At 40.7% G+C, this 117,478-nt stretch overlaps 3 protein-coding genes across 6 annotated transcripts; all 3 read left to right on the top strand.

Moving 5' to 3' along the window:
• The first annotated feature begins 18,042 nt into the window (after positions 1 to 18,042).
• On the top strand, positions 18,043 to 20,514 carry LOC141279032 (uncharacterized). Its single transcript, XM_073806938.1, has 3 exons — positions 18,043 to 18,131; positions 18,904 to 19,067; positions 19,379 to 20,514. The coding sequence occupies exons 1-3, from the start codon at positions 18,043 to 18,045 to the stop codon at positions 19,774 to 19,776; spliced, it is 651 nt and encodes a 216-aa protein (XP_073663039.1). The 3' UTR covers positions 19,777 to 20,514.
• Positions 20,515 to 24,530: 4,016 nt separating this feature from the next.
• ZFP37 (ZFP37 zinc finger protein) lies at positions 24,531 to 107,735 on the top strand. The gene is given in 14 exon segments (XM_073806428.1): positions 24,531 to 24,850; positions 29,050 to 29,176; positions 29,486 to 29,617; positions 36,350 to 37,856; positions 62,792 to 63,251; positions 63,253 to 63,586; positions 85,184 to 85,189; positions 95,139 to 103,559; positions 103,922 to 104,069; positions 104,434 to 104,529; positions 104,793 to 104,866; positions 105,561 to 105,671; positions 106,474 to 106,519; positions 107,397 to 107,735. Coding segments are annotated over 8 exon segments (3,735 nt in total). The 5' UTR covers positions 24,531 to 24,637; the 3' UTR covers positions 96,095 to 103,559; positions 103,922 to 104,069; positions 104,434 to 104,529; positions 104,793 to 104,866; positions 105,561 to 105,671; positions 106,474 to 106,519; positions 107,397 to 107,735.
• Positions 50,280 to 95,269, top strand: LOC101328718 (zinc finger protein 300-like). 4 transcript variants are annotated; one of them, XM_073806427.1, is made up of 5 exons: positions 50,280 to 52,227; positions 57,402 to 57,528; positions 60,119 to 60,211; positions 82,284 to 82,369; positions 83,592 to 84,432. In XM_073806427.1, the coding sequence occupies exons 1-4, from the start codon at positions 52,096 to 52,098 to the stop codon at positions 82,295 to 82,297; spliced, it is 366 nt and encodes a 121-aa protein (XP_073662528.1). In that variant the 5' UTR covers positions 50,280 to 52,095; the 3' UTR covers positions 82,298 to 82,369; positions 83,592 to 84,432. The 4 variants fall into 4 exon arrangements, with proteins under 4 accessions (XP_073662528.1, XP_033714300.1, XP_073662527.1 ...); XM_073806426.1 differs by lacking the exon at positions 83,592 to 84,432 and adding an exon at positions 94,591 to 95,269 and having other exon boundaries at positions 50,281 to 52,227; XM_019946523.3 differs by lacking the exon at positions 83,592 to 84,432 and adding an exon at positions 92,525 to 92,873 and having other exon boundaries at positions 50,281 to 52,227.
• Positions 107,736 to 117,478: the final 9,743 nt, after the last annotated feature.

The raw sequence follows: 117,478 nt of genomic DNA, 5'->3' as shown, positions 1-117,478 counted from the left end.
CTCTAGTTGTGGCGAGCAAGGGCTACTCTTTGGTGCAGTGCACCGGCTTCTCGTTGCAGTGGCTTCTCTTGTTGCGGAGCACGGGCTCTAGGTGTGCAGGCTTAGTAGTTGTGGCTCGCAAGCTCTAGAGCGCAGGCTCAGTAGTTGTGGCTCACGGGCTTAGTTGCTCCACGGCACGTGGAATCTTCCTGGACCAGGGCTCTAACCCGTGTCCCCTGCATTGGCAGGCGGATTCTTAACCACTGTGCCACCAGGGAAGCCCAACTGTTGTATTTTTAAAAATTTTTATAAGACATCGAAAGGCAAGGCTTCATATAGTTGATGAAAATAAACACTAAGATTTAAAATAAATGGGCTATATAATTTACAAAGGAAAAAACACACTAAAAACTAGTTAACACACACGGATAAAATCATTCCGGGTAACTTAAAGATATGTCATTCAAAACAAAAGGCTTTATGTTCTGCTTCTTACATCAGGAGTTAAAAAAAAAAATCTCACTGTCAACAGTAGGATTTATAATCTTATCATCACTGAGGGAAATCACTGATGATAGGATTGTAAATTGGACACAGATCTAGGAGACAGCGTGGTGCAGTGGCAGGGTCAGAGAGAGCTGCATTCCAGTCTTGGTTCTGCCACTTACTATCTCTATGATCCTGGAAGTTTCTTTGGGTCTGTGTCTTTCACATCATCTTGAAAATGGGGATAATACTATCCACTACATATACTCTTTTTTTTTTAATCTGTAGTTTTACTTTATTTATTTTTTTAACATCTTTATTGGAATATAATTGCTTTACCATGGTGTGTTAGTTTCTGCTGTATAACAAAGTGAATCAGCTATACATAAACATATATCCCTGTATCTCCTCCCTCTTGCATCTCATATACATATACTCTTCAATGAGTAACTGATGTAAACTGTTTAACAGAGAACCTGACATGGATAATTAATGATGGTTGATCTCCCTACTCCCACGGAAGGGAAGAGGTGACAATTCTCAATGGAAGCAGCATGGATATTCGCTATATTATTCTTCTGTTCTTGAATATGTTATACCGTTATTCTATTCTTGAAAAGAGAGATAGAGAAAGATCTTTAAAACTGGAGAAAAAAAAAGTCTAGTAACTGTCTGTCCCCATACAAAGTTACTACAATATTATTGACCATAGTCCTTATGCTGTAGATTACATCCCCATGGCTAATTTATTTTTTAACTGGAGGTTTGTACCTCTCAATGCCCTTCACCTATTTCAGCTCCTCCCACCCCCTTTCCTCTGGCAACTACCCATGTTTTTTCTGTATCTATGAGAGACACCATTTCTGTGTTGTTGGATAGTTAGGTTGGTTCCAGTTTGTCAAGACCTTAAATAACACTACAATGAACATCTAGTATAACAAGCATTATGTTTAAATTAGGAAAAATATATTGTTAATTTTTAAAAAGAATTAAGAGCAATTACTGAGAACCCTGATGAAAAGTTGTTATACTCACAGTTATGGTTTATTACAGTGAAAGGATAAGAAGGAAGAGAAGCATGGGGAATGGTCCAGGAGAGTTCCAGGTATGAGCTTCCAGTTGTCCATTCCCAGTGGGATTGTGTGGATTGTGCTTACTTCTCCCAGCAATAGGGTCTGGCAATATGCATGGAATATTTCCAACTAGGAAAGCTCACCTAAACCTTGGTGTCAAAGGTTTTTATTGGAAATCAGTCATGTAAACATGAATGATCACCAGTGTGGCTGATCTAGAATTTCTATTTGGATCTTTTTTTTAAATGTAATTTCTGGGCTTCCCTGGTGGCACAGTGGTTGAGAGTCCACCGCTGATGCAGGGGACATGGGTTCGTGCCCCAGTCTGGGAAGATCCCACATGCTGCGGAGAGGCTGGGCCCATGAGCCATGGCCACTGAGCCTGCGCGTCCGGAGCCTGTGCTCCACAACGGGAGAGACCACAGCAGTGAGAGGCCCGCTTACCGCGGAAAAAAAAAAAAAAGTAATTTCTATCTCTTTATTGATATTTTCTATTTTATGAGATAGTATTCTCATACTTTCCTTTAGTTAGTTATTCACGGTTTTCCTGAGTTCTTAATCATATAAAATAGCTGATTTAAAGTCTTTGTCTAATAAGTCCAATGTGTGGGCTTCCTTAGGGCTAGTTCTTCGACTGCTTTTTTTTTCTTTTCTTTTTTTTAGTATTTATTTATTTATTTTTGGCTGTGCTGGGTCTTAGTTGCGGCATGAGGGATCTTCGTTGCGGCATGTGGGATCTTTCATTGTGGGGCGTGGGCTTCTCTCTAGTTCTGGTGCACAGGCTCCAGAGCGTGTGGGCTCAGTAGCTGTGGCGTGCGGGCTCCAGAGTGTGTGGCAGCATGTGGGCTCTCTAGTTGTGGCTCGCATGCTCAGTAGTTGTGGCATGCGGGCTTAGTTGCCCCGCAGCATGTGGGATCTTAATTCCCCGACAAGGGATCGAACCCGTGTCCCCTGCATTGGAAGGTGGATTCTTAACCACTGGACCACCAGGGAAGTCCCTTGACTGCTTTTTTCTTCTGTATGGGTCATACTTTCCTGGTTTTTTGCATGTCTTTTGCTATTCTGTTGAAAACTGAGCATTTTAAACAATAAAATGTGACAAGTCTCGAAATCAGAACTTGATCTCCTTAGGGTTTGTTATTGATGCTGTTGTTGTTAGATTTGTGACTTTCTGGGACTACTGCTGAACATTCGTATTTTATATCATGTTGGCTATTGAAGTGTGTACTCAGTTAGCCTAGTAGTCTGCCAATGATTAGATAGAGATTTCCTTAAATTAACTGAACCAATAAGTCTCATAGTCTTTGCTGAGGGTCTGTTGTGTGTTTCTGGGCGTGTCTTCAATACTCCAGCAATTTATAATTCTCTCTTAGCCTTTGCTCTTTGTGCACAGTCTTAAGGTTAGCCAGAGGTGAGTGATTAGGCCTTCCTAGGTCTTCCCTGGGTGTGTGCACAGTCCTGCACGCACACGTAACCTTTTAGATCCCCAAGAATATGTGAGAGCCTTTCAACCCTCCTATGGGCATCTCATTCCTTAGGTTTTCCTTATGTTTTTGGCTGGCCTCTGTTTGCCCCAAGCAGTATCAGTGCTTCAGGCAGCTGTGGTGTTAACTGCCACTGACTGTTTTAGATCCTCTCTCTGGGGACAGGGGCTTCTCCCATGGAGTGAGTTCCAAGTTGGATCAAATAAAGACAAGCCTGTGAATGAGGCCCTTTTGGGGAGCTGAAAAATAGTTCAGATAGTGACAGTTCTCTGGAGATGGGGCTCTGGGGAGCTCCTGAACCAGTTGTCCCTTCCTGTGGCTGGTAGGCTGCTGCTTTTTACAGCTACCTTGATTGTGAACCTGCTGATTTTCAAGCTACCATGGAACTGGGAAGAGAAGGATGGAAGAGGGCAATTTAAAATGCCACAAAGCTCACTGTTCTTACTGATACTGACTTTTTTTAAAAAAAATATATCCCTTTGGCATGCCTTGTAATTTTTTTTGTTGAAAGCCAGACATGTTGTATTGAATCATATGAACTGAGGTAAATAGGCCTTTTGTGTGAAGATATATGTTAACTGGGCTAGGAGTTGAGCTGTTCTTAATGTTTACTGTAACTCTAGGTTCTAGAGCCTTCAAACACCTCTAGTGTCCTTGTTTTCATTCCCTTGGGACTCTGGGCTTCCATAAATTCTCCTCCTCAGAGAGAGTTTGTGTCTTGTAGCTCTTTCAGCTGTTATCCACTCTTGTTATACTGAATTCCTTTTAGTATGGTGGTAAACTGTGGGGGAGGGGGAGCATTCTATAATCCTTTGATTAAATCTCAGTCTTAGAATGAGCCTGTTTCGGGAGGCTATGACCATTACATGTGTTTCTCCATTAGTATTGCTTTCTTTCCCCCACCTTATTTGTATAATAAAATTCCAAACGAATTTATAATGCTAAGAAATCACGTTTGATCTGAAATACCATGGAGAAAGTAAGACGCAAAATATTATACTTAACTTTTTAATTGTATGACAAATGCACTCCTTGCTGCAGAAATGTCAGATTATAAGGCATGTTCACATTAAGAATACCGTCATAACAACAGAAGAAAGATTTATTAACTTTATTGAAATGAAAGAGAAATTTAGATATTATTTAGCTTAGGAAATGATTGATACTACGGAAAAAGATGATATTGACATAATGCTAGTGGTCAGCTATATAAGGAACAGTGGTGACAGGTACACACAAGGTTCTAAAATCCATTATTTCCACCAAAAAAGTGATTATGTCACGTGACTCTGCGGGCACTGGCCCCAGCTTTTTCAACTGGAAGCCCCAGTATTTGTATATTTTGCCCCTATCATGGATATGTTTTCCCTTTCTCTGGATTTGTGTCGGGATCTCTCCTAAGAAACAACCCTGAATATGGAAAAATTAGTACAGCACGTGATGATTTCCAGCCTCTAAATGCCTCAACAAATGGATACTCCAAATGCCTCAATAAATGGATACTTTTGTAAAATAAGTCTCGCTAAAATGTTATACGAGAAAGTTGAGAGTAAAGAGATGGGGAGAGCGCGGAAAACGGGAGGGTCTGTGCTCATTTTTTCAGAAAATAGTCTCGAGAGATCTCCGTGGCCAAGCTCCTCCTGGCAGTCAGGGCCTGGGAAAAGCAACTTTTTATTCAGTATTTCCGCAGCCCCCAGGGGTCACGCAGGCGGACCTGTGATAAATGTAAGTGGGTTTCTCGTCCGAGAAAAGGCGCCACATCTCTCGGACTCAGGACGTGGATCCCGGACCCAGGACGTGGATCCCGCACCCACTAAGGAGCCTATCGGTCCCGGGGCGAGTCGGACGCCCTCTGCAGGCCGTTGATGAGTGGCGAACAAAGCCAAGCGCCTCCTCGCGGCCATCTCGGAGAATCACGGAAATTTTCGAGGCCCTGCTTTTCGTTAATGGCCCTGGAGATGCTCTGCTCTAGCCATACCTGTTCTCTTTCCTGGGACAAGCCTTCGTGCCATAGCTTGGAGAGCAAGGAAATATTCATGGCTTTAAGATATCTGGAAAGGATCTCTTCTAAGTCATGCCATGATGTCAGGACCGACTTCAAGTTTCAGGAGAAGAACAGGGGATATCAAAACCCCAAAGGCACTGAAGCACCTATTTTGACCATCCGCCGCTTTTCAACCTGCTTGACAGAGGACTACAGTGAAGCCTGAGATAAGAGCCCCCTTGATAAATCTCTCTCTAACTTTGATCACAATCAGGAACAACTGGAGCAGAAGATAAAGGTAGAATCTCTTCAGACTTGTACCTGTTTTGGAATTGTTCAGAGGAACTTCCAAGAACTCAGTAGCTCTCTGAAGCAGGGGTCATTCAGCCAGTGTGCCTTGGAGCTTATTAGAGGGGAGACTGAAGTGAGATTTTCCCCCCATTTAACAAATCCCTATGAAAAATCAGAAAATAAAGAAAAAAGTGAAATTGGAACACTCTTAATTTTATTATTGTTTGCTAAGTACAAGAAGGCAATCTACCCTTGTATTTCTGTATCAGATTAAAATACCAGAAACCAAAATCATGCTTGTACATCTTCAATTTCCACAAAAAAAAAAGTGTAGAGAGAAGAACATGATCTATATTCCTTAAATAATTACCTTTATGATTTACATTTATCATTTAGTTTTGCAAATTTTCAGGGAGTCTTTGATATTTCCCCAATTTGAAATATATATATATATATATATATATATATTTATGGAAAACTTTCTTTGGTGTACAGACTTCTGTCAGTTAAGGTGAAGTTAGCTTCTGCAACAGAAAAACACGTGAATGTTGTTTGAACACCATACAAGCTTATCTTTGCTTCATATAACACCTAAATATAGGCTTTCAAATCAAGGGACTTTGCTTATGGCTTTTCTCCCAACAATGATCCAGGACCCCAGGACCATCTTTATTATGAATTTGCCATTGTCAACATGTGGCTTCAAATCTGGCTCCAGTGCTTGGGTCTACCCCACTCATTGTAGAGGGTGAAAGAGCGTGTTACCTCTCTTGGGGGAGTGTTTTCATAGGCCAGGCCTGTGTGGGCCAAATATCACCTCTAGCCACGTAACTTGGCCAGGACTCAGTCTCATGGCCGCACCTCAGAATAAAGAGGCTGTGAGACAGTCTTAATTTTGTGACTGAGGAGAAGGGGATGTAATAGGGAAGAACCTTTGTATTTTATTACAAGTTAATTACTAAAGGGGTGTTGCCTGTAAACTTAAATTTTACATTATGGCCCATCTTTGGGAACTCTGCCTCCCGGGTAATGAGCATTAAGCCAAAACACCTTAGTTTAGCTCACCAGAGACATCCTGACCACGTCCACCTGTGAATGACTGTAGGAAGGAAGAAATTAACACATCCCCTCTGGAGGCTGACCAGAACCAGGAAATGTTTGATTTTACTCCCTCCACTTTTAGTATAAAGGAAGCCTGAATTCTAACTCAGGCAAGATTGTTCTTTGGGACACGAGTCCACCATCTTCTTGGTCTGCCGGCTTTCTGAATAAATTTGCTATTCCTTGCCCCAGCAACTTGTCTCTTGATTTATTGGCCAGGCATGGGGCAAGCAGTGTGAGCCTGGACTCTGTAACTGAGAGACGAGATTGGTGAATAAGTGCACTGTTGATTTTTACATTATAAACACTAATTCGGTTTTTAGAATTAACATCCACTTTTCTTGCTTGAACACAATTTACCCAATAAAACTGTGACTCACAATCTAATTCCATATATTAAACCCAGGAAATACACTCAGGGATGTCAATCATAAGGTTCACAGAATCATCAGCTGTTTTTAAAAAGGGAGATTCACACTGTTTCAAGAGCATAGATTAAAGTTGAAAAAGAGCCTAGACTATTGTTTTCTCAAAATAAGAAAGAAGGTAGTTAATATACTTAGTAATACTTAGATAGAGATTGACACTGGGGCCATCAGTCAGTGACTATGACAGATACTCCCATGTCCAGGATGATGTATGTGGTCTTTCACTCAGCATACAGAGAGGTTGGCAATGGGACTCACTCTTTCATGTGCTTTCATTTGCTTTCATTTTACTGTCCTTCAGTTCACATGTGATCAGTTAAGTGAACATCTCAGGAGTTATTCTTTCTTTATTCAGGTCCTTGACAGTTTCTAGAAGCCCTTATTATGCAGTTTGTGGTGCACCAGGGTGGGGCCCACTCTTTAATGTCCTTGAACATGAAACACAGTTGAGGATGAGTGAGACCCAATCCCAGCCTCTTCCCCAGTACACCTTTATTCCTCATCCACACATGTTTTGAGGACTGACTGACTCCACGGAGACATCTCAGGGAAGGCAGCCATGGTGAGGGCTCCCTGGAGCTGGCTCCCAGAGCTGGTCCCTGCATCTTGGGGAGCCTGAAGTCAGGTCTGTCCTCCCGGATTGGCAGACATAAAACACTCACTTTTTGGTGGAGGAACATGAAGATGTCCCCTTTGCCCAGATAATGGCCTGAGCCAGATCACAACCCATAAAAAAGATGGGGCTGGAAAATGGATGTTCCTTCAATTGAAAAACTTTTTCCTTTAAATATTTTTGACAGATTTGATTTGTTTGGAGACACTTCACCAAAAAAGATGTGTGGATGGCAGATAAAAACATGAAAAGATGCTTAGTCATTAGGGAAGTACAGATTAAAACCACAGTTGAGGGCTTCCCTGGTGGCGCAGTGGTTGAGAGTCCGCCTGCCGATGCAGGGGACACAGGTTCGTGCCCCGGTCCGGGAAGATCCCACATGCCGCGGAGCGGCTGGGCCCGTGAGCCATGGCCGCTGAGCCTGCGCATCTGGAGCCTGTGCTCCGCAACGGGAGAGACCACAACAGTGAGAGGCCCGCGTACCGCAAAAAAAAAAAAAAAAAAAAAAAAGAGCCCCACAATTGAATACTACTACATAACTATGAAATGGATACAATTTTAAAATCTGACTCTAGTAAGTGTTAGAGGTTGTGGAGTGAATGGAACTCTCCTTCACTGCTGGTGGGAATGTACAGTGGGGGCATGGCCACTTTGGAAAACACTTTGGTAGTTTCTTAAAAAGTGAAATTTATCGGGCTTCCCTGGTGGCGCAGTGGTTGAGAGTCCGCCTGCCGATGCAGGGGACACGGGTTTGTGCCCCGGTCCAGGAAGATCCCACATGCTGCGGAGCAGCTGGGCCCATGAGCCATGGTCGCTGAGCCTGCGCGTCCGGAGCCTGTGCTCCGCAATGGGAGAGGCCACAACAGTGAGAGACCCGTGCACCGCAAAAATAAAAAAAGTGAAATTTATCTCTTCAGTATGAGTCATCTATTCCACTCTTAGATATTTGCTTAGAGAAATGAGAGTATATGTCCTCACAGGACTTATACAGGAAAACCCGTAGCAGCTTTATTTGTATTGCCAGAAACTGGAAACAACCCAAATGCCTATCATTAGGTGAACAAGTAATGTGCACATCCACGCAGTGGAGTACTATTCACCCACGAAAAGGAACCGAACAGGGGTGCATCTCAAATAATGAAGCTGAATGAAAAAAGCCAGACCCCCCAAAATCATTTATACTGCATGATTCCATTTACATAAAATTCTAGGAAATGTAAACTAATCTATAGGGATAAAAAGTAGTTCAGTAGTTGTCTGGTGGGGAGAGAGTAAGAGACAGGCAGGTAGCAGAAGGAAGGGACTATAACAGGAAAACTTTTGGAGATGAGATGATAGATATCTTCATTACCTTGATTGTGGTGATGGTTTCATGGGTGTATACACTTGTCAATGCTTATCACATTGTATTGTTTAAATATGCCCAGCGTATATTATGTCAATTATAGCTAAGAAAATTTTAAAAAAGAAAAAGAAAAGCCAACTTGGACATGAGGGCAGTCCAGGGCTGCCCAAAGTAAGGCAGCATCTACTAAGAAACAAAATCCAGGCGCTAGTGACTTTGTAGGGAGGTGGAAATCACAGGAGGGAATTCACGCCCTCTACTGGCCACCAGAGACAAAGACCATCCATCGCTGTGGGCAGAAGGCAGACAAGCACATGTGTGACCTAAGTAGAGCTCCTCCGGCTTTCCTAGCAAAGCTGAAAAGAACTCTTTCTAGTCAGGACTTCTCTTATCTCTGTTACAAAGAAATTCGTCTTCAGCGTCAGGTAGCAGAGAAAAACTACAAGTTATTTAATCTCTCTATACCTCATGTTGCTGATATATGGATAATAATAGTGCATGGGTCATAAGGCTCAGTGTGTAACCTATAGTTTTCCAGCTCAATAAGGCATATCTACTGTGATGTAGGATAAATGTAATGTGAATAGATGTGGAAATATATGAAGAAATAATGTAACACACAATAGCAGATACATAAACGTTTTAGTATATTTGGAATCTAAATAAATGCAAATCAAAATGAGATATCATTTTAAAGCCCAAAAAAGCAAATATTAAAAAGACTCTTTAAGATTGTAGGGGAAGGGTGGGACTTCTCTGGCGATGCAGTGGTTAAGAATCCGCCCACCAGCACAGGGAACACCAGTTTGAGCCCTGGTCCGGGAAGGTCCCACATGCCACGGAGCAACTAAGCCCAAGCGCCAGAAGTACTGAGCCTGCGCTCTAGGGCCTGCATGCCACAACTACTGAATCCCACGCACCTAGAGCCTGGGCTCTGCAACAAAGAGAAGCCACTGCAATGACAAGCCCACCACCACAACAAACAGTAGCCTCCGCTCACCGCAACTAAAGAAAGCCTGCCCAGCAATGAAAACCCAACGCAGCCAAAAATAGATAAATAGATAAATAAATAAATAGATAGATAAATAAATACATTTATTTTTTAAAAAACAGAATGTAGGGGAAGGGTAAGATGGATTATCATTGCTATATGTCAAAACCTCCTAAATGTCACAAAAATACACAAGATAATAGTAAATAATCAAAATATCAAAATACACCCCAGGCATCCCCATGCCTGTCACCTGCTCCCCTGAAGGGCACTTTCCAAATACAATGAGGCATTTGTTCAGGGGCTTCACCACTGGAAAGCAGGGGAGGGCCCAGAAGATTCATGTCACAGAGGCAAGGGTGTTCGGCTCTGTGCAGAGAGAGCCCAGGCCCACCAGAAACCAGAGGTGTTTCCAGGACAAGGTGGATGTTAAAACTCTGAAGAACAAGTCAGTCATGGACCAGTTCCTAAATTACAAAGCAGGGGTAGCTTGTGGAGCTAATGCAATGAGAAAAGTCCTCCCAAAGATGTACTCACAGCCCAGGAGGGGACCAGATAGGCAAAGCCCTTAAGATTACAAGGCTCCCTCTTTCCCTATACAGGGAAGGACATCAAATCCACATCTGCAGACTGGAGCGGTCTTGAGGTCACAATGCTCTTAACAAGCAACAGGAAGGTCAAAGTCAGAGTCATGATGCCAGGAACTGTGAGGCTTCAGGATCAGCACCTGTGTCTGAGGGAACCACGTCCTGCTCCCCAGAGGTCTCCTGTCTCTGAGAGAAGAGGCTATGGGACCAGACCCAGAATAAGCAGAGACTCCTGGGGAGAACCACAGGTTCTGTCCAAGGGTAAAATTAAAAAGAAATGAGGTGTTTTTTTCAGGGTCTTCATTTACTGAAAAGAGGGAAAATCGAAAAGAGCCATGGTCCAAACCAAGACATGTCAGGCTGTGTGCAGAGCCCAGACACCGAGAAATCAGAGCTGCCTCTGTGAGCAATGGACCTCAGCCACCAGGTCCCTGGCCACCCCAACTTTGCCTCACGAGTTTGGGAGACTTTCAATCTTCAATCAGATATCACCCTCCCTCCCATCCATCCAGGCATGGATCCCTAGAAGCAACGTTTACTACATGTAGACAAATTCTACTAACTCTCTCCCAACCACTGACATTGATCACAGGACATTGCCAGGGCTCCAGCCTTGCAGCCCATCCCGCGTCATCCATGTATATCGTTCTATATTATTCAGAGACTGCAGAAGGGCCATGCCGTGCAAGTGGACAACTTTATCGATAGGCACTATACGTCAAGGCACAATACGTCAAATCAGTGAGACACAAAGCTCCATATAATGTCCAAGGAATTGTTTTTCAGAAAGACATGAGTTCAGATTTTTAGGTTGGTTGCTATAAAGATTGCACATGATGGAAATATTCTGTGTCTTGTGGGTGAAGTGGTGGTAACATACCACTTCACCCACAAGACACAGAATATGGGTTCGAATACATTTGTGAACATTTGCTTGATGTATGCACTTACATGCTGTGGAATCACGTTTAAAGTGAATACAGTGGAGAAAGGAAACAGGAAAATGAAGGGGAAAGGAAGGATTCAGGACACTACCAGAACACTTGTAAGCACATTCACAAAGTCACACTGACAAAGGACTGTCAGAGTAAAAAATTTATTGCAGTACATGGAAAACACAACGGTCCATAGTAAGTAAAAATGTAATTTTACTTTCAACACCAAAAATCTACAAAGTCCCTCCTAGAACCCAGATTGCTCATCTGATATAAAGGTTTGTTCAAGGCAGGTTTCTAAGCGTAACCTCGAAGAAACCCAATCTTTGGTAAAACGCAAAGACAGACGTCTAATTGTTCTTTGCAGTGGAACCTACCCCGGAATCGATCTATCTCTACCTCTATCATCTAATCTATCGATCTATCGACCTATCTATCTATCCGTCTGTCTCGTCCTCCTCCTCCTTCTCCTCATCCTCCTTTCCCCTTCTCTCTCTCTCCTTTCATTTTCCACATGAAACAGGAAAATATGGAGGGATGAAAAGGCACAAATCACATCACTAAGGTTCGCAGTCTGAACCGCAGAAGAACAGAAGTGTTTTCCTCTGAACGCACATCCTGGCAGCCTGTCTTCTGGACACGGGGACACATCTCCCTGAGCTGGGATGCGGCAGGAGCTGATGTCTGGTGCGTGCTGCACACCGTTCCCGGGACAAGTGGATTTCTGTCCGCTGTGGGGGAAGCTCGTCGCCTCCGGTTGGTTACACGATGCTGCCGCGGAGCCTTGCACGGCGAGGTGGCGGCGCGGAGTCCGGCTGGCTCTTGGGCGGAAGGGACCGGCCCTAGGAGGGGCGGGGAGCAGCTGGGTGCGCCCCTAAGGCGATGGCGCCCAGGGCGGGGAGGGCTGCGGGCCGGCGGGCCCGGAGCGCGCGGCGAGCAGGGAGTCGAGCGCCGCCAGCGCCCAGTGCAGGGCCGCGCCCACGTGCGCCAGCTGCCAGGCGAGCCAGGCGCGCTGCGCGGCCGTGGGCTCCGTGCGGCCGGTGGACAGCGGCAGGAAGGCGCCCCCCGGGGCCCGCAGCTCGCCCAGGACCACCTCCAGGGCGCCCATCTGGTTGTAGAGATTGGACGTGAGCGCCGCCAGGGGCGCGCGGGCTTCGGGCCCCAGGGTTCCGCAACGGCGTTTGCGGGAGGGGGGCCCGGCCTCCGCCGGGCTGTGCTGGCAGCGTCCCCAGCTCCTGACCCACGCTGGCGATCGGGACCGGGTCCTCCTGCCGTGGAGGCGCCAGGGAGTGTGGGCGGAACCTGCGCGGGAGACAGAACGGGAGGGATTCAGGTGATGCGCGCCGCCCCGTGGGTCAAGGTCACCATCGCCCCTCCCCTGTCTCCACTCCCCAACCCTACGCCCCACACCCCACCACGCCTGACTCTGGTGGCCTCTTCCAGGATCTGCTGGCAACCGGGACCAGGTCCTGGATGCCTTGCTCTCAGCCCTTCTGCCTTCAGGGGCATCTCACCGGGGTCAGGGTCTTTCTCGGCACCCTGGGGGCTTGGCTTGCCCCTCAGGTCCTTCCCTCACATCCCCACCTCTGCCGAGGCCCAGCGCAGACACCTACCTCCTCTGCGGTGAAGTCCCGCTCTGGAGGAGTCGGGCTGCTCCTTAGCTCTCCGGGGGGCTGGGGGTTGTCGTCCCCTCACCTTCTTTTCTCCAGGTCTGTTTCCTTGGTGACGACTGTCAGGGGAGCCATCGGGGCTTCTCCCCCGCTTGTGCCTGGTGACCGCTGTGGGTGGAGAGGAGGAGAGGAGTGAGTGTTCCCTGACCTACCTCTGGAACGTGCGGGGAGTGGATTAGAGGAGATTCCAAGTCCCACGGCTCCGCCCACCTCCATTCCACCCCATCCCCCAAGCTCTGGTTTCCTCCTGCTCCCCACAGCCTCCATGGGCAGCTCCCTAGGGCCGGGCCTTTCCTGTCGCTGTGGCAGCTCCTGAGCTGCCTGGCAGGCATGCTCCTGGAAACCCTCCCTCAAGTGCAGCCCCCGAGGATGGCACAGCTGGTAGAGAGCCCCGGGTCACAGGGAATCGGGCCTTCACCTTGGGTTTCTCTCACCGCTTGCAGTGGTGTGAATGTCACGTCTGGCACATGTTCCTTTGCTCCTTAGCCCAATATCTTGTGTCTCCCAAAGCCTCTCAAGCGTCACTCAAAACAAATGTCTGCAAAAAAGAACCTAGAATTTTACCTCCTTTGCTCTGACAGCCCTCTCGGGTCTCAATGCTTCCTATTGCTCTCCGTCTTTCTGAGGGATGTGCATCTCCTCCCTTCTGTTTTAGAGACAGGTTCTCCTTGGAGCAAAGCCTTCCATTTTCCCTGTGGGAAAGACCTTTTCTCTGCTGGCCAGGCCGCCTGCCACTTGCTGCCCCTGCCATTTCATCCAAGCCTCCCAGCTGAGCCACAGGTCTGGAGGCCTGGGGAGTGGGAATGACTAGGCCAGCAGAGGCCCTGGCCTTTTATGGCTTCCCAGCAGCCCACTGCCGGGTCTCAGATTGGTGCGCCGGAGACCACACCCACCAAAGAGAATTGCAATGATGAGGTTAAGGGCTGTCTGGGCGATCCCACTGCCTTCCTTGGTCCTCAGGACGTTGTAGCTTTACATTTCGGAGGATTTCGGCTCTCTGCTGTATGTTAACTTCTCAAAAGGGCACTTGTTTTCTGGTTCGTTTCACGGTGCTTTTTATCTGTTTGTTTCACCAGTTGTGTGTGTGTGTGCATGTGTTAGCATGGGCCACTCTTATGCCAGGGGTCAACAACAAGGTGCTGGTATAAAGGACGAGAAAACCTTTTGGTCTGTTTTACTTGCATTCCCTTTGGCCCCTACTCAGGTCTGCCATCCTGACAGGAATGCCACCATAGACACTACAGGATGAAAGACTGTGGTTAGGCCCCAAAATAATGTTTTTCACAAAATAGGCAGCTGCATACACCCAGCCTTAGGACCTCTGCCCTCCACAACATATCAAATTTTGAATTTATTTATTTTTTTTGCGGTATGCGGGCCTCTCACTGTTGTGGCCTCTCTCATTGTGGAGCACAGGCTCTGGACGCGCAGGCTCAGCGGCCATGGCTCACGGGCCCAGCCGCTGCGCAGCATGTGGGATCCTCCTGGACCGGGGCACGAATCTGTGTCCCCTGCGTCGGCAGGCGGACTCTCAACCACTGCACCACCAGGGAAACCCTGAATTTAATTATTTTTTCACTCCTCTTTCTTCTTTTGTACTGGATATAGACTTTTTTTTTTTCAACTTGGTCCAAAGGGTACAAAAAGACATATTAGGAGAGTGTCAAAAATAACCTAGGACTCAGCCAGTGAAAGCAATGGTCCATGATTTCTTTGAAGCACCTGATGGATATATTTGCTGGCTCTAATGGCAAACAGTGTAGTTGTAGATGGAATAATTTCTGTGAGTGAGCAGGAGGGAGGGTATGGAGACCGATTTGTCTTTTGCACAGCTACTCTTCTATAAAAACAGCCTCCACCACATCAGTGGGGCCTGTAGGTCAGGTTTTTGCTGCCTATGGCTGATAAAACCAGCAAAAGCCAAACAGAATCTATTCTTGTTAGATTCAAGGTACCCAGACCTCAGAGTAAGGAGCTCAGTCCCATTAATGAGAAGGTTCACTCTGCGGTACACCTGAAACTAACAACATTTTTAACTATACTCTAATAGAAAATAAAAAGTTAAAAAAAAAAAAAAGAAAAAAGGAGTGTCCTGTGGTTGCTGGGGCTTATGGAGTCCTTACCTGTTCTGAGGCTTCATGAACTGTTACTTGGATTCGGAGACGTATCATAGTATTTTTTCACCAGTTATCTTGGACCACGTATTGCTATAGGGTGTCACATCTTGCTAGAAAGTGTATGAGTTACGAGAGTGGCAATTAATTCCAAGTGCTCATGTGTCTGGAAGTCCCTGCTCTCCCCTCATTCCGGGGTCACCATTGGGATGGTTTGTATGTCATGTCTGGAAATCCTTCAGCTGTAATCATGGCGACTGGCCACGTGAATGTAGGCTTCTTGAAGTGTTCAAATCCAATGTGGCTCCCCGAGCAGGTTCCCATGGGGGAGTCAGTATTCTTTATAATTTTGCTCAAAATATCCAAATTTCATATATCCCAGAGGTTTGCCTTAAATGGGCACAGAATTTAGATCCGAAGAGATCACAGATAAAACCAGTATAAAGTGGATGATTAAGGGCTACACGTGCACTCAGGGAAGGTGCTGTCCTCCTGGCCTGGATGTTGTGATTCATAATAAGAAATATATATTTGGTGTTTGCCAGGGTTTCTGGCTCAGCCCCTAAACCCACTGGAATTTCCTAAGTGATGAGAGTGATAAATGGGTTTTGTTACGTTAATGAGGCGACCTTTAGAAAGCACCCAGGTCACCAAAGGGTGGGGGCTGCTTTCCAGAAGACCCCACGTGGTGATTAGGGGATTTGCGCTTTGTATCGGAACCCCCAGGTTCCCGGAAGGGGAGACAATCTGGAGGTTGAACCCATCACCAATGTGTAATGAGTTAATCACGTCCCTGTAACGAAGCCTCCTTGAAAAAAACGAAAAGGCTGGGGTTCAGACAGCTTCCAGGTTGGTGAACACATGATCTGGGGAGATACCTTTTGTAAAGGCATGCCCCTTCCCCATGCCTTGCCCTATGCATGTCTTCCATCTGGCTGTTCCTGAGTGACAGCCTTTTATAATACACTGATACTCTAATAAGTAAAATGTTTCTCTGAGTTCTGTAAGCAAATTAATTGAGCCCAAGAGTGGTTGTTGGAACCTCTGAGCTATAGTGGATCCCCCAGAAGCACAGCTGACAACCTAGACTTGCGATTGCACCTGAAGTGGGGCAGGGGCTGTCTTGTAAGACTGAGCCCTGAGCGTGTGGAATCAGAAGCTGTCCCTGAGTAGATAGTGTCAGGATTGTAAGACACCAGACTGGTCTCAGAAATTCCCTGGCGGTGTAGGGAAAACGCACAGACACATTGGAACTTGTACTAGAATCTTCCCACGCTTACCAGGCTACTGTTACCGCCAGCTGCGCCTGCGGGCCCCTGCATTTGTAGGACCCCTCTGGGTTCAGAGCAGCCAAGCCGGGGAGGTCCTGTAGGCTTCAGGGAAACCAAAACAGTAGCAGGCATAGCTCGTGTGAGGCTGACTTCTCTTCATTTACCACATATTTATACTTCCCATAGCAAGTATAAATTGGATTGTTTTCCCATCATTCACTCTGGACTCTCCTGTCTTCAGATGTCTGATTTACTTCGTGTCCACAACATCGGGCCACATCGCCGTTACTAAGGGAGATCTGTTGCTTTCCCTCAGCCACACGCCATGAGCACAGAAGCCCTTCCAGAAAAAAAAAAATTGTTTTTTGATCACTTTCCCTAAGGCAGTTATATCGGAGCATCTGGCATTGGCTGGTTGGTTGGTTGGTTTTAATAGTCTCTACTCACGGCATTTCTAAGTAGAAAAATGACCATCTAATCTATGCTAATGTGAAGAGAGGAAAGGACTCGCCTTGCCCCCCATCCCCATTCTGGAAGGCTCACTTCAGTCCATATCTCACAGGACCATGTGAGATGAGTAACCTCAAGGAGAATGTGCCTTTGTCTTTTAAATTCTACCAAGTAGGTGAGTGGTTCACAAAATGTGATCCCAGGACCAGCAGTATCACCATCACTTGGGAATTTGTTACAGATGTAAATATCAGGCTTCCATCCAGACCTAGAGGGTCAGAGCACTGGGGGCGGGGCCATGTGATCTGTGTTCCAAGGCCCTCCAAGAGATTCTGATGCAGGTTCCAGTTTGAGAAGTACTGAAGGAGGATATTCAGATAGAGATGGGGGAGGAACGTCATTCACTTACAGCCAGTGATCAGGATCCTAAGGGAGCCGCCTGGATCGGGTCATTTTACTCTTTTTTTCTTATGAGGGCAACATACAGTAATTTTTGTGTGTTTATGCCAATATAGGTTTTAGGGAAATAAAAGCCAAATTTCTTGTTGGTACAAGTTGTATCCTAAGCTTATCTTCCCTAAGGTGTAAATTCAAAAACTAAACACAAGGGACGGAACTGAAGAATGCTCAATCATCCTTGTCACTGAAAAACCAAAAGAAAACTCTCGAACTGAAAAATACAATGTCTGAAATTTGAAATTCACAGGATAAATTTGACAAATGTAAATTACAGGGGAAAGAGTCATTGACTTGAAATAGATCAGTAGATATGATCAAACAAGTGAGAGAAAAATGATGAAAAGACATTAACCTGTGACCTGTGGGACAAAAAAAAAATGTCTTACATATATGCAGATGAAGTTCCAAAGGAGAGTGAGGAGAAAATGGGACATACAAAATATTTGAAGATATAATGGCTGATATTGCCCCAAGTTTGGTAAAAACATTATTTTGGGGCCTAACCACAGTCTTTCATCCTGTAGTGTCTATGGTGGCATTCCTGTCAGGATGGCAGACCTGAGTAGGGGCCAAAGGGAATGCAAGTAAAACAGACCAAAAGGTTTTCTCGTCCTTTATACCAACACCTTGTTGACCCCTGGCATAAGAGTGGCCCATGCTAACACATGCAGACACACACACAACTGGTGAAACAAACAGATAAAAAGCACCGTGAAACGAACCAGAAAACAAGTGCCCTTTTGTGAAGTTAACATACAGCAGAGAGCCGAAATGCTCTGAAATGTACAGCTACAACGTCCTGAGGACCAAGGAAGGCAGTGGGATCGCCCAGACAGCCCTTAACCTCATCATTGCAATTCTCTTTGGTGGGTGTGGTCTCCGGCGCACCAATCTGAGACCCGGCAGTGGGCTGCTGGGAAGCCATAAAAGGCCAGGGCCTCTGCTGGCCTAGTCATTCCCACTCCCCAGGCCTCCAGACCTGTGGCTCAGCTGGGAGGCTTGGATGAAATGGCAGGGGCAGCAAGTGGCAGGCGGCCTGGCCAGCAGAGAAAAGGTCTTTCCCACAGGGAAAATGGAAGGCTTTGCTCCAAGGAGAACCTGTCTCTAAAACAGAAGGGAGGAGATGCACATCCCTCAGAAAGACGGAGAGCAATAGGAAGCATTGAGACCCGAGAGGGCTGTCAGAGCAAAGGAAGTAAAATTCTAGGTTCTTTTTTGCAGACATTTGTTTTGAGTGACGCTTGAGAGGCTTTGGGAGACACAAGATATTGGGCTAAGGAGCAAAGGAACATGTGCCAGACGTGACATTCACACCACTGCAAGCGGTGAGAGAAACCCAAGGTGAAGGCCCGATTCCCTGTGACCCGGGGCTCTCTACCAGCTGTGCCATCCTCGGGGGCTGCACTTGAGGGAGGGGCATGCCTGCCAGGCAGCTCAGGAGCTGCCACAGCGACAGGAAAGGCCCGGCCCTAGGGAGCTGCCCATGGAGGCTGTGGGGAGCAGGAGGAAACCAGAGCTTGGGGGATGGGGTGGAATGGAGGTGGGCGGAGCCGTGGGACTTGGAATCTCCTCTAATCCACTCCCCGCACGTTCCAGAGGTAGGTCAGGGAACACTCACTCCTCTCCTCCTCTCCACCCACAGCGGTCACCAGGCACAAGCGGGGGAGAAGCCCCATGGCTCCCCTGACAGTCGTCACCAAGGAAACAGACCTGGAGAAAAGAAGGTGAGGGGACGACAACCCCCAGCCCCCCGGAGAGCTAAGGAGCAGCCCGACTCCTCCAGAGCGGGACTTCACCGCAGAGGAGGTAGGTGTCTGCGCTGGGCCTCGGCAGAGGTGAGGTTGTGAGGGAAGGACCTGAGGGGCAAGCCAAGCCCCCAGGGTGCCGAGAAAGACCCTGACCCCGGTGAGATGCCCCTGAAGGCAGAAGGGCTGAGAGCAAGGCATCCAGGACCTGGTCCCGGTTGCCAGCAGATCCTGGAAGAGGCCACCAGAGTCAGGCGTGGTGGGGTGTGGGGCGTAGGGTTGGGGAGTGGAGACAGGGGAGGGGCGATGGTGACCTTGACCCACGGGGCGGCGCGCATCACCTGAATCCCTCCCGTTCTGTTTCCCGCGCAGGTTCCGCTCACACTCCCTGGCGCCTCCACGGCAGGAGGACCCGGTCCCGATCGCGAGCGTGGGTCAGGAGCTGGGGACGCTGCCAGCACAGCCCGGCGGAGGCCGGGCCCCCCTCCCGCAAACGCCGTTGCGGAACCCTGGGGCCCGAAGCCCGCGCGCCCCTGGCGGCGCTCACGTCCCATCTCTACAACCAGATGGGCGCCCTGGAGGTGGTCCTGGGCGAGCTGCGGGCCCCGGGAGGCGCCTTCCTGCCGCTGTCCACCGGCCGCACGGAGCCCACGGCCGCGCAGCGCGCCTGGCTCGCCTGGCAGCTGGCGCACGTGGGCGCGGCCCTGCACTGGGCGCTGGCGGCGCTCGACTCCCTGCTCGCCGCGCGCTCCGGGCCCGCCGGCTCGTAGCCCTCCCCGCCCTGGGCGCCATCGCCTTAGGGGCGCACCCAGCTGCTCCCCGCCCCTCCTAGGGCCGGTCCCTTCCGCCCAAGAGCCAGCCGGACTCCGCGCCGCCACCTCGCCGTGCAAGGCTCCGCGGCAGCATCGTGTAACCGGAGGCGACGAGCTTCCCCCACAGCGGACAGAAATCCACTTGTTCCGGGAACGGTGTGCAGCACGCACCAGACATCAGCTCCTGCCGCATCCCAGCTCAGGGAGATGTGTCCCCGTGTCCAGAAGACAGGCTGCCAGGATGTGCGTTCAGAGGAAAACACTTCTGTTCTTCTGCGGTTCAGACTGCGAACCTTAGTGATGTGATTTGTGCCTTTTCATCCCTCCATATTTTCCTGTTTCATGTGGAAAATGAAAGGAGAGAGAGAGACGGGGAAAGGAGGATGAGGAGAAGGAGAAGGAGGACGAGACAGACAGAGAGATAGATAGATAAGATAGATTAGATGATAGAGGTAGAGATAGATCGATTCCGGGGTAGGTTCCACTGCAAAGAACAATTGTCTGTCTTTGCGTTTTACCAAAGATTGGGTTTCTTCGAGGTTACGCTTAGAAACCTACCTTGGACAAACCTTTATATCAGATGAGCAATCTGGGTTCTAGGAGGGACTTTGTAGATTTTTGGTGTCGAAAGTAAAATTACATTTTTACTTACTATGGACCGTTGTGTTTTCCATGTACTGCAATAAATTTTTTACTCTGGCAGTCCTTTGTCAGTGTGACTTTGTGAATGTGCTTACAAGTGTTCTGGTAGTGTCCTGAATCCTTCCTTTCCCCTTCATTTTCCTGTTTCCTTTCTCCACTGTATTCACTTTAAACGTGATTCCACAGCATGTAAGTGCATACATCAAGCAAATGTTCACAAATGTATTCGAACCCATGTTACCACCACTTCACCCACAAGACACAGAATATTTCCATCATGTGCAATCTTTATAGCAACCAACCTAAAAATGTGAACTCATGTCTTTCTGAAAAGCAATTCCTTGGACATTATCTGGAGCTTTGTGTCTCACTGATTTGACGTATTGTGCCTTGACGTATAGTGCCTATCGATAAAGTTGTCCACTTGCACGGCATGGCCCTTCTGCAGTCTCTGAATAATATAGAACGATATACATGGATGACGTGGGATGGGCTGCCAGGCAAGAGCCCTGGCAACGCGAACCATGAGAGTCAATGTCCTTTACATGGAAAATAGGCTTTTTCTCCAAGGGAACCTGTCCCTTAAAGAGAAAGGAGAAGAATGAGGACCCAATAATGGATGGAGCAAAGGAGGTTCTTGAGACCCAGGAGGGCTCTAGGGGAGATAAGGAAGGTTCCAGATTCTTCTTTGTGAAGATTAGAGTTGGGAGATGGCACTAGGCTTTGCACATGCAATTATTCAATCTGTAATGCTGTCATAGTTAATTCTTGTTCCTCCTTCAAATGTCAGCTGAAATGTCCTTTCTTCCTGGTAATTTACATAAATCTAAGTCTATAATCCATACTCTCATGGCACCATGTATCTTTTTTGAAGCACTTATCATAGTCCTAATTTTGTGTGTGCTCATTTGAATAATACTCGTCTCCTCCCCTGCATCCTAAGCTCCCTGAATGGGACCCACGTTTCAAGATTTTTCCCATTATTGTATCCACAATACCTGGCCTAGTACCTGGCACATTATAGATGTTCAATAGATATCTACAGGTGGAAAATGAATTATTGAATGCACGCATGAGAAAACACTGATAGGTGGGATCACACAGTTCTCTTAACTTTTCTGGACAAGTCTCACACAAGGTCCGTTGGTAGGACATTTCCTAGAGACTATTGTAAGAAAGTCTTTATAGTCAAGAGCCAGACTACAGGCTAATGGAGGGAACAGAGTTTCTAAGTCAGGCACCTAAAATTGTGCAGATGGTAGAATCTCATGAGACCAGAAGAGGTAGTAGAGATCATGGAAAGCAGAGACAATTTCCTGGGCTTTCTTTGATATGACAATTGTTTTACTCAGTTGAAAATGTCTGCACATACACAAAAGCTCACATGTAAGTGTACAACCCACACACTGATCCTTACCGTCTTGACAAAATGGATTCAAGTGTTAGATTCACTCTTTGGGGACTTCTGTGGCGGTCCAGTGGTTAAGACTCCACGCTTCCACTGCAGGAGACGCAGCTTCCATCCCTGGTCAGGGAACTAAGATCTAGCATGCAGCACAGTGTGGCCAAAAGGAAAAGAAAAAGAAGATTCACTCTTTCACTATTTATCCTGAGCCTGGAAACTGACGGACTCTGCCATGCCAAGAAATGATGGAACTCCTCTGGTAGATTGAAAGTTCCTCGTCACCATTCCATGACTTACTTTCACCAACCACGTTCATCTTCTTCATTTCTCTCCCCTCTTCCTTGCTTCCCTTCCTCCTCTTCAGTGCAGGGAATATCCATACCCTGCCTTTCCTATGCTTTTCCACCCACTTCTGTCTCTGAATACCGCCCCCTAAGGGCCATGTGAGGATGATTAGTTAATTACTAGAATCAAGGGCTTGGAGAGCTGTTACAATAGAGACAGCATTTTGTTTATAGATAGGTTGGAACTTGTTTGGATTGGTGAGGAAACACTGATATTGTTAAAGCAAAGTCTGGAGAAACTGGACTGCCTCTCTTCTCTCACAACTAGCTGGGATCAGATAGAAAGTAGAATTTTTGGGTTTTTTTTTTCGCGGTACACGGGCCTCTCACTGTTGTGGCCTCTTCCGTTGCGGAGCACAGGCTCCGGACACGCAGACTCAGCAACCATGGCTCACGGACCCAGCCACTCCGCGGCATGTGGGATCTTCCCGGACCCAGCCACTCCGCGGCATGTGGGATCTTCCCGGACCGGGGCACGAACCCGTGTCCCCTGCATCGGCAGGCGGACTCTCAACCACTGCACCACCAGGGAAGCCCCTATTTTTTTTTTGCTGTAAGTAATGGACCTCTTTGGACTGTACTGTAAGGACAAAGTCAGGACTTTATCTGAGGAGGATGGGCGTCAACTGCTCACACCAAGAAGGTGAGGCTCAAAGATGCTCTGTCACGGACACAGGGGAGGTGCTGTGTCTCCAGTAGATGAAGAGGAATCTCAATCACAATTATCCTTCAATTTTCGCTGAGTCCTTAGTTTTCTATTGCTGCAGAGCAAATTATCACTAATTACTGGATTAAAACAACACAGATTTATTATATCAGTGTTTCAGGACATCAGAAGTCTGGGCATTGTATGGCTGGGCTCTGTTCAAGGGCACACAAAGTTGAAATCAAGGTGTTGGGTGATTGTGTCCTCATCTCGGGCTCCACTAGAGAAAGATATCCTTCCAAGCTCCCTCAGGTTTTTGTCAGAAACATTTGCTCTGCAGTCGTGGAACTGAGGTCCATGTTGTCTTGCCAGTGGTAGACCAAAAAGCACTCTCAGTCCTCAGCCGCTGCTCTCAGGTCCGTGCCATGTGGCTCCTTCCACAGGCCTTCTCACATTTGGAATTTTGGAATTTCTGACTTCTGGAAGGGTCTAGCCACTTTTAAGGACTCACCGAATTAAATCAGCCCCACCAAGATTATCTCCATTTTTATCAACTCAGAGTCAACTGATTTGGGATCTAATCATGGAAGTAATATTCCACCAAACCACAGGTTCCTCTTGCATTGAAAGTTAGGAGATCTCACAAAGGTATTACGCTAGGGAGCGGAGTTAATGGGGGCCATATTAGGATTCTATGCATCATAATATTTACAACATATTTTGCTAAGCCCTAGAGTTGATGTCAGAAGACTAGGAAAGCATTGCTGGGCCTGGGGACACCCCCCGCCTTTTCCTCAAAGGAAAGTGACCTTGCTTGAAATAATCCTTTGTTTTGTTTTTGACTCCCCTGTCCCAGCCCCTTTCTGCCTTTAAAAGCTCCCCATTTTGTACAACTCCTCAGATGGCCTTTCTGTTTGCCAGATAGGATGCTGCCCCATTGATGAATCGTTTAATAAAGCCAATTAGATCTTCTAATTTACTCCGTTGTATTTTGGGTTTTTTTTTAGCACATAAAAGTTGAAGGTGCAAAACAGGGTATGTTTGGCTCTGGAAAAAAGAACAATATATTTGTGATAACTTTACCAGCCCTCTGCCTCATTGTAAATTCCACAAGGGTGAACAAAGGCTGTGTCTGAATCTCCAGTTTTCTCATTACCTAGCAAACCCAAGCAACCTAGTCTGCATATAGTATAAAAGCTCAACAAATAACTGTTAAATGAACGAAGTTTGTACATGAACTAGCCCATTGAGAAACTATTTCTACTCCAATTGCTTGATTATTTGGGCTTGATTATTTGGCTGAAACATCACCATCAAACTGGTTCTCCCTGAGGATTGATGTATTCACTTAATCTGATGCTTCATGTTTTCTCATTGTTCTTATACCATAAATGAAGAGACATATATTTCAAAGATTAGCGTTCTCTCTCTATAAAACAATGGCGTCTGCCCCATTGGGCTTTTTCTTCTTTTTCCCTCCAATTTCTCTCATCATCCCAGCTTTCTGGAGTCTGCGGTAGGCAGTGCGATTCCCGGTTTCCCCGCAGCTGGCTGCACTGACTGGGAAAAGCAACTCCAAATTCTGTCCTCAAGTGTTGAAACCTTTGAGCGCCGGGGCTGGGTTGTCAGGCACAGTGAAGCACTCTGCAGGGAGCAGTCTCCGAGCCAGGTTTTGCCCGCTTGCACCTCACCACTGCGAGACCATCTCAGCTAGCCGGGCCACCCACCTCTGAGCCCGCCGAGAGCGCCAGGTCCCCACTGTACGGCGGCGACTCGGTCAAGATGGCCGCGCCCGGGCGGATACCCAGGGGCGGCGCCATCGCAGCTGCCGAACTGGCAGAGGCCGCGCTCTGGGGGGCCGCCATGTCGGCCTCCGCTTGCCCCCTGATCCTGACAAAGCCAGACACCGCGGACCGGAGGAGGAGTGTAGGGACGACGGGACAGGCCGGGTGTCCCCCGGAGATGGCTGTGTCGGAGCCCGGGGGCAGCGCCGCGGTGAGCGCGATGATGGGGAGGGGTGGTCTGGTGGTCAGCTGCGGTCGAATCGGGCGTCAGTGACTGGAGGGTTACTGTAGTCTGTGAAGATAGGTGATTCGGGAGTTGGAGTCGGTACTGGAGGGCCTCTTGCAGGGGTGGGGGGATGGTGTTAGCACACTCAGGGATCGATGGAGTAGTGCTTGGGAGGTGTCTGTGGAGTCCGTGACTGCTGCAGTTTGAGGAAATCAGTGTTTGAGGGATATACGGTGACAGTGGTTGGAGGGGAGGGGTCTGTGGCGGCCCCTGGAAAGTCAGAGTTTGGGAGGCCATGGGGATCAGAAATGGGGGCTTTGGGGTGTATCAAAGATTGGGGAGTCTGTGGGGGTCGCAACTGGGAACCTCTAGGGGAGCCAGCGATTACGGTGCCTTTGGTAGTTAGACTGGATTGTCCCGGGCTGCGTGCAGAGGTGCAGGGAGGTCAGTTAGTAGCTTATTGCAGTAGTTAAAGCGAAGAGATGATGATGATGGTTTACAATAGGCCAGGATGTTGAAAGGCTCTTCTGCATCGATATAGAGATAGTGCAGGGCTGTGGTGAAAAGGGATCTGGTGTTAAAGTTTTCAGTGAATGAGGGAGGATGACTGTGCAGAAAAGTTGACATGAAAGACCTGAAACAGCTGTCCTTAGAAAGGTCTGATTGCAAGGTTAACCTTTGGCCAACATCCGAGAACTTAGATTTCAGGAGAGTTCCCGCTATTCCCGGGAATTTTAAAAGTGGCTCACTGTGCCTAAACTATGTAAACAATGTGGTTTATGCTGAATGTCTGATTTCCTTCTGGGAATCTGGGACTTTTGTATATGCTAGGCAGAGAGTGCCTATTTGACCAACCCCTAAAAATGTTGTTTACCAAGCATTGGTAAACAACATTTTTTTAAATTGAAGTATAGTTGATTTACGATGTTGTGTTAGTTTCTGGTGTACAGCAAAGTGAAAAAAAAATATACATATACACATATATTCTTTTTCATATTCTTTTCCATTATGGTTTATTACAAGACATTGAATATAATTCGCTGTGCTATACAGTAGGACCTTGTTGTTTATCTATTTTACATATAGTAGTTTGTATCTGCGAATCCCAAACTCCTAATTTATCCCTCCCCCACCCCCTTTCCCCTTTGGTAATCTAAGTTTGTTTTCAATGTCTGTGAGTCTGTTTCTGTTTTGTAAATAAGTTCATTTGTGTCATATTTTAGATTCCACATATAAGTGATATCATGGTGTTTGTCTGACTTACTTCACTTAGTATGATAATCTCTAGGTCCATCCATGTTGCTGCAAATGGCATTATTTCATTCTTTTATATGGTTGAGTGGTATTCCATTGTATGTGTGTGGGTATATATATATATATACACTACATCTTCTTTATGCATTCATCTGTCAACACACATTTAGGCTGTTTCCATGTCTTGGCCATTGTAAATAGTGCTGCAGTGAACATAGGGGTGCATGTATCTTTTCGAATTAGAGTTTTCATCTTTTCTGAATATATGCCCAAGAGTAGTGGGATTGCTGGATCCTATGACAACTCTATTTTTAGTTTCTTAAGGAACCTCCATACTGTTCTCCATAGTGGCTGCACCAATTTACATTCCTACCAATAGTGTAGGAGGGTTCCCTTTTCTCCACACTCTCTCCAGAATTTATTATTTGTAGACTTTTTAATGATGGTCGTCTGACCAGTATGAGGTAATACCTCATTGTAGTTTTGATTTGCATTTCTCTAATAATTAGCAACGTTGAACATTTTTTCATCTGCCTATTGGCCATCTTTATGTCTTCTTTGGAGAAATGTCCATTTAGGTCTTCTGCCTATTTTTTTTTTTTTTTTTTTTTTGCGGTGCGCGGGCCTCTCACCGCTGTGGCCTCTCCCGCCGCGGAGCACAGGCTCCGGACGCGCAGGCCCAGCGGCCATGGCTCACGGGCCAAGACGCTCCGCGGCACGTGGGATCCTCCCGGACCAGGGCACGAACCCGAGTCCCCTGCATCGGCAGGTGGACTCTCAACCACTGCGCCACCAGGGAAGCCCTGCCTATTTTTTTATTGGGTTTTTTTTTTTTTTTGAGTTCTATGAGCTGTTTGTATATTTTAGAAATTAAGCCCTTGTTAGTAGCATCGTTTGGTAAACAACATTTCACATGTGTTAGCACAACTCATTTCTGAAAGAATTAAGTATGTACTGTGTGACTCTACTGGGAGAGGACTCTTGGAAACTTGTTCCTGGCTTCCTCTGGACTTCACCTCATGCAGCTTTTTCCAGCTGATTTTGCACTGAATTCTTTTGCTGTGCTAAATCATAACTATGAGTACAGCTATATGCTGAACACTGTGAGTCCTTCTAGTGAATCATCGAACCAGACTATTAATGGGTTAAAGTCTGGTGATACTTTAAACGAGTTAGGGATTTTGAAGGATGAGTGAAAAACTGTTGAAAGTATAATTTACTTCATTTTCAGGCCCTGAGGTACATGGGTTGGGGTGGAGGTGGGCAAACAACCTCCACGGGGATCACTGTAAGGGAACAGAGTCCTCAGGAGACAGGTAGGTTTTGGTTAAAGCAAGCAGGCAAAGGGAATGGCTAAAGAGGGTGAGCGTGTAGTGAAGTTTACTGGCAGTGATTAGAGTTTCTGTAAAAGGCACTGTTTGAGAGTTCTGTTGGCATCAGTGACTGGAGATTGATAGGATTTGGGGTGATATCAGAGATGGAGATTGATATGTTCCACTGGTATCAATAGTTGAGGAACCTGTGGGAATATGTAATCAGAGTGTTTGTGCGGCAAGTGACTGGGGAGATCTGTTGCTGTTAGTGATTGGGAGTTTGTTGGGATCAGTAATTTTGGAATTATAGGCTTAGTGATTAGGAAGGGCCATGCTGGCTCAGTGATTGGGAGGCCAGTGACAATTAATGACGGGAGTTATAGGAATCAGTGACGACGTTTGTGAGGTCAGAGATTGGTGACACATGCAGCTAATTTATTGGTGGCTTATGGCGGTCAGGGGTGATCTTTAAATGTTAAACAGACATGTTTGAATGTATACTTATCAGTTTCAGAATTCTCCAGTAGCTGCCTAATAAGAGGAGAAGTTTAACATGCTTTAATTTCTCCCCGTCCCCAACCAGTTATATGCCTGCTTATTTTTCTTACATCATGCCTCTTGATTTTAAGGTTACTTTTATAACAATTGCACAAGAACGTTATCAAGTTACTTGGATGTAACTGGACATTTTACTGGTTTTATTATTCGTAGTTCTCTCTTGTATATGCTCAAGTCTTTCCCAATCTTGAAATCTTTATTCTGATCCAATTTTCCTTCTTTTAAAAATCATTCCTCTTCTTCTTCTCCTCCTGTCTCTCCTCTTCCTACCACATTCCCAGTTTCTCCCTCCCTCCTTCTCTTTATTTCTAAAGTACATAGGTAATATACTTTCTGCATCCTTACATGCCTAAAATACCTTACTTTTGCTTCCAAACATAAATGATTTTTTGACTGGTCATAAAAACCAAGGGTCTCGATTCTTCTACCTCAGAACTCTATAAACACTCCTCCATAGTCTTTAGTTACAGAAGAAAAGATGAAGACTGATTCTGGTTTGTTTGTTGTAATTGTCTCTCTCTGATAATCATAGGATTTTTTTTCAAAGTACCGTAGACTAAGTGGCTTATAAACAACAGAAATTTGTTTCTGACAGTTCTGGAGGCTAGAAGTCCGACATCGGGTCGGGATCTGGCGACAGCCCTCTTCCAGGTTTCAGACTTCTTGTTGGATCCTTACTTGGCAGAAAGAGCAGAGACAGGAAGCAAGCTCTCTCATGACTCTTATAAGGGCACTGATCCCATTCATGAAGTCTCCCCTCTCATGATCTCATTGAATCCTAATTATCTCCCAAAGGCCCTATCTCCTAATATCATCACATTGGAGGGCAAGGTTTCAACAACGAATTGGGGGGACACAAACATTGAGTCCATTATAGGGACATTTCTTAATATGATTTTTGTCTCTCAAAAACAAAAATGCAAAATTGGGTAAAAAAATAAGCCCCGTGTATAACATTATGATCATCAGTGAATGGTCAAGGTAAGAGAAAGTCATTATTGTCTGCATCTTTCACTGATGTGGATAACATTGGACTGAACTAGGAATGTGCTATTACAGGGATCGGTAACATTCAAAGATGTGACTATGGCCTTTACCAAGAAGGAATGGGAGCAACTAGATCCTGCTCAAAAGAGCCTGTACAAGGATGTGATGCTGGAGAATTACAGCAACCTAGCCTCAATGGGTAAGGACAAAGTAATTCAAAGTGTGCCTACTGTGATGCCTTCTCTCTGAAGTCCTTGGATAAGTTTATCCTTAATTTTTATGAATCAAAGAGTTTTAATCCCTTTTGGGTACTAGTCAGAATACTTGTGCTCCTCTGCCTTGAAAATGGAGGATCTACTCAGATGGGGTACATGGACATCTGCACTGTGAAATTTCAGAAGCCGTGTGTTCTTTTATCCTTTAAAAGCTCTGAAGCTTAAATGGTAGGGCTTGATTTCTGGAATGTTTGTTGTTCTAACACTCAATTTCTATCTTTTCTCATGAATAGGATATCAAGCTCTCAAACCAGACATATCCAAGTTGGGAAAAGGAGAAGAGCCATGGCTGGGGAAGGGGAAAAGACCCAGACAAGGTGGTCTGAGTGAAATAGCAAGACCCAAGGGAATAGGAGCCAATGGAAGTAAGTTCCTAGTTTCTTGGTGGTAACTTTGGAATTCTTTTTTTTCACATTTTTATTATTTATTAATTTAAAAAAATATATTTTTCTTTTTATTGAAGTATAGTTGATATACAATATTGTGTTAGTTTGAGGCGTACAGCAAAGTGATTCAGTTATACATACATATATTTTTTAAGATTCTTTTCCCTTATAGGCTATTGCAAAACATTGAGTATATTTCCCTGTGCTATACAATAGGTCCTTGTTGGTTTTCTGTTTCATATACAGTAGTGTGTATATGTTAATCCCAAATTCCTAAATTATCCCTTCCTCCCATCTTTCCCCTTTGGTAACCATAAGTTTGTTTTCTATGTCTGTAGGTCTGCTTCTGTTTTGTACAGTTCATTTGTATCATTTTTTTTTAGATTCCACGTATAAGCGATATCGTATGATATTTGTATTTCTCTGTCTGGTTTACTTCACTTAGAATGATAATCTCTAGGTCCATCCATGTTGCTGCAAATGGCATTATTTCATTCTTTTTTATGGCTGAGTAATATTCCATTGTATAAATATATCACATCTTCTTTATCCATTTATCTGTTGATGGACATTTAGGTTGCTTCCATGTCTTGGCTATTGTAAATAGTGCTGCAATGAACATTGGGGTGCATATATTTTCAAATTATGGTTTTCTCTAGATATATGCCCAGGAGTGGGATTGCAGGATCATGTGGTAGCTCTATTCTTAGTTTTTTAAGAACCCTCCATACTGTCTTCCATAGTGGCTGTACCAATTTACATTCCCACTAACAGTATTGGAGGGTTCCTTTTTCTCCACATCGTCTCCAGCATTTATTATTTGTAGACTTTTTGATGGCCATTCTGACTGGTGTGAGGTGATACCTCATTGTGGTTTTGATTTGAATTTCTCTAATAATTAGCGGTGTTGAGCATCTTTTCATGTGCCTGTTGGCCATCTGTATGTATTCTTTGGAGAAATGTCTGTTTAGATCTTTGGCCCATTTTTTGATTGGGTTGTTTTTTGCTTTTTTTTTTTGATATTGAGCTGTATGAGCTGTTTTTGTATTTTGGAGATTAATCCCTTGTTGGTTGCATAGTTTGCAAATATTTTCTCCCATTCTGTAGATTGTCTTTTCATTTTGTTTATGGTTTCCTGTGCTGTGCAAAAGCTTTTAAGTTTAATTTGGTCCCATTTGTTTATTTTTGCTTTTATTTCTATTACTCTAGGAGAAGGTCCCAAAAGATATTGCTGCAGTTTATGTCAAAGATTGTTCTGCCTGTGTTTTCCTCTAGGAGTTTTATAGTATCTGATCTTATATTTAGGTCTTTAATCCATTTTGAGTTTATTTTTGTGTATGGTGTTAGAGAATGTTCTAATTTCATTCTTTTACATGTAGCTGTCTAGTTTTCCCAGTACCACTTATTGAAGAGAACTGTCTTTTCTCCATTGTATATTCTTGCCTCCTTTGTCATAGATTAATTGACCATAGGTGCATGGGTTTGGAATTCTTCGAATAATTTATTCTTAAATTCGTCTTATAGATCCTAGGAAGTAGCAGTAGAAAAATATCAAAATCTCCTGGGGGAAAAAGAGTTCAAACTACAAAGATTCTCCAACCTTGGAGATTCTAATATCTCTTCCTTCTGTGAACCTGTCCACATGAGAGGTTCTCATAGGAGATTCACTGTAGTTGGGCGCCAATGTGACTTATGGGGATTTGCTTATACCATTTGTATCAGTCAGCTTAGTCTAAGTTACGTCCCATTAAAGAAAGACCCCCAAATCTTAGTGGCCTACAAAAAGAAAGATTTGGGGCTTCCCTGGTGGCACAGTGGTTGGGGGTCCACCTGCTGATGCAGGGGACACGGGTTCATGCCCCGGTCTGGGAAGATCCCACATGCCGCGGAGCGGCAGGGCCCGTGAGCCATGGCCGCTGAGCCTGCGCGTCCGGAGCCTGTGCTCCACGGCGGGAGAGGCCACAGCGGTGAGAGGCCCGTGTGCCGCAAAACAAACAAACAAACAAAAACAACAAAAAAAGAAAGATTTGTTTCTTGCTCAAGCTGCAGCCCTTTTCCACATTGTCTTGTGACCTACACTGAAACAGCAGTCCCTATTTGGCCAATTCTGGTCTCATTACAGAGGCAATGAAGAGGGAGTGGAACCATATGATGACTTAAAATCACTGATTGGATGTGGTAGATATCTCTTTCTGCTTACATTTTATTGGTTCATTAGTCAGAGCAGATCACCTGGCCACTCCCGAGTTCAACTGGGTAGGAACGTATACTCCTTTCACAGGGAGGATTCAAATGGCCATACAGTGGGGCTGGGAGGTGTAATCCACAGGGAACAATAATACAGTCTGCCATACCACTCGGGTTGTGGTAGGAAAAAAGGTGAAAAACAGGGCTCTAAACCTTGGATACCAGACCATCAGATGCCTAACTGACCCTTCCACATAGCCATCTTTCCTCATCCATGCTCTCTGTTGCTCAGTTTTGAGAAAGAGCAGTGAACCCTTTTAGCTGTTTTCTTAAGTAATCCCATTCCTGCTTACCTCTCTAAAGCAATGCTTTTTAAAATTATCCTCCCTTTTCCTAATATCCTCAGCTTTTCTCCCTTCATCCACCCACACTCTTAGACCCCATAGTATCAAATTCCTCTCCTTAGAGATTCAGGCATTCTTAAATCTGTCCTCTATCCAGATCTCTTGGTGTAATCCTCCTGCCCCTCATTACTTTCCATTTCCCCCCTTTCACTGTGAAATGCTCTAGATCTGTGGTCTATACCACCAGCATTATTTCCATTTTCTCCCTAACCCTTGCAGTCAAATTCCATAGGATCCATGCCTCTAACAATTTCTGACTTTAAAGTCAGCAGTGGTAACCTTCCAGTGCATATTTTAATAGTTTTGATCAGCCTGAAATTCTTGCCCACCTAGCTTGAATTATACCACTTGAATCTGATTTTATCGTTTAAGTGTTCCTTTACCAGTTTTTTCACCAGATTCTCTTCTTTCTCACTTTGAAGTGTCCCTAAGGTTTTGTCTTCTACTATCTATTCTTTTTTTAAATTCTGTTTTCCTCAAAGGAATAATCTATTGTGTAAATACAAGCTATTTATCCTATACTGGTGACTTCCAAGATAAATTTATCTTGTCCAGATAAATCTTCAATTCCTTTGTCTTATATTTTACCTCCTTACTGGATAGCTTATTCTCAGATGGTCAGAAATTGAAAGCTTTATCTTTCTTTCTAAATTAGAGCTTCCTTACACCTTCCTTGTTTTTATCAGGGTCAGATTTTAGGCCTGTCTGCCATGGAGTTCCCATGAATCCTTGCTCTCTGCCTTCCCTCTTACTATCCTTTCCTCAGTTCCTGATTCTTTTTCCCCCCTCAGTTCTGACTGACATCACCCAAATTATATTCATATTGTCCCATACCTAAATTGCTCCAATTATTAGGTAGCTTATTAAATCCCCCCCTTAAAAATATTCATCTTAGATGTTGCCACCAAACATTAAAATATTCAGTTATTATATATCACTTCAGTCCCCAAATTAGCAGAATGTCCACAATATCTTTTTAAGTTTCTTCTAACATTGAATTTTTCAAGACTCCATGAATTTCCCAAGACCAGAGGGACCAGTCCTTCAAATGACAAATGAAGAGACTTCATAGAGTTTTCTTTGTTTGTTTGTTTTTGTTTATTTTATTCTATTTATTTATTTTTGGCTGCGTTGTGTCTTCGTTGCTGCGCGCAGGCTTTCTCTAGTTGTGGTGAGCAGGGGCTACTCTTCATTGCTGTGTGCAGGTTTCTCATTGCAGTGGCTTCTCTTGTTGCAGAACACAGGCTCTAGGCTCCCGGGCTTCAGTAGTTGTGGCATGATGGCTCAGTAGTTGTGGCTCACGGGCTCTAGAGCACAGACTCAGTAGTTGCAGTGCACGGGCTTAGTTGTTCCACGGCATGTGGGATCTTCCCGGACCAGGGCTCAAACCCGTGTCCCCTGCATTGGCAGGCGGATTCTCAACCACTGAGCCACCAGAGAAGTCCTTCATAGAATTTTTGATCCGTGCATTAGTGGCTCCAGTTTTGGCTGTCTTCACTTTTCTCGCTGATACTTGGTGTTACAACCAAAAAATAATCCTGAGTCATTTAATACATACATTTTTGTCATTGCTACAGTGACTCTATTCTTGGCTCAGGTTCTTCTATCATCCTTGAAGTTTCTTCAAGGAAGGACTGTTCTATTACCTCCAATGATTTGCTGGGTCTAATGAGCTCCATGCTTCAGTTTCTGAAGTTACAGTCATTTTAGCTTAAAATTCATGTCTTAGTTACTGTCTCAGATTCAGGACAAGCTTATAGCCTTAATTACATGCTCTGCCAGACCCAGCTCTCCCCTAGTATTACCCTATTATTATACCAGTTCACTAGTTCAGAGCCTCCTCCCCTCCCTCATGGTAAATTTCTCTTGTGGTGCTTTATATCTTTTCCAGCTGGCCAATGTCAGTTGGGACCAGCCCAAATCATCATAATAAGAGGTTCTTATAATGTTACACCTCAAGGGGAAAGGTTTGAGTTTTGATCCCTTTCTTCCCAGAAGGAGATTTGCCTCCATCCTCCCCAGCATCCTTGGACATTGGAAGATGCAGCCTTGTCATGCTACGTAAAAGTTCTTGTTGGGCTTCCCTGGTGGTGCAGTGGTTGAGAGTCCGCCTGCCGATGCAGGGGACGCGGGTTCATGCCCCGGTCCAGGAAGATCCCACATGCCGTGGAGCGGCTGGGCCCGTGAGCCATGGCCGCTGAGCCTGCGCATCCGGAGCCTGTGCTCCGCAACGGGAGAGGCCACAACAGTGAGAGGCCCGTGTACTGCCAAAAAAAAAAAAAAAAAAGTTCTTGTTATACTCTTTCTCTCAGGATGCTTGCATCACTTCAAATTTCCTAAATGAAAAAGCAGCTGGCAACTCCAATTCTTATGTATACTTATAAAAATTGATCTACTCCATGGGAACTAATCTCTTACAAGTTCTCCATAAAAGTAATAGTATTTCCTGGCTGTATATTCAAACACCATAACTCTTTTCTGTTTGAACTCAGTTTTCACTTTATCCATGTAATGTTCTTTTACTAGTAAAACAACTATTCACTTTTTATCTCTTTCTTTCTGAGGTCATGGGGACTCTTATATATGCTTCTCTCTTTGAGTCTCTTTGATTCCTATCCTGAAACTTTTTCTGTTTTTCCATGTCCATAGCTGAAAAAGGCCACCCCCAAAATGGTAGTCCTAGCTTCTAAATTGTTTGGTTTTTACATATGTAACATCCATATCTAGCTAACAGAAGTCTTCATGTTTCAATTCTAAGTTCTTAGGAGAATTGTTGAATAGCTGGAGCCTGGTGTTTACCACTGTCTGATCAATTGTTTTCAAGGAGAAGTTAGATCATATACTACTAACATGGCTGCCTACATCTGTCAATGTGGGTGGTGGTCTCAGAGAAGGGAAGCATAGATTGAGAAGATATCTCAAAATGTATAATTGTATAATGTATGGAGGAAAGAATGTGAGCAATCACTTAGAGTTAGGAATTAGCTTAAAATTTATAATTGGCAATTAGAGTGACCTGACAGGAAGGTGTGCTCCATAGCAAACTATTGGAAAACAAGTGTGTGTGTACACTGTAAATCCAAATGGTGTAAAGTTTATTTGCCAATATCAAACTTTATAATATGGTAAAAACATCAGGTAACTCATAGAAACTGTGGGATGTTTCTTACTACAGGAATTGCATTATTATATTAATCATGGGTGGTAGCAGTGGACCATCCTTTCCTGCTTAATCCCTCAGTCATCTATATGCTGTTCAGTACTCTTTGATGGACTTACCTTATTTTCTCTTATTTTGGCTCTTTGGGGAGCAATAACAAAATTTTACTTGAGCTATCCTAAGTAAATGGAGGAATTTATTATAAGGCTTCTTGTAACCTAAGGGGTGATACTTCAGCTGGGGACTAGAACCAGTACTGGGAAGCCATTAGGAACTGGGATTATGCAAATGGTCTCTTTGAGGACACATGATCTTACATCTCTGCTTTTCTGTGGAGGTATGCTTTATTCTTTGTACTGATGAACTTTCTGTTTACATAGGGAAAATGTGGCTTTGTAGTGCTTGTCTTATATCATTTTTAAATTTAGCACCCAGTGGAGACTAAATAGGGTCTAAGTTTTTAGGAGACATACTCTTATTGGACATCTTGGCTTGAGCCAGCTGTCTCCAACCGTGACTATGGAGAGTTGGATGAATATAGATGGGCTGTAAGAGCCAAATACTATTGGTGGATTGGCAGTTATTAAATCTGGGCAGCTTGGGCTGAGGAGAGACTTCAAAAAGTGTCAACAACAATTACAAGCTTTTAACTTCATCTGTTTTTTATTCACTACTCCTTGTGTTTATTTCATCTTTTATCCCAGGTTGCAAGGTCATATTTATAAACAGCCAAAGCCTTTTCTAATCACTATTGTCAGTTTTCTTTTCCTGTTTTTACTACAGCACTTTGTCTCTCCAGTCCAAAAAGACAGGGACATTTGCACTTGATATTTCATTCACTTTAGGATACTAGGCTTGAATAAAGATTCAGCCCCACAACAAGGCATTTCTTTATAAGTTGTATTCCAAAATATGAGAGTGCAAAGATTCACAAGAATGTCTCATTGAATTCCACTTTAGAAGAAGTCCAGCAAGATGATGACCAGCTAGAGAACCACCAGGAATCTCAAAACAAACTCCTTGGGGAAGTTGCTTTCAAGAAAACAACTCTGACTAAGAAAAAGGGCCATGAATGTAGTTCATTGGGGGAAAAAAATGTGAGTACAAAATACGTTCCTTCAAAAAAAAAGCTTCTTAAATTTGATTCACATGGAAAGAATTTAGACTTACCTGGTCATGTAAGAAATTATGTAGAAAAGAAACCTGATGTAGCTAAAGAGCATACGAAATCATTCAGCCATAGCTTACCTGATACAAAGAAAGACAAAAATCAAACTGGAAAAAAATGTGAGAAATTACCCAACCATAGCTCATCTAATAGGCCTGACAAAACTCAAACTGGCAAGAAACATACTGAACGGAACAAAATTCAAACTGGAGAAAAACATAAGGAATCATCCAGCCATAGCTCATCTCCTACTAAGTGTGACAAAACTCAGAATAAAGTGAAACCATATGAATGTAATGAATGTGGGAAGGTTCTCAGCCACAAACAAGGACTCGTTGACCATCAGAGAATTCATACAGGTGAGAAACCATATGAATGTAATGAATGTGGGATAGCCTTTAGCCAAAAATCACACCTTGTTGTACACCAGAGAACTCACACTGGAGAAAAACCATATGAGTGTATTCAGTGTGGCAAAGCCCATGGTCATAAACATGCCCTCACTGACCATCTGAGAGTTCATACTGGTGAAAAGCCCTATGAATGTACTGAATGTGGGAAAACCTTCAGACATAGCTCAAACCTTATTCAACATGTGAGATCTCATACAGGCGAGAAGCCCTATGAATGTAAGGAATGTGGAAAGTCCTTTAGGTATAACTCATCTCTTACAGAACATGTGAGAACTCATACAGGTGAAATACCATACGAATGTAATGAATGTGGAAAAGCCTTTAAGTATAGCTCATCCCTTACTAAACATATGAGAATTCATACAGGTGAGAAACCCTTTCAATGTAGTGAATGTGGGAAAGCTTTCAGCAAGAAGTCACACCTCATTATACATCAAAGAACTCATACTAAAGAGAAACCCTATAAATGTAATGAATGTGGAAAAGCCTTTGGACATAGCTCATCTCTTACTTACCATATGAGAACTCATACCGGTGAAAGTCCTTTTGAATGCAATCAATGTGGGAAGGCTTTCAAGCAAATTGAAGGTCTTACTCAACATCAGAGAGTTCACACTGGGGAGAAGCCCTATGAGTGTAATGAATGTGGGAAAGCCTTTACCCAAAAGTCACACCTCATTGTACATCAGAGAACTCATACTGGGGAGAAACCCTATGAATGTAATGAATGTGGAAAAGCGTTCAATGCAAAGTCACAACTTGTTATACATCAGAGATCCCACACTGGAGAGAAACCTTATGAATGTAATGAATGTGGAAAAGCCTTCAAACAAAATGCATCCCTTACTAAACATATGAAAACTCATTCAGAAGACAAATCTCATGAGTGAAATTAGTGTGGGAAATCTGAACTAAAGGTTTTATTTAACCTTAGAAGTATTCTAACTTTAAAGAATGTTAGAAGGCTTTTAACAAGAAGTTACACCTCGTTACACATGAGAGAATTTGAAAATGAATCACCACATGGAAGAAATGGACGGAGAGTTTAAACCTTTTATGTAAAATATTGTTTTAAAATATTTTAAATGATCTATATATTCAGATTGAATATAAAGCTTTTAAAATTGTTAATAATTGAATAATCAGAGCACTAGAGAAACAAATTACATTTTCTGACAATTCCTGAGTTGCTTGAGGGTTGTGTACTTAAGCACCACATGTGAGAATTGAATTTGCGTATCTGTTTATTGCCATGTATAAATGTGTGTGACCATTGGTATGAGTTTCATCTTTGATGCTATCATGCAGCTCTTTCTTAATGTCTTTGCTAGTACCTGCGTCAGCAAAAAACTTTATAGAAGGGTTATTATCTATGTTAAAAAAAATGTTAATACAAAATTAAGAGAAAATGAAAGAAATCAGCTGAGAACACACAGGTGCTGGTAGGGAATGCTATCCAAGATATATTGTTGAGTGAAAAAAGCAGGTTGCTCAACTGTGTATATAGTTTATTCCCACTTGTGTACAAAAGGGTGTGTGTGTTTTCCTGTCTGTCTGTGTGTATGTATGTATGTATTTGTGTATATATATGTATATTTATATGTGAGTAAATTGGTTTGAAAAAATACAAAAGAAACTTAGCGGTTGCCATTGGGCACAGGACTACAGGAATGGGGTCTGGGATGGGATGGAGACCTCCTTTTTATTGTATACTCTTTACATTTTTAAATCATGTACATATATTATTTTCACAATTAAAATCCTTTTAATATGTATAAATCAGTACTAATGAAAAATTTCACTGAACCCACTCCATGATGTTATTTGACAAAGTAAGAGTTTCTATGCTTATTCATGAATGAGGATATGGTATTAAATTTGATATTGAATTCACAAAGGCTTTTCCTATCAAACATGTTCTTTCATTAAAATAATGAATTATAATGATAACTCAGCACTGTGTTTCTTTTATTCATCACATTTTTAAAGACTGAAGATGAACTGTGATTGCAGCTGAATGAAAGTGATTTTCTGCACAATCACTCCATTTTATCTCATATTCAAAGTGCTTATACACAAATACCTCAATCTGGGATTTCAAATATATTACTGCAAATGGCACTACTTCCTGTTCTTGCCCAATAGCAGACCTTGTTAATGTATCACTGCACTCTTTCTGAGTGAATCTAGACTTGGCCTCAGAATCATTCTTAAGCATGCATTCCAGAAGATACTGTTAATCAATTTGGGTTTGCACAGGAAACCTATTTTCCTATTTTTACTCATGAGTCATAGATTAAAAAATACAGCTGAACTGTTCTAAAATTTAAGTTGTTACACTAAAAACAGTAACATAAGGACAAAAATGGTTTTGTAATATAAGGTAATAATAATATTTGATATGTATGTCACCTTTTACATTTTTCAGAACACATTCACTGCATTACCTGATTTATTCCTCAGAATAAACATATAAGTTGGTAGGAAAGACTTGGCTAGTCATGGTCAATACTTCTCAATAAATATTTCGCCTAGATACTAGCCTAGCATAATTATGGACCCTCAACCATATGTGATTAAATGCCATCTTTGCAAATATTTCCTATTCCAATGCCTGCCTTCTTGAACTCATTTTGGAGAATTAAAAAGTATGAATATTTAGAATGAAACGTGTGCGTGTGTGTGTGCACATGTGCACATACATGTATTGAAAGATTAACTCACGGATATTATGCTCTCATTACCAAGTAACTTATTTACTGTCGGGGAAGAAAATGAAATGTGAAAGCCATTTCCATCAGTAATTTATTACCAGGTGAAAATCTAGCACTATGCACAGAATGAATCATCACTGTCCAGAGCTGTAGAAAATCTGTACTTTGTAGAAGAATAAAACAGTTGCACATATGGCTAGAAATTTCCTACACTTCTTGGAGAACCCATGGTAGTGCCACACCTGGGACAGTCAAGAATATAGGTATACCTGAACAGTAAAAATGAATGCTGAAAGTCATCCTGTGCAGTAAAAAATGAATTAAAATTTAGTATCAATTAATAGGAAATGATGTCTAAAAATAATTAGAAGCAAACAGGGCTTCCCTGGTGGCACAGTGGTTAAGAATCTGCCTGCCAATGCAGGGGCACAGGTTCAAGCCCTGAGCTGGGAAGATCCCACATGCCGTGGAGCAATTAAGCCTGTGCACCACAACTACTGAGCCTGTGCTCTAGAACCCACAAGCCACAACTACTGAGCCCGTGTACCACAACTACTGAGGCCCGTGCTCCTAGAGCCTGTGCTCTGCAACAAGAGAAGCCACCGCAATGAGAAGCCCGTGCACTGCAACGAAGAGTAGCCACCGCTCGCCGCAACTAGAGAAAGCCCGCGTGCAGCAACGAAGACCCAACACAGCCAAAAATAAATAAATTTATTTTTTTAAAAAAATTAGAAGCAAACAATGAAAGAAAATAGACATACAGATGTGAGTCTAAATCAATGATACACCAGCTTGGGCATGCATCACAGTGGCCTGGAGGGCTTGTTAAAACATGGACTTTAGAAATGGGCCCCACCCACAAAATTTCTGACTCAGTAGGTCTGTGATGGGACCTGAGAATTTGAATTTTAAATAAGTTCCCAGAAGATGCTGATGCTACTGGTCTGGGGACAACACTTTGAGAATCACTCATCTGAATAATTGTTTAAGTAAAATTTAAAAATATTTTTAAATGTTCCTGAGACATTTTTTCAATGTAAAGAAGAGGAGGAGGCATATATCCATAAAATTAATTATTAACAGTTTTAAAACATTTCTTTATTCAAGAAATATTGATCATCTACTATATGCTGGGCACTGTTCTAAGTCTTAGAGATATAGCAGTCAACAAAACAAGAAGAAAAGAAATCTTGTCCTCAGAGAGCTTAATTCTAGAGTGGGAGACAGGCAGTAAATCTAAATATAGTTGTCCCTTGGTATCCACAGGGGACTGGTTCCAGGACCAGCCACAGATACCAAGATCTGCAAATGCTTACGTCCCATAGTCGGCCCTCCAAATCTGTGGTTCCATATCCAAGGATTCAACCAACCATGGATGATGTAGCACTATATATATTTATTGAAAAAAATCCATGTATAATTGGGCCCACACAGTTCAACCTGTGTTGTTCAAGAGTCAACTGTAATTAAAATACAGAGTATGACAGAGGGCGACAAGTGGTATGGCAAAAAACAAAACAGGGAAGGGAAATGCAATTGTAAGAGAATGCAGTTTTAAATATGGTGGTAGTGGTGATACAAGCTCAAGCTTACTTAGTGTTGACACAATCTTGACGAATATGAAAACAAGTCATGTATATATGATGGAAGAGTGTTCCAGGCATACATTTTTTAGAATCTGAGGGAGTGGGAAGAGAGAGAAAGATGCTGAACTCCTCTGACATACAGAAGAGGAAAAAGTAAGAAAGTTTTCTATTAAATCAAGATTTGAAAAATAATCAGATGTGCAGGAGAGGTAGAAAGCTCATACACTGCTTTTGGTAGTCAAGTTTGTACAACCTATTTAAATGTAAATCTGACAGTATACATCAAAACCTGAAAATATTTTGCACTCCTACTTCCAGGAATCTATTCTATGAAACACAATCAGGGTGTACTATAATTATCACAGAACACAGAGAAGTTGGATAAAACATAAGTTGCCAATTACTTGATTAAATAAAGTATGACACCCTCATAAGATAGAAGTTGGTGTGGTAGATGGAGATAATTTGAGAGAAAACATGCAGGTTTTTTTAACATGAAAAACCACAAGACTGAGTTCATAGCAACCACAGCTACTGGAAAATGAGGGGAGAATCCCAGAAAAGAGAGACTCAAAGGGAGGGAAACTCAAATTATGTGAATAAAGTCTGCACAAGTCTCTGGCTGACCCCTGAATCATGCAGGTATGGCTCAACTCCTAACCCTTTGTCTTTTGAACTGAGCTTTCATTTGTGCTGCTTCCTCAGGGACAGAATTTAAAGTCTGAGTTCAACGATGTTAATTACTTGATAGAACAAAAACATTAACACTCCTCCAAGAAATATAATGGAATCCAGAATTGCCACAACTTAGCATTCATGATATCCAGGATACAAGACAAACTTACTTGACATTCAAAGAATTAGGAAAATGTGACCCCATTTCAAGAACAGACAACCAACCCAGAAATTGGAATAAGCTGATGAGGATATTAATGTAGCTATTATAACTATGCTTAATGAAATAAAATATGCTCAAAATGAATGTAAAGATTTTTAACTCAGAGAAGAAATAAAAACTACAAAGAAAAACCAAAAGAAAATTCTCAAACTGAAAAATACAATGTCTGAAATTTAAAATTCACAGGATAAGTTTGCCAAATGTAAATTACAGGGGAAAGAGTCATTGACTTGAAATAGATCAGTAGAAATGATCAAACAAGTGAGAGAAAAATGATGAAAAGACATTAACCTGTGACTTGGGGGACAAAAAACCATGTCTTGCATATATGTAGATGAAGTCCCAAAAGGAGAGTGAGGAGAGAATGGGACATACAAAATATTTGAAGATATAATGGCTGATATTTCCCCAAGTTTGGTAATTGACATAAATGTACTGATTTGAAAATCTCAGCAAACTCCAAGCAGGATGAAAATTAAAGCCATGATTAGGTACTTCCTAGACAAGCTCTATAACTTAAAGATAGAAATAAAATCTTGGGACTTCCCTGGTGGTCCCAAGACTCCACGCTCCCAATGCAGGGGGCCCAGATTTGATCCCTGGTCAGGGAACTAGATCTTGCATGCATGCCGCAACTAAAAGTCTGCATGCCACAACTAAGAAGCCCACATGCCACAACTAAGAAGCCTGCATGCTGCAACTAAGACCCAGCACAGCCAAAATAAATATATAAGTAAATATTTTTAAAAAAAGAAGAGCATGTTCCAAATCAATATCTTTAAAAAAAGAAAGAAAGAAAATCTTGAAATCCAGGGGAAAAAATGACACATATTTGATAAAAACAATCTTAATGATTGATGACTTATCAAAAACTGTGGAGGCCAGAAGACAGTGGATTGGTATCCTTAAAAATGCTGTAGAAAAAAAACAAAAGAACCTTCAACCTCAACCTCAAATTCTATATCCAGCAAAACTATCCTTTAAGAATGGAGGTGGAGCAAATGGTGCTAAATAGTTTTTTTTTTAAGCCACAGTTTCATTGTCTTAGTTAAAACAGGATTATTAAGTGGTGATTTTAAATTCTTTTTTTTTATTAGCAACTTCAAGTATAACAACTGGAATAAGTGTTTATTTTCTATTAACAAAAATGAATTTTGATAAAAAAGAAGAAAGAATGGAGGTGAAATAACGACATTTTAGATAAATGAATTAAGAGACCCAATGACCATAAAGTTCTTTGGGTTGAAGGGAAATAATACCAGATGGAAACTCAGCTCTTCAGGAAGCATTAAAGAGTAACAGAAATGGTAAATACATAGGTAAATATAAAAGACTATTCTAACTTGTTAATTTCTTTAAAATACTTAGGATTGTTTAAAACAAAACTTATAACATTGCCTTATGTGGATTGTAAGGTATTTAGATGCAGTACATATAACAACTCTAGCATAAAGAAAGGGGAGTGGACCTATATTATAGAGAGTTTCTAAATTTTATGTGCTATAAATAATGGCAATTGAAAGTAGAATGAAAGTCAAGGTTGTATAGAGCAATATCTAGAGAAACCATTAAAGAGTAAAGCAAAGAAGTATAGCCAGAAACACAACAGATAAACTTAAATGAACCTCTAATAAGTATTTAAAATTCCTAATGGAAGCAGGAAAGGAGGTACAGAGGAAAAAAATCAAAGGGGAAAAACAATACAAATAATATGGTGGATCTAAATCCAACCATAGCAATAATTACATTAAAAGTTAATGGAGGGCTTCCATGGTGGCGCAGTGGTTGAGAGTCCGCCTGCCGATGCAGGGGACATGGGTTCGTGCCCCGGTCCGGGAAGATCCCACATGCTGCGGAGCGGCTAGGGCCGTGAGCCATAGCCACTGAGCCTGCGCGTCCAGAGCCTGTGTGCTCTGCAATGGGAGAGGCCACAACAGTGAGAGGCCCGCGTACCGGGAAAAAAAAAAAAAAAAAGTTAATGGACTATAAATTGGAAGATTGGGATTGACACATACACACTACCATATATAAAATAGATAACTAATAAGGACCTACTGTATAGCACAGGGAACTTACACTGTAATTGCCTATATGGGAAAAGACTAAAAAAGAGTGAATATGTGTATATATATATAACAGATTCATTTTGCTGTACCTCTGAAACTAACACAACATTGTAAATCAATTATACCCCAATAAAAATTTTAAAAAAAAAGTTAATGGACTAAAAGCTCCAATTAAAAGGCAGAGCTTTACATAATGGAGGAAAAAAAGCAAGACCCAGTTTTATGTTCTCTACAAGATCCAAACTTTAAAAAGTCACAGGTAAGTTAAAATTAAATGGATTGAAAATGATATATCATACAAATAGTAAGCATACAAAGGCTGGAATGGCTATATTAATAGCAGACAAAATAGACTTCTCTCTCTTCTTTTTTTTTTTTTAGCTTTTTAACTTTTTAAAATTGAGGTATAGGGAATTCCCTGACGGTCCAATGGTTAGGACTCCCAGCTCTCATGGCCGAGGGCCCAGGTTCGATCCCTGGTCGGGGAACTAAAATCCCATAAGCTGCATGGCACAGCCAAAAAAATAAATAAATAAAATTAATTAAAAAAAATAAATAGGGCTTCCCTGGTGGCGCAGTGGTTGAGAGTCCGCCTGCCGATGCAGGGGACACGGGTTCGTGCCCCGGTCCGGGAAGATCCCACATGCCGCGGAGCGGCTGGGCCCGTGAGCCATGGCCGCTGAGCCTGCGTGTCTGGAGCCTGTGCTCCGCAACGGGAGAGGCCACAACAGTGAGAGGCCCGCGTACCGCAAAAAAATAAATAAAATAAAGTAGAGGTATAGTTGATTTACAATATTACATAAATATTACGTGTACAGCATAGTGATTCAGAATTTTTAAAGATTATACTCCATTTATAGTTATTATAAAATATTGGCTATATTCCCTGTACTGTACAATATATCCTTGTAGCTTATTTATTTTATACATAGTAGTTTGTACCTCTTAATCTCCTACCCCTATCTTTCCCCTTCCTCCTTCCTCCTTCCCCCTCCCCATGGGTAACCAGTGGTTTGTTTTCTGTATCTGTGAATCTGTTTCTTTTTTTTATATTTATTAGTTTTATTGTTTAAATTCTATATGTAAATGATAACATACAGTATTTGTCTTCCTGTCTCTGACTTAATTCACTAAGCATGATACCTTCCAAGTCCATCCATGTTGTTGCAAGTGGCAAAATTTCATTCTTTTTTTATGGCTGAGGAGTATTCCATTGTACATATGTACCACATCTTCTTTATTCATTTATCTGTTGAAGGATACTTAGGTTGCTTCCATATCTTGGCTATTGTAAATAATGCTGCTGTGAACATTGGGGTGTGTGTATCTTTTCAAATTAGTGTTTCTGTTTTCTTCAGATATATACCCAGGAGTGGAATTGCTGGCTTATATGGTAGCTCTATTTTTAGTTTTTTGAGGAACTTCCATACTGTTTTCCACAGTGGCTGCACCAATTTACATTCCCACAAACAGTGCACTAGGGTTGCCTTTTCTCCACATCCTCTCCAATATTTGTTATTTGTGGTATTTTTGATGATAGCCGTTCTGACAGGTGTGAGGTGAAATCTCATTGTGGTTTTGATTTGCATTTCTCTGATTAGCGATGTTGAGCATCTTTTCATGTGTGTGTTGCCCATCTGTATGTCTTCTTTGGAAAAATATCTTCTGCCTATTCAGGTCTTCTGCCCATTTTTTAATCAAAACAGACTTCTTGATAGAGTGTTATCAGACATAAAGAGGGCCAATTAAAAAAGATAAAAGGATCAATTCATCAGGAATACGTAACATACATAAATGTCTATGCACCTAAAAGAGTTCCAAGGTACAGGCATACTTCAGAGTTATTGCAGATTCGGTTCCAGACCACCACAATAAAGTGAGTATCACAATAAAACAAGTCACATGAACTTTGTAGTTTCCCAGTGCATATATAAATCATATTTACACCGTACTGTAGCCTGTGGTGTGCAACAGCATTATGTCTAAAAAAATGTACATACCTTCATTTAAAAAATACTTTATTACTAAAAAATGCTAACCATCATCTGGTCCTTCTGTGAGCTGTAATCTTTTTGCTGGTGGAGGGTCTCGCCTTGATGTTGACGGCTGCTGACTAATCAGGGTGATGGCTGCTGAAGGTTGGGATGGCTGCGGCAGTTTCCGAAAATAAGACAGCAACGTTCGTGGCATCCCCAAACAATTTCAGTGATAACATCGAAGATCACTGATTACAGATCACCACAACAAATGTAATAATAATGACAAAGTTTGACATATTGTGAGAATTACCAAAATGTGACACAGAGACACAAAGTGAGCAAATGCTGTTAGAAAAATGGCACTGAGAGACTAGCTCAATGCAAGGTTGCCACAAACCTTCAATTTTTAAAAGACATTTTTTTCTGCAAAGCGCAATAAAATGAGGTATGCCTGTATATGCAGCAGAAATTGAAAGAATTAAACAGAGATATCAATATTCCACAATCGTAATTGAAGATTTTCACATCCCCCTCTAGGCAATTGATAGAACAAACTAGACAGAAAAAATTAGTGAAGATATAGACTACCTGAAGAGCACTGTGAAAAACCTTGATATTTCTAGAACATTAGCTCTACAACTGTAGAATATACAGTGTTTTCAAGTGCACAGGGTATGTACACCAAGATAGAAAAATGCTGGGCCACACCACCAGTCTTGATACACTTAAAACAATTAAAATCATGCAGAGTTTGTTCTCTGACCACAATACAATTGTGATTGGGATCTCTGGAGACGGATTCTGAGATAGAGTTGAAGTTTCAGATGTTTCTTAAAGATCAATACCCATGAAAGGAAGGGGGAGAAGCAGGATTAGGCAAAGGAAGTTTAAATACATTATAGGCCCAAAAATGTCAACCTGGTGAGGAGCTCTGGGATGAGTGTTTTTCTCTTCCAAGTGTCCTGTATTGGGTCTTCATACCCTGACCCCAACCTTGCTCATTCACCAGATGCAGGCTTCCCTGCAAAGGGCATGACCTTGGGTGAGGCAGCTCTCTGTAGCTGAGGCCCACCTTTAAGTAGCTGACAGCTAGAAATTGTCTTCTAGTTGTACTCCCCACAGCTGAGCAGTAAGACCTTCCTTGCAGAAGAATCTGGATATGCACCTCTATGTCTATCATAATCCATCCCTTGCTCTGCTCAGATATACTTCTCCATACATATCTATATATCTGTGTATATCTCCTATATATCATTATATCTTGGCTGCACCGCTAACAAACTGTGTGACCTTTTGGTGCCTGAAATTCCTCCTCTGTAAAACAGGGATAATAATGGCTTTCCCCCTCAGCATTAAATTAGATCAGAGGTCAGCAAATTTATTCTCTAAAGGGATAGATAATATTGATAAATATTTTAGATTTGGGGGGCCATATGGTTTCTGTCACGACTCCTCAACTCTGCTGTTATAACACAAAAACAATCATAGACAATATGTAAATGAGTGAGCATGGCCAATAAAACTTTTTTTATTAAAACAGACAGCAGGCCAGATTTGCCCACGGGCTGTAGATTGCGGACCCCTGAATTAGATTATACATGTAAAAGAACTATTAATTTAGGGCCTCATAAGGCAAAGGAGATTCCCCTGATCCTTGGCAAGGAACTTCCCCCCAAAACAGGAGTGTGTGGCCATTCCCAATGGAGAGAGTCACCTGAATCAAGATGTGGAGGTACGATCAGTATGTCAGATCCAGGGATGTGAAAAGTGGTTTATTATACCTGCTATTCTGTTGAGAAATCCCTTCTTCACTCTGTTTTCCTGACAAATTCCTGCTCCTCTTCCAAGACTTCATGTCCTAAGCCTTCCTGAGAGCCCTTCCCACACCTCCATCACTACCACCCAGTCCCTGACAGAGTCAGCCCCCTCTTGCTGTGCCCCCGCAGCACACATCATGCCCCTGTCAGAACACTGATCACACTGCACTGGCATTATCAGATTGAGCTCCTCCCTTGCATCATCAAGCATGGCAATAATAAATGTGTGTGACTGAAGGAATGCATGAGCTTTACATTACAGAGAAAAAGTTGGGAGACATAAATATATAGCTAACAAATCAGGGGAGCTAAACTGATTCTGACACAGTCTTGCCCTGAGTAGCTGTCAGACCAAAGGGGAGAAAGACACAAGTATTGGAAATCCCAGTTCCAGACAACAACATGGCTGTGACAGAGGAAGGCATGTTCAGCTGTGCCCATAAAAAGGAACAGATGCCTGGGGGATCTGGAAAAACCTAGAGAGAAGAGGATGTTGGAGCCCAGCTTTGAAGCATGAATAGTAGTTCTCCTGGCATATGGTTGGGAAGGATATTCCAGAAGCATGAAGTACACTGTATCTGATTTTAAAGAGCTGAGTGACCCCTAAGAATTAATCTCCAGTGTCTTTAAGCATTAGTTAGGGCTGGCTATTCTGTAGTAATGTTAAAAGGTAAACTAAGGCATATTAAAATTTTTAAGAGTTTGAGCAAAAAGTGATTTGAATTGGGCAGCACCAAACCAGAGGTGGTTAGAAGTACTCCACTGGCAGGAGCTGGGGGGTAAGACTTTTACAGAGAAGACAGAAGCAAAGCAAGGAAATTATTTGATTGCTGGTAGTTTAAGCAGTTGCCTTATTTGTAGTTCCCCTTATTTGGGAAAGCTTGTTGGCTGTTTGTGATTGGTTGTCCTTAGGTTTTGATTTCTTAACGTCGAGGCATTTGACAGGCTTAGGTTTTGGTTTGCTTATGAAAGCTGCTAAGGCATTAGAATCATCTCAGTCTAATGGCCTCCTTGTTTAATTAATTTAACAGTAATAACATTATATGGTATTTATTATTTTAAAACTAGATTCTGGGACTTCCCTGGCGGACCAGTGGTTAAGACTTCGCCTTCCAGTGCAGGGGGTGCAGGTTCGATCCCTCGTCGGGGAGCTAAGATCCCACATGCCTCGCAGCCAAAAAGCCAAAACATAAAACAGAAGCAATATCATAACAAATTCAATAAAGACTAAAAATGGTCCACATCAAAAATATCTTTAAAAAAAAACCAAACTGTAGATTCTAAAGTGCTTTTCACTGACACTGACGCTGTAGCTTTCTCCCTTAGGTCAGCAAACATTGAAATACCCAAATAAGTATTTCACAACCTTCCGCTACTTTACAACATAGAAAGGACTAAAGGAAAGTGGCTGACCCAAGGCCACAGAGAAAGTTCAAGACCAGATTGAGAGGAGAACCCAGGAGTTCTGAATTATCCTTCAGAGTTTAACCCCAAACACTTTCCCTCTGCTACTATCTGATGTGTCTTTAGCAGGGGCAGAGTCTTCCCATCCCAGTCAGGGAAAGTGCCCCTGGGAGAAGACATCTGAATTTCATTTTTCAGGATGATTATCAGTAGTTTGCTAGATGAAAGGCAACCTGACTTTCCCTCTCCCAGGGCTGTCTCCGGGGGAGAACACTGCACCACTCTGACTTCTCCACCTCAGTTAAAACTCAGTTAAAACCTACTTTAGTAAACATACAATAAGTGCTCAATAAACATTTACTGTTATTATTACCATATCTCAGATTGTCAAAGTGAGGCAATGTTACGTAGATCAAACAACTTAAACCCTCAGAGACTTCTCATCTCCTTAACAGGAGGGGCTTCCCCTGCTTTGCTGTTCCACTTCCCCATCTTTGCTTTGCACCCTCCTGCTGTGTTTCCATTTTCTACACGTCTTAGCTGAATAGGTTCCATCCCCTATACCTGGAATTCTTTCCTAGTTTATGTCTTTGCTCCTTCATTGTTTCCGTACACCTTTTCCGTAGCTCCCGTATTCCAGTTCTCACAGACTTTGCTCTGAGAATTTTCTGCTGTACGGCACCAACACGTACTCGAAATATGGCGCCTCCCAGTCTGTCCCACTTTTCTGTCAACGGGCGCGGCCATGTAAACCCACTGGCTAAGGGAGACTAACAACCGGGGAAGTCTCGCGATAAAGGCAAGTCAGGATCCGTGCCACCTTCCGCGATAGCGCAGAGGGCTCAGTGTCCGCGGCGTTGTAAGGGGCGGATTGTAGCTTTCAGCTAAGGGCCAGGGAGGGGAGGCGGGAAGGTGAGGAGTCCGGTTCTCAGGAAAGGTTTCAGTCACTGACTGCGGTGTTGGGAGTAAGGCCGTCATGTTTGACCAGCGATTGAGCGTTTGTAGCGGTCCGTGTATTCCGGTCCTGTCGTTGTTAGTCATTAAGGCGGCTTGCCTAAGATAGTGATTGCCGCCCAGTGGTGCTGCTGGTATTGGACTCTGAGGAGGGTCAGAGGCTTACTGTGGGGTTTGTGGGGCTAGTGATTGGCCCTGCCTGTGTGAGTGATTCAGAGTCTTTCAAGGTCATGGGTTGAAGTGACAGAAGTCAATGGTTGGGGCCCTGAAGGGGGGGTATCCCTTCCTTAGTGTTATTTAGGGTCAGTGAGTGGAGGCTGTAGTGCACCTGCGGGGCGCCTCTGTGATAGCTTAGGGAGCAGGCGGCTTGTGGTCAGTGACTGGGGCTACAGCTTAAATTTTAACAGCTTGCATCCAGGCTGCGCTCTGCACATATCATTATGTGCTGGGTTTCCTCGTGTGGGTTTATGCCAGCAAGGATGTTGAGGATGGGGGAGAGTTCCCATCCTTCCCCCAGAGGTTCTGTTTCCATCCTTGGATCTATCTCCTAAACAGACTTCAGGCAGTTTATGTTCGCTGCTACTAATCTTGTAACTAGTCAAGTACTTCAAGCCAAAGCCTTTACTCAGAAACACTCTCTCAAACCTCCTTTGCCTTCTCCCTGTCCTTCAATCTGTGTCCCTGGACAATTTTAACCACACTCATTGTATCAGTTTCCACCCTTAAACTCATGACTTTACCGTCTATAACTCCAGCCCAGACTTTTCTAACAAGCTCCAGATTCACAGTAGCCAGCTCTCTCCTACACACCTCTGTGAGGTTTACTCACAGACACTTCAATCTTAGCATGATCAAAATAGTTACCTTCCTTCTTCATACTTTACCTACTCATCCTACTATATTCTACATCATTATAAATGACATCACTCTTCATCCAGATAGGTATAATAAAAATCCAGAAATCCTTAGGCAAACTCCCTCTAGTGAATTGTGCCCTTTAGAACTTCCTTGATATGATCTTGGATTAAGAGGTCAGTAGGACAATAGCTGCTAAAAATAACGATCATTTTTTGTTTCAAAAATAATATAACTTTATTCTAGAAAAATTGGAAACTGAAAATGCTAAACGCAACTTAATAGAAATCACTTCTAATCCTGCCACCCAAAGACAACCATAACATTTTGATGTATGTCATTTTAGTCACTTTTTTCTTTTCAACATGTTTATTGTTTTATGACTTATTTTTCTTGCTTTGTAATTCAACAAGAAAAACTTTTTCCAGTATGTAAATACTTTTATAAGACATTTTTAATGACTGTGTGGTATTCTATTTTTTCGGTAATTGATTTAACCAATCCCTATTGTCAAACATCTAAGTGGTTTCTACTTTTTAGGTGATAAAGCAGCATTGTGATAAATATTCTTGCAGATACATCTTTGTGTATATCCATGCCTATTTTTTTTTAGAATACATATTTAATAGTAGATTTGTAGAGTCAAAGGAGGAAAAACTTTCTAAACATATAATGGAATACAAACATTCACATTCTCAAAGGAAAAACATCATGTCCTGATCCTTTCAGAACTGTAAATTAATAGATTGATGTTATCACGGTGTAATTCTTCGTGGTCTCTCTGAGTATTTGAAAGGAGCAGTCTCTAAAGGGTAGTCTTTTATGTAGTTGATCATAGGATTTCATAGGCTCATGGTTGTGGGAATCACAGAGCAGGCTCAGACTCTCAAAGCTATCTTCTTTTTCCCCTCCCTGCTCATCCCAGCTCTGTCTGTACAGATATCTACTGCTTCTGAAGAGCAACAGAAAATGAGCAAGTCTCAGGTAAGTGAGCTATTTATACCTCATTTTGTTTTCCACTGTATTTGAGGCAGATTAAAAGAATTAATTCAATTAACTGAAAAAATGGGAATAGAGATTGGGGAAAATAAAATAGAAGATCTGACCAAGGAAACTTGGAACATAGACATACAAGTTGTAGGATCTTTCAGAGTTAAAGTTGAGCATACCATCTGCAATTATATGATTTACATTGTACATTAAATTTGATAATTTCTTGAAGATAGTAAAGATTTTTTTTTGCATTTAGGTTTGAAGTTATTCTCCTGATGGGACTTCATGCATATGATGTAGTAGTCAGTGTCCTTAACATTTACCAACACATGATAAATTCCATAGCAGTTTTCTCCCTGGCTGTTTCTTAAACCATTTCTCCAAATAAGTATAGGGCATAATAACAAGGCAGAATTCAATTTCTAGGCAGTAAAATCAGAGGGCCAAGTACACAGCTGTCAAACAGTCTGGCTTGATCCATGAATAAAATCTGTAATTTTGGAAGCAGCATTTCTGGGAGTTTGTAAAATTAGTCCAGGGGATTCATGTCATTAAAGGTAATACTAATTTTAATTTTATTAAATTTAAAATAATTTTAATTTGCAGTTTTTGACCAATAAATAATCAGATATTTTTCCTTTAAAATGCAATAGATTGAGAACCTCGAAGTGTATATCAAGTGAGCATGCTTGGTGGATAGTGGAGATCAAGTGAATTTGCTAATTTCTGTTGGTTTATCACTCAGCTACTAGCCAGCATCTTAGTGGTTGTAATTGTCATACAGTTTTAAATGTTTTTATTTGAAGGTATATATTGTTTGATTTTTACCTATAATGTTCCATTGGTTTATTCCCACTGTGTAGCATATAGCTTCAGCATAGTAGTGTTCAAAGTGGGGAGCATGCATTCCTTAGGAGATGTGCAAGATGATCCCCTGGGAAATGGAGAGAAAAGATGAGAAATTCTACTTATATATCTTTTTATGATCATAATATCTCAGTATTGAGTTACTTATATATAACTTATGTTTTTTTAAGGTGTATATTATTGATGTGTGTGCTCTTTTTTTTTTTTTTTTAACTGAAAAATGTCTCAGCAAGATTCGCCTCTTTAGAACAAAATATGCTCCTGTCAACCAGGAGATTCCAAAAATTTTAGGAGCTCTGTCAAAAAATCAGAGTCAAAGATCAAATATCAGAACAAAAGATGCTCCTGATACCTTTATTGCTTACGAAATTACAAAAGTTTTAGGAGCTATGACCAAGAGCCAGGGAGAAGACTGAAATATTTGCTTATTCCCTATGTTATACAATACATCCTTGTAGCTTATTTTATACCTAATAGTTTGTACCTCTTAGTCCCCTACCCCTATATTGCCCTTCCCCTCTTCCCACTGGTAACCACTAATTTGTTCTCTATATCTGTGAGGACTACTGGGATTTGTACCTATAATTCTGTACCCAGTTTCAATGTGTGGGTTTTTCCATACCACCAAGCAGTCTTCCAACACCAGCTGGGTGTCCTACAATTTAACTTAATTTTGACACTACCTACTTGGAGAAAGCATCAGATCCTACAGGTTACGGGCTTAGTTCCACAAGGCTGCCCTCCACCTCGGATGCTAGTTGCAAGTCCAGATTGTGATCTGTGCTTCTGACCCACTGGCTGTAAATCAGAGGTTCCCACCACCCCCTCCTTTGTTTTGATTTATTTGCTACAGGGGCTCACAGGACCCAGGAAACCAGTTTACTCACTAGATTACCAGTTTGTTATAAAGGGTATTAAAGTATATGAATCAAGAGCCAGATGAAGAGATACATAGGTCCCGAACAAAGGAGCTTGGGGACCAGCATGTGACACATGGAAGCATTCTGGTCCACCACCCTGGAGGTTTTCTGAACCCTTTCCTCTTGGGTCTTTATGGAGGCTTCATTATGTAGGCGTGATTATCATTGGCCATTGGTGATTTGTTCAAACTCTAGCCCTGCTCCGCTCCCTAGAAATCAGGGAGTGAGGCTAAAAAAACATAAGCACCCTCTATTCACAGTTGGCTTCCCTGGCAACTAGCCCCCATACTTAGGTGCTTTCCAAAGATACCTCATTAACATAACAAAAGATACCTTTATCCCACTCCTCACAGAAAATTCAAGGGTTTTTAGGAGCTCTGTGCCAGGAACAGGATAAGGAGCAAATATACTTTATTATAAATCACAATGTCACAGTACCATTGGTACTAGTGCATCTTCTCATTTCCTTTATTCAGCCACCAACTCCCATAGTCATAGTCCAGATTTATAATTACCAATAGCTCCAAGCATTTCACTCTCTGGCCTCTCTTTCTTCCTTTCTTTCTTTCTTTCTTTCTCTCTCTTTCTTTCTTTTCCTTTCTTTCTTTCTTTCTTTCCTTTCTTTCTTTCTTTTCCTTCCTTTCTTTTTCTTTCTTTCTTTCCTTCCTTCCTTCCTTCCTTCCTTCCTTCTTTTCTTTCTTTCCTTTCTTTCATTTTTTGGCTGCGTTGCCCTTCGTTGCTGTGTGCGGGCTTTCTCTAGTTGCAGTGAGCAGGGGCTGCTCTTTGTTGCGGTGCACGGCTTTCTCATTGTTGTTGACCATTATTTCTATTTCTAGCTCATTATCTAGTACCTTGACTCCAGCAATTCTTCAGTTCTGTACAGACCTCTGATCAATTGACCATCCATTTTTTCACTGTTTATTACATTCCTCTCCCCACTTCTTAATTCTCTCTTTTCTCAGCTTGAATTCCATGCTTCTCAGTTTTTGTTAGGTGCAACTGTCACCCCACGGAAGTCCAGTTGCCTACCCATTATTGCCATGTACATGTCAATTATAATAGGTACCTCGAGCTTAATGAGGCAAGTAGATTTTCTTGTGGTAAAAAATATATAACATAAAGTTTGCCATTTTAACCATTTTTATGTGTACAATCAGTTGTATTAGTTATATTCACAACTTGTGCATTCTATCACCACTATTTCCAGAACCTTTTCATCACCCCAAACAGAAACTCTATGCCCAATGAGCGATAACTCCCATTCTTCCCTTCCTCCCACAGCCCCTGGTAACTTAAAACTACTTTCTGACTCTGTAAATTTGCCTATTCGAGGTACTTCATGCAAGTAGAATCATACAATATTTGTCCTTGTGTGTCTAACTTATTTCACTTAGCATGTTTTCAAGGTTTATCTGTGCTGTAGCATGTATCAGAACTTCATTCCTTTTTATGGCTGAATAATATTCCATTCTATGGATATACCACATTTTGTTTATCCGTTCATCTGCTGATGGACACTTGGGTTGTTTGTACCTTTTGGCTTTATTGTAAATAAAGCTGCTATGAACATTTGTATACAAGTATCAGTTTGAGTACCTGTTTTCAAATCTTTTAGGTATATACCTAAGAGTGGAATTTCTGGGTCATATGGTAATTCTATGTTTAACTTTTGTAGGAACTGCACAGCAATTTATGAGGGTTCCAGTTTCTTCACATGATTGCTAACACTTGTATTTTCTGTTTTGTTGTTGATAACCATCCTACTGGGGTAAAGTGGTATCTCATTATGGTTTTGATTTGTTTCTCTAATGACTAATGAGGTTGAGCATCTTTTCATGTGCTTATTGTCAGTTTGCATATCTTCTTTGCAGAAATGTCTATTCATGTTCTTTGCCCATTTTTTCATTGAATCATTTGTCTTTTTATTGTTGAACAAATAGAATTCTTGATTCCACCTCTCCCTCCACCAAGACCAGATCTTTCTTGTCTCCTGGACTTCAGTGGGATGCAGTTGCTTACACCAAAAACCAAGGAGTTTTAGTTGATTCCTCTCCTTTCCTCATACACTGTCTTTCAGAAGTATCTCGGTTGGATTTGATTAAGATCAAATTTTAAAATAGAGTGCTCTTATTGAGGTAGAACTTAATCATGGTTTGAAAAGTAAGGAACAATGAGTTCATTAGTACTTTATTGTTACTAACTGATCAAAAATTATTTCATTTTTCTCATTATGTCCAGATATACATTTTAAAAAATTAAGTAGATTAAATATTACTTACATTTTTTATTTTAATTTAAACTTTAAAAACAATGGTTTCTGCTTTATTTAATTTTTTAAAGTGTTTTAATGGAAAAATTCAAACATATATAAAAATATAGAGAACAGTATAATAAACCCCTTGTACTTCCTCATATATTTTCAACAATTAATATTTTACCAATCTGACATCTTTCCTCTTTCTCTTCTTTTATTTGTTCTCTAGAGTTGCACATTTTAAAGCAAATCTCATACATGGCATTTTGCCAGTATATACTTGCTTTGCAGATTACTGTTGTTGTTATCTTCGTTTTCTGACAAGTGATACTGATTTTCCCTTTAGTGGTTTCCTTTTAAAATACATTTATTTAAGTAAAGAAGTTGTTGAGTTAAAACTATTAAGTCAATAATAGCGCAGGTGACATGCAGATATGGTAAAACCTCTGAAGGCTGTATGTGAATAAATGATGTTTGAGAGCATTATACTGAAGTGCTCACAGGTCCTTGAATTTACCATGTTCTTCACGTTCACATGCCTTTTTCCTACTCCACTCTTCATCTGGAATGATCTTTCTCTCTCCTCCACAGGTTACCAGAGAATACACTATTCATTTTTTATGTTTCAAAAACTTTTTATTTTATCTTTACATTTAAAATTTTTTATTTTTACATTTTTCATTATTCATTTTGTATAACTTTACAAAGCCCAAAATAGAATCACTTTCTTTCCTATTTCTGTCATAACCTATTTAACATCTTATAGCATTTATATACTTACTTGTTTGCCTCCAACTACTAGTCTGTAAACCTGCTGTGTTTTATTCATATTTGCATCCTGAGCACCAAATAGTGCTGGTCACATAGGTGCTTAATACATGCCTGATGGAAAGAGAATGGGTGATTCTCAATGGCAAAGTTTTTCTAATAGGAGTTTGACTTCTCCCACATAGTAGAACCCAAAATTGGCCTCATGGTAAACATTTTCTTAAACATGTTTAAGTTAAAACATTAACTTTTTGTGATGAACCCTGCATGATGAAAACAGCAATTATTTCTCATTCATCTCTTATACATCACTCAGTGTTTTTCACTTTAGATTTAATAGGAATGTTCTGTTACAGGGATTTGTTTCATTCAAAGATGTGACTGTGGACTTTACTCAGGAGGAGTGGCAGCAGCTGGACTCTGCTCAAAGAAACCTGTACAAGGATGTGATGCTGGAGAACTATAGCAACCTTGTTTCAGTGGGTAAGGACATCTTCCCTCAGAGGGTACTGATATTAGTTACCTATTGTTGTATAACAATTACTATAGTGGCTTAAAGTAAACATTTTTTTACAAACAATTTCTGTAGGTCAGGAATATGGAACAACTCAGCTGGGTGGTTCTGGCTTGTGGTCTCCCATGTGGTTGTAGTCAGATGTTAGCAGGGGCTGAATTCATCTGAAAACTTGACTGGGACTGTAGGATCCATTTCTAAGGTAATTCACTCCCATGGCTATTGACAGGAGCCTTAGTTCCTTGCTGTTCATTGGCTGGAGATCTCAATTCCTTGCCATGTGGGCCTGTTCTCACGACCTGGCAAGTAATTTCCCCTAGATAGAGTGAGAGCAAGGAGGAAGTCACAGTGCCTTTTGTGACCAAGTCTCTGAAATCACACATGATCACTTCTACCTTCTTGTGTTCATTAGAAGTGAGTTACTAGATATACAGATTGCCAACAAACACATGAAAGGATGCTCAACATCACTAATCATTAGAGAAATGCAAATCAGAACTACAATGAGGTATCACCTCACACCGGTCAGAATGGCCATCATCAAAAAATCTGCAAACAATAAATGCTGGAAATGGTGTGGAGAAAAGGGAACCCTCTTGCACTGCTGGTGGGAATGGAAATTGATACAGCCACTATGGAGAACAGTATGGAGGTTCCTTAAAAAACTAAAAATAGAACTACCATATGACCCAGCAATCCCACTACTGGGCATATACCCTGAGAAAACCATAATTCAGAAAGAGTCATGTACCACAATGTTCATTGCAGCACTATTTACAATAGCCAGAACATGGAAGCAACCTAAGTGTCCATCGACAGATGAATGGATAAAGAAGATGTGGCACATATATACAATGGAATACTACTCAGCCATAAAAAGAAACAAAACTGAGTTATTTGTAGTGAGGTGGATGGACCTAGAGTTTGTCATACAGAGTGAAGTAAGTCAGAAAGAGAAAAACAAATACCATATGCTAACGCATATATGTGGAATCTAAGAAAAAAATGGCTCTGATGAAGCTAGGGGCAAGACAGGAATAAAGATGCATAGAGAATGGACTTGAGGACATGGGGAGGGGGATGGGTAAGCTGGGAGGAAGTGAGAGAGTAGCACTGACATATATACACTACCAAATGTAAAACAGATTAACTAGTGGGAAGCAACTGCATCACACAGGGAGATCAGCTCGGTGCTTTGTGACCACCTAGAGGCATGGGATAGGGAGGGTGGGAGGGAGACGCAAGAGGGAGGGGATATGGGGATATATGTATACATGTAGCTGATTCACTTTGTTATACAGCAGAAACTAACACAACATTGTAAAGCAGTTATACTCCAATAAAGATGTTAAAAAAAAATGAGTTACTAAGTCCAGCCCACACTCAAGGGGTGCAGAATAAGCTCTACTTCCTGAAGGGAAGCATGTCAAAGAATTTATGGGGATATATTAAACCCACCATAGTACCCAATCGACTGCCTTTCCTTTATATTTTGCTAAAAGCTACTGCGTCTCTGAATGCTTAGAGAGCTTCATTTCAACCTATAAACGTCAAAAGAATATTAATTTTGAGTACCAAATATCGGGCTTCTACCTCTCCAGTGAACTTGGATGGAAAGAAAATGGGTACTGCATCCTGCTCATTCTTCAGAGGCTGAAGACAATGGGCTGGGCCGAAGTTCTTGGTTTTTATAAATTAATTGTCATAATGTATATAATACAGTGTTCAAATATTAATTATACAGCTGATGCATTTTTTCATATGTATACACCTACCTGACCACTACTCAGATCAAGATACTGAATATTTCTAGCACCCCAGCAGGCTCCCTTGAACCACCCCCTTACCATTTACCTACCTCCTCAGAGATAACAACTTGGGGTTCTATCACCATAAATTAATTCTGTTCTTGACCTTCATATAAATGTAATCACACAGTATGTACGGTTTTTTTTTTTTTGTCTAGCATATTTCATTTAACATAATATCTGTGAAATGCATTCATGTTATTGCATGTGACAGTAGTTTGTTGCTCCTTATTGTTGTATTGTATTCTGTTTAATGAGTATATAATAATTCTTCAGTTTATCCAGTCTACTGTTGATCGTCATTTGGGTTGTTTCAGATTTTGGCAATTATGAATAAAGTGCTTATTAACATTTTTATACGTATCTTCTGGTAGAAATAAGCATATCATTTCTATTGGGTATATACAGAGGAGTGGAATTTCTGGGTCATAGGGCATATGTATATTTAGCTTTAGTAGATACTACCAGTTTTCCAAAGAGATTATACCAATTTATATTGTACTAGCAATGTAGTAGAGTTCCATCAACCTTTAGTAATGTCAGTCTTTTAAATTTTAGCCATTCTGGTACCTATGTAATGGATGTGAGTTCTAGGTTGGTTAGTTTATCCACTAACACCCAAGTCCATCAACCTTGAGTAATGTCAGTCTTTTAAATTTTAGCCATTCTGGTACATATGTAATGGATGTGAGTTCTAGGTTGGTTAGTTTATCCACTAACACCCAAGTCCTATATTATTTCCCATAAACAGGGTATCAGTCTCTGAATTCAGATGTAATCTTCTTGTTTAAGCAAGGAGAACCATGGATGGAGGAGGGAGAAATGTCAAATTGGGCCTATTCAGGTAAGTTGAGAACCTGGCAAATGGGAGGCAGGGAAGGAAGATTCATATTGATTAGTGATAAGTTTGTCTTTGAAGTATTTTTTAGGAAATTATTATTGAAGGCCATAGATGTTTACAAATGGCTGAAAATAATTGATGTGGGTTTGTGGAATACCTAAATGACACTGCTACATATCAAACACCCACATAATCCTTTTCCTTTAGTTGACTTTTAGAGAAATAGGTAATCCTCCTACCTATACTCTGAATCTTATCTAGTCCACATATTTAGGACACTTCTTAATTAGTTAGCATCTCTTTGACTAATATATTTAGCACTCCATTCTCCCAAAGTGGGCTTATACTCCTCCCCTCATGCACTCAGGCATTCTTAGGTATGCTCTCTTTCAAAGTAACTTACCGAATGATCTTCATATTCTTTCTAATTACCTTCTGTTTTTCTCACCTTTCAGTGTGAAGTGTCTTGGAGTTACAATCTTTTGTTTGTTTCTTAAAAAAGTTCTTTAGGGTCTCCAGTAATAGAAATATTATTCCTTCTTTTCCTGTCTTCCTTTTCCACTGCATTCTCTATGACCATTTTAATCTGATTCTTTTTTTTTTTTTTTTTTGCGGTACACGGGCCTCTCACTGTTGTGGCCTCTCCCGTTGCAGAGCACAGGCTCCAGACGCATAGGCCCAGTGGCCATAGCTCACGGGCCCAGCCACTCTGCAGCATGTGGAATCCTCCCAGACCAGGGCACGAACCCATGTCCCCTGCATCGGCAGGTGGACTCTCAACTACTGTGCCACCAGGGAAGCCCTAATCTGATTCTTTATGTCATTTTTATTACCTTGGTTGTTTTCTTTCCTTTAGTCAGTGCCACTTATTAAATTTTTATTTCCCTTCTTTTCTTCCTGACCACACCTTGTAATTTAATCTTCCATTTTTTCCCCTGAGTTCAATCAATTCTTTTTCATTTCTCCCTGTTTTTTGTTCATTTTGGTTTTTATCTTTTGAAGTTCTGACTCATGGTGGTTTTCCATGTCCTGATATGCTTGTTTGAGTATATTTAATTCTGCCTGGAGTTCAAACAAAATTTTCTTCTGTTTCATGGCAAGTTTTTGAAGGGGACAATTTCCTCTGTTTATTTCTGCACAAATTCATTTCCTGATTTTATGTAATAGTTCTCTATGGACTTCACTTTTTCTTTTCATTTTATCATATCACAGTATTTTTATGAGATTTCTAACTTTATGGATCCCTTTTCTGTTAATATAGCAAAGTTCAGGGACTTGAGCAGAGTGCTTTCTTCTTCTCTCTCTCCCTCCCTGCCTTCCTTCCTTTCTGTGATTAAGGAGGAGTTTTGAGTTTTCTGGTTTTGTGGTTCTCTTTTGTCTTCCAGGACCCTAAATTTCCTGTTTTTTTTCTCTTCCCCATTGCCACCACCCAGTTACCAGAGGGTACTTTTTCCTTCTTTTTTGCTTTTTGTCTCCCTTTGAAACTGCTATTCTTCTGGGGACTGTCCCCTTTAAATAGAGTCTATCTTATCTTGTGCCTTTTTAATGTCATCTGACCCTTTAAGATGCATGTACTTTGAAATCCTCTCCCTGTAGTTGTGCTCTAATATGCCTGGTTACATATAAAATATATATATATGTATATTTTTGCGGTATGCGGGCTTCTCACTGTTGTGGCCTTTCCCATTGTGGAGCACAGGCTCTGGACGCGCAGGCTCAGCGGCCATGGCTCACGGGCCTAGCCACTCTGCGGCATGTGGGATCTTCCTGGACTGGGGCACAAACCCGTGTCCCCTGCTTTGGCAGGCGGACTCTCAACCACTGCACCACCAGGGAAGCCCACATATAAAACATTTTTATATTTACTGTGAGTTTAATCTTTCTGCTAGTCACATCAACTCACTCTCTGTTCCCTTTGCTAGCATGCTTCCTCTGTCTTCCTGAAGTTATTTTTTGTCTGCCTTCGTTCCTCACAGAGCCTTGTGATGGAGTGGAGATGGGGCAGAAGTGTGTGGGGCTGTGTGAGACCATGACACTGAGCTCATCAACTCTGCTTTTTCCATTGCTCTCCTGCTCACTTCTTTTTATGTCTGTTCCTTCTTCTGTCTTTGGGTTTTAATATCATATTCTTAAATTTCAAAGCTGAACATACTCATTATCAGATTTCTGTCTATTTCCATTAAAATGAAGACCTTTATTTTTTGTATGTGTGTTTTGTGTTTCTCAAAGCTCGGGAGAGAAATAACATTATTTACTCTTGAGTTTTCTCTTTGAGTTTGAAATTAGACCCAAAATGAAAGAATTAGCTCCACAGAAGAGCATTTCTGAAGAAGTAATACTCCATAACATGATAGTATACTCAATTTTTGAAGACTGGAAACTTGAAGATGAGATATTACCAGGAAAACCAAGACAAGCTTTTGAATCAAGTACATTTATTAACAATAAGTCACTGACTGAGGAGATAGACCAAGAATATAATGCACTGTGGAAAGTAGTTCATCTGAACAGAACATCTAATGAACACATCAGAGCCTTCATACATAAGTCTCACCTCTCTGCACAACCAAAATTTCTAACAAGTGAAATATATAAATGTAGTCAGTGTGGGAAAGCCTTCAGCGGAAAGTCAGGACTTATTGTACATCAGAGAATTCATACTGAGGAAAAACCGTACAAATGTAATGACTGTGAAAAAGCCTTTATTCAGAAGTCATAGCTCACTGTACATCAGAGAACTCATACAGGAGAGAAACCCTATGAATGTAGTGAATGTGGAAAAGCATTCATCCAGAAGTCAAACCTCTTTCTTCATCAGAGGATTCACACCGGGGAGAAACCCTATGAATGCAATGAATGTGGGAAGGCTTTCATCAAGAAGTCAACACTTAGTGTTCATCAAACAGCTCATATGGGGGAGAAACCATATGAATGTGATGAATGTGGAAAAGCCTTTTTCTGGCGGTCACAGCTCATTGTACATCAGAGAATTCATACTGGGGAGAAACCCCATAGATGTAATGAGTGTGGAAAAAGCTTTCATTCAGAAGTCAGATCTCATTGTACATCAGAGAACTCACACTGGGGACAAAAGATATCAATGCAATGAATGTGGGAAAGCCTTCATCCGGAGTTCACAGTTCATTGAACATCAGAGAATTCATACTGGGGAGAAACCCTATGAATGTAGTGAATGCAGAAAAGCTTTTATCCAGAAATAACAACTCATTGTGCATCAGAGAATCCATACTGGGACAAAACCATATGAATGCACTGAGTGTGGAAAAGCCTTTAGCAAGAAGTCACACCTTACTGTACATCATAGAATACATACTGGAGAAAAACCCTATGAATGCAATCATTGTAGAAAAGCTTTCAGCAAGAAATCTACTCTCATTGTTCATCAGAGAATTCATATTGAACAGAAACACTTTTAATGGAGTGAGAAAACTTTAATTCAGTGATCAAAATTTCATTACACTTCATAGAATTCATATAGGTTAGAACTCTATAAATGTACTAAACATGGGAAGCTTCAACAGTAGTTCCAGAACTATTAAGCATCAGAAGATTCATACTAAGAAGATCTTTGAAAAATCATGTTTCCCCAAAACAACATATATATTGGACATCTTGGTTGAGAGCTAAAAGTTTTTTTAAGTGTACTAGAAAAATCTCAATTACACATGATTGACTTGTTCACTGTGAAGTACACATTTTTTTAATGAGTAAATTGATTTATCATGACAATAAAGTGACAATGATATGTAGTCATTCTGCAAGTGATCTAAGAATGGCATTTAAACCCAAATTATCTGCTGGTTGGAAGTGAATATGGATATTTACACCTGCCTTGCTTTTTCACACTAAAACAGGGGTCCTCAACTTTTTTGGCCAGTTTTATGGAAGACAATTTTTCCATGGACCTGGGGCAGGGGGATGGTTTCAGGATGATTCAAAAATATTACATTTATTATGTACTTTATTTCTATTATTGTTACATTGTAATATATAATGAAATAACTATAGAACTCACCAGAATGCAGAATCAGTGGGAGTCCTGAGCTTGTTTTCACTTGCCACTCACTGATAGGGTTTTGATATGAGTCTACAAGCAATGGATTTATTATGGTCTGTGTGAAGTCAAACCTCTCTGCTAATGATAATCTGTATTTGCAGCTGCTCCCCAGTGCAAACATCACCACCTCAGCTCCACCTCAGATCATCAGGCATTAGGTTCTCATAAGGAGCACGCAACCTAGATTCCTTGCATGCACAGTTCACAGTAGGGTTGACGCTCCTATGAGAATCTAATGCCGCTGCTGATCTGACAGGAGGCAGAGTTCAGGCAGTAATGCAAGTGATCGAGTGAGGCTGTAATACAGATGAAGCTTCACTCACTCCCCCACCCCTCACCTCCTGCTGTGAGGCCCCCATTCCTAACAGGCCATGGACTGGGTACCTATATCCTGTCCCTCCATTATGTTGACTTAATTAACAAGAAACATGCATTTTAAAGGGATTATTAGATTCCATGTTCTTATATGTAAGAGCTGTCGGAAGATATTATATACTTTTTGAGATATTTGTTCAGGGATATCTGTTTTGCTGCCCTGTAAATTTCCTCATGACCAGCCTAAACATTAGAAATTTTAGTATTATTTTCTAGTTCATTTGAAAAAAATTCTTTGTTTTGTTGAGTTGTCATTTTATTATCACAAATAACTTTTCTTCAAATCCAGTCATTATCCAAGGCATGCTTTCTTTTTAGAAACACAATAACCTAACCTTATATAAATATTCATTGTCAAGTAATATTATGAAAAGAGGGATTGATATCTAAAAACCTTTTAAAACTTTTCTTGAATGAAGGTGAAGCTGATATATGAAGCTGGTATACCACATTGAACTTGATCCTAAATTTTTTTTTCTTTTAAAGAAGATGTTGGGAATAGGAGTTTATTAATTTATTTATTTTATTTTTGCTGTGTTGGGTCTTTGTTTCTGTGCGAGAGCTTTCTCTAGTTGCGGCGAGTGGAAGCCACTCTTCATCGCAGTGCATGGGCCTTTCATTATTGCGGCCTCTCATTGCGGAGCACAGGCTCCAGACGCGCAGGCTCAGCAGTTGTGGCTCACCAGCCTAGTTGCTCCGCGGCATGTGGGATCCTCCCAGACCATGGCTTGAACCCATGTCCCCTGCATTAGCAGGCAGATTCTCAACCACTGCACCACCAGGGAAGTCCCCTAAATTTTTTATATCAAATACTTCTTTCTTATATTTTTAAAGGAAAAGTCATGCTTTAAAATTGAAATTAGTGAATAACAACCATAATTATTAGTTTAAATTTTAAAATATTTAAGCTTTCAAATAATGATTTTAAACTAAAAGAAGTAAATTATAGTCATGCAATTTTTTTATTAGTCATTTTTGAAGATCTGGGATATAAATGTATGCAATTAATTTTCTAAACAAACATATCAGCAACTAAAATATCCATGTGTGTCTTGCCCTTCAGTGTTGTCATCTTGGAACCTATTTAATAATGCAAGTTGTTCAGTCACCAGTAATTTATGGAGTCCCTATCTTTTAGAATTTCCTTCAGGTCCAGCTTACCTGTTAGGCCTCATAGGAAACCAAGTAATATTTTCAGAGTCTCAGTCATTAGAATTCATTGTCTTTCTAGCCCTTCCTTATCCCTCCCCACTATCAACCCATTAATTCTGTGCCTGACTTCAGCAAGGAAAAAGTTCATACCCTTTCTATAGTCATTTCAAGTCTCAGATCCTTAGAAGATTCAATATCTTTATTTTCACATTTTGGCCTTCTACTTCATGGTTTCCTACCTGTAGCTGGTATTGCCATGAACATTGAACAGGCCTGAAATTCCTTTACTTTTTTACTTGCCTTCTAATACTTTTGACGTCTGACCCTAGTTTCTTCTATCCTCTTTAAAAGGATGCTTCATACTGCTTCCTTTCTACTTCATTAGTATTACTATTACTAATAGATATTTATTAGGCACTATGAGTCAGATACTATCTTGTTTTAAACAACTGGAACTTGAGAGATTATACAAGAAACCATGACTCATACCCAAGGACTCGGAAACATTACAATATACATAAATTCTTAGATATTTCAAAGTTTTCAGGCAGAGTTAAAAATGGAAACTACTCTAATAATAATATGGTTTAAAATGGTTTGCAAATTAAATGATTAAAATGTTAATCGTGAATGCCATTCATTGAGATACTCATGTGTATTTAAACTTTTATATGCTGATGGTCACTCAAATGCTTAGGTATTATGTTTATTTCAACTTCAAGTTCTAATCACAGGTGAATACTTCACAGATGAATCTACCCTATTTCAGACATTCTTAGGGGAATAATAGATCAAAGGGGCATTATACAATTGTGTGAGAGGTAAGATGGAAAGGAGTCAAACCATGGATTTTTTTTTTTTTTCTGGGAAGGTGAAGAAAATGGAATTTCAAAGCCCCTTTTCTATTTGGTAGTGTAGGTAGGGGTGAGTCACAAGAGAAATTAGAAAATATTTAGATAATACTGAAATGAAAACACAGTCTATCAGAGTATTGGAGATGCCGCTAGAGCAGAGCTTAAAGAGAAATTTTTTATAGCTTTTAAGTGTTTTATTAGAAAAGAAGAGACGACTAAAATTAATTATCTAAGCTTCCACATTATGAAGTTAGATATGAGCAAATGAAACTCAAATAAGTAGGAGAATAAAGTAATAAATGTAAGAGCACAAATCAATGAACTAGAACTGGGGTCAGATTATAGGCCAAATTTAGCTATATAACCATTATATTTATATTTCCATATAACCCTTAAACTTAGAATCATTTTTCATTTTTAGTGGGTTGTAAAACAAACACCTATAAAACAAAGAGTACAAAACAGATACCATATATGGCCCATAAAACCTAAAATATCTACTATCTGGCCCTTTACAGAAACTGTTTACCAATTCCTGAACTGGAACCTACACTAACAGTAGAAAAAAGTCAATAAAAACAAAAGGTGGTTCATTGAAATGATCAATGTAATTGATAAATCTTTGGATAAGCTGATCAAGAAAAAGGGAAGGCCAGGACTTCCCTGATGGCACAGTGGTTAAGAATCCGCCTGCCAACACAAAGAACACAGGTTCAAGCCGTGGTCTGGGAAGGTCCCACATGCCATGGAGCAACAAAGCCCGTGCGCCACAACTACTGAGACTGTGTGCCACAACAACTGAAGTCCGTGTGCCTAGAGCCCATTCTCCTTAACAAAAGAAGCCACCGCAATGAGAAGCCCATGCACTGCAATGAAGAGTAGCCCCCACTTGCTGCAACTAGAGAAAGCCTGCGCCCAGCAATGAAAACCCAATGTGCCCCAAAAATAAATAAATAAATAAATAAATTTATTTTAAAAAAAAAGAAAAAGAGAAGGCCAAAATTATGAATAGGAAATAAAGGAGATGACACCACTATCCTAGAATCAACAGATAATAAGTAAGTTACTGATAACTTTTTTTCAAATATTTGATGACTTAGATGAAATGGAAGATTTCCTTGAAATACATGTTACCAAAGCTGAGTAAAGAAGAAATAGAATACTTAAATAACCCTATAATAATAAAAGAAATTAAATGTGTTATTTAAAATCTTCCCTGAAAGAAAACTCAAGATCTAGATGGCTTCATTGATAAATTCCATCAGTATTTAAGGAATAAACAATGCTAAACCTACAGAAACTTTCAGAAAGTAGAGGAGGATGAACATTTTCCAGCTCATCATATTGGATCAGTATTTCCCTGAACCAAAACCAGATGAAGACATCATAAGTAAAGTTATAAGCCAGTAAATACCCTGATGACTATAGATGTAAAAATTCTTTTAAAAATTAGTGTATTGAATCCAACAATACATGAAAAATGAAATATGTCCTGATTAATTTCTGGAGATTATTTCAGGAATTCAAGTTTTTATTTAAACATCTGATTATCACTCCATGTAATTCACCATATTAAAATAATGAAGGGAAAGACTCATGTATCATCTCTGTAGATACCAAGAACGCATTTAGCAAAATTCAACATCCATTTGTGATGAAAACTTTCAACAAACGAGCAATAGGTAGTAACTTCTCTATATCTACCAGTTTTATGGTTATTGCTTTCTACATAAGATCAGACACAAAGCAAAAATATCTGTTCTCATCCTTATTCAACAAGGTAATAGAAGTCCTGGCCAGTGCAGTAAGAGAAGAAAAATTAAAAAGGCATACAAATAGGGAAAGAAGAAATAAAACTTTATGAATATTTAACATGATCTCATACATACAAAATCCTAAGGAATCTACAAAGATTCACTAAAACTTACAAATGAATTTTATAAGGTTCCAGGATAAAAGGCCAATATACAAAAAGTGATTGTATTTCTACATATTAATGACCAAAATAAATTTAAGAATCCATGTTCAGTAGCACATAAACCATAAAATAGTTTAAGAAAATTAACCAAGGATAAGCATTGGAAACTACAAAATATTGTTGAGAGACAGTTTAAAGCTAAATAAGTGGAAAGATTGATCATCTTCATGGATTGAAATATGCAATAATGTTAAGATGTCATTTGTCTCCACATTGGTCTATTCTATCCCAATTAAAAGACCAACAAAACACATGAAAGAATGTGCTCAACATCATTAATCATTAGAGAAATGCAAATCAGAACTACAATGAGATATCATCTCACACCAGTCAGAATGGCCATCATTAAAAAATCTACAAACAATAAATGCTGGAGAGGATGTGGAGAAAAGGGAACCCTCTTGCACTGTTGGTGGGAATGTAAATTGATACAGCTACTATGGAGAACAGTATGGAGGTTCGTTAGAAAACTACAAACAGAACTACCATATGACCCAGCAGTCCCACTACTAGGCATATTCCCTGAGAAAACCATAATTCAAAAAGAGTCATGTACCCCAATGTTCATTGCAGCTCTATTTACAATTGCCAGGACATGGAAGCAACCTAAGTGTCCATCAACAGATGAATGGATAAAGAAGATGTGGCACATATATACAATGGAATGTTACTCCATAAAAAGAAACAAAATTGAATTATATGTAGTGAGGTGGATGGACCTAGAGTCTGTCATACAGAGTGAAGTAAGTCAGAGAAAAACAAATACTGTATGCTAACACATATATATGGAATCTAAAAAAAAAAAAAAAGATCATGAAGAACCTAGGGGCAGGACAGGAATAAAGACGCAGACCTACAAGAGAATGGACTTGAGGACATGGGGAGGGGGAAGGGTAAGCTGGGACAAAGTGAGAAGTGGCATGGACATATATACACTACCAAATGTAAAACCGGGGGGCTTCCCTGGTGGCACAGTGGTTGAGAATCTGCCTGCCAATGCAGGGGACACGGGTTTGAGCCCTGGTCTGGGAAGATCCCACATGCCGCGGAGCAACTAGGCCCGTTAGCCACAACTACTGAGCCTTCGCGTCTGGAGCCTGTGCTCCACAACAAGAGAGGCTGCGATAGTGAGAGGCCCGTGCACCGCGATGAAGAGTGGTCCCCTCCTGCTGCAACTAGAGAAAGCCCTCACACAGAAACGAAGACCCAGCACAGCCAAAAATAAAAATAAATAAATTTTACAAAAAAGAGAGAGAATAAAAAAGTAAAACCGATAGCTAGTGGGAAGCAGCCACATAGTACAGGGAGATCAGCTCAGTGCTTTGTGACCACCTAGAGGGGTGGGATAGGGAGGGTGGGAGAGAGGGAGACGCAAGACAGAAGAGATATGTGGATATATGTATATGTATAAAGCAGAAACTAACACACCATTGTAAAGCAATTATACTCCAATAAAGATGTTTAAAAAAAAAAGACCAACAGGTTTTTGTTTTTTGTTTGTTTTTGTTTGGTTTTTAGTGTGAGTCGGGGGAGAAATTGATCAGCTGATTCTAACGTATATAGAAGTGTAAAGACCTAGAAGAGACAAAATAATTTGGAAAACGAACAAAGTTCGAGGACTTAACACTATCTGATTTCAAGTCAGCAAAATATTGGCCTAAGTGGAAGTGTAAAGATAGTGTGGTATTGGCCTAAACATAGACCTAGATCAATGAAATAGATAGAAGAGAATGTCCAGAGGTACTCACGTATACGTGGTCAATTGATTTTTTAAAAAAACTTTTTGTTTGGGAATTATTTTTGATTTATAAAAGTTGCAAAGATAATAGAGTTCCCATATGCCCCTCACCTGGTTTCCTCTAATATTCACGTCTTACATTATTATGGTACATGAGTGAAAACTTAAAAAACAACATATGTCCATTTATATTAACCATATTCCAGGTTTTATTTTAATTTCACTATCCTTTTTCTGTTTCAGATTCCAATCCAGGACATCACATATCATTTAGTTATCATATCTCTTTAGTCTTCTCTGGTCTGTGACAGTGTTGAAAGTTTAGCTAAACTCCTGCATAATATTGCTGCCTTGGCATCCATTTTATGTGGCTAAGTGGCCAGCAGGGCCTTGAACTGACACTAGCCCCTCCCTCAAGTGAATGCCCTAGATAACAGTCCACAGACTCACAAGAAAGTGTTAAGTTCCTGATATGACTCCTCCAATGCCCCTTGTGATAAACTGTCTCTCCTGCCTCCCTGCTCTTTCCCCTTGTGTCTCCTTTAGATAAGAAACCCTCCCCAAAACTTAGCAAAACTCTGCTTTTGTGGTTTGAATTGACTGATCTGGCCTTAGCCTGAGGACCCCAAAGCACTTCACTCTCAGAACCTTATAAAGGCACATGCTCCAGCTCCTGCAGTTTGCTCCCTGCCTTGACCTTGCCAAGTGGCCCTTTGAGGAGTGCCTGCAGGACCTGTGAATAGTAAACTATTTCACTTTCCCCTGTGGTCTTTGTTGAACCTTGGCTTGCCATCCAACACCCAGGATTATATGTAAGATGTTAATTTAACAAAAATCAACACAACAGACAACTTCTTACTTTTCCCTTGTTTTTCATGATCTTGACTGTTTTGAGGGCTACTTTTCAGGAATTTGTAAAATGTCCCTTAATTGAAAAAAAATTTTTTAGCCATTCTATTAGGTGTGTAGTGGTATCTCATTTTGGTTTGAATTTGCACTTTCATAATATCTAACGATGCTGAGCATCTTTACATATGTTTATTGGCAATTTGTTTATCTATTATGGTAAAATTTCCAAATCTTGTGCTCATTTAAAAAAAATTGTTAGTATTTATTTTGGAGTGCTATGTTCTGAATTCAAGTTCTCTATAAGATGTTTTGCAAATGCTTTCTCCCAGTCTATGATTTGTCTTTTCATTTTCTAAGCGGTTTCTTTAGAGGAGAACAGTTTTAATTTTGTTAAGTCCAATTTATCAATTTTTCCTTTTAATGGTTTGTGTTTTTTGTATCCTCTTTAAGAAATCTTTGCCTAAATTGAAGTCACAAAGATTTTTTTCCTGTGGTTTCTTCCAGAGATTTTGTATTTTTAGCTCTTACACTTATGTTTAAGAGCTCCTTTCAGTTAATTTTAATATATTTGTGAATTAAAGTTGAGGTATATATTTTTGTATATGGATACGCAACTGACCAGCACCATTTGTCAGAAAGATTATCCTCTACTGAATTACCTTGACACCTATGTCAGAAATCAAATATATATATTTTAATTTCTTCCTTTTTCCACTTATATTTACATCTATGCTTACCACATTGTATTTTGTAATTTTCTTTTAATTCTTGAAATCAACTTTCTTCTTCTTGTTTTAGAATAATAATAATAATGGAACTATTCTAGTTCCGTTACATTTCCATGTCATTTAAGAATCAGCATGTCGGTTTCTACAAAGAAACTGAGGATTTGATTGAGATTTGATTGAACCTATATGTCAATTTGGAGATAATTGACATCTTAGCAATTTGAATTTTCCTTTCCACAAGGCATGATATAACAATTTATTTAAGTCTTATTTAATTTCTCTCAGCAGTGTTTTGTAGTGTTCAATGTACAGACCTTACACATATTTTGTTAAATTTTCTCCCAAGATTTCATATGTTTAGGGTACTATTGTAAATGCTATTTTATTTTCATTTTAATTCAAATTTTTCATTGTTCATATATTGGGTGGACCAAAGGGTTCATTCGGTTTTTTCATAAGACAGCTCTAGTAGCACTTAGTTGTCTTTAACTTCATTCAAAACAATTTGTGACAGCTGTCATATCAGTGTGCATTTAAAGAAAGACTTATCAAAATTGATGAATTTTTGTGTAGCCATTTTAATATTGAAGAGGAAAAAAAAGCAACATTTTCAGCATATTATGCTTTATTATTTCAAGAAAGGTAAAAACGCAATGGAAATGCATAAAATGATTTGTGCAGTGTATGGAGAAGGTGCTGTGACTGATTGAACATGTCAGAAGTGGTTTGTGAAGTTTTGTGCTGGAGATTTCTCACTGCACGATGCTCCATGGTCAGGTAGACAAGTTGAAATTGATAGGGATCATATTGAAACAATAATTGAGAACAATCAACATTAGACCACGCGGGAGACAGCTGACATACTCAAAATATCCAAATCAAGCATTGAAAATCATTTGCACCAGCTTGGTTATGTGAGTCGCTTTGATGTTTGGGTTCCACAAACGTTAAGTGAAAAAACCTTCTTGACCATATTTCTGCATGTGATTCTCTACTGAAACATAAGGAAAACGTTCTGTTTTTAAAACAAATTGTGACAGGCGACAAAAAGTGGATACTGTACAACAATGTGGAACAGAAGAGACTATAGGGCAAGCGAAATGAACCACCACCAAAGGCTGGTCTTCATCCAAAGAAGGTGATGTTGTGTATATGGTGGGATTGGAAGGGAGTCATCTATTATGAGCTCCTTCCGGAAAACTAAACGATTAATTCCAACAACTACTGATCCCAGTTAGACCAACTGAAAGCAGCACTTGATAAAAAAACATCCAGAATTAGTCAACAGAAAACTCATAATCTTCCATCAGAATAATGCAAGACCACATGTTTTTTTTGATGACCAGGCAAAACTTGTTACAGCTTGGCTGGGAAGTTCTGATTCATCCGCCGTATTCACCAGACACTGCACCTTCGGCTTTCCATTGATTTTGGTCTTTGCAAAATTCTCTTAATGGAAAAAATTTCAATTCCCTGGAAGACTATAAAAGGCACCTGGAACAGTTCTTTGCTCAAAAAGATAAAAAGTTTTGGGAAGATAGAATTATGAAGTTGCCTGAAAAATGGCAGAAGGTAGTGAACAAAAGGGTGAATACATTGTTCAATAAAGTTCTTGGTGAAAATAAAAATGTGTCTTTTATTTTTACTTAAAAACCGAAGACACTTTTTGGCCCACACAATATAAGTATAATTATTTACTGTATTACTTTTATTCTGTTACCTTGTTTAATTATTTACTGGATTTAGTAGTTTTTAAAATAGATTTCTTAGGATTTTGTCTGTGTAAATTTTCTATGTGCAAATAAAAACTAGTTTTATTTTCTCCTTTCCAATTTGTGTATGCCTTTAAAAAGTTTTTATTCTTGTCCTAGCACACTGGCTATTACCTCTAACACAACATTAACTAAATGTGAAAAGAGTAGACTTCATTGCTTTTTTCTCAATCTTAGGAAGAAAGCATTAAGTTTTCACCATAAAAGATAATGTTAGCTGTAAGTTTTTTGTAGATGTCCCATATTAATTTGAAAAAGTCCTTTTCATTCCTAGTCTAAGAGTTTTTGTTTTTGTTTTTTTCCTTTATCCTGAATGGGTACTGAATTCTATCAAATGCTTTTTTCTACATCTATAGAGATGAGCATATGGTTTTTCCTTTTTGTTCTGTTAATAGTTTTATTTCCTGACTTTTAAACTTTAATCCAACCTTACATTCCTGAAGTAAAGCCTACTTGTTCATACGTTATTTTTATATATTTCTGTGCAGCTCACTCCTCTTAAATAGTCTGGTTTGAATATTCTAAACTCTTTGGCCTCCCTGTTGTCTGATCTTTTTCTCCTCAAGTTAGTGAACCCCTGGCCTCTCTTTGAAGTATTCCTCCCTGAGAATTTATCCTGGAGACTTCCTCCGGGATGCAAACTGGGGCAGTCATAGAGCTCACTGGATTCATTTTTCTTAAGTATCACAGTTCTGTGCTGTTATTCAGTGTCTGAAAACCATTGTTTTATATGTTTGTCCAGTTTTCTAGTTGTTTAAGGTAAGAGGGTAAATCTACTTTCTTTTATTCCAACATGGATGGTAGTGAAATTCTTACCTCCGACCCCATTCCCCTAAGAAGTTTTTTAAGAATGGAATGGTCACATGTATTTTCAACTTCATCTGAAATTTAAAATTCAAAAAATAGCCCTAAATTTTTTGTAAAGAACACTCACAGAGGGATTTCTCTACCTGATAAACTTATGTAGAAAACAATAATAATTAAAGTAGTGTAGTACTGGCCCAGGAGTAGCTCAGTAGTAAAAAAGGGGGAGTCCAAAAATTATATATGTATATATAATACATATATATACAAATATATATATGTATCACATATATAACAGCTGATGCTTGAACAATGCAGATTTGAACTGCATGGGTCCACTTATATGTGGATTTTTTTCCAATAGTAAATAGTACATGTTATGTGGTTGTTAAATCTGTGGATGCAAAACCGCAGATATGGTGGAACTGCAACCTTGTATACAGAGGGCTGATTATAAGTTGTTATTTTTTAAAAATAAATTTATTTATTATTTATTTAGTTATTTGGCTGCGTTGGGTCTTTGTTGCTGTGCGTGGGCTTTCTCTGGTTGCGACGAGCGGGAGCTACTCTTCATTGCGGTGCACGGGCTCCTCATTGCAGTGGCTTCTTTTGTTGGGGAGCACGGGCTCTAGGTGTGCAGGTTTCAGTAGTTGTAGTACGTGGGCTCAGTAGTTGTGGCACATGAGCTCTAGCGTGCAGGCTCAGTAGTTGTGGCGCATGGGTTTAGTTGCTCCACGGCATGTGGGATCTTCCAGGGCCAGGGCTCAAACCCGTGTCCCCTGTATTGGCAGGTGGATTCTTAACCACTGCGCCACCAGGGAAGCCCTGATCGTAAATTATACTCAGATTTTTGACTGCGTGGAGAGTCAGTGCCCCTAACCCCCACGTTGTTCAAGGGTCAACAGTGTATATTTATTTATTTACAGGGATATATATTTGGCATTTCAAATGCAAAACCATAAAAGTGGGATTGGTAGATTTGAACAAATAAACCAAAATACTGTATTCAAAGTCAGAAAAATGAGAGACAGATTTGAGAGGAAATATTTGCAATGCATACAAAGGAAAGGTATTAATAGTCAGAATATAGCAAAAGTTTCTATAAATAAAACAGATAAAGGTAACCTATCTGAAATAAAAAGTTTCAAATGATAAAACAGGTACTTGTCCAAAGAAACATATGAATGATACCTAATTTTACTAGTAATCAAAGAAGCACAAATAAAAATGAAAAAAAATCAAATAGGCAAAACTAATTTTAAAAATTGATGTATGAGTTAGGTTCCAGTCAGGAAAATAGAACCTATGCTAGATGGTTCAATAGAGGGACTTCAATACAGGGAAGTTATAGCAAAGGTGTAAGAATACCTTAAAAATGCAAAAAGGGAAAAGTGAGACACACCAAAGATTAGCACCAATAGGAATTTCCATGCTTCCAGAGACTGAATATTTGTGTCCTCCCAAAATTCATATGTTGAAACATAATCCTCATTGTAAAGGTATTTGGAGGTGGGGCCCTTGGGGGTAATTAGGTTTTGAGACTGCAGCCCTAATAAATGGGATTAGTGTCATTATAAAAGAGACCTCAGAGAGCTCTCTTGCCCCTTCCACCAAGTGAGGTCGCAGGATAAGATTGCTGTCTATGAACCAGCAAACCTCATTAGAGTTGTAAATCTACCAGAGCCTTGGTCTTGGACTTCGCAGCCTCCAGAACTGTGAGAAATTTCTATTGTTTGTGAACCATCCAGTCCATGGTATGTATTCTGTTTTAGCAGCCCAAATGGACTAAGACATGCACTGCTGGTAAGAGTATGAATCATCTCAGTCTTTTAGAAAGATAATTAGACAATATCTAAAATTTATTTAATCCTCTGTGATTGTGTCCTAACCAAATAAGGGTGTGGATAAAGATCTGGCTATAAGTGTATTTATTTCACATTTGTCTATGATAGCAAAAATTGGAAATAATATGCTAACTATTGTGGAAGGAAAATAAAAATGGAGTCAGTATGGCTAAGAGGGCTCTCTAAAATGGAGCCAGGATGCCATTAAGGAAGTGTAACAGGCACATCTCAGCCTGGATGGAATATGACCTTTGACCACTTATTGTCCTGATGAAGTCATCCAGAACATCTGCTAGAAACTCAAGATACCTACCCTAAAATGACTCGTGATTTCTTAAGGACAAAGAAAGACACATCAGAGTCAATCACAGTTCTTGCCAGGCAACTTTTAACAACCTCATGGCTTTTTACCTTTATCTTTAAGATATCTTTATCAGAGAGTCTTTATCTGACTCTCTTCGCTAGAATACTCTTTCACGGACACCTGAATCTGTGTCTCCCGAGCTGCAATTCTTAAGGCCCCAAATAAACTCTTCTTATTTGCAGACTCCTGCATTATTTTTTGGTTGACACTATTCAAGTATTTTATTTAGACTCAGTTTGATGGAAAACTATGTTACTGAGATAGGCTGGACCTGGTACCATTTACTGGAGTGCTTGCAAGAAACTATAAAGGACTAAAAATAACTGCATGCATGCTAGTTGGGGCAAATTATGAACAATAAGATACAAAAAGGCCAAAACCCAATTGCCACTTCTGAGGTGCCTGGAGCAAAATCAGAATACTGTGCATGATCCCTGCGTATAGCACCACCAAGGGAGTGGGCAGATAACCTAAGTCATCCCTGCAGCCCGACCCACATATCACACCCTACTCTCACCCTATTTAAGGAACCAGCTCGCCCCTCCTCGGGGAGAAAGGAAGGGCACCTGTTACTTGTTTTCACTCCCTAGTGCTGCAGCACGAGTTCCAATAAAGCCTTGCCTGAATTTCTCGTCTGGCCTCTTACCAATTTCTATTGATTAAAGAGTCCAAGAACTTGGGTCAGTATCATTACCATTAAAATAATACTGTAGAATAATATTTAAAGACATGAAGGAATATTTACCAAAAAACGAAATTTAAAAAGCACTTTTCAATATATCACATTGCTCTATTTTTAATTTTAAAAGCATATATAATGCATATTTAGGCATATGTAATTATATATAATTTGCACATATATGCATAGAAATAGCCTATTATGTAAAAATATAATAGTGGGTATATAGAGTGGGATTTTATCTGATTTTAATTTTGTTCTTTTTTCTTATCTCTCTTTTCTACAGTCTATATATATTCTTTGTATATGAAAAAGTTAAATATGTACATTCCTTTTAAATTAAATCCATTTATTGGACTTATTCTCAAAAATAGATGTGGAGGAGGGCACAAATTAATGTACGAGGATTCACCAAAGAGTACTATTTTTGGTAGTGATAGGGCTAGAGTAGGATAATTAAATAGTTTTAAAAAACCCACTAGGGGATTAAAGATAGGGAATTTTAAGGGAGTTTGGGAGACTGTTGCAAGCTAATGACCTCTCAAGGAAAAATCCAGTAACCTAGCAACAATCTACCTTGAAGGAAGACCAGGTGCATTCAAGCGCCAGGCACACTCAAGCCACAAGTCCTGATAATTAAAATGTAAGACAGTAGATACGGATCTACATCTTGTTACATGAAGTCAGGGAGTTAATGGTTCTTGAAGAGTATCATTTCTGCATGTAGCCACGACAGGAATGTAGGTGAAAGGGGACATTATACTGAAACTTGAGATGAATTACCATATTTTAGTATATATTACCACCCTTTTGCTAATATACATATGATTTAAATAGCACCATGACAGTCTTGGTTAGACCATATAGGGTCAAAGAGGAACTAATGATGTAAGCCTTGATGTCTACCCCAAAATGCGGAAGAAGGTGGTCTTCTCCCCTCCCCACCTTTTCTTTGATTATAAAAATGTAGCCCTTTTTGTTTTCAAGGCAGAGCCCTCTCAACAGGCCAATTGTCTCTCACAAGCATACTATGCTAATAAACTCACTCTTTGTCTCTCTCTCTCTGAATCTTTTCTGCATTGAGACAAAAGAATCTGAGCGTCAGTAAATTCTGACACCAGGTGAGTGGTTTTAATTAAAAGACAGTGGGTTCGAGTCCCCTCCTAAGTATAGGGATCAGTGGGTTCAAGTCCCAATCTGAGGTTTGGCTGGACCTGAGTCCCATCCGAGAAGGAGTGCAAGGAGTGCCGTTTCAGTAGCGTTAAAGTGAACATAACCTAACAGAAAGACCAAAAAAGCTAGAAAAAAAAATTATCACAAAATATGGCCTCATTCTTTTTTTTTTTAAATGAGGGTGTCTTTCTTCCTTCCTTCCTTCCTTCCTTCCTTCCTTCCTTCCTTCCTTCCTTCCTTTCTTTCCTTCTGGCTGCGTTGGGTCTTCGTTGCACGCACGGGCTTTCTCTAGTTTCAGAGAGCAGGGGCTACTCTTCGTTGTGGTGTGCGGGCTTCTCATTGCAGGGACTTCTCTTGTGGAGCACGGGCTCTAGGCACGTGGGCTTCAGTAGTTGTGGCTCATGGGATTAGTTGCTCCATGGCATGTGGGATCTTCCCGGACCACGGCTCAAACCTGTGTCCCCTCCGTTGGCAGGTGGATTCTTAACCACTATCCTACCCCTCTAGGTGGTCACAAAGCACCGAGCTGATCTCCCTGTGAGATGCAGTTTCTTCCCACTAGCTATCTGTTTTACATTTGATAATGTATGTATGTCAATGCTATATATGTCAATGCTACTCTCTCCCTTCCTCCCAGCTTACCCTTCCTCTTCCCCGTGTCCTCAAGTCCATTCTCTACATCTGCGCCTTTATTCCTGTCCTGCCCCTCGGTTCATCAGAACCATTTTTTTTTCTTAGATTCCACATATATGCGTTAGCATACGGTGTTTGTTTTTCTCTTTCTGACTTACTTCACTCTGTATGACAAACTCTAGGTCCATCCACCTCACTACAAATAATTCAATTTCATTTCTTTTTATGGCTGAGTAATATTCCATTGTATATATGTGCCACATCATTTTTTTTAACATCTTTATTGGAGTATACTTGCTTTACAATGGTGTGTTAGTTTCTGCTTTACAACAAAGTGAATCAGTTATACATATACATATGTTCCCTTATCTCTTCCCTCTTGTGTCTCCCTCCCTCCCACCCTCCCCCATCCCACCCCTCTAGGTGGTCACAAACCACCGAGCTTATCTCCCTGTGCTATGTGGCTGCTTCCCACTAGCTATCTATTTTACGTTTGGTAGTGTATATATGTCTATGCCACTCTCTCACTTTGTCACAGCTTACCCTTCCTCCTCCCCATATCCTCAAATCCATTCTCTAGCAGGTCTGCATCCTTATTCCCGTCTTACCCCTAGGTTCTTCATGACCTTTTTTTCCCTTAGATTCCATGTATATGTGTTAGCATACTGTATTTGTTTTTCTTTTTCTGACTTACTTCACTCTGTATGACAGACTCTAGGTCCATCCACCTCACTACAAATAACTCAATTTCGTTTCTTTTTATGGCTGAGTAATATTCCATTGTATATATGTGCCACATCTTCTTTATCCATTCATCTGTTGATGGACACTTAGGTTGCTTCCATGTCCTGGCTATTGTAAATAGAGCTGCAATGAACATTTTGGTACATGACTTTCTGAATTATGGTTTTCTCAGGATATATGCCCAGTAGTGGGATTGCTGGGTCGTATGGTAGTTCTATTTGTAGTTTTTTAAGGAACCTCCATACTGTTCTCCATAGTAGCTGTATCAATTTACATTCCCACCAACAGTGCCAGAGGGTTCCCTTTTCTCCACACCCTTTCCAGCATTTATTGTTTGTAGATTTTTTGATGATGGCCATTCTGACTGGTGTGAGGTGATACCTCCTTGTAGTTTTGCTTTGCACTTCTCTAAAGATTAGTGATGTTGAGCATCCTTTCATGTGTTTGTTGGCAATCTTTATATCTTCTGTGGAGAAATGTCTATTTATGACTTCTGCCCATTTTTTGATTGTTTTTTTTTTTTTTTTTTGATATTGAGCTGCATGAGCTACTTGTAAATTTTGGAGATTAATCCTTTGTCAGTTGCTTCATTTGCAAATATTTTCTCCCATTCTGAGAGTTGTCTTTTTGTTTTGTTTATGGTTTCCTTTGCTGTGCAAACACTTTTAAGTTTCATTAGCCTACCTCCTAGAGAAATGGAAGTAAAACCAAAAATAAACAAATGGCCTCATTCTTGGTTCCAGACAATCTCTGTCTCTCTCTCTATAAGGAAGAATGAGGCTGTCAGATTTATTTTTAGAATGATATATACGCACCACAGGGTTAATAGTGATTATCTCTCTGTTATGGAATTCCATCTAGTTTGGGTGGGTTTGGTTTTTTTTCTGTCCTTTTTTGCCTACCTGTTGAATAAACGGTTATTTATAAATAATCGATTGATATAATGAATAGGCGTTACTTTAAGAGGGAAAAAGTTTGTTAACGAAAAACTTGCATCCTTTTAGACTCCTTTTTTCTTTAGCGAAAAGAAAAGCTTTTTTCCCCTTTTTTCCATTTAAATAACGCAGGAGCAACGCACATTCACAACTTGCAAGGATATGGAAAGGCAACTCCAGAGCCCAATAAGCGACACTGCGCGCAGACGCCCTGCCTTTGCGGAGGGTGCTGGAAAATGTAGTTCTAGGCGGCTGAGGGCGCATGCGCATTTGTTGGTTTGCAGGTTCCGACTGAGTCCTTTGTTTTTCGGTGGAGCTGGTGAGCTCGTTTTTAACCCGACTTGTGCACGCGGGTGGGAGTTAGGGAGGACTCAGCTTCGGAATAACATCCCCACCCCAGGGATGAGGTGGGGCTGGAGGGGCCTGAGAGAATGCTTTGGTCGGGCTTGGTTTGGGGCGGGGTGGGGTGGGGGTGAAAGGCGGAGATTAGGGCGTCGGGGTTGGTGTTTGGTTCTCGTTGGAGTCGAGTGCGGAGTAGTGACCTGTACTCCGAATCGGTGTTATGCGGGTCTAGGGCTGTCTCTGGGTTAGAGGGAGGCAGAGCCCTAGCTGTGCCTCCCCCCCTTAAGGGCCAAGAATTTGGCCTCTCACTTCTGGGTGGGAGGCTAGGGGGTGGGAAATCTCGAGGACAGAGCTGGGGGCTTTGGGGGCTTTGGCAGTAATGGAATCGATCGGGCAGATAAATACCCGGACGGGAGGGGCGGACATCCTGGACTTTGGCAGGAAATTGCAGGAAAACTGATCTAGGAACTAAGTGGCCCTAGAATTTAGGGCTCCGGACATCCAATTCTTTGCTCTTTTAAATGAAATGCACCTCGCCTAGAGGTAGTTTTTTGTTTGTTTTGTTTCGGTGAATTCCTGAAGCCTCTTCTGTAAAGAGCTGTGGGAATGATTCCCTACTTTCTGTGCGCAATGAAGAGCTGTTGATTGTTGTTCATTGAGATGGCATTTGTGTGTGAATGAGCTTTCAACAACTTAAAATGCTTTGCAAATGTTACTATTTTTATTAATAAACGGGAGAGGACTGATGTAGTAGGTATCACCCATCTTGAGAGGGCCAGAGCTTTGGAGTTAACCCTGTGTCTGGATCGCAAGATTGGAGCCATGCCCCTAGGCACTGCTGAGAATATAGTTATGGTGTCAGAGCCCCAGACAGCAATGTCAGTGGCCTTTCCCTTCGTACTCTGCAGGGAAGAAGTTTGTTCCTAGACTCATTCTGACCTTATTTTTAGGGAGGGTTTGGGTTACATCCAGGTGGTTAGATAGGGGTTCCATAAAGCAATCCTGATTTCTGAGGGCCCCTTTTCTTTTGCAGCTCTGTTTTCTTAAGTCTCTACTTGACTGGATAAGATGGAATTAAGAAGGAGGATCTGACCATTGGCCCCTGATTACGTGTCTTTGGTGAGCAAAACTTTTCAAGCCTTTTGTATTTACCTTGCTGGGTTTAATTTCTAAAGTTAACATCTGCAGTTTGAAAAATCACATGTAGTTAAATAGCCCTTGAAATTCTCTTATATTGCTTATAATTTATATGTACATGTTGTGTGTATATAACCATGCAGTAATGTATGTATAAATGTACCCAAATATATCCTTTAAACATTAAGATAACTCTTACCCTGGCAAAATGCTCATTTATGAGAGCATTGTGAGAATCGAGACTGAGGAAACAGCAGAATCTCCCATCTCACACTTAACTCCAGATAGCATATTTTCTTGAGCCTATTTGGCAAATTTGTACACATAAAACATACAAGTGAATCAACTTGGCTTTATTTTTTCTTTCCTGAAATATCTCTGTGCCCAGAGGGAGGAAAGGGTTTTTTTTCATTCATTGAATAAATATTAGTTAAAGGCAAAAGCCAGGTAAGTTTTGAGGCACTGGTGATACCTCCAGTGAGTAAAGCAAAGTCCCCACCTACATGGAACTGACAGTCTAGGATAAGCACACAGACAATACACAATATACAGTGTGTCAGATGGTGGCTGTTGGAGGCAACTGCACTATAGTAGTGATGTTAGGGAGGGCCTGGGACAGCTGCTTTTTCATGTATGGGGTCAGGGAAGGCTTCTCTAATAGTGTGACATTGAATAAAGACTTGAAGAAAATGAGGATGTGAGCCTTGCAGATATCTGGGAGGGGAAAAGTTCCCAGAGAGAGGAAACAGCAAATGCAAAGGCTCTGAGGTGCAAATGTCCTTAGCCTGTGTGGAGAGCATCAAAGAGGCCATTGTGGACAGAGGAGTGAAGACATAGCATAGTAGAGGTTGAGATGACAGAGGTAAGAGGGGTCCAGATCACACAGGGCTGTGCAGGCAACTTGGAGGAGATTGGCTTTTACTCTGAGTGAGAAGGGAAGCCATAGGGAGGTGGTTGTAGTTGTTATTGTTTAGTCAGCTCTACTGAGGTGTAATTTACATACAATTTACTAATTTTCACAGGAGGATTTTGAGGAGAGAAGTGACATCATTTGACTTATATTTTAAAGAAATCATTTTGGATGCTCTGTTGAAAACAGACTGTAGGGGATCAAGAGGAGACTAGGGACACTGGTTAGGAAGCTAAGGCAGTAATCCAGGTGAAAGATGATTTCCTCATTCCCTTCATTCTCCTGCTCTTTAAGGGAACCATCTGACACTTCACTCACATCAGACCTTCAACCCCTCCCCCACCTTCACTCTCAGTGATGATGCTGATTTCTATTTCACTGAGAGAAGAGAACAAGCAGAAAAAAACTTCCAACGTTACCACCACATCCACCAGCCTTCCTGGAAACATTTCCGTAGAGTCTGTCCTCCCTTCTGTTACTATAGAGAAAAGGTCTGTGCTCTAATTTATTTCCAATTAAATGTTACTTGTGCATTAGATTCCACTTCCTCTCACCTACCCAGGACAGTGCCTAGGGTAATCACTGGGCAAAATTCCTGGTCTGTCATTTATATATATTTTTTGTTTATTTGGGTATATGGACAGCATTAATTTTTCCAGAAAAATAGAAAAATTCAAATATGAAGCGCTGATTTTTAAAAATTATAAATGACCTAATATCCATCAACACTAATTTGCTCTGGAAGAAATCTTTACACATATATTATGCCTTTATCATTCTTCTGTTACAAGGGAGCTTCTATTAAACGTTTAACTATAACCTCATTGGAAGAGAATTAAACACACAGGATTTCCTTCCTTTTCATAACTATCTCTTCCTATTGTTCTGTTCCTCACCGCTTTCCAAGATCCTGTCTCATTTTCAGTTTAGTGTACTTCAAGCTTAGAATGTTAAGAAAAGACATCTTAGCCAATTCTCAAAGCTCTGATATGTATATGTTCAACCTGGGTTTAGATCATTTAAATCTATCTTGATCTCACTTCAATTGCAAACATAGTCCAGTGTCATTAGTGAATATGAATTTGCTTTACAGACAATAAATTGCATCTGTCAACCACGAGGCTTTCCATTTTAAATGTTTATAGTTATCTACCTATTTGATTAAAAGCTAATATATTATCATGATAATCATTAGCTAAACATTTATTTATTATTTTTAATAAATAAATAAATTTATTTATTAAATAAATTTTAATTTATTTAAAGTAAATAAAGGGAAGTCCCTAAACATTTACTTTATAATGTATTCATGTCTTTCTAAAGACTCAGTGATTTGAATGGCTCAGTGTTCTTTTAATAAAATCTCTCTACAGAATTCTGAACCAATAACTTAAAAATCATTTGTTTCCCTCTATGAATTTGGTTAATAATTCAAAATTATTCTTTGAGCCATTCTTTTCATTTTCTTTTCAGAAATAGTGTTTGGATTATTTTTAAGTGGAGAGAAATAATATTGAACTCAAGAATAGGGTAGAGGCTGTAGTCCTAGCCCGCCAGTGGCTAACTGTGTGACCTAAGCAAGTCTCTTGTGACTGTTGCCTTGAATTGCACATCTTGGAGAAACTAAGGAAATTAACCTTAATATTTCCTGAGCCTCTTTCTAGCTCAAATACTCTGACATTATGACATCAGTTGTGAGGTTTGGAAAGCAGGAGCCCCTAGCATCTGGTCCTTGTGTTCATCTTCTTGTCTTTACTGCTCTAACAGCATCAGAGTCAGCCTTGAAAAAGCAAAGAATTCACAGTTGGATGGTCTGAAGGATTGGCAAGGATTAGCACAGTCACCCATCTTTGCCTGACTGATTGCTGGGGTGGTTATGAGTTGAGAGCATAGTAACCACAGGGCGTTTTTAATAACAGATGCCAGGTCGCCAGTATATCAGAAAGTAAGAAAGACAGGGTCTAGAATCACATTTTGGTGGGTATTCATGGGTTCTGCCTGGCAACTCAGATCCAGAAGCCGCAGATTCAGCAACAACAGCAGAAATACAGTTTAGAATTCTGATAGGCAGGCTTCCAGAGCCTAAACTGATAAAGGAGTAAATATCAGTTTATAGACTATTCATCAGCGAGTACGCATTAAAACAGCTACTGTGTGAGGGGCACTCTACTAAGTACATGGGGATTAAAAAAAAACGCAAAGAACTGGTCATAGTCCTTGCACAGAACTGTAAGAGCTGACCACAGGAAACATTAACTCGAACTTTGCTTTGCAGTTAGAAGACATTCAAAAATCTTGAATCGAAAAATGTAACTAATAATGGTTTAGCTGGAGATAGGTCTACATAGAGGAAGGGGGACCGATTAAATGATATTTCAGGATCCTAAAGCCTACCCGGTTCTGAACTTTATAGCAATATCTTGAGGCAGTCTGGATACTTTTATACAATGTTGAGACACAGAAAAAAATAGTCTTGAATCCCACTTCTTTAAGATAGCAGGTAACTATCAGCACGCTGTAGTACAAAGACCACTTGATTAGGAATCAAGAGAAAATTTTATACATTCACTAGTTCAAGAAATACTTATTAGTTATGTAATATATGCCAGGTTCTGTGTGTGGCCCTGAGGACAAAAGAGTATATAAGTTAGTCCTATATAACTGTCCTCAAGAAACTTAAAAGTCTAAGGAAGGAAGACAAGACATTGGAAGTAGAACATTGAAGTATAATGACTGTAGTAATTGGGGAAATATAAGGGGCTGTGAGTTAATTTTTGCAGGTAACATAATTATTATTAATATATAATTTAAATAAGAATAAATTATTATCATGAACCTGGTATGATTGTAATGTGACTTTAATACATATAAATAAGTGTCCTTCCTGGGAAAGATCTCCTCCCCTTACAAAGGCTATTTTGGCTTAGCATCTATTTCCCCACATGCTTAAACAGCCTGGATATTATATGCTTTTAACATTTTTGCCAATTTGATGTTTGAAACATAATTTACTTTGCATTTCCATGATTAAAAGTGAGGTTGAAAATTTTGTTATATGTTGGTCATTGGTGTTTCTTTTGTAAATTTCCTGTTCATATCGTTTGCCCATATTTGTATTGCATTATGTTTTCCTAACTGACTTGTAGGAACTCTATATAACTAATGATCTCTTCTGTTTTATTAGTTGCAAATATTTACGCCCAGTATGACTTTTCACTTTTAATTTTGTTGATTGCCTTGTATGTTTGTGTAGTCAAATCTGAGAGCTTTTTCCTATATAATCTCCAGGTTTTATATATTTTTAAGGACTTTCTCATGCAAGATTATAAAAATATTCTGATATTTTTCTGGTTGTTTTATAGATTTATTCCTAATGTCTATTGCAATTATAATTTATTTTTATAAGGTAGCAGTGGTACGTTTATTTTTTTCCCTAGATTGGTAAGCCAGTTGTCCCAAATCATTTGAATTTCCTTCTTTCCCCAAATATTCAAAATGCCCTGTTTAGCATATATTAAGTCCCTATAAATAATGGGCCTATTTCTAGAGTCTGTTCTGTTTTATTATTCCTTCAGTCTATCCTTGTTTCAGTAATACAATGTTTTAATTAACGTAGCTGTATGTTTTGTTACCTAGTATGGACAAATCTCCCCTCATACGCATGTTTTTCCTTTTTCAAAAATATGTGTTATATATATTAAGTTGGGGGCATATTAGTTTCATAGGGCTGCTGTAACAAAGTACCACAAACTGGGTGGCTTAAAACAATGGAAATGTGTTGTCTCACAGTTCTGGGGACTAGAAGTCTGAAATCAAGGTGTTGGCAAGGCCATGCTGCCTCTATAACCTGTAGGGGAATCCTTCCTAGCTTCTGGCGGTTTGCAGGCAGTCTTTGGCATTACTTGGCTTACAGCAGCGTAATTTTATCATCACATGGTACTCTCCCTGTGTGTCTCTGTGTTTTTGCATAATCATCTTCTTATAAGGACACCAGTCATATTAGATTGGGGCCTACCCTACTACAGTGTGACTTCATCTTAACTTGTATCTGCAGTGACCCCCTTTCTAAATAAGGTCACATTCTGAGGTACTAGGGGTAAGGAGATATATATATGTATGTGTGTGTATATATATGTACATGTGTGTACATATATATGTACATGTGTGTATATATATATGTGTGTGTGTGTGTGTGTGTGTATATATATATATATATATATAATTTTTTGGAGTGGGGGACACATTTAACTCATAACAAGAGAGAACTGGCATCTTTAAATTATTGAGTGCTTTTCACCCCAAAACATGGATTTTTCAATTGATTCTCTTCAACTGTTGAGAGTCAGCAGTGTTGCTGCTTTGAAGTTACTGTGCCTGTTTCTTTCTTTTTTTTTTTTTTTTTTTTTTGTTGGTACGCGGGCCTCTGACCGCTGCAGCCTCTCCCGTTGCGGAGCACAGGCTCCGGACGCTCAGGCTCAGCGGCCATGGCTCACGCGCCCAGCCGCTCCGCGGCATGTGGGATCTTCCCGGACCGGGGCACGAACCCTCGTCCCCTACATCGGCAGGCGAACTCCCAACCACTGCGCCACCAGGGAAGCCCTGTGCCTGTTTCTTAAACTGCTTTTAAGATTGTTCTCTGCCTCTGATTTTAGAATTTGGCTATGATATCCTTGGGTGTGCTTTTCTTTAGATTTAGCTTCCTTATGGTTTGGGACTTCTTGAATCTATAACTCATCAGTTGGGAATATCTTCCATCCTATTGCTTCAATTATTGTGTTATTTCTATTCTCTCCTCTTGTTTTGAGACTCCTGTTATACGCATGTTAAACCTCTTGAGTAAATCTCATAGGTCCCTTATGCTCCAATCCTTTTTTTTTTACTGGTGCCTGTGAGATCTTAGTTCCCCTACCAGGGATCAAACCTGGGCCCCATGAGTGAAAGTTGGAGTCCTAATCACTAGACTGCTAGGGAATTCTCTCTAATCCTTTTTTTAAAAGAGATAAGCTTATATGAAAAGATATATGAAAAGAACTATGTAAACTGCATCATCAGGAAATAAAACATAAAATAAGACTAAATAATGGTCAAAAGAAAAACATAAGTTATAGGAAAATTGTGGTGAAACAGGAGATTAACTGAAATACAATGGGATAACTTTTTGTTTTCTTTGATAAACTTTTTATTTTATAATAGTTTTAGATTTGCAAAAAAGTTGCAAAGAGGGTACAGAGTGTTCCCTATATTTCACAGCCAGTTTTCCCAATTAACATCTTACATTAGTTTGGTACATTGTCACAATTAATGAATGAAGGTTGATACATTATTATTAACTAAAGTCTGCACTTTATTCACATTAACTCAGTTTTTAACCTAATGTCTTTTTTTATTTCTAAGATCCTGTCCAAGATACCATGTTATATTTAGTCATCATTTCTTTTTAGACTCCTCTTGGCTATGATATTTTCTAATCCTTTTTAAAATTATCCTTAGTCTTTTTTTTTAAACCTCTGTTCTTCAATTTGCTTATTTTTATTGATCTTTCCCTTAGCCCAATCTGTTGTTTTATCCATCCAATTGAGTTTTTAATTTCAGGTATTCTGTTCTAAATGCTTATTTGATTCCTTTTGGTTGATTCCAAATTGCTGTTAAACTTTTTCATTCTTTTTTCTACTTTGTCTATCCTTCTATTTTGTTTTCTCTTGATATTGGTCAGTGGTACTAACACTTTGTATGTTTACTAAGTGTTGTTGTTTTTTTTAATAGATCCACCTTTGTTTCCTTTTCTTTTTTAAAAAATTAATTAATTAATTAATTTTTGGCTGTGTTGGGTCTTCATTGCTGCACACGGGCTTTTTCTAGTTGCGGTGAGTGGGGGCTACTCTTCGTTGTGGTGTGCGGGCTTCTCACTGCGGTGGCTTCTCTTGTTGCGGAGCGTGGGCTCTAGACATGCGGGCTTCAATAGTTGTGGAGTGCCAGCTCAGTAGTTGTGGCTCGCAGGCTTAGTTGCTCCGCAACATGTGGGATCTTCCTGGGCCAGAGCTTGAACCCGTGTCCCTTGCATTGGCAGGCAGATTCTTAACCACTGCACCACAATGGAAGCCCTGTTTACTAAATTTTGATTATGTGCTTGTTGTCATGATAAAAGCACCATAGAGGTTCAAGCTGATGTCATCTTTCACCAGGAAGAGTTCTCTTTTTTTCTCTTTAAAGTAGATAGGATCATCTCAGCCAAGCTGAGTTAGTGCTGGGTTGCAGTTTTGATATGATTTATTTTACCTCTTGGTTGCTTCCTTTCCTAGGATGTGGCCCTCCTGGGCACTCAACTGAAAATGTGGCAGCTCTTTGTCTCCTCAGTCCTGAAAAATTGTGGGAGATTTACTTCTGACATTCAGAGGTTTTCAGCCTAGCTCTCCAGAGCCCCACTCCATACAGCTTAAAAATTCAGATTCTTTGGGAAGAATCTGGTCATGTCGGGGCTTCCCTGGCTGTCCAGTAGTTAAGACTCTGTGCTTCCACTGAAGGGGTCGTGGGTTTGATCCCTGGTCGGGGAATTAAGATCTCGCATGCCACATGCCGTGGCAAAAAAGAAGAAGAAGAAGAATTTGGTCATGTGTTTGAGGTCCCTTCCATCCTGAACGTTACTTTAGCCAGTTGTAAATGCCAAAATCTATACTGGTTCCTTTGCCCTTCTTGAGTGGCCTTCTGTGCGGCTTCAGTCTTGGATTCTTAGCCAGAATTGGTAAGAATTTAGGTCCTCTAGGTGAAAAGTGGCTGTATATCCTCAGCGTCAGTTTATTACTCCTCTAGAGCTTTCTTTTGCTTGTTTTGTTTTCAAGCTCCTCCCAAGTCTCCATTAAACTTTTCTTTCCAAGTAGAGGACATATCTTTTAATATCAAATCTTGTATCTGTTTTATCTGTCCTATTACCTAAAGAGGGTAGCACAAGGGAAGTTATATTGCAGTGTGAAATATGACAGACAGTGATATCAGCGTTTTCTGGGTAAGTTGATTAGCTGTTTGACATCTGAGGTATCTCACTGTGGCACTTATCTTGGTGAATTACTTATCACCTATGGTCTGATCCTCATATTTGCAGTTTCAGAAACTTGAAGTTAGTGTAGAGATAGATTTAACCATGTAAGTTTACAAGTGACCGATGAGTTAAACGGAAAGTGGATTTATATTACATTAAGATCCAGAACTACCAAGGAATTCATATTTTTATGTTGTCTGGCAAGAAAGAAAAAAAAAGGAAACAAAATTCTAATCCTAATTTTGCTTGGCAAATGTGCAGTTATACCAAAGGGAGTTAATGGTGTGATGCAAATATGTAAAGCTCTTAGATAAAGGTATCATATTAGTTCTAGCCCCACAATAAACTCTACCTGCTTACTGAGATAAACAGATCTAGCTAGTATTTGGTGCTAGTCTCTTTTCTTCCAGGTTTTGTGTGACTAGGAGGAGCCTACCATTTTTTGTATCTCTAACACCTCTTTTTTCTATGTTCTGTTACCATCACTTTACTTTTTTTGTTGTTTGTTTGTTTTTGTTTGTTTTTGCGGTACACGGGCCTCTCACTGCTGCGGCCTCTCGTGTTGTGGAGCACAGGCTCCGGACGCACAGGCTCAGCAGCCATGGCTCACGGACCCAGCCGCTCCAAGGCATGTGGGATCTTCCCAGACCGGGGCACGAACCCATGTCCCCTGCATTGGCAGGTGGACTCTCAACCACTGTGCCACCAGGGAAGCCCCATCACTTTACTTTTGATTGATCTTTTATAGTTGATAGATAGATAGATAATTTCTTATTTTCAGTGTTTTTGTAGGGAAACTTCAGAATTGCTTCTGTATACTCTCAACAGATATATAGTAGGCACCAAATAAGTACTTTTGGCCATTCTTGAATCTAGAACTTTAGAACCCTGAACTCTCTTTGAACAACTTCCTAGCCCTCTACTTTGTCATTTTGAGTTATTAGCTTTACTCTTTCTTTCATAAGTAGTTGCATGAATGATCCCTTAGAAGGTATTTGTTTGCTGTTCTGGGAACCAGTGGCATTGAAGGGTGTGCCAGTGGACTTTACCTTGTGGTAATGAAAAGAATCAAACCACTGTCAGATACTATAAGTGATAACAACTGCAGGAGCCTTGTCTCATGGGTTAAGTATAGCTTTGTAATTACTAGGGACTGCCATGACTTTTTCTTCAAACGTCAAAATGTGTGGGATCATGGGATTTACAAGTGTTTATCTGAGCTGGGCTTTGAGTTTAGGGACCAGAGATCTTAAAATTTTATTTGTGCATGGAGACAAGATATTTCTTTTATTATTAAACAGATGATTGCTCTTTTCTTCAAAATATTGTACATAGATAACTTTATTATGTTGCCTTAGCAGCATCAACATTCCTACATTTCATAGTTCCTGAAGATAATTTAGGATACAATTTTGAGAGCCATCATAAACACCCAAGCCCATATCCTTCACCAAGATTCTGAGCATCAGCTTTTCAAATCAGATATTATCTTCTAAGTAGGAAGAACCATATTAATAGATAACAGAGGAAAAAATGGAGAAATGTCACAAGATACTTAGCCAAGAAAGAATCAGATAACTAACAAGCAAGTCGCAAGAAATCCTTGTAAATAATAGTTCATCTGTCCATTGTGGTGGTGGTACCAATGATACTGGTACTAGGTGGTAGATTTGGAAATGCTGGCTAGTGTCCACTGTGCAGAGCCCCCTCTTATCTGTGTATAAAACAGAGTTCACCCAGTGGGAGCAACATTCAACTTAATTTCTACATATCTTTATTCATCTTCTCACATATCTTTGTGATCTCAGAGGGAGGGATAACCCTCTTTCATTTATTTATTTATTTATTTATTTATTTATTTATTTATTTATTTATTTATTGTGGTACACGGGCCTCTCACTGTTGTGGCCTCTCCCGTCACGGAGCACAGGCTCCGGACGCACAGGCTCAGTGGCCATGGCTCACGGGCCCAGCCGCTCCGCGGCATGTGGGATCTTCCTGGACCAGGGCACAAACCCGTTTCCCCTGCATCGGCAGGTGGACTCTCAACCACTGTGCCATCAGGGAAGCCCCCCTCTTTCACTTATTAATGAATCTCTCTATTTGTACCCCAGACTCCATTATTTTCTACTTGTTTTAGGACCTTGATTTAATGATTATTTCATAATTCAGTGTCTCCCTCTTCGAATTTTAGATATCAAAAGTTTTTCTGGGTTTCCCTGGTGGTGCAGTGGTTGAGAATCCGCCTGCCAATGCAGGGGATTCTGGTTCGATCCCTGGTCCAGGAAGATCCCACATGCCATGGAGCAACTAGGCCCATGCACCGCAACTACTGAGCCTGTGCTCTAGAGCCCGTGAACCACAACTTCTGATCCTGCATGACACAACTACTGAAGCCCGCGCCTAGAGCCCGTACTTCACAACAAGAGAAGCCACCGCAATGAGAAGCCTGCGCACCAGAAAGAAGAGTAGCCCCCACTCACCACAACTAGAGAAAGCCTGCATGCAGCAGCAAAGACCCAACACAGCCAAAAATAAATAAATAAAATAAATAAATTTATTTTAAAAAAAGTTTTCCTTACTTTTGGAAGAACATCTTCTGTAATGATGCTCTTTTATTTACCTTTTAATTTTATTCTCTGCTTTCATTATCAAACTTTTCTACTCATACCTAACAGCCTCAATTCTATTCAACTTTAATCTTTGAAGTTAGACTCTTATCATCTATTTTTCTACTAAAATTATTTGGAAGAGACCCCTGAATCCTGAATTCTTTCTTGATAGAGATCTGTTCTTAGTCCTTTCCATATTCAAACTTTCAGCTGCATTTGATATTTTGTCTTTGCTTGTGTGACATCGCTAGATTATTTTCTGTTTTAATCTCTTTCCAAGTGCTTTTTCATTAGTTTCACTTCCTCCCTAACACAAATGCATGTCTTTAAGGTTTATATTTTACTTGTTTATTTTTTATCCCAAAGAACCATGCATTCTGATATCCTCAAAAATAGTCCTTCCATGTCATTAATTCCCTGATCTATTTTTTCAGCTCACGTATCTCATTTGAATTCCCCATAGTTTCCATGCTTAGAGTATATTGCTACTTGAATGTCCCACTTCACTTTAAATCACTTTAAACTCAATATGGTAAAAAGTGAAATCACCAAATTTCTCTAAGTAGCCTCTTTTTCCTTCTTCAGTATTTCTATAATTTGTACCAGTATTTATTGGTACTATTAGTTCCTCTAAGTACCACTTAGGGGAAGTACCACTATTACTTCCAGCTTTTTTGGCTAGAAACCAAGTATCTTTATGAATCTCATTTTGTAAAAATTCCTCATGATCAATGTTAGTATATTTTTGTTTCTTCCTTCCTTTTTATGTTTTAGATTTACTCCTATACTAAATTCTTTTCTATTATCCTAATCCAGGCCCATGTCATTTATATTATACTTTCTTGCTGAATTTGATAGCCTTATTCTATTATCCATTTTATTTATTTATTTTTGTTTTAATTTATTTTTGGCCACGTTGGGTCTTCGTTGTTGTGTGTGGTCTTTCTCTAGTTGCGGTGAGCAGGGGCTACTCTTTGTTGTGGTGCATGGGCTTCTCACTGCAGTGGCTTCTCTTGTTGTGGAGCATGGGCTTTAGGCGCATGGGCTTCAGTAGTTGTGGCACACAGGCTCAGAAGTTGTGACACATGGGCTTAGTTGGTCTGCGGCACATGGGATCTTCCCGGACCAGAGATTGAACCCGTGTCCCCTGCATTAGCAGATGGATTCTTAACCACTGCGCCACCAGGGAAGTCCCCTATTATCCACTTTATATGAAATTAACAAGCACTTCATCTAAAACATCACACATTTATCGTGTTGCTACTATGACAGAAAACTTCAATTTTTCTCTCTCCTACTACATGACATTTCTCTGTTGGTCAGAATTTGTTATTATATGATTCCATTTCATTTTTCCTCTCTTATTTTTTCCTCTGCTTTCCAAAGACATATATTTGAACTAGTATCATTGACTCTTTGTCATGTCATGTACTTTTTATATCTTTATTTTTAATTATACTATGAATTTTGTCTCAGTGCTATCATTTCTTTTACCACACTTATCTATATTAATCCTTTCCTTCTTTAAACTTCCATATTAATCAGAACCGATACTGTATAATCTTTTGTTTTATCAGCAGTGGTTTATTTTTATTATATATTTTTCTGTAACTGATGAGTGAGCTTTGTTTTCCCCTTTATATTCCAGAGGGAAGAAATGTTGTCTTCTGCTTAATCCTGAATATTATATCCAAAGTCAGAGCATTAATTCCAAAGCAGAAAGCTTCTGAAAAACAAATAGTGTCATGGCATGATGTTAGAACATTTTTCAAATGATGGTTCTACACATTAGAAGAATTGGAATTCAATAACCAATTTGAGAAACACAAATAAAATTAAATTATAAGGGAAAAATAATTCAAGAGGAAAATCATGAATATAACAGTTTGAGAGAAATATTAAATCTCAGCTCAAATCTTTTAAACAACTGAGAGTTTCTAGAAGATAAAGACCTCATAATTATGACACAAGTGGAGCTTAAAACATAATTCTGCTTCAATAGATTTTTTTTTAAAGGCAACTTATAAATGAAAAATAATTTTAAATATAAGAAAGGATGCATTTGTACCTCAAACCTTATTCTGGAAACAATTTAAATGTAAACCCATAATTCAGTACTAATGGAATCTGAGAAAATTTGTATGAGAAAGAAACGTAAATGTAAACTATGTGATAAATCCTTCACTAGTGAATAAGACACTAGTCTTATTCAACATCAAAGAATACATACTGGAGAGAAACCTTATGAATGTAATGAATGTGGAAAAGCTTTTAGTCAGAGCATTAACCTTATTCAACATCAAAGAGTCCATACTGGGGAGAAACCTTATGAGTGTAATGAATGTGAAAAAGCCTTTAGTCATAGGTCATCCCTTAGAAATCATGAGAGAATACATACTGGAGAAAAACCCTATCCTTGTAATGAATGTGGGAAGGCTTTCAGCCATATTTCAGCCCTTACTCAGCATCACAGAATTCACACTGGAAAGAAACCATATGCATGTGTTGAATGTGGGAAAACCTTCAGCCGGAGCACACATCTTATAGAACATCAAGGCATTCATTCTGGGGAGAAATCCTACCAGTGTAAGGAATGTAGGAAAGTTTTTTGCCACAGCTCATCACTAATCCGACATCAGAGAACTCACACAGGAGAAAAACCCTACAAATGTAATGAATGTGGAAAAGCCTTCAGCCATACCCCAGCCTTCATTCAACATCAGAGAATTCATACTGGAGAGAAACCCTATGAGTGTAATGAATGTGGAAAGGCCTTTAATCGGAGTGCACATCTTACTGAACACCAGAGAACTCACACTGGAGAGAAACCTTATGTTTGTAAGGAATGTGGAAGAACTTTCAGCCGAAGTGCACACCTTACTGAACATCTAAAAATACATTCTGGTGTGAAACTCTATCGATGCAATGAATGTCAAAAACTATTTTACTATAGAACATCACTAATTCGACATCAGAGAACTCATACAGAAGAGAAACCCTACCAGTGTAATGAATGTGGGAAAACCTTCAGCTTAAGCTCAGCCCTTACTAAACATAAGCGAACACATACAGTGGAGAAACCTTATCAGAGTAATGAATGTGGGAAAGCCTGCAGCCATAGGTCATCCCTTAACCCTGAGCACTCACAGTAGTAAAAAACTCTTAAGATTGTTATGCAAGAAAAACTTGAGGTAAAATACTCATTTACTCAATATTATAGTGTTTGTACTGAGAAGAAACACTGTTCTTGTAATTCATCTGAAAAATGTGTTATCATTGATATAAAAATTTATAATGGAAACAGTCATCTCTAAAACTGAAATTTGTCTTTTAAAGACATTTAGGAAATTAGTTTTAGAGATAATTTATTACCAATGTATATATTTGTTTATAATTAAAGCCTTTTCAGATACACAGAAGTTTTAGGTAGATGATAAAAATTGTTTATATATAATATTTTTAGTAGTTCTTATCTTATTTTTAAATATTAAAGTAACACCTTTATAGAGGGTTTGAATTTTAAATTTTGACAAGTTTAATTAAGCCATAGATAAGAATGCTTTCCTCCACAGAGATAATATGCATTATTTTCCAGTATTCATGGAATTAAAAAAAATTTTTTTTTAATTTATATTTTTGGCTGCGTTGGGTCTTTGTTGCTACTCGCAGGCTTTCTCTAGCTGCAGCAAGCGGGGGCTACTCTTCGTTGTGGTGTGTGGGCTTCTCATTGTGGTGGCTTCTCTTGTTGCAGAGCACTGGCTGTAAGTGCATGGGCTTCAGTAGTTGTGGAATGCCAGCTCAGTAATTGTGGCTTGCGGGCTTAGTTGTTCCGCAGTATGTGGTATCTTCCCGGACCAGGGCTTGAACCCGTGTCCCCTGCATTGGCAGGCAGACTCTTAACCACTGCACCACCAGGAAAGTCCTGGAATATATTTTTTTAATGGACTATATATATGGCTACAAAGAAAATTTCAACAATTTCTCCCTGAGGGAAGTATTCAAACCTTCCCTGTTTATTTATATATTTTTAGCACAGTGAGATAAAAGAAAAGAACAACAACTGAAAATAGCACCACAAATTATTTAGAAATTAAAAATAGTTTTCTAAGTAAGTTTTGTGTTAAAGAATAAATCCAAACAGAAAAAATGCAATTATTAGAAAATAATAAAACTGGAACATAAATTTTCAATTTGAAAAGATAGGCAACCAAATAATAATATAATCCCAAAGAATAAAAAAGGAATTCATTAATAAAGATAAAAGAATACATTAATAAACTAAGTACAAAAAGTACATTTGATAAGTCAATATATACTAGCAAGTAGGATAATGGGAAAGAAAGGAGAAAACACAATATCTAGGAGTAAGGAAAGGAATATAAATACAGATAAAAGGGAAGTTTAATTTTCTAATTCAATCATTAACAAGTCAAATCTAGCAGTTTAGTAAAATTAATACTGATATTTGTCATAGCACTTCCAGACTAGTTCAAAAGGAGAAACGTACGTTAATAAAGAAAGACTGTATTACACTATATGCAGTAAAAGGATTTGGCAATATTCTACAGTCATTGGCATTGTTTTAAAGTTAGGAATAGAAGGAAACTTCCTTAAATTGATAAGAGATATTTACCAGAAACCTACCAAACACTGCATATAACTAGAATGTTCTTATCAGAAGCAGGAACAAGACAAGTGATGCTTAATGTCAGCACTCTTAGCAATGTTCTACAGGTCTCAGGTAATTCAATAAGAGACAAAATTCTGAGCCAGTAATATTTAAAAGGAAGAGAAAAAATCCTGACATCATGAGATGATATATTTGGTAGCTAGAAAATCCAGCTAGTAGGGCACATATATATTATCAACAATGCCCAAATAAAAAGCTTTCTTAAATAAAAGAAATTAAAAATGTAATGGAAAAAAGTGACAGTCACAGTATTGACCAAAAAAAATCTAAAAATGCCAGGAATAAAAAAAAATTCCAAGACATGATTATAGGATAAATTTGTTTCTAAAGGACATAGAATATTATAATAAATGAAGAGGCACGATTAGAAAAATTGTATAAAAATGTCAGTTTGTTTTAAATTTATCTTTGATTTGCAAGCTTAAATCAAAATCTCAGTAGAGTTTTTTAAAAATTACAGCTTTATTGAGATATAGTTCTCATACCACATAATCCAATTTTTCAAAGTACAATTCAGATATTAACATATTCACAGAGTTGTGTGACTGCCACCACTATCTAATTTCAGAATATTTTCATTACCCCAAAAAGAAACCCGTACCTATTAACAGTGACTCTCCATTGCTCTTCTCCCTCCAGCTCCTGGAACTACTCATCTACTTTCTTTTTCTGAGTATTTGTCTCTTCTGGCTTTTTTATTTCAATAAAATCACAGAATATGTGGTCTTTTGTGGCTGGCTTTCACTTAGCATTATGTTTTCAAGGTTTGTCCATGTTGTGGCACACATCACTACTTCATTTCTCTTTATGGCTAAATAACATTTCATTGTATGGGTATACCACATTTTTTTATCTGTTCATCAATTGATGGACATTTGGGTTGTTTCCACTGTTTTGTTATTGTGAATAATGCTGCTACGAACTTCCACATATAAATTTTTGTAATGTCATGTTTTCAGTTCTCTTGCACATATATACCAGGAAGTGAAATTGTTGAGTCTTATGTTAACTCTGTGTTTAAACTTTTGAGGAAATGCCAGACTATTTTCTAAAGCAGCTGTACCAGTTTTCAGTCCCATCAGCAACATATGAGGGTTCTTATTTTCCCCTGTCATTGTCAATACTTGTTTTTTTCTGTGAGATAGATATATATACATATACATAACAATATATATATATATTTATATACGTATACATAAATATATATGTATATTTTCTTTGAGGAAATGTCTATTTGGATTCTTCAGGCATTTTAAATTAGGTTATTTATCTTTTTATTGTTGAATTTTAAGAGTTCTTTATATATTCTGGATACTGGACCCTTATATATCTAATTTGCAAATATTTTCTCCCATTCTGTTGATTGTCTTTTCACTTCTTGATGATGTTCTTTGAAGCACAAAAAGTTTCAATTTTGATGTAGTCCAGTTTACCTATTTTTCTTTTATTGTGTTTCCTCTTGTTATACCCAAGGTTGTGAAGATTTACATATTTTCTCCTAAGACTTTTACAGTTTTAGCTCTTTTAGGTCTATGATCCATCCATTTTGAGGTAACTTTTTAATATATGGTGTGAAGTATGGGTCCAACATCATTCTTTTGTATGTGAATATTCAGTATTCTCAGCACCTTTGTTGAAAAGACTGTTCTTTTAATTGTCTTGGCATTTAATTGTCCTGGCATCCTTGTCACTCAGTGGGATTTAAAAATGAAATTTAGGGCTTCTCTGGTGGCGCAGTGGTTGAGAGTCCGCCTGCCGATGCAGGGGACATGGGTTTGTGCCCCGGTCCGGGAGGATCCCACATGCCACAGAGCGGCTGGGCCCGTGAGCCATGGCCGCTGGGCCTGCGCGTCCGGAGCCTGTGCTCCGCAACGGGAGAGGCCGCGGCACTGAGAGGCCCGTGTACCGCCAAAAAAAAAAAAAAAAGATTTAACATTAAATCTTTGACACAGGCTCGCTATATAGTTGTATGAGAGTTATGTTCTTTAACTCTTTGAGAATTATGTTTTGACAGTAGCACAATCCAATAAGTGACGGACCGCTATAAAGTAAGCGTGAAACTCTAGGTGCTGTGGGGACATACAAAGGATGAGAAGAGTGAGCCCTGGGGAGTCAAAGGAATTCTTGAGCGGGGTCTTGGAGGAAGGGTAAAATTTGAACAGGCAGAGAAGGGAGGGCTTTCCAGAAGGGGTTGCAGCATGAGGAAAAGAAGAAAGAAGTCAGGGGTTTTTGTAGACGCTACAATTAAAGGAGAGGCACCTAGTTTGGTCTTTTTCCTCAGGTCATGCTCCTGACCTTATAGGATCCAGAATGTGAAGATTAAAAAGAAAATGGACCACTGTAGAAGCTCAGTAAGGGCAGGAATTTGAGCTATTTTTGTCAACAGTGTACTCTCAGAGCTTGGACATAGTAAGCCAACGATGACTGCTTGTTGAATAACTAATGGGATCAAAAGTAAAGAATATGATTAGCTTCCCTTAACTGACCACTTACTATGTGCCAGACACTGTGCTAAGCTCTTTTGAAAAAATTTTTATTTTCTATTGGAGTAGAGTCGATTTACAATTTTGTGTTAGTTTCAGGTGTACAGCAAAGTGATTCAGTTATACATACACATGTATCTATTCTTTTTCAGATTCTTTTCCCATATAGGTTATTACAGAATATTAAGTAGAGTTCCCTGTGCTATAGAGTAGGTCCTTGTTGATTATCTATTTTATATATAGTAGTGTGTCTATGTTAATCCCAACCTCCTAATTTATCCCTCCCTTGCCCCACCTTTCCCCTCTGGTAACCATAAGTTTGCTTTCAATGTCTGTGAGTCTGCTTCTGTTTTGTAAATAAGTTCATTTGTATCATTTTTTTAGATTCCATACATAAGTGATATCATATGGTATTTGTCTTTCCCCGTCTGACCTACTTCACAGTATGATAATCTCTAGGTCCATCCATGATGCTGCAAATGGCATTATTTCATTCTCTTTTATGGCTGAGTAATATTCCATTGTATAAATATACCACATCTTCTTTATCCATTTATCTGTCGATGGACATTTAGGTTGCTTCCATGTCCTGGCTATTGTAAATAGTGCTGCAGTGAACATTGGGGTGCGTGTATCTTTTTGAATTATGGTTTTCTTCAGATATATGCCCAGGAGTGGGATTGCTGGGTCATATGGTAGTTCTATATGTAGTTTTTTAAGGAACCTTCACACTGTTCTCCATAGTGATTGTACCAATTTACATTCCCACCAACAGTGCAGGAGGGTTCCATTTCCTCCACCATTTATTTGTAGACGTTTTGATGATGACCATTCTGACCGGTGTGAGGTGATACCTTATTGCTGTTTTGCTTTGCATTTCTCTAATAATTAGTGATGTTGAACATCTTTTCATGTGCTTTTGGGCCATCTGTATGTCTTCTTTGGAGAAATGTCTACTTAGATCTTCTGCCCATTTTTTGATTGGGTTGTTTGTTTTTTTTGATATTGAGCTGCATGAGCTGTTTGTATATTTTGGAGATTAATCCCTTGTTGGTCGCATAGTTTGCAAATATTTTCTCCCATTCTGTAAGTTGTCTTTTCATTTTGGTTATGGTTTCCTTTGCTGTGCAAAAGCTTTTAAGTTTAATTTGGTCCCATTTGTTTATTTTTGTTTTTATTTTCATTACTCTAGGAGGTGGATCCAAAAAGATACTGCTGCGGTTTATGTCAGAGAGTATTTTGCCCATGTCTTCCTCTAAGAGTTTTACAGTGTCTGGTCTTACATTTAGGTCTTTAATCCATTTTGAGTTTAGTTTTGTGTATGGTGTTAGAGAATGTTCTAATTTCATTCTTTTACATGTAGCTGTCCATATGCCAAGCTCTTTACATAAATAATTCCATGAGACACTTACATTGATGATATGAAGCAGATTTTCTTATTTTTCAAATTAGGTCCAGCCTGTGGCAAAATGGTTACATGAATGATTTTTATCTTTGGGGCTCCTTAACCCTTTCCCAAAGGGCACAGAATCCAAGACTTATGATTATTCTTCCCACTGCCCAAACTCTCTTCCAACCTCCCCAAGCCCGGTGGTGTCAGTACCATTGGAATAAACTGGTCCTACTACTGACCAGCAACTGATGTGCTACCAGGAGAGTCCCAGATGGACCTCTGGGTAACCTGGGCCCATGTGTATGTAAGTACTTGCTCAATTTTGATGAGTGAGTCTGGAGGTGACAATCACTGTTATCCTTGTTTCTTACCTACAGGGAACCCTCATGTTGTGGTAGAAATTTCAAACTAGAAAAGAAGGAAAGGGTTTCTGCTTCCACCCCTAACCCATGTGGGAAGAGAACTCTGGATCCCTTTTGACAGGACTGCCTCTTTCTGGATATTAGGATGGTGTGCCAGACATAGGCATGTATTGCTCAGATTCCCTCTTCACGAAAGGGCTCATTGTGCAGCCTTGAGGAGTGTGGTTGGCTCACAGCCACCACTGTTAACTGGTTCAGATCGGCCTCAACTCCTGAGCTGAGGTAGTGGTCTTCTTGGGGTGGCCCCATCCAATGACTGTGCAAGACTGTGGTACAAGGTCCCATCCATTTCTGCCTAACACAGGACTCTTCTCACACGCTCAGAGATCCCTGCTGGGCTGACAGAGACTGTCAGATCTATGTCATGGTCTGGCAATTCCCCTTCCCTAATCCCATTTCCTCCTTTTTCCTTTCACAAGTGTTACTCCCAGTAAGCCTTTTATACTCCTAAATCTGTCTCAGGATCTGTTTTCCGAAGGACCCAGATGACACAGATGGGATGCTGTTAGCTCCAAGCAACCTTTCATCAGTGAAGAGAATGGGTATTTTAGAACTGGATTTGAGCCAATACCAGCAGAATATAATCACCCCGGGTGCCAGGGACCAAGGAGTACTTCATGTGGCGCATGAATCAAATAAGCTCTATTTCTTGGTATTCTTCTCGGCACTGACTATGTCTTGCTATTATATAAGATGGCTTGAATGTTCCTACTGGCTTTCTCAATGAGTGATTTGTTCAATTAATTAAGAGTGGGACTAAAGACAAGGTCACTAAGTCCGTTTCCAGTCAGCTGTTAGTTTCAATCAAGTTACCTGTTATAATGGATTGTTATCTGGTCATATATGGACTCCATAAGCCCTTGACCCATGCTGAGTCATGACTTAGGCTAGTTGTTTCTCAGCCTCCTGGCAGACTGTCACCCTTCCCGTGGGTCACTTATAAAATGCTCTGTGCAGTATTTTGGTTTGGGGCAAGGAAGTCTTAATGTGGTTGGTGACCAGCTACTTAACTTGCGGCCACAAATGGGAGGGCATAGTTTTTGCTTTTTTGGTACGGAAGCATCTCCTAATTCCTTATTAGAAGAGCAATACTCCTCAAATTATCCATTCATTCATCAAATATTTTTGGACCAAGAGAGAGTTGCTACTTGCCCTTCCCTTGATCAGGCTCACAGCTACATCCCTAGCGTCACATTTTAGGGAAATCTACATGCAGCTTCTTCAGTAATAACTACCAGCCAGACACACCTGAGGGTCTAAAGCAGTACTTACTCCTCTTCCATCTGTCCTTCATGCCAAAGACATCAAGCCTCAACCTGTGTCATGGAGTCAATAATTATAGGGGCTCTGGGATCAGATAGTCTTGGGTTCAGATATGGGTTCTCCCACTTCCTGGAGGAAAGGTGGTGCCTTGTGGGCAAAAAACTGGACCCAGAACAGATATAAAAACAGAGGCCCTGGGGAGAGGAGCCGCCGTCAGGGAAAGACTCACTCCCAGTGACTGCAGAGAAGACAGCGCTGTCCCCTGCCGAGATGAAGCTGCTGTTGCTGTGTCTGGGGCTGACTCTAGTCTGTGCCCACAAGGAAGGAAACCCTGGTGTTGTGAGAAGCAACTTCAGTATTTCAAAGGTAGGGACAGTGGAGAATAGTGACTTTGGATTTTGGGGGGTGGTTTGGAGGGTTCTGAGGCAAGGTGACCCTCCTGGAGGGCAGCAGTTCCTTGACATATTAGGCAAAAGGGGTGATTTCAGACCTTAGACGAAGGGCAGTTGTGCCATGTTAAAAGACGACAGCACTTGGGGACCTCCATTCTCACTGGAGGGACAGTTGAAAGAGTCCTAGGTGTGTGGTGCCAATTGACCTGAGCTCTAATTTCATCTTCACGTCACCGTGATGAGTCCTGGCCCACAGGCCAGAGTTCAAGGAGACAAGTGTTCATGTTGTATCTCTTTCCTCTTTTCTCACCCAATCATTTTATTGATTTATTGCAGATTTCAGGGGAGTGAGATTCCATTCTCTTGGCCTCAGACGCCAAAGAAAAGATAGAAGAAAAATAGAAGAAAATGGTAGCATGAGAGTTTTTGTGGAGCACGTCCATGCCTTGGAAAATTTTTCTTTGTTCTTTAAATTTCATACAAAGTAAGTGGGTTTTTTGCTTGGGAAAGAAAAACCAGAAGCCTGAATATGGTCTTGGACCTCTAAACACACACAAACACACACATACACACACACACACGTATACATACATTCTGGGCCTGTACCTAACTGATTTCGGGTTTGGTGAACCTGTGGCTTTTCTAGATTCAGAGATAAGAATTGGTGACAGGCATGAATTTAAACGGGAGTAGAGGAGGTAAGGGGTAGAGGGGTATCAGAATCATAAGTAGTGTTGCAAGACAGCATAGGTTAAGAGCACAGGATTCAGAATCAACAGCCTATCTCGTTCTTGAATCTATATATGTGACCAAGAAAATTCATCTGTTTCTTCCCCAATTTTCCCTAGAGTAAAAGAAGATGATAATAATTGTCTCTCATGGTTTTTTGTGAGGACCAAGTGCGGTTATGTTCGTAAGGCACATATCTAAGAGGCTGGCACATGGTAAGAACCCAGCTAATTCTCTAGACGAGTAGCTATCGTAATAGTAATAGTGGGAAGTAGTGGTAGAGTAATAGTGATAGAAGTAGTTGACTCATTCTCAAAGCAGCAAATAAAGTGAATAATGTAAATAAAAGTTCTTTGGAAATTATACCCAAAAATGTTCAACAGTTAATCAGTGGAATCGTAAACTCAAGTTACAGGTAGAGTGTGAAGGAGCCAGCGCCATCAGTATCTCTTGGGCATCAGCTCATTCTGTTTTACAGGGTAAGTGGAGCATGTACTGAAATGTCTTTGCTTTCTGACAAAGCAGGAGAGGATGGTGTACATAGTGTTACCTGTAAGTATGCAAAAAAGAAAGGTCTGTCTAAATTCTACTTCCAACTGCAAGGAATTTGCTAAACCCCAGTATCTTCAGGACCTTGGTCAGTTCCTGATAGGCTTGTTTAGGTAATACAATGGGGCCATCTAATAGCCGATATCCTGAATTTGGAAGAAATGTGTGTGTAAAAGCCAGTGCCTGGCACACAGTACCATCAGGTATAGAAGGCAGTTTGGTCACATGTACCTCTTGCCACAAAAGAAAATTGGCAGAAAAAAAAAAAAAAGTAACTTGGCAGGACAGCTTCTCATTCCTTGCCCGCTTTCTGATGATGTCTGAGGGCCATTGCCACAGCACATTATTCGGGACACAGCCCTGGGTATATAATGCAATGGGGCTTATAGAGAAGACAGAGACACACAGTTGGCAGAGACGGCTGAGGGAGGGTAGGTGAGTTTCAGGGAGCATGATAGAGGGAAAGCTGCTGCTGTGGCTGAATTTTTCTACCCCTAGTGGTCAGTCTACCCGCGTTCCTTAGAAGTTGCCTCATGAATCCCAGAGAGATGCAAATGGAAGGCAGTAGATATCACTCTCTATTTCTTCCAGGATATGCACTTGAATTTGTTTTGTGGGAGAGAATAGGAAGTGAAAGGGTTTCACTTCCTTCCCATGGACCAGAGGAGTTCTGAGCTGTGTTCTGTTTCCTCCACAGATGATGAAGACAATAAATTTCGCATACTTCAAACAAACTATACTGAATATATTATTTTTTATCTCATGAATGTCAACAACAATGAACCATTCCAACTGCTGGAGCTCTACGGTACAGTATTTTCATGCTGACACTCATCGTGGGGTGGGGAGACTGGGGAAGGAAGGAAGCCTGGAGACAGAGTGGTCTTCCCAATCTTATCCTGGGATGACATCTCTCCTCCTCTGAAGATAGATGCTCACCTTTGGTAAAATTTCTCAGGCTCAGTGTTGGGAACATGATGAATCTCTCATCATGCCAGAAAGATATCCTAAAGATGTCAAATTCAAGACAGGTTATGGGAACATATGTATAACTGATTCAGTTTGTTATAAAGCAGAAACTAACACACCATTGTAAAGCAATTATACTCCAATGAAGACGTAAAAAATAAAGAGAGATTACATTTAAAAAAAAATTCAAGATAGGTTATTTTTTCATCCCCAAGACTTCTGCCTAAGCACCCAGTCAGTACCATTCATTTTCCCGTCTGGCTGGAGCCCCGCCCCTCTGATGAGACTCAGTGACCAATAAACAAGACAAAGCAGTTACTGTCACTCTTTCCACGCCCAAGAACCAGACGGGAGCCCAAAATCATGAAAAAGTTTGTGAAAATTTACCAAAAATATGGGATTGTTAAGGAAAACATATTTCCACATGTTTCCATATTACCAAAGTCGTTAAGTTGAGATCTCTCTGGCTTTCTCTGCCTAAATTCCCATTTTACTGAATGGGAATGTTCCTGAAGGGAAAAATCCAAGAGAAGTTAATACCCCAGTCAGTCCCCTTTGCCCTAACCTGGAGAATCATCTGGTTTCATTCTGGGAAATAAACCAGGGTTGGTATTTGAATGTGCTCTTCTCTGCCTCTGTAGATCACTGTCTCCAGGCCCGAGGGAGTGGAGTGGCCCAGGCCTCCAGGTTGGTGAGCTCTGCTGGAGAGGGGCTGGCTCAGGGATCAGTGCCTCCCAAAAGCATTAGGGTTTTATGTCCAAAGATTACAATAAAAATAATTTGGTAAGGAAGCTTTTTGGGAGAGCTTGAAATTTGGAGTTGGAGGACCTGCATTCAGGATCCACTCCTGCTATGAGCTTTTTGAGCAAATGATGTAGCAGTTAAAAGGGAAACAATGATGTCTACCTTATAGAGTTACTGTGTGGATATAATGCTGGAGAAAAGGGCTCAGTAATTGATAATGTGCTAAAAATCATGACTTAAAGTTTTAAATGGGAAAAGGGTGTGAGTGTGAAACTCAAATACATCTCTGTGTTTGTGGTCCATCTTCCAAGCCCAGAGGACCATCTCACCCTCCAATTTATAGAAAAATTTTCTTCCTTCAATCTCTTCCTTTCTTCCTGCACATCCTTAACTTCTAATCTGGGAATAGAGTTGTCTGACCTTCCAGTTGTCTTCCAACCTGGAAAATGGACTCTTGAGTTTCCTCATCTGTCTCCTGCCTCAGATTTATTGTGGGGCTTCATTAGCAACGATGGCTTCCATGAAGGAAGCACTTAGTGAAAGATTGCTATGGCTTTCGCCATGATTCCTCAATTTGTCAAAAATTCTTTAAAACTTCCAATGCTGAGGATGGCATTGCTAAGATCCTTCATTGCTTCTTTTCTTCTTTTCATAGACTCAACTGGGGGAAGTTTAAGATGGGATCAGCAATAGAAAAAAAAAAAGTCATTTACTTAACACCCTCCCTACTCCTATTCTGGCAAATAGCATGGGTTAGAATGCAGGTTGATAACTATTTCTTCAACATTTTTTTTGTAATAGAAATTCTCTTTGTCCTCAGTTCAATCCGAGAAGCACCTAATGAGTCTCGTTGTTCTTGTTCTCGTCGGCTTATTTAGCACTGGGTGAGTGCCACCTCACTTGGGCTCCAGGATCTTCTCTTCCGTGGTCCCCACATCATCTTGCGACAAGTTCTGTGACCTGATTTCCATCACTATCGCACGTGAAGGCATCAACTCCTCATCTTCAGGATCTCCCCTAATTATCTAGGAAGACTCATCAGCTCACCACAAAGCAAAGTTTCCTGCAAATTTCTAACTCTCTTTGCCATATTCAGCACAACAGTACCATGAATAAGACCTTCCTCTACCTGGTCAATAAATGATTCACCTTCCAGTCATGTGATTTGTCTTTGTGTATGTTAAGAGATGTGGGGTTGACAGGAAGCAAATGAGGGGACTTCCTTGGCCCTGTGTCCATAATCTTCCTCTAGCTTCTCAGAATCTTCCCTGAGTTTCAGGATTCTCCCTTGTCTGCAGTAATTCTCTGTCCCCATGAGTGCTACCTGCCTTTTGATTTGCCCATTTCTTAGTGACCTGGTAAGACAAACTATAAGACTTGTGCTATAAATTGCTCCATCCTAGAATTCTCTTTTTCAGTGGGGGTACTGAGAGATAGATGCTGCTGGGGCTGATACCAGCTCGATATGTTTCAGAATATGCCCTTATATCCCAGCTTCTCTAACCCATCCGTCCTATGAGATGGTCAGTGTCCCTTCTTTCTTTCTTTCTTTCTTTTCTTTTCTTTTCTTTTTTTTTTGGTACGGCAAATGCTTTTATTTTGTAGAAGCACATCTATGGTATCTGAGTTGAAAATTACCATGATAAGATGCTGTTAGTTTCTGAAAATCTTCATTTTTAAAATTTTATTGAAGTATAGTTGATTTACAGTTTTGATTTCTGCTGTACAGCAAAGTGATTCAGTTTTACATATATACATTCTTTTTCGTATTCTTTTCCATTATGGTTTATTACAGGATATAGAATATAGTTCCCCGTGCCATACAGCAGGACCTTGTTGTTTATCCATTCTATATATAACAGCTTACATCTGCTAATCCCAAACTCCCATTCCATCCCTCCCCCAGCCCCCATCCCCCTTGGCAACCACAGGTCTGTTCTCTATGTCTGTGATTCTGTTTCTGTTTCATAGATAGGTTCATTTGTGTCATATTTATTTATTTATTTAATATTTATCTTATCTGCTCCAGGTCTTCATTGAGGCACGCGGGATCTTCGTTGCAGCATGCAGGTCTTTAGTTGTGGCATGTGGACTTATTAGTTGCGGTATGCATGTGGGATCTACTTCCCCGATCAGGGATCGAACCCCAGCCCCCTGCATTGGGAGTGTGGAGTCTTACCCCTGGACCACCAGGGAAGTCCCTGTGTCATATTTTGGATTGCACATATAAGTGATATCATATGGTATTTATCTTTCTCTTGGTCAGTGTTTTTTCATACTCTTGGAAAACTTCCTTCAACCACTGCTTTTATCTACTGGGAACGTGTTAAATGAGATTCCATGAAATGTGAGCGATACTTATCTGCAGCAATCTATATGTGGTACATTCAGGAGGCATCAAGGAAGCTAAGTGTTATTAACCTCTTCTTTGGGGAGCTTACAGGCTTTGGAGAAAGGGAAATTAAAGATCCTCTTCCAGTTATAATCCTTTCCCAACATCAGCTGATAATAAAAACAGTGTAAGAGTTACACATGGTTGTTGGGGCAGAGCAAGATGTGGGTAGGGGTTGTCATGCAGAAAGAATGACTCATTCATTATGGACATAAGGCTTATGTTAACAAGAGAAGGCTTTCTAGGCATCTGACTCTCCCCACATCTTACTCTGCCTACAGGTCAGAAGAGTAAGTTAAGTTCAGACTTATTGCTCCTGACTTAAGTGCTCAGTCTGGTTTGCTGAAATATGACAAAAGGCTATGTAGAAAGTCAACCAGTCATGCTAGGATCACCCATTTTTTAAAAGTTTGCATTTAAGGGACAGAGCAGCTGATACCCAGAAGGGCATGGCCTAGCATATCCTTGAGAATGCTTAGAGCATTAACAACAATAGTAATCAATGCACAAGAGGGCCACGTTGATGATGGGAAATGGCTGGAGAGTGCCACGTGTCAGGAAACTACAGCCAATCGGGAGGCACAAAAAGACCCTCAGGGGTTCCCAGATCAAGTTGGCAGATGAGCTCACACTGAAACCTACACCTCAACCCCAAACATTTTAATGCAAATGAGGCATGAAATGTTAAGGATACTCAAAAGCAAGGAGTGAAGATCTCTGTGGATCAGAAAGAGAGCAGTTCTTTTCAGGAGGAACAAAAAGAAAAAAAACAGACAGGAATGATGTGGGTAAACAGGCCAGAGCAGCATCGTCCTCCGGGTTTGGGGTCTGGGGACAGATCTGGATCACCCATGCAGGGTTGGGGCCAATCATGTGGGGCTGCAGACTGAAGATGTGGGCCTCTGAGAAGCAGGGGCTGAGCCTGAATGAATTTAGGACGGTTCCTCTCCCTCACCTGGAGTCACAGAGAGAAGCTGACTGCAAAGGAGGCACCATCACCTCTTTCTTTCATTTGAGAAAGAAAAGAGCAGTCCCTGCTCTCCTGGAATCGGCCTGACTCGCATCATGAGGCTTCAAGGTTATCACCAGCTGGCCTGATGCTCACAGCTAGGCCAAGTTATTCTGTTGGATGTAAACAATCTCCTGAAACATCAACACAGACAAGGTCACTCAGAGATCATTAAAAAAAATCATTGTGCAATCCAGAAACACGCCCCCCTCTTGGCTAAAATGAGTCACTACTACTTTTCTACTAATTACAGCTTTATCCTCCTGCTGGGCTTCTCTTCCTATAGATAAGATTTACTGAGATATGCATTCATAGACTTGCCCCTGCTTTCTGACAGCACCCAATCTAGAGCTTCCTTAGATCCTCCCCCAAACCCGCAGTAGGTCCTTCCTAATATGCTCCTACTGAGACACCTATGGTTCCCCTGGTGAGCGTTCTTCCTAGCTGCAGTAATAAACCCAATTTTTCAATTACGTGTATGTTCCTGGTGGTCTTTGGCTGAAGAGTATTAACATTTTTAGGACTTGAACCCAGGCCCACTTCATGCATGTGCCGCCCGGAATTCTGGGAAGCACCAAGCTAAATCACAAATGCAAGGCCTGTTTTAATGCTGTGCACTTAAGTAGCGCGTAGGATGCCCCCAAGGCTTTTGGCCTGAGCAATTGGAAGGATGGAATTGCCATTTACTCCAGTTACCTAGAGGAGCCAGTTTAGTGGGGAAGGATAAAAAAATCTCTGTTTCGGACATTTAATTTGTTTATCTAGCTAGACTACTATTCAAAAAAAGAGACCCGGGCTTCCCTGGTGGTGCAGTGGTTGAGAGTCCGCCTGCTGATGCAGGGGACACGGGTTTGTGCCCCGGTCTGGGAAGATCCCACATGCCGCGGAGCGGCTAGGCCCGTGAGCCATGGCCGCTGAGCCTGCGCGTCCGGAGCCTGTGCTCCGCAACGGGAGAGGCCACAGCAGTGAGAGGCCCGCGTACCGCAAAAAAAAAAAAAAAAAAAAAAGAGAGACCCAACCATAATTTAGTATGGGTTGGTGAAGATAGAATTAATTTCAAAACTTAATAATAGATTTCATTATCAGTAACATAAATGTGAATTTTCTTCAGCAAGTTAAAAGGAAATGTACTAAATCTATATTAACATTGTTAGATCTAAAAAACAAATTGTAAGATGAAAAAAGCCAGTTGTTGAATGATATGTGCAGTATGACACCATTTATATAACTTATTTTAAAAAATTAATTTACTTATTTTATTTTTGGTTGCATTGGCTCTTTGTTGCTGCACGCTGGCTTTCTCTAGTTGCGGAGAGCAGGGGCTACTCTTTGTTGCGGTACGTGGGCTTCTCATTGCGGTGGCTTCTCTTGTGGAGCACAGGGTCTAGGCACTCGGGCTTCAGTAGTTGCGGCACGTGGGCTCAGTAGTTGTGGCTCACGGGCTCTAGAGCGCAGGCTCAGTAGTTGTGCCCCACGGGCTTAGTTGCTCCGCAGCATGTGGGATCTTCCCGGACCAGGGCTCAAACTGGTGTACCCTGCACTGGCAGGCGGATTCTTAACCACTGTGCCACCAGGGAAGTCCCATATATAACTTTAAAATAACACACAGAACAATGCAATACATTCTTTATGGATTTCTATTATATGTAAGATAACACAGCGCTTCCTATAATGTGCATACGAATCACCTGGGGAACTTGTTGAACAACAGGCTCTGATTTAGCAGGTCTGGGGAGGGGCCTGAAATTCCACCTAACAAGCTCCCAGAGATGCCAGTGCTATGCCGCCTTGGGAGAGGGGAGATGCAGGTAAAGTGAAACTGTTCTTACTTTCTTCAATTATTTTGCTCTATCTGGGTGCTAGAACCTCTCTGTTGTACTTCTGGACACTCATAAAGGTATTCATGTCCATGAGTGGTTGTTAAAATAGGTGTGTCTGTGGGGTTATGAGGGCTGGCATCTCCTATTCCACCATCTTGCTAATGTCAACCCAAATCAGTTATCATTTTACCCAAAAGACAGAAAGACATTGAGTTTTCAAAACTTTTTTATTTTTCTAGAATATCTACAGAAATCAGGGATCAAATGAAAATTACGGTGGAATTGTTACTGATTTGGGTCCTCGGACTCTTTAATCAATAGAAATTGGTAAGAAGCCAGGCGAGGAATTCAAGCATGGCTTTACTGGCTCTCGTGCTTGCTGCAGCATGCGGGAGTGAAAACAAGAAACAGGTGGCCCTGTTTTCTCCGGAGAGGGCACGAGCTCGTTCCTTAAATAGGATAACAACGGGGGCGGGTCTGCAGGTTGAGCAGGAGAGGCGGCTTAGGTGGTCCGCCCACCCCTGTTGTGGTGCTGTGTGCAGGGATCGCGTGCAGTACCCTGCTTTTCTCTTAGCACCTCAGAAATGGCTTTTTTGTATCTTATTGTTCATAATTACCCTGACTGGGCATGTGTGCAGCTATTTTCAGCCCCTTATGGTTTCTTTGTATTCTGTTGTGGGAGGAGACGTTTGTCCAGGTGCAAGCACTGCAGCAAAGGGTGCCAGGTCCCAGCCCATCTTGGAATCAGCCATCATTGGGAGCTCTACGACTTCCTTGTCCACTTTGCTCAGGGATAGAGGGCCAAGCTCACAGCCAAGTCCCATAGGGCAGGGGTCCTCAACCCCCTGGCCAGGCCGTAGACCGGTACCAGTCCTCAGCCTGTTAGGAGCCAGGCTGCACAGCAGGAGGTGAACAGCAGGCGAGTGAGCGAAGCTTCATCTGCCGCTCCCCATCGCTCCCATTACCGCCTGAACCATCCCCCCTGCCCTGTCCGTGGAAAAATTGCCTTCCACGAAACCAGTCCCTGTTACCAAAAAGGTTGGGGGCCGCAGCCATAGGGGATTTTTCCATCATGATATTGAAATCCTAAATTGTGTTTTTATTAGTTCCTTATCACCCTACTACCACCTCACTGCCCATGAACACATTCTTAGGGCCTGAAAACAAATGGAGTCGATTAAAGGAAGGGAAATAAGTCTACTTCAAAGAGCACCACAAAATATTATTCCAAATGCAGGCAAGTGTGAGTTAGGATTGCACAGAAGATCATATGTGCTACACTCCCTTCCAAGAGTTAAAAATGTATGTTAGGAAACTGCCGCTGTATCAAAGGTACAGTTAGGAAGCTCTATTCTTGGCATCCAGCTGGACAGGAGAAATGCGTCCTATATTAGTTTCTGCTGCAACAAATAACCACAAATTTGATGGCTTCAAACAGCACAAGTTTATTGTATTACAGTTTTGGAGGTCAGAAATCTGACATGGGGCTCCCTGGACCAAAACCAAGTGAGCCCAGTGTCTATAAATGTATTCAGATCATCTTCTATGTCTTTTCTTAGAGTTTTAAAGTTCTCTCCTTGGTGATCTTCTGGTGTATTCTCAGTTGTTAATTCCTATATACTTTCATAGGTTTTTTGTTGTTTATTTTTTGTTGTTGTTTTGTTTTTTGTGGTACGCAGGCCTCTCACTGTTGTGGTCTCTCCCGTTGTGGAGCACAGGCTCCGGATGCGCAGGCTCAGCGGCCATGGCTCACGGGCCCAGGCGCTCCGTGGCATGTGGGATCCTCCCAGACCGGGGCACGAACCTGTATCCCCTGCATTGGCAGGCGGACTCTCAACCACTGCGCCACCAGGGAAGCCCTAATTTTTTGTTTTTTTGACTATTAGTTATTATCATGAGTTTTTGCTGGTATAGAGAAATGTTATTGAGCTTTGTAAGTTGATCTCTCTAGCAACCTTGATGAAATTTTTCATTAGTTATAATAAAATTAGTCCTAATACTTTGTGGATTCTGTTGGCTTTATAGGTACCTATATATGATCATATTATCTGCAAGTAATGTCAGTGTATCTCTTCCAATCCTTACACTTCTCTTTTTCTTCCTCTCTTCTTATAACTTCAGCCAGAACCTCCAGGAATACTTTAACTATTGAAACCATATTTTCTATAACAGGGGTTGCAAACTATGGCCCACAGGCCAAATTCAGCTGCCTGCCTATTTGTGTATAGACCCTGAGGCAAGAACATTTGCAATTGATGTGAGATTAGAAACACTAATTTTTAACCCCAATTAAGCAAAATGTTATTCTAAAACAGAATTGTATTCTTCTCATTAATAGGCCTGTGTTTTTCTTTAATTGTCCTCAATATTATATTTTGAATTTTATCAGAAAATTTGGAAATGTGTTTTCTCTATTACTATATTAGTATCTACATAATATCTTCCATTCTGCCTCTTGGCGTGCAAAGCCTAAAATATTTACTCTCTGGCCTTTAGAGAAAAAGTGTGCTGATTCCCTTTTCTACATCCTGCTCTTTCCCCTGACTGTTATTTATGATAGTTATTTGTACTACATTTTCTCCCAGATAAACAAGTTCATCAAATTGAACCCCTCAGAATGCCTTCAATTAAATGGGCATGAAATTATAGGGTTGTGGATTAAGGAGATATTTTTAAGTTGTTCTGTTACCGTTCCCCTTTAAATATTATGAATAACTTAAACCTGAATGGAGGGAATTTAGATAAATGTCAAATAAACTTCCAGAGTAAATATCAAACTAGGACACCCTGAGGTTATCTGGGGGTTTCAGAGACAATGATGAAGACTCCAAATCTCTATTCTTGCCTTAGGGGGCTTTGTCGATTCTCCTGTCCCAGGACAGACATTTAGTTGAAATTGTCTGCTCCTGGGGGCAGCCCCATCAGGATGCTAGCTATTGTTCTTGAAATTTGGCATTTCAGAAACATTGTTTTGTTGGTTTCAAATATGTATGATGGATCTATTTTGGTAATAGTAGACAATCACTGGCTAACCACTTGGTAAAGAAAGACAGAGGATGGAGTGCCGTGTTGTTCAGGAGAGCCTGGCCCCGGAAACAAGGTCTGGTCAGCAGTGCTGACGCGGATTATCCAGCTGCCAGGGTTCCCACAACCTAACACAACTACCTTCCTATCCCCGTGTTTCCGTTAAACCCGAACTAGTTCTGCACACAGTTTTCCTCAAACACCCCACAAGCAAACCTATCTCTGGACCCCGGTCCTTCCTGCTTCCTTTGTATGAAATACTCGTCCCCCAGATACCCGAATGACCTGCTGCCTCACGGCCTCCTGGCCCCTCTGTGTCACCTGACACAGAGGACTCCTCCAAACCCCAGTGTAAGTAGCACTCTTTCCCCACCTTTCCTGACTGGCCTCTCATATTTCTTTGTTTATTGCCTATACCCACTCCTGTACCGACTCCCTCTAGAATGTAAATGCAACAAAGTCAAGGAGTTTCTTTTATTCACTGCAGTATCCAACAGCTGAAACAGCACTTAGCATGACACAGGCACGCCATGTTTGTTGCCTCAGTAAGTGGCCTTCCCGACTTACATGGGAAGGATTAGAGAACCCATCCTCTTTCTCCCTTTTCTTGTCCTAATATTTTCCCAAGTGTGTCTCAGCTCACACCAAAGAATGTGGGGCCTGTAACATTTTTCCCATTGGTGAAATTGGAGACATGGGAACTCTAAGGAGATTGCTTCAGAAAATGTCTTCATAAAACACTGGGCTCTGGGAACCGGGCCTAGTTGTCACTCACACACACACACACACACACACACACACACACACAAGAAGAGCAGGTTTAGCAGTCAACCTCTGAGAGAAGAGCAGGGAATCCATGACCCTTCTTCCCCGCCTCCTACAACGCGGCCATCGTGCTACTCCCATTCCATTTCTGTCCAGCCTCCTGGGGGTCTTGAAAAAAGCTGAGATTCAAGAAGTTACTGACATGGTAGGTACAAGAGTTGTCCAGATGGAGGGAGATGGATGTTTCTGGAATGTGACCCAGTCTTCTGAGTTGAGCCCGGGTGGGCTGAAGGCACTAGAGGTCTCTGTATATACAGATAAAAATGGAAGAGCAGATTTGCAGGGTTCAGAAGAAGAGGAGGGACTGTGTGTGGGAGGCTCAGGAGACAGCCTTTGCCTGTGCTTTACTGTTTTATGTTCCCTCAAATCAGTTTCACTAATTTGACTCAGACTCTTGTAGATAAATGAGTCTCAGCTCAACAAAAACAAAGAAATTACTACATTAGTGATCATCTTGTATTATACATATATTGCTATACCTCTTCCGCAAACTGACAGCTATGTCCACATCGCCACATTCCTTTAAGGCCAGGAAAAAATATGTAGAAAGCTTCTCCCCACCACTGAGCTGCTGCTTGCAATACTCCCTCACTGTACTGTTTCATCTCAGCTCTAAAGCAAGGAATATAATACAAATCCACTTATGTCTTCCCTATCTGTAAAAGGGGAATAATAATCATCATAGTATCCAAATAATAGATTATTGTGAAGATTAAATTAGTTAATATTGCAAAGCATTTGGAATAGGGCCGGACATACAGTAAGTACTATCTAATGTGTTGGCTGTTATTATTCTTTTAATACATTTCTTGATTCAGTTTGCTAATAATTGTAATTTTTGTATCTATCTCCATAATTGAGATTCATCCATAGTGTATTTTTATTGAATGATTCTTATCAGGTTTCGATTTTACGATAATGGTAACTTCATAAAATATATAAGGGAGTTTTCCACCTGAAAATGATTCAAATAGCTTTGGGAGGATTTGTTCTTTAGAGACTATCATTAAATTACAAAAAATGTATCTGTAAAACCATTGGGCCATCATCTTTGGTAACTGGTTTCTTCTAGTTTTCTATTCCTCTAGGGCTGTGATATTTGTGTCGTCCACCAAAGATTTATGTTTCTTCTAGGCACATGGAAATTAGATCTGGCCTTGTGCCTTGCTTTCATCAGTGAAAGTGAGCGGAAGTTCCATATGTCCCCGGCATCAAGATTTTTTTTAAAGCTCCCCAGGTGATTCAAAGGTGCAGCCAAAGCTGAAAAAGTGCTTCTGTAAGGATGGAATGAGTTGGTTCCACCACGTATCTCTAAACTAGAATTCTAGAACTGGAGCCGCGGAGACCTCAGTGCTCTGCAGATGCAGGCCTGCCGGCCAGGAGGTAAACAATAGGAAAGGAAATTGCCGATTGGCCCCTTCGGATTCTCCCGGGTGCCCAGAGGAGCCCCAGAGAATGGCTTAGGTCCCCTCACAGGTGGCCTCCCGAAAGCCGATGGTTCAGGCTTGTCTCCACGCAGCTTGGAGAGATGCAGCCAGCGGCGGGCCCCTGGGTTGGGCAGAGGCGAGGAGTCTGGCGCGAAGCCCCGAGGACATTTGCGGGAGGCCTGGCGCCGCCTGGTGGCCGATTGCACGCATCGCAGCCGCTGCCGCCTGCGCGCTGCTCTGAAAGAGCCCGGTGTCCTAGGGCCTGGGCAGGGTCCGCAGTGAAGAGGCCGCGCGGCACTTTGGGAGGCCTCTTCCGGAAAGCCTGGGGCCAGGGGCTCATGCTGAGGTCCCTCGGACTTTCTGCGAGCCGGAGAAACTAAGTCGATGCGGAGCATGGAGGGGAAG

Source organism: Tursiops truncatus, chromosome 6, assembly GCF_011762595.2.
Source record: "Tursiops truncatus isolate mTurTru1 chromosome 6, mTurTru1.mat.Y, whole genome shotgun sequence".
NCBI classification, from domain to species: Eukaryota; Metazoa; Chordata; class Mammalia; order Artiodactyla; family Delphinidae; genus Tursiops; species Tursiops truncatus.
This window is presented reverse-complemented; position numbering and strand designations above follow the sequence as displayed.

Coding starts and splice junctions, on each gene's coding strand:
- LOC141279032 (XM_073806938.1), top strand. CDS start 18,043: ATGTACAGCTACAACGTCCTGAGGACCAAGGAAGGCAGTGGGATCGCC. Junction 18,132..18,903: donor ATTGCAATTCTCTTTGGTGG/GTGTGGTCTCCG, acceptor CTCCACCCACAG/CGGTCACCAGGCACAAGCGG. Junction 19,068..19,378: donor GGGACTTCACCGCAGAGGAG/GTAGGTGTCTGC, acceptor TTTCCCGCGCAG/GTTCCGCTCACACTCCCTGG.
- LOC101328718 (XM_073806426.1), top strand. CDS start 52,096: ATGGTTGTGGGAATCACAGAGCAGGCTCAGACTCTCAAAGCTATCTTC. Junction 52,228..57,401: donor AGAAAATGAGCAAGTCTCAG/GTAAGTGAGCTA, acceptor GTTCTGTTACAG/GGATTTGTTTCATTCAAAGA. Junction 57,529..60,118: donor TAGCAACCTTGTTTCAGTGG/GTAAGGACATCT, acceptor TCCCATAAACAG/GGTATCAGTCTCTGAATTCA.